The sequence below is a fragment of the Bos mutus genome, chromosome 8 (assembly GCF_027580195.1).
Source record: "Bos mutus isolate GX-2022 chromosome 8, NWIPB_WYAK_1.1, whole genome shotgun sequence".
Classification (NCBI taxonomy): domain Eukaryota; kingdom Metazoa; phylum Chordata; class Mammalia; order Artiodactyla; family Bovidae; genus Bos; species Bos mutus.
The window spans coordinates 62,215,205-62,359,383 of record NC_091624.1 but is presented as its reverse complement, the minus strand read 5'-3'; positions in this window follow the sequence as shown (position 1 = coordinate 62,359,383).

The following is a 144,179-nucleotide window of genomic DNA, read 5'->3' as shown; positions in this document are numbered from 1 at the left end:
TATTCAGATGGCCTATTAGCACATGAAAAGTTGTTTAACAGCATTCAGTTCAGTTCAGTTCAGTCCCTCAGTCGACCCCATGAATCGCAGCAGGCCAGGCCTCCCTATCCATCACCGACTCCCGGAGTTCACTCAGACTCACATCCATCGAGTCCATGATGCCATCCAGCCATCTCATCCTCTGTCGTCCCCTTCTCCTCCTGCCCACAATCCCTCCCAGCATCAGAGTCTTTTCCAATGAGTCAACTCTTGGCATGAGGTGGCCAAAGTACAGCATCATTCCTTCCAGAGAAATCCCAGGGCTGATCTCCTTCAGAATGGATTGGTTGGATTCTTTAGCACTCAGCTTTCTTCACAGTCCAACTCTCACATCCATACACGACCACTGGAAAAACCATAGCCTTGACTAGACGGACCTTTGTTGGCAAAATAATGTCTAACAGCATTAGTTAGCAGGGAAATGGAAATTGAAATCATGATGAAATACTACTTCACCTTGACTAAAATGGTTCTAGTAAAAAAAACAGAAAGTAACAAACATTGTGGAGAAATTATTATTTTTTTGGGGGATTCCCATCTCTTTTTATTTTTTTATTTTTATTATTTTTTTTAAATTTTATTTTATTTTTAAACTTTACATAATTGTATTAGTTTTGCCAAATATCAAAATGAATCTGCCACAGGTATACATGTGTTCCCCATCCTGAACCCTCCTCCTCCTCCCTCCCCCACCATCCCTCTGGGTCGTCCCAGTGCACCAGCCCCAAGCATCCAGTATCGTGTATCGAACCTGGACTGGCAACTCGTTTCTTACATGATATTTTACATGTTTCAATGTCATTCTCCCAAATCTTCCCACCCTCTCCCTCTCCCACAGAGTCCATAAGACTGTTCTATACATCAGTGTCTCTTTTGCTGTCTCGTACACAGGGTTATTGTTTCCATCTTTCTAAATTCCATATATATGCGTTAGTATACTGTATTTATGTTTTTCCTTCTGGCTTACTTCACTCTGTATAATAGGCTCCAGTTTCATCCACCTCATTAGAACTGATTCAAATGTATTCTTTTTAATGGCTGAGTAATACTCCATTGTGTATATCTAGTAAAAAAAACAGAAAGTAACAAACATTGTGGAGAAATTAGAACTACCACAGCACTGCTGGTGGGAATGTAAAATGATGTGATGCCTTGAAAAACATTTCTTCAAAATGTTAAATATAGAGGTATCATGTGACCCCAGTTCTAGTCCTAAGTATGTGTGTATGCTAAGTCACTTCAGTTGTGTCCAAATCTTTGCAACCCTATGGACTGTAGCCCACCAGGCTCCTCTGTCCATTGAATTCTCCCAGCAAGAATACTGGATTGGGTTGAGGTGCCTTCCTCCAGGGGATCTTCCTGACCCAAGGATTGAACCTGAGTCTCTTGTGTCTCCTGCATTGGCAGTTGGGTTCTTTACCACTAGCACCACCTGGGAAGCCTCAGTCCTAAGTATATGACCAAGCAAAATAAAAACATTATTCCACACAAAACTTGCACATGGTAGTTCATCGAATTATTTATAATAGCTAAGAAGTAACAGAAACAAAAGAAATGTGCATCAACTAACAAATGTCTAAACGTTAAATGGTGCATCCACACAATGGAATATTTCACATAACTGACGTGTACTGCAACAAAGGTGAATCTTGAGAGCACTGTGTTAAGTGAAACAAACTAGCAATAAAATACTGCATATTTTATGATTCCATTTAAATGAAATATCTAGTATAGGCAAATCTGTAAAGACAGAAAGTAAACTAGTAGTTGGCCAGGACTAGGGTATTGGGCAATGGCACCCCACTCCAGTACTCTTGCCTGGAAAATCCCATGGACGGAGGAGCCTGGTGGGCTGCAGTCCATGGGATCGCTAAGAGTCGGGCACGACTGAACGACTTCACTTTCACTTTTCACTTTCATGCATTGGAGAAGGAAATGGCAACCCACTCCATTATTCTTGCCTGGAGAGTCCCAGGGACGGTGGAGCCTGGTAGGCTGCCGTCTATGGGGTCGCACAGAGTCGGACACGACTGAAGCGACTTAGCAGCAGCAGCAGCAGGGTATTGGAAGGAAGTGGGTAGTGACTGCTAAAAGATACAAGGTTTCTTTCTGGAATAATGAAGATGTTCAAAACTTAGATGTAGTGATTGTTGTCTAAAACTATGACTACACTAAACCTATGGAACAATACCCTTTGAATGGTGCATTTTGTGATATATGAATTGCATTTCAATTAAGGGATAAAAAATTCATGGACAGATATTTAACCCTCCATATTGTGTTTGAAACAGTGTACTTAATCTTGACTAAATATAATAAAAATATAACAACAACAATAATAAAATAGCTGCCCTTTACTGATTGCTTGTTACAATGACTATGTGACTATCAGACAGTGATTTTGGTATATTAAGTCTGACTTTTAAGACAACCTTGCAGGATGGATAATATTAATCAACATATTAGAGATGAGCAAATAGAATGTCATATAGATTAAGTCAGGAGGTCACAGCTTATTACTTAAATAAATGGTAGAGCCAAGATATAAAATCAGTATAAGACCCAAGTTCCATCTGGCCTTGAAAAATATCTAGAGCAACATTTCATAAAGTGCATTTGCAGTATTGTTGTTGTTCAGTCACTAAGTTGTATCTGACTTTTTGCAACCCCATTGACTGCAGCACAGAGTGCCAAAAAGCATTCAAGATTTTGTATTTTAAAAGGATTACATGGTTAAGACTGAAACACATAATCAAAAAACAAAAGTAGCATTTTGTATTGAGAGTCTATAATAAAGAGATTAAGCTAATTCATTCTCTATAGATGAGCAAATGAGCCCATATTAAGACAAACCATTTTCTTAGCATTCTTAATCTATGGCAGCACAAAACTGCCTCTCAAATAGATGGTTTATTCCATTGTATCAGATTTATACCAAAGACAAGGGCTTAGTTAGATTTGTAAACTATTACGTTTGCAGACAATTAGCAACTTGATCACCACTCTCTTCAAAATGAGTTATTTCACCTCTTACCACATGTTAATACATTATCATATGCTGGCTTAACCAATGTCAAGCAGAAATGATAAACTTTTTCCTGAATACCTTGTCAGGCGTTCAAGAATATAGGCAATCTCTGATGCTGCTGCTAAGTCGCTTCAGTCGTGTCTGACTCTGTGTGACCCCATTGACGGCAGCCCACTAGGCTCCTCTGTCCCTGGGATTCTCCAGGCAAGAACACTGGAGTGGGTTGCCATTTCCTTCTCCGATGAATGAAAGTGAAAAGTGAAAGTGAAGTCACCCATTCGTGTCCGACTCTTAGCGACCCCATGTACTACAGCCCACCAGGCCCTCCGTCCATGGGATTTTCCAGGCAAGAGTACTGGAGTGGGGTGCCATTGCCTTCTCCACGGCAAGAGTACTATTGGGTCCAATTCCTTTCAATTTATTACAGGAGAATTAATTCTATTGTTCATAATTCCTTTACCAAATCTAGCAATCTCTAGGATTCTGATTTCATCAGTTAAGGAGGAATTTTCATAACAAAGGCTGGAAAAAGCCTGGACTTGAGATCCTTTCTTGTTTACATAAAAATTGAGGCTGTATATTTCACATGCACTCATATGCCCCATGAAATGTGCTAAGCATTGTCACTTTTTTTTTCCAAAATAAATGAATAAAACATTTAAAACTTTAACTGTAAACCCAATAAAATACCTACCATTCCTTATTCTACTATTCCTTACTCACCACAGCTATATTTATCTTTGAAGCCCAGTCTGGCCAGTAATCATCTACTTAATAACCATGCATAGTTTTCCTATAGTCTGCAAAACAAAATCCAAATCAAATCCCGTAGCCTGTCATTTATGATTTTTCCCAACAGATGGCCTCAGGCTGATTCACTATTCACACATAATTTCCAGAAAGCATCCCAACTTGCTATTCTTCCAAATAAGATCCATACTTCATAATTGCTGGGTCTTTGCTGATTTTCTTCCTATGCTCAAAATTCTTTCTTTTCTCTGCTGCTTAGCAAAAGTCTATTCATTTTTCATCTCAAAGGTAACTTCCATGAGAAATTTGTTCTCAGTTCCCAAATCAGAAATAAGTTGCACTTTTTCTGAATTCTTTGGAAAAATTTTTATAAAACTTATCTGATATATTTACAAACATCATCTTATTTATACTTTGCTAAAATCCAAGAGGAAATAATTTACATCCAAGCCTTCAGTATGCTGCTACTGAAGAAACTGATGGTTACAAAATAGACTCAGGTTAAGCATATACTAAAGACCAGAAATTGGGTTCAAAATAATTTAGCTATATCCAAAGTGTGAGCTTTGTGTTAATGATAGTAGGTGACTTTTTTTTCTGTCATGCCAACTGTATTTTAGGAACTGTACTCTTTACTTTAAAAACAGTTCTTTCTTTCTTGAAGCTCTTTACTTTCTGGCTCTGGGACCTAATTTTCCTCCCATATCATGTATATTCTTTTTTTTCAGTTTCTTTTTCAAAAGATATATATATATATATATATATATTTTACCTCATCTCAATCCCTAATTCTTGTAATGTCTCAACCTTGGACTCTTTTATCTTCTTTATTTATACTCATTGTGATAGTTTTAAATACTATCTATGTACTTGTGACTCCACGATTTACATATCTAACTCCAATCTCTCTGCTGAGCTATGGACTAAAATATTCGACCACCTGCTCAGAACCTCCATTTGGATGTCTAATTTAAAATTAAAATATTCAAAGGAGATCCTCTCTTTGCCTCTCTTATCAAAGTACATTCCTATACCTTCTTTCTCCCCATATCACTAAATAACATACAATTTATCCAATACTTTAGATGGAAAACTTTGATTCCTCTTTCACATTTACCATCAGTAAGTTCTGTTTGTGACCATCACACTGCATCATCATTTCTTACCATTCATTTTCTTACTGTTTTTATCAAAGCCACAAACATAGCTTACCTAGAACTCATCAAGATTTTGTAATGAGGTCGTCTTCTTTCAATCCTGTGTCAGTACTGAAAAGCTTCCATCTTCCACTCACCACCATTCTCTAACTCTCTAACTTGATCTGAACAGACTGAATCATCAGGCTCCTTGTACTCTAGGTTGCATTTGGTTTTGGCCAGTGGTGAATGGGTGAGTGAGGCATCAGCAAGAATGAGAAATAAGATGCAGATTGACCTCAGGTTGACTTGAATTTAAGGTCTCAGTTTGTATCAGACACTCCTCTTCACACAGCTCTTTCTTTCTCCATTTCACTAACTGTCCATTCTTCTGTGCTTTTGGGCTCAGTAGTGGTAAAACCTCCCAAGTATTGGTCTTATTTTATTGCACTGCTGCTGCTGCCAAGTCGCTTCAGTCGTGTCCAACTCTGTGCAACCCCATAGACGGCAGCCCACCAGGCTCCCCCGTCCCTGGGATTCTCCAGGCAAGAACACTGGAGCGGGTTGCCATTTCCTTCTCCAATGCATGCAAGTGAAAAGTGAAAGGGAAGTCACTCAGTCGTGTCCAACTCTTTGCGACCCCATGGACTGCAGCCCACCAGGCTCCTCTGTCCGTGGGATTTTCCAGGCAAGAGTACTGGAGTGGGGTGCCATCGCCTTCTCGTATGGTTTGCTAATTTGTTGCTTTTTAATAAACAGTCTTTTTATTAAGCTCTCCATACAGTAGCCAAATTGAGGGTGACATTTTGGTCTAGTTAGAATTCCAGGTGACACACACTACCTATAGCTTGTGCTATATATATCAACTATAATTATCTTAGAGTGAAATCACAAAATTGTTTCTTATTAAAGAACTCTCCTGTGATTTTTCTAGTACATTTAGATTAATATCCAAATTTCTAATCATGACTCTCATACAAGAATAAGCTGGCTCTGGTCATGACTCCAGGTTCATCTCTCACTCTCCCTGCTTTCATTCATTTCATTCCTGCTGTGTTGACTCGCCATTTTGTTCCTCAAGCAAGAATATACCACAATAAACCTGTTTCTATCTCAGAGTCTTTGCATCTTACTAGCTCTTCCTGAAATATTCCTCATGCACAGGTGACAATTGCTTTGTTTCTTCATTTTCTTTAGGTATCATTTAGACAGGTCTCCTTAATTCCTCTTTCAAAAACAGTCCCCCATTTGTATTTAATATCTAGCTGTTTGTCTGACTTTAATTTTCTCCTAGAATTTATCTCCACCCAAAACTGTATTTTACAGTTATTTGTTTATTTGACAATTTTCCGTTTTATTCACCAGAAGTTTCACAATGCCAAGAACTTTATGTTTCGTGAAAGTGATAGTGATAGTCATTCAGTCGTGTCTAACTCTTTGAGACCCATGTACTGTAGCGGCAAGGTCCTCTGTCCATGGAATTCTCCGGGCAAGAATAATGGAGTGGGTCAATCAGTCAGTTCAGTCACTGAGTCGTGTCCAACTCTTTGCGACTCCATGGACTGCAGCACACCAGGCTTCCCTGTCCATCACCAATGCCCAAAGCCTACTCAAACTCATGTCCATCTCGTCAATAATGCCATTCAACCATCTCATTCTCTGTTATCCCCTACTCCTCCTGCCTTCAATCTTTCCCAGCATCAGGGTCTTTTCCAATGAGTCAGTTCTTCACGTCAGGTGGCCAAAGTATTGGAGTTTCAGCTTCAACATCAGTCCTTCCAATGAATATTCAGGACTGATTTACTTTAGGATGGATTGGTTAGAGCTTCTTGCAGTCCAAGGGACTCTCAAGCATCTTCTCCAACACCATAGTTCAAAAGCATCAATTCTTTGGCACTCAGCTTTTTTAGAGTCCAACTCTCACATCCATACATGACTACTGGAAAAACCATAGCTTTGACTAGATGGACCTTTGTTGGCAAAGTAATGTCTCTGCTTTTGTATATGCTGTCTAGGTTGGTCATAGCTTTTCTTCCAAGGAGCAAGCATCTTTTAATCTCATGGTCTCAGTCACCATCTGCTGTGATTTTGGAGCCCCCACCAAATAAAGTCTCTCATTGTTTCCCCATCTATTTGCCATGAAGTGGTGCAGTGGGTAGCCATTCCCTTTTCCAAGGGAATTTTCTGACCCAGGGATCAAACATGGGTCTACTGCACTGCAGACAGATTCTTTACATTCTGAGCCACCCAAGAACTATATATTAACACACCTTTTTTATTTCCTTTAAACCCTGATACAGTGCTTGAGCATGGCAATCTCTCAATTGATTTATGGTCATTGATGATGGAAGGTTTTTAAAGAAGAGCATTGTGGAAGCAGTATGCAGACTGGCTTTTGGAAAGATAGCTATTAATAGTTAGAAATTTATCTTAGTACTAGGTATGTAGTTCCACATAGTCTCAGATAACATAAATTGATCATTAAAAAAGTATTTTAATAAAGGGTTATTATTATTACAACCAAGTGCTATGGATTTACATATATTTACTTACAACTATTTATCTTGTTTGCAGATTATCCAGGCTTTGCTTGCTACTTGTCTTTTGGAAGATCTGCTTTTTGGCTCATTAATAAATTTATCAGAGTTTGTGTAGGAAAGGAAAGTATCAGAAATTCACTGCAATCACTTTAAAATTTTCGTTAGTAGCTCTGATACTAGCAAGCAACAGCATTTTAGAAATAAAAGTGATATGTAATTTATGTAATATTATGATTACTCTTGAATTCAGCTTCACAACTATTTTTCAAATCTATACTAAATATATATTTGTTTATAATTTGAGAATTTTTTAAAAATGTGGCTCTCAAACCCACTCTGTATTATTTGGCTAAGTAGTTAGAGAACACACATGAAGCAAGTAGATACCTAGTTCAAGATAAGATGCTGTGCAAGCCCACAGGATTTAGTGGATCAAATTTGCTCAGGAACTCCAAAAACACCTCATATGTTTTTCAAGAATAACTTTAATTTGGTTTAACCAACTATTTACAACCATAGCATGTGACATTTATAGCTAGAGCAATTGATATTTTGTTATGCTTTGCATAATTTTGAATTTGGTGATTTCAATACTAGTTTCTAGGTACATGTTTTTTTCCTGAAAAATAAAAAAATAGGTGCTAGTCTTCTTGTCACAATACTGTAAAACTACTTAGAACATGGTAGTTCCATGAAATGAAGATACTTTCTAAAAACAAAAACTTTAGGATAAAAAATATCATTAGAAAATTAAGGATTTTAGGAACAATGCTCTCACATTAAGAACAGACTAGGACTCCCAAAACTAAGTATCAATCTCAAAAAAAAAAAAAGAAAAAGAAAAAGAAAAAAATTATTTCTTAAAGGTACACATAGCTATTTTATGTAATTCTACATACTTATGTTCATCTTAATATAAAATATTCTCTAAAACGATTTTAAACATTTTTGTTTTCAGTTGGAAAATTACTAACAATCTAATAATTCTACCAAAGGACAGAGTTTCTCTTTTGTACAATGTCTATTATGTTGAGAGGTTGTTGCTAAGTCACGTCCAACTCTTTGTGACCCCAGGGACTGCAGTATGCCACACTTCCCTGTCCTTCATTATCTCCAGGAATTTGTTCAAACTCAAGTCCATTGAGTTGGTGATGCCATCCAAGCATCTCATCCTTGTTGCTCCCTTCTCCTCCTACCCTCAGTCTTTCCCAGCATGATGGTCTTTTCCAATCAGTCAGCTCTTCGCATCAGGTGGCCAAAGTATTGGAGCTTCAGCTTTAGCATCAGTCTTTCCAGTGAATGCTTAGGGTTAATTTCCTTTAGGACCGACTGGTTTGATCTCCTTGCTGTACAAGGGACTTTAAAAAATATCATTATTGTGAAATATTTAGTGGACAATAAATAAACAATTAAACTTAATATAAATAAATTAAACTTAAATAAATTCTGTAAGACTTAAGTCAAATAAACAAAGAATAAAGACAAGTTTAAATTCAATATCATCAATATCAATAAGCACAAATTAGGGAATTTTAGTTGATACAGGTTAGAATCTACACTGAAAATATTTATACAGCAAATAGAACAGTGTTTAAAAAAACCACAGGAAAGAAAATCAGAAACAATTTTTAAATATTTATTTTTTATTTTAGGAAAGTTTAGAAGTTGCATAAATATTAGCCTCCCTGTATACCTCACACTTCTCTATTGTTGAAATTAACATTATATTTGTCACAACTAATGAACCATTATTATTAACTACAGTTAATATTTCATTCAAATTGCTTTAGTTTTTGCCTCCTGTGCTTTCTCTGTTCCATGACTGCATCCAGAATATCACATTATATTTAGTTTCCTCAGGCTTCTCTAGATTGTGAGTTTCTTAGACTTTCCTTTTTTATTTTTTTGACAGTTTTGAGGAGTAGTCACCAAGCGTACCATAGAGTGTCCTTCAATTTGGGCTTGTTTTATGTTTTTCTCGTGGCTCCATTGTTTATGGATTTGATAAGGAAGACACAGATGTAAACTGCCATTTTCATCACATCGTATCAAGGGTACATGCTATTAACATGACTTTATCCCAGAAGATATTAATCTTTTTCTCCTGGCAGATGTAGTATGTGTTCGTTTTTTTTTTGTTTTGTGTCTTTCAAAACTTTTGAAAGTTTTCTTCTTTCTTTCCATAATGTACTCATTAGTAGAAGTTACTAAAGCTAACTCTTGAATAACATGGGGATAAGAGCTGCTGGTCCTTAGTATAGTCTGAAATCTGTCTATAACTTACAGTTGGCCCTCTGTATTTTTGGTTCTTTCATATTCGTAGTTCCTCCTTATCTGAGGTTCTGCATCCAAGAATTCAACCAACTTCAGATCATGTAGTATCATAGCATTTATTATTGAAAAAAATCCACATATATTTGGAACTGTGCAGTTCACACCCATATTGATCTGGCTCACACATGAGGAGTAAGACTTTATCATCCATCTCCTTGAGGGGACATTACCTAATTTATTTGTAATTCTTCTGCATGGGGGATTGGTCTGCTCTCATTGTATCTTTTTATTTATTCGTTTAGTTATATCAGTCTAGCACATGGATGCTTATTTTATGCTTTGGGCTAAAATCCAAAGCTACCATATTTATTTTATTACTCAAATTGTTCCAGTTGAGAACCATTGAGAATTTTTTTCAGTTGGTTCCTGTGACCCTTTGACACATTCCCACTATTATTTATTTATTTTCTGAGTACTGTTTTATATTTTGGCATGACAAAACACCAAATGACTCATCTTGCATCTTCCATGCCTCCATATTCCCTTTGTTCAACTGGGAAAAGTTTTCAAAATCATCTCCTTGTAAATCCTTTTCCCCTAGAGATTAGGAATTCGTTAAGATGCTGGATGGGTTTCAGGATGACTGTTATCCCTATTGCCCAACTAGCACCACGAGGAATCATTCTCATATTCTCACTAGGAGAAATTGGTGGGTTCCTGGAGTAAAAGTATGAATAATTGTGGGGGCCCTATTTTGACTGCAAAACCCCAAGAGTTCTTCACTTTCAAGCTAGACTGCACTCAGCCTCCAGCAGTTCTTCAAGACTACCATTTAAATGTCCCCACCAGATTAAGGATTCTTGTATGTTCTTCTACAGGTAAGTGCATGTCTGGAACTCAGTCTTTCTGGATGTGACTGTTTCTCTAAATTTGGGAGTTTTAGCTTGTCTTGTGACCTTTGTTCAATGATGGGTCAAAAAATGATTGATTTTTAATTCCTTTGAGGTTTTTTTTTATTATAAGAATGGAATTAAGAATTTCAATCTAGTGAAGCTGAAACCCAAAGTCGTTAGAAATAGATACTTATAACTCATACCATGACAGATTAAACTGACAAAATGTAAAACTCCATAAATAATGAAATTAGTAATGTTATACTAATAGTCATGTTTTGAAATATATTTTCTGAAAATTTAGGAAATTTTTATTTTCAAATATTTATCCAATATTTACAAAACTGATCATTTGCAAATATGAGACCACAAGTAAAACTTTAAACTTCAAAGCTAAAAAAAATATATGCTCTATTTATAGTTATATAAAATAAACTGCTGCTACTGCTAAGCTGCTTCAGTCGTGTCCGACTCTGTGCAACCCCATAGATGGAAGCCCACCAGGCTCCCCCGTCCCTGGGATTCTCCAGGCAAGAACACTGGAGTGGGTTGCCATTTCCTTCTCCAATGTATGAAAGTGAAAAGTGAAAGTGAAGTCACTCAGTCATGTCCGACTCTTAGTGACCCCATGGACTGCAGCCCACCAGGCTCCTCGGTCCATGGGATTTTCCAGGCAAGAATACTGGAGTGGGGTGCCATTGCCTTCTCCAATAAAATAAACTAAATAAATATAAATAAATAAATTAAAGTAAATAAATTAAAAAGTATTGTCCAATATTTTGGCTACCTAATGTGAAGTACTGACTCATTGGAAAAGACCTGATGCTGGGTAAGATTGAGGGCCAGAGGAAAAGACGGCAACAGAAGATGAGATGGTTGGATGGCATCATTGACTCAATGGACATGTGCTTGAGCAATCTCTGGGAGACAGTGAAGTACAGGGAAGCCTGGTGTGCTTGCAGTTCATGGGGTCACAAAGCGTCACCAACAACTTAGCAACTGAACCACAACAATATATATAGTAATATTATTTAATTAGATCTTAACAGTAAAAGGAGAAAATAATAAATTAGTTCAGTATAGTTATAAACAAACACTTTCATAAGACTTGAAACTATTTGTTAACTTCATCATACGTAGCACTAATTTTATTTATTTTATAACAATAACTTCCCACAAACTGTTAATATTTGTAGAGTAATAAGACACTGATGTACAGAACAGTCTTATGGACTCTGGGGGAGAGGGAGAGGGTGGGAAGATTTGGGAGAATGGCATTGAAGCATGTATAATATCATGTATGAAATGAGTCGCCAGTCCAGGTTCAATGCACGATACTGGATGCTTGGGGCTGGTGCACTGGGATGACCCAGAGGGATGGTATGGGGAGGGAGGAGGGTTCAGGATGGGGAACACAGGTATACCTGTGGCGGATTCATTTCGATATTTGGCAAAACTAACACAATATTGTAAAGTTTAAAAATAAAATAAAATAATAAAAAAAAGAAAAATTATTCTGAGTGTATCTGTTACTTTAATTTTTAAAATAAACATAATTTAAACTTTCCAGTTAAAAATAATTTGTAAGTTTTTGACACAATCAAAACTTCTCATTTACAAATTTAGAATTCAATCAGAGTAGTTACCAATCACTGGATCCTGAAATATTTGCACCCAATACTAAAGACAGAGCATAGTAACACATGCACAGTTAGTACAACCACGTGTGTGTACATGCTAAATCACTTCAGTTGGGTCCAACTCTTTGCAGCCCTATGGACTGTAGCCCACCAGGCTCCTCTGTCCATGGGATTCTCCAGGCAAAAATACTGGAGTGGGTTGCCATGCCCTCTTCCAGGGGATCAAAGCTGTGTCTCTTAAGTCTCCTGCATTGGCAAGCGGGTTCTTTACCAGTAGCACCGCTAGGGAAGCCCTAATACAACTATAATTTTCCCTAACTATCTAGCAGTGTTTTAAAATGGAAACAGCTTATAATTCCTTTAAGATCATGGTCATTCCTTGCAACTCTGAACTGAGAAAATTCAAATTCCTTGTAGGAAGACTTCAACTGTTACAGAAACCACTAGGATGGGTAGCAAGGTTTCCATCCATTTTTGTTTTTCACCATTTTCCTTTCTGTTTGGTGGGAGATATATGCTTTAAAAAATAAGTATTGAATTTCATTTTGAAAAATTAATTCTTTAAAATAGATTTTTTTTTACTCCTTTATTTTTTTCACTTTCTGTGCTTTTATGGGGGAAATGGATATGTATAAATATTTTCAACTAGGCTGTTTTGCTTTTACCCAGTTTGGGGATTTTATAATTGATATTTCAATGCTGAGTTTATGCCCTGAGGCAATTTCATGAAGAGTACAATTTCTGAAAATAAACTGAATCAATAGATTATAAGTTGTAATTTTTTGTGGTAAATGTTCCTTGCAGCTTCAGGCCTCGCATCTTGAAAGATTTCGTATTAGAATATGAAGCAACAGAGTAAATGTGAAATGAGAATTAGAAAGATTCAAAACCTATCAGTTTATAAACGAGTGAAATATGAGTTAAGAATAATACATTGATTGTGTTGAATGAGTATCTAAACATCAGCATTTGTGGCCTCAAAAATAAATCAATTATTTTAAATAAAGCCTTTCTTTTCAAAAGGAGCTGAAGGGAATAAAAAGAATCTTTCACTCATTGAGAAGGAAATGAGTCCATTGGGAACTTTGCATGGGGGCTTGATGGAGTATAAGAGAAAATCAGAGCCCAAAGTGGCTTCTTAAACTTATTTAAAATATTTCCTTTTGCATTTTTTTTTATTTTAAAGCTTTCAAGTTTTAATCATTAACATATGGGATTTAGAACAAAATTGTTAATAAATTTTTGTTCACAATAATCATAAGTAGTCTGATTTAAATTAGAGCAGAGAATGAGAGATGATGGGGTGTGCATGAATTTGCTTTTAAAGACAAATGCTTAATAGAAGGACACATTTAATATTGTATGTGAAATCAATTGTTACTGGCAAGAAACGCTAGACATTTCAAGTTCAAATGGACAATGTTAGCATTTGGATTCAGTTATCATCCATGGATTTATCTTTTTTTTAATGTTATTAGACAATTAACAACATATCAGGGAAGATATTTCCTTAAGTGTATCATCTTTGTCCTTATAGTGAAAGATCCATCTAGTCAAAGCTATGGTTTTTCCAGTAGTCACATATGGATGTGAGAGTTGGACCATAGAGAAAGATGAACATGGAAGAACTGATGCTTTTGAACTGTGGTGTTGGAGAAGCCTCTTGAGAGTCCCTTGGACTGCAAGGAGATCAAACCAGTTAATCCTAAAAGAAATAAGTTCTGAATATTCATTGGAAAGACTGATGCTGAAGCTGAAGCTCCAATACTTTGGCCAACTGATGCAAAAAACTGACTCATTGGAAAAGACCCTGATACTGGGAAAGATTGAAGGTGGGAGGAGAATGGGACAACAGAGGATGAGATGGTTGGATGGCATCACCAATTCGAAAGACATGAGTTTGAGCAAGCTCTGGGAGTTGGTGATGGACAGGGAAGCCTGGCGTGCTGCAGTACATGGGATCGCAAAGAGTCAGACACTACTGAGCAACTGAACTGAACCATCTTTGTAAAGGAACTTCTAAAAAGCTCTGTGTAAATAATGTGATATTGTTCTCACATAATACTTAATATAATTTTTTTTTAAAGGAAAGGTAAAGGACCTTGGGCTTTTCCAGGTAGTATCTTTGGTAAAGAATCCACTTGTCCAATGCAGGAGATGTAAGAGACTGGGGTTTGACTCCTAAGTTGAGAAGATCCCCTGGAGAAGGAAATGGCAACCCATTAAAGTATTATTGCTTGGAAAATCTCATGGACAGAGGAGCCTGGGGGCCAACAGTCTAAGGGACTGCAAAGAGCCAGACATGACGGAGCACGCAGGCACCCATGCTAAAGGACCTTAACAAGCAAACACCACACACACATTTTCTTGCCCTGTACATTGAAAATACCCAGAAATTGTGAGATTTCAGAAGCAAAGAGCCCATTTAACTCACAATACAAAAGACATTTCCCTCTATAAAGAGGTCAGATGTCATGGGGAAAATGGAGGATTTCATAGATAAGACAAGGAAAGTTCAGAGTGAATGTGGAACACTTTCACAGAAAAAAAAAAAAAAAGTCTCTTTTAAGGAAGAATGCCATGTAATAAAAACAAAGAGAATAGTGAGAACTACCTCCTTAGCTAAACAATAGATGCAGACTTGACCAACAATGAGTGTGAAAGCCATTGGGTGAATGGTTATCAGAGAAGGATTGAATCAGAAAATATGTTTTTAAAATAGGGAGGTCTGACTGTCCAAACCTTCAGTTCAGTTCAGTTCAGTCGCTCAGTCGTGTCAGACTCTTTGCGACCCCATGAATCACAGCACGCCTGGCCTCCCTGTCCATCACCAACCTGGAGTTCACCTCAGTCAAGTGGTTAAAGTTGGCACTGCCATGGAGAGATGGCCTCACTTGATATCTCTCCTAAGAGCACATCATAATCTTTGTGGGGTGAAATGGCTTTCATTAAATTTCACCTGAGTTTTATCCTAAAAGAGTGGTCAGAAGAATTTGGGCTATAGGATGATCTGCAGGACAGTTTGACTAGACCATTCAAATAAGTGTGGGACTTTCCTGATGGCTCAGTGGTTAAGAATCCACCTGCCAATGGAGGAGATGCTGAAGACTCGGGTTCAATCCCTGGGTCAGGAAGATCCGCTGGAAAAGGAAATGGCAACCCACTCCAGAATTCTTGCCTGGAGAATCCCGTGGACAGAGAAGCCTGGCAAGTTACAGTCCATGGGGTCACAAAGTGTCAGACAAAACTAAGCATGTAAATACAATGAAGAAGTGAAGGAGGTGACTTAAGACAGATAGCAGCCAAATGTACCATGTAAACCTTGCCTGGTCCTAAATTGAAACAACCGCTCCCTATAAAGGACATCTTGGGAACAACTGAGGACATTTGAGAATGATCAGTATTTGGTCAACGCCATTAAATTAGTGTTGGTTTTCTTAGGTAGTATTGATATGGTTTTGTAGGAGAATGACCTTGCTTTAAGAAGATAAGGTTTTTAAATATGAAGGGTTATAATGCCTCAGCCTACTACTGCATTTTGGCAGAGAGGTGAGGGGGAAAAAAGGGAGGAAGGGGAATGAGGATGGGAAGAGGGGAAGAAAAAAGAGGGAAAGAAAGAAAACTAAAGAGCAAGAAAGAAAGAGGGAGATAAAGTAAAGAGAAAGACCAACAGACGGGAGCAACTGTGACAAAGTTTTACGAACTGAAAAAACTGTTTAAGGAGTGTTTTATGGTGTTATTTATCAACTATTCTGTAGACCTAAACTATCTAAAAATAAAATGAAATGAATGTTTACAGAAGAAAAAATAATATGCATATAAATAGTTTCTTAGTTTCTTTAATCTTAGAACATATATATTAAAAAGCACAATACAGGCACTATGCTCCTATTATTATTTATAAATATCATTCCAAATTGTTTGTATTCCAAATTGTTAGTCTCAATGAGCCCAAACAGATAAAATATAAGAAAATATAAATATAAAAATAATAGAAATCATATTTTATGTCAGGAAAGCATAGGGGAAGGGGAGACAATTGAGAGGTTTGTAGATAAATATTTTAATTGAATCAGATAATGCATGTGCTTTCTAAGGAATCAAAGAATGTAGATTGTTAAAATTATTGTTACAATAATGAGATCTGAATCATCACTGACAACTTTATTCAGAAATTTGAGACCAGCAGAAAAAAAAATGGAATTTTAATAAAAATATCTTGAGAATCTACTGTATGCAAAACAGAAATTATGTTATAAAAGGAATGATGTGCAGCTAATGTTTCTTATATAATATTGTATTTAATATGTGCTTTGGAAATAAAAAATGAATGAATACTCAATATTTTGTGCTCTACTTATTAAAAAAAAAAAGAAAAGAGTCTGAATAAGTAATTTACATTGAGTTAACCTAAAAATGATCAATAATATTTTAAAGTGGAACTAATAAAAAATTGAACATATTTGGTTCAGTATTTTCCAAAATATAAGTAACCTACAAATAGTCATAACTTTCACCAAGATATACAGGCAATGAACCAAAATAACCAAATCTGGTACTTTGTTAGAAAAGTGTATATGACACAGAAACCCACCTTAGAGTCAGTCTTTTTTTGATATTCAGAACATAGATCTCTTACTTATTATCTGTTGATCACTGCAATTTACATATATCTCTCAGTCTTAACTCCCTCTTCTATGGAAAAGAATAATACTTGTAAATTTCTAAACATAATGTGTCATATAAAAAGTACTCCATGTTATTTATATTATTGTTGCTATCCTTACTGAAAGGCAATCTTTAATCATTAGATCCAGAATATAAATAAGAAGAGTTTTAAAGGTGATATAAAGCTTGTCACAACATGAATCACTTTATATAAAAACTATTAGTAATTACTTATATATGAAGCATCAGTTTCTTATAAAAATATATATTCTTTAGTGGATAGAGGTATAAAGGCATAAACAAAACTTTCTCTAGGTTTCTTTCCATTTTTATTGCCAAGGAAGAGAAGAGACAAAAGTTGAAAAGTGAAAGTGTGGAACAAGCGTGGTCATTCTAACTACAGACAGAAAGCTTATACTGGTCTCCGGCAGAGAGTGGTTACACCTACTAACAATCACCTTTTCAAGTGGCAGGAGACAAAAACTTCACCAGGCTCCTTATGGTCTTTAAATCCATCTCAGAATCTTGTACCAGATTACTATTATTTGCTTATGTTACAATAGTGCATATGCAAAAAAGAAAAACAAGCTTTGGTTGTTATTTTATAACCTTTAAATTAGTTCAATATTGTATTTTTCTTATATTTAATAATATTTAGAGAAGCTTATATCCTCTTTTATTTAGATTCTTTCTCAGTTCAATTCAGTTCAGTCGCTCAGTCGTGTCCGACTCTGCGACCCCATGAATTGCAGCACGCCAGGCCTCTCTGTCCATCACCAACTCCCGGAGTTCACTGAGACTCACGTCCATTGAGTCAGTGATGCCCTCCAGCCATCTTATCCTCTGTCGTCCCCTTTTCCTCCTGCCTCCAATCGCTCCCAGCATCAGAGTCTTTTCCAGTGAGTCAACTCTTCGCATGAGGTGGCAAAAGTACAGGAGTTTCAGCTTTAGCATCATTCCTTCCAAAGAAATCCCAGGGCTGATCTCCTTCATAATGGACTGGTTGGATCTCCTTGCAGTCCAAGGGACTCTCAAGAGTCTTCTCCAACACCACAGTTCAAAAACATCAATTCTTCAGCACTCAGCCTTCTTCACAGTCCAACTCTCACAGCCATACATGACCACAGGAAAAACCATAGCCTTGACTAGATGGACCTTTGTTGGCAAAGTAATGTCTCTGCTTTTCAATATGCTATCTATGTTGGTCATAACTTTCCTTCCAAGGAGTAAGCGTCTTTTAATTTCATGGCTGCAGTTACCATCTGCAGTGATTTTGGAGCCCCCCAAAATACAGTCTGACACTGTTTCCCCATCTGTTTCCCATGAAGTGATGGGACCGGATGCCATGATCTTCGTTTTCTGAATGTTGAACTTTAAGCCCACTTTTTCACTCTCCACTTGCACTTTCATCAAGAGGCTTTTGAGTTCCTCTTCACTTTCTGCCATAAGGGTGGTGTCATCTGCATATCTGAGGTGATTGATATTTCTCCCTGCAATCTTGATTCTAGCTTGTGTTTCTTCCAGTCCAGCGTTTCTCATGATGTACTCTGCATGTAAGTTAAATAAGCAGGGTGACAATATACAGTTTTTTCCTATTTGGAAGTCTGTTGTTCCATGTCCAGTTCTAACTGTTGCTTCCTGACCTGCATATAGGTTTCTCAAGAGGCAGGTCAGGTGGTCTGGTATTCCCATCTCTTTCAGAATTTTCCACAGTTTCTTGTGATCCACACAGTCAAAGGCTTTGGCATAGTCAATAAAGCAGAAATAGATTAGTACAGATAAACATAAGTTGAGCTGGACTGAAGGACGTTCTTTCATGTCCTCTAAAATCAGCAATAATTTGTTTACTATAACCAGGCACCTTTTTCTTAAGTTTTCAGAATTACTACACAGAATCTGCTATTATAGTATTGTTTCCATTCATTGTAAAAATGTTATCTGACTTATACTTTACAATATCCATGATATTTTTTTCACTCCCCTCAGAATGCCAGAAAACAGGGAAGCCTGGCATGCTGCAGTCCAGGGGATCGCAAAGAGTAGGACACAACTTAGCAACTGAACAACCTCATTGGATCTAGTGGAACCAGTGACTTGATCTGTGGAGCAGTAGTGGAAAGAACAGAGAGCCAGTTTTCCGTAAGGTCAGATGATTGACTGAAAGCAACCAAGTCTAGGCCAGCCAGCAGCCACTACAGTGACAGAACATGATCTGGTCCCAAATTCTTTATACAAAGTTACCAACTGAGCCAAAAATATCTTCTTTTTTTCTTTTTTTGGCTGAAGAGAGCACTCTGTTGAAACAATCAGCATACAGCAGGGGGAAAAAAAAAAAAACAGAAGGCAAAAGACATGATGAGAGGAGGAGAGTAGAGAGAAAATGAGATAGATATGGGAAAAGAGAGCCAAAAACAACCAGTCTGTTGGTCAGAACAACAGAAGCCTACTTCTGAAGAGGCAACTACAGATATGAATGCTGGGCCATTAGTCTGCTATTGGACTACCAGAGTGACATGTGCCCTGAATGACATTCCAGTTCCTAACTAGCTGATTGTGCAGTTGTTCTAAAGGATGCTCCTGTTTCTCATGAAGCCCTCTGAAAAAAACGCTTCCTTCACTTTCTTATTTATCCCTAAGCTAGCTCCTATTATCTAGGCTGTCTAGTTATGACTACAGAGGAATAAAGGGAAAGTAGAAGTGTTAGTCACTCAGTCATATCCGACTCTTTGCGACATCATGGATTGTAGCATACCAGGTTCCTCTGTCCATGGAATTTTCCAGGCAAGAACACCAAAGTGGGTTTTCAGTCTCTTCTCCAGGGGATCTTCCCCACACAGGGACTGAACCCAGGTCTCCTGCATTGCAGGCAGATTCTTTACCATCTGAGCCACCAGAGAAGCCCCACAAAGGTGAGAAAATAGTATTATTAACATACATAAGTCAACTGAGTTAAAGTGGGGAATACCAATGTGTGCCCAAGAATTTTTAATCAATCTTCATAACCCTAAAAAAAGGTTCTATTGTGATATATTCTGGCCAGAGCCCAGAGTAGGACACTGGCTTGATTCTAGTGATGCTTTTCATCCATATACTTTGTTATCTGTAACTGACAACCAAGATTATAAAGTTTTGATTTTCCCTCAGGCTATGAAACCATATGCCATTTGTCTGAGAATTTCAGGTTAAGTTTTTAGACAGAGAAAAATAGGAGATTAGATGCTTCTACATTTAAACAGTGTTGTTGCATCAATCAGTATAGTGCAGGAAAGAAAAAGTCACTCCAGGGATTCAGAATGGGAGGAAATTTAAGATTTTTCAGATTTCACAACTATCAGAATAGCTGGGAGAATAATATTCAAGAAGGCCACTACTAATTTTCAACAAATTTGGAAGGACAAGTATTGCAAGGAAAAGGCCATCAGAGACTCCATCTACCTACGCACCAAAAGGAGGAGGAGGATGCCTGAAGGTGCTAGAAAACCTCTCATCTGCCAACTGCCAAGACCCACATACCTACATAAAAGCTCTCACCACAGAACAATGGCTTTCTCTCTCTTCAGTTTTCCTAAACTTCTGTGAGTATTGGCAGAGTCAAACTCACACTGTGCTGAAAAAGGATTCTGGGAAATATGCTTCCCAGATTTCTTCCTTCAAACCCAAGGGTGAATGTAAAAGACAGGAGATGGGAGGATATTGACTTGACAGCAGACAATCCTACAAAGCAGCTAGGGAGCTTCCAGACTTCAGAGCTTAATAAGCCTTATAGGGCTCTCAAAGGTAGATAAGATGTTCCTGAGATGACCAACTCATCAGTGGTCTTGAGCTTTTAGAAAAGCTAATTATAGGCTTAGAGAGAAAATGCTTTTTCTCTTCCTAATAGAGGAGAAAGGTAAGTGCTTGATCCCTCCCCCACCCCACTACATCCACTTGAAGAGTGCTTATTGGAGGTGCACTTAACTGCATAAGCACCTCACACCCTGGTTCAATGCTTGCCAAGCGGTCAGACCAGATAGGAAGTGCTGGGTCTGCCATTTGAACTGAAGAAAGTGAAGTTAGAGGATTTATTAATTTAAAAAATGGTATGTTTGGCCCTTTTCCTTAACCCTTGGCATATGCCTGCTTCCCACCAGAATTTGAAGGCAGAATGTTGGTTGAGCAACAGCAGAGAGGCTAGGGAAACCAGTGATAAGCTAAACATACACACAGCATTCATACGGCAAAGATGAGTGAATTTCCCAGGGGTCTGAATGGAGGTCATAGAGGTAAGCAGGCTGTGAGCCACTGTGAAAGAATTTTGCATTGAAGGTAGCCTCTAGGTGAGGGGATACCAGTGGTACAGAGTATTGGATAGATCCTGGGAACAGAAGCTGAGCTTGTACCAATGTATCAGGTAGAAAATACATTGCACATATCAGTGATGTGGGACCTGTTAGAAAACCTTCAGTTGATCATTTAAGATGCGCCACATAAAAGAGACCAGCAGTCAAATGATACACTATTTTGCCATTTTTCTCCTATTTTTTTCTCCTTAACTTCAATATATCAAAGAAAAAAGAGAAAAGCAGAAGACTGTGGAAGGAAAATAGAGTTAAATACGGCTTTTAAACCCTTCCCCGTTATGGGTCTCTTAGCCACATGTCAAACCTAAGCATAGGGAGAGGAAAAGGAGTTGAACTGAATGTGAAATTTAGAATTAAATTTGAAAATTTAATATTTAATTTAGTATTTAATATTTAAAATGCATTTAAATTAGGTGGCTCAGTGGGTAAAGAATCCGCCTGCAACACAGGAGACGCTGGAGATGAGAATTGAATCCCTGGGTCAGGAAGATCCCCTGGATGAAGGCATGGTAGCCCACTCCAGTATTCTTGCCTGGAGAATTCTATGATCAGAAGAGCCTAGAAGTAAGTAAAGGATGGGCTTATTACATAAGTAAAGAGAGAGTGAGGGACCACTGAGAGTACATATTTGAAGGCAGGAGTCAAAGAAAAATAAAAAAAAGTTTTTGTTTACACTCCACTGTGCTCTGTGTCTTCAACAAAAAGGTCTATTCTTATTCTTTAAGCATTTCTCTTCCTTTTTTGTACCTTCTATATATTTTTACACATTTGAGGCAAATTTTACTTATAATAAATTTCCCATTGTAGATGAATTTTAGCAACTGTATATGATCATGTAACCTTCATCATAATTAAGTCACAAATATTTTTAACACCCTAAAATTTTTCCGTGTGCCTCTCTACAGCTTAATGTCTGAACTGAGCCCATCACCTAATTTTTGATCTTTCTGTCGTATTTTCTAGACGGTCATACATGTGTATTTAGAAAGAATATAGTATTTTATGTTTGACTTCACTAAGAAAATATTTTTCAGATTTATCTAAGTTGTTGAATGTAGCAGTATTTTGTACTGTTTTATTGTTGAGTATATCACAATTTGTTTATCCATTCACCAACTGAGGAACACTTGAGTTCTTTCCAGGGTTGTATTTTTAAGAATAAAGCTGGTGTGAACATTCATACACACATCTTTATGTAGACATAGGTTTGCATTTTTCTTGGGTGAGATTGTTGAGTCATGTTGCTAGTTATGTCCTTGTTTTTGCATTTATAATTAATTCTAATACCTATCCCTATTGGCTTACTCCTTCATAGTAGAAATCACTTACTTAACAAACAAATAATTATACAAAATTACCCCCCTATTTATCTTAAAGTAATGGCTTTTCCAATTAATATTTTTTCCCTTTTTTCCCCAAACTTTTGAAAAGACAACAATTACTTAACCTACAGACATAGTGGAGTGTCTCCTTACTGTTGTGATAACAGTGTCACATTTATTCTGATGAAGTCTATTAGCTAATAAAAGTAATTTATTATTGATTAAATGACCTCAGTGTTCAAAGTTATATTTTTGCTTTTAGGGAGACAATCTACATTCATGCATTTTAAAGCTCTATATAATGCGAAGTTTGTAGGCATCATCAAAACTTGTGGGACTCAGGAAGGCTCTCAGAGATTAGAACTAGACATTGTGACTCTGCTACGGTACATCTGAGCTGATGTGGCACACCCAGACTGAAAAGCGGATATTCTTAACTTTCTCTGAAGAAAATGCTCACACAAGTTTTGAGAAGTCCTACATATATCAACTTAAATTTTTTTTTTAACAAGCCTGCAAGATATACACAATTAATTCATTTCTAAACAGGCTAAAATATGAGGCAACTGAAATGAAGGAGCTAATGCATCATACAGCTTTTCCTCTTGTCTGATTTCTACACTGAGAATGACACATGTTCAAACATGTGAAAGGAAATCCAAGTAGCACCTTTATTAATGACTATGGCTAATATGAACACATGGCTTAAGGATTGTTATTCATATGGACTTGCTAATAGTACATCCCTGACAAAGACATGTCTACCCTCAGAAAAACACAGTCCTTTCCAGGCAAGGGTGGAACTTTTACTGCTAGACTTAACAAAAGGTCTAGAAGCAGGTGAAAGCTCAGGCTCTTATTAATAAGTTCCCAAAGAGAAAGCAGCAGAAAATTGTCTAAGTTACACTCATCAGATTATTCACATCTTTTCCCCTGGAGAGGTGTAGGTAAGGAAGCTGAAAGCAACAGAGTTAGTTTCTGCTTGGAACCCCATTCCTCATTTCTTCAGCTTTATATTGGTTTTACTTCTTAAGTCTACGGCTGACCAAAAGTTTGGCTTTAGCAGGTGGGGAGGAAGTCAGCTGCTTATTAGTGCAGCCCTGTAACTATTTCATCATACTGTTGTTATAATCCCAACCACTGTTTCTGTATGTATACTCTTGGGTCCCACTATTGAATAAGTTTGATTTTGCTGCTGGATGGCTTGGAAATAGGTCAAAAGAGCACTTTTATTAAATTAACAAAAGGCCACTGTACCCTAGGCTGAACTTCTACTCCCTAATCTATTTCCCACCTCAAATTAAGTCTGTCTATGCTGTTCAACACATTTTGAGAGGTCTATTTATTTCCTATTTTACCAAAATGAACTGGGAGCCCATGGCAGGCACTGTTAGAGTACAAGACATTAAAAAGTAAATAAAACACCATTCCTGCCTTCTTGAAACGTGTATGTTGTAGGAGAAAAACAAAACATACCTATAAAGATGTAAATGCACAATATGTTAGGCTGTGATTAGTGGGACAAAAAGAGGGAAATGGGAGAGAGGGAGAAAGTGGGAAAGTTACTGAATGATAAAGCATTCAAGGAAGATTTCTTTGATGGAGTGACATTTGCACAGAGACTTGAAGGAAGAAAGAGAGAGTACCCTGTGTTTGTCTGGGAAGGGTTCACTCATAGCACAGGAAACAGAAAGGACAAAGGCCCAGAGCTAATGTCTGGAGGGGACTGGCAAAAAGGAGCTGAGAATGAAGAGGTGGAGAGAAGGCGAATCACACAGAGCTGTGCAGACCACCCTGAGGGCTTCTGTTACTTGGAGTGAAGCTAAAATGGGAAGCTATTAGAAAGTTTGAACATATACATGTCATAGTGAGACTTGCATGTTAAGTGAACTGTACTGACTTTGGTGTGGAGAAAAGGATGTGATGAGGTAAGTATAGGAATACTTAGAGGTATGCAAGGGATTTGAGGGCTTGGATCAAGATATTCATAGTAAGGATGATGAAAAGTGGTACAATTTCTGGGGATATTTCGAAGGCAAGTGAATAGAATATTCTAATACTCTGCTGTGGATGATGAAAAGGAGAGAACAATTAAAATTCTAACCTAAGCAGTGAAGAAAGTGGCACTTCCATTTTCTACAACAGGGCATGCTGCAAGAAGAGCAGGTTGGGTAATGGAGCTGATGGGGTGTAAATCAGATGCATTTTCGGAGATGCAGTACCTAATGTACCTGTTAGATAGCCAAGTAAATATTTTTGAATAGATAATAAGAGTTCAGCAGAGAAATAATGGGACTCACTAAAGAGACGGCATTTAAAGGTGTTAGCTCAGATGAGAACATGTAAGCAACAAAGACAGAAAATAATAGGGCCAATCAAGACCTCCAGGACACTTTATCATTAAGAGGCTACACTGAAAAGGGTCATTCAGCAATGGAGCAGAAACATCTCAATCCACATCTGGTTCATAGCTCATGTTGCCAGGCCCAGTGAACCAGCTGAGGCTTGAAGGAGATAACAAATAATACCGAGAGGCAGAAGAGTCAGACATATTGAAATAAAAGCATCTGAGAGAGTTGGGGAGTGTTGCTCAAGTATGTACAAAGGATAAACTACCTAATATTGACCCTTAGCTAGCACAGAATCCACAGGCTTTGAAGAAAAGATTTTCTGCATTTAATTTACCATGACTTTAAGAATGGTCCAATGCACATACTGTCTGAAAGCAAATAGATCCCAAAGAAGAAAAGGTAGAAGCAATGACATTTCCCCCAAATTCACATATTAGACAATTTTTTGTCATTCCCTGATGCAGTACTCAAATCACTGGTGAAAGGGGGCAACTTCAACCACCAGAAGACATTCAACAATGTTTGGAAACATTTTTTGGTTGTCAAACTGGGTGGAAGTGCTATTGGCCTTGAACAGGCAGAGGTTGGCCTGCTGCTAAATCTCCAGTAAAGCACAGGATATCCCCCTAGCCCTCCACAACAACAAATTATCTGGCCCAAATGTCAGGAGTGCTATGGCTTAGAAACTGCCCTAATGTGAATGTTTAAGGAGTTATGTAGAGTAATTTTTCATAGTTATTTATATTTCTAACTTAGAGAAATATATTATTTTTAGATTTCATTTTTTTCCCCACTCAGCATTGTTTTTTTATATTGTGGTAAAAATATATATATATATATGCACATAGAGAGAGAAAGCTTCCCTAGTGGCCCAGTGGAAAAAGAATCTTCCTGCCAATGCTGGAGATGCAGAGGATGTGGGCTCCCGATCCAGGGTCAGGAAGATCCCCTGGAGGAGGAAATGGCAACTCATCTCAGTATTTGCTGGGAAAACCCCATAGGCAGAGGAGTCTGGCAGACTACAGTTCATGAAGTCGCAAAGAGTAGGACACAACTGAGCATGTCTGAAAATATACATAACATAACATTTACCACTTTAACCCCTTTTAAGCATACAATTCAGTGGCACTGAGTATGTTCACATTGCTATTGTATTATTCCATTTATATGAGGTATCCACAATAGTCAAATTCAGAGTAAACACTGTTTTGAATATACATTTATTTCACTAAATACTACAAGAGTCATTTCATGTGGCAGGGATATAGAAAGAGTTAGCTTCAACACTTCTGGAGCACTAAAACACACAGAGAGACAAAAAAAGAGGTTATCCATGTATAAGAGCCATCTATCTAAAAGGTAACTCATATGTAAGAAGCTAAGAATCTTAGGGTTAGAGCAATAAAAGGGGAAAGAAAACAAGGAGCTTAGAGAAAAAGATTTCATGAAGCTGGTGCTCAGACTTCTCAGGTCGGGGTGCCACCTAGTCGTAGTAGTGCTGATCGCTCGGTAGTGTCCGACTCTGCGATCCCGCGGACTGTAGCCTGCCAGGCTCCTCTGCCAATAGGATTCTCCAGGCAAGAATACGGGAGTGGATTGCCGCTCCCTTCTCCAGAACATTTTCCTGATCCAGGGATCAAACCCGAGTCTTCTGCATTGCAGGCTGTTTCTTTACCGTTTGAGCTACAGAGAAGACTGGGGAGCCCACCCAGCCACTGCTAAAATCTCTAGGAGGGCTCAGGTACTGAGGATGCCATAAGAAGCTGGAGGCTGACCCAAGAAGGGTTGTTGCAGTAACTATGACACATATAGGAAAATAAAGAAACCAGGATTAGGGAACACTTTCTGTCTTCCTTTTATCTCTGCCTAATCTAGCATATTCAAAAGCAGAGACATTACTTTGCCAACAAAGGTCCGTCTCGTCAAGGCTATGGTCTTTCCTGTGGTCATGTATGGATGTGAGAGTTGGACTGTGAAGAAGGCTGAGCACCGAAGAATTGATGCTTTTGAACTGTGGTGTTGGAGAAGACTCTTGAGAGTCCCATGGACTGCAAGGAGATCCAACTAGTCCATTGGGATCCAAGAAGTCCATTGGGATTTCTTTGGAGGGAATGATGCTGAAGCTGAAACTCCAGTACTTTGGCCACCTCATGCGAAGAGTTGACTCATTGGAAAAGACTCTGATGCTGGGAGGGATTGGGGGCAGGAGGAGAAGGGGACGACAGAGGATGAGATGGCTGGATGGCATCACTGACTCGATGGACGTGAGTCTGAGTGAACCCCGGGAGCTTGTGATGGACAGGGAGGCCTGGCGTGCTGCGATTCATGGGGTCGCAAAGAGTCGGACACGACTGAGGGACTGAATCATTTCTTCTGCTCATCCTCAGTCACTTCCATCATGTCTGACTCTGTGGGACCCTATGTACTTTAGCCCTCCAGGCTCCTCTGTCCATGGAATTCTCCAGGCAAGAATACTGGAGTGGATTGCCATGCCCTTCTCCAGGGAATCTTCCTGACAGGGATCGGACCCTCATCTCCTGAGTCTCCTGCGTTGCAGGAAGATCCTTTACCCCCTGAGTCACTTGGAAAGCTCAATAATTTCTTCTAGTGTCTCCTTTTGTCAGAATTTAAGAAAGAAAGATATCTTTCAAGGAAAAACAGTTTGTAGCATCCTAGCTGTAGTATTACAGAAAAAACTGTAGAATGAATGTCAAGTTGAAGGATGAGTTATATAACAGCACAATACTTGTAAACTATTGCTATTAACTAGCACATAAAATACACCTTGCTATGCATCCACCATATTTCACTTTTGAATTTACCTATTCACTCTCTCAGATTGTCCCCAACCTGCCACCACAATTTATGATGAACATATTACTCTAAAATAGAGCTAGCTACTAGATCATAGAGGTTATGAATATTTATTTTATTCAGTAGTTCCAGATTAAACTTTGACTGTTTGAACTTCTTTAAAATCACACCACCCATCAGTAAAGTTGAATCTTTATATTGGCAATTTTAAATAGAAGTATCATGATGGCTTTATTTGATTTCTTAGCAGAATCTTTGAAAAAATTAGAACAATTATTTGACTCTACTGAAACCTAGAATCAATTGATGTTACAACTTTTCTGTGTTGAAGCTCCTCACCTCCAAATTTCTCACTTGTGCCTTTACCTAGAAAATACGTTCACCATCACGGTCACCACACTGGGTTCGCTTACACCACTGTACTTGCGTTTGTTTACCAGGTTATATCCAACAGAGTCTACTGCATCCCCATAGCCAGACAATTAACACAATGGAGAAAACACACAACCAAGCTTATTGGTCCCATTTAAAATTTTGGTCACTAACTCAAATGGACTGGCTAACAACAAACATGTAGGGAATATTCACTGAACAAAGTAAATTAAAAATTGCTAATAATATACTAAATGGTACAATCTACTCATAATTAAAGTTAAAATTATAAGATGCTATTGTTATTAAATTGGCAAAAGAAGATAATGCTTGATGACATCTGGTGTGTGAAACAAGCATTCTCTTATCCTTTCAATTCATTCTTTTGATAACACATATTTACTAAGTTGCCTTCATATGCCAGGCATATTTCTAGGCAGTGTGAGTAGGAACCAAACTAGGTGATGTCTCTTACTCCAAAAGTTAACACTTTAGAAGAGAGAAGGAAAACAAACACATAACAACATGTCAGATATTGATAAAAAGAAACTAAATTAAGTCAAAGGATAGACAGTAATTAACAGAGCAGTATTTTCTCATTAGATGGTCAAGGCATACCTCTGTGAAACAGAAGCCTAAATGAAATAAGGGAGATAAGTTATGTAAGACTATATGGCAGAATATCCCAGACAATTAAGACAGCAAGTGCAAATGTCCTGAGGTAGTAGTATTTTTGGCCTATGACAATAGTGTGGTTATAGTAAAATGGATAATGGAATAACAGTATTTATGAGATCAGAGAAATAGCAAAGGCCAAGTCAGTAAGGGAATGATAACAAACATATTCAATTCAGATTCTTTTGGGATTTATAAGTTTGCTCTTCAGTTCAGTTCAGTCGCTCAGTCATGTCCAACTCCTTGTGACCCCATGGACTGCGGCACACAAGGCTTCCCTGTCCATCATCAACTCCCAGAGTTTACTCAAACTCATGTCCATTGAGTTGGTGATGCCATCCAAAAATCTCATCCTCTGTTGTCCCCTTCTCCTCCACCTTCAATCTTTCCCAGCATCAGGGTCTTTTCCAATAACTCAGTTCTTTGCATCAGGTGGCCAAAGTACTGGAGTTTCAGCTTCAACATCAGTCCTTTCAATGAATATTCAAGACTGATTTCCTTTAGGATGGACTGGTTGGATCTCCTTGCAGTCCAAGGGACTCTCAAGAGTCTTCTCCAACACCACAATTCGAAAGCATCAATTCTTTGGCACTCAATTTTCTTTATAGTCCAACTCTCACATCCATAATGACTACTGGAAAAACCATAGCTTTGACTAGACGGACCTTTCTTGGCAAAGTAATGTCTCTGCTTTTTAATATGCTGTCTAGGTTGGTCATAGCTTTTCTTCCAAGGAGCAAGCATCTTTTAATTTCATGGCTGCAGTCACTATCTGCAGTGATTTTGGAGCCCAAAAATAAAGTATTTCACTGTTTCCATTGTTTCCCCATCTATTTGCCATGAAGTGATGGGACCACATGCCATGATCTTAGTTTTCTGAATGTGAGTTTTAAGCCAACATTTTCACTCTCTTCTTTCACTTTCAGCAAGAGGCTCTTTAGCTCTTCTTCGCTTTCTGCCATAAGGAATCATGAACTTCCAGAGGTTCAAAATGGATTTAGAAAAAGCAGAGGAACCAGAGATCAAATTGCCAACATCTTTTGGATCATTGATAAAGCAAGACAGTTCCAGAAAAAACATCAACTTCTACTTCATTGACTATGCCAAAGCCTTTTACTATGTGGATCACAACAAAATATGTGGATCACACACACACAAAAATTCTGAAGGAGATCAGCCCTGGGATTTCTTTGGAAGGAATGATGGTAAAGCTGAAACTCCAGTACTTTGGCCACCTCATGAGAAGAGTTGACTCATTGGAAAAGACTCATATGCTGGGAGGGATTGGGGGCAGGAGGAAAAGGGGATGACAGAGGATGAGATGGCTGGATGGCATCACTGACTCGATGGACGTGAGTCTGAGTGAACTCCGGGAGTTGGTGATGGACAGGGAGGCCTGGCGTGCTGCGATTCATGGGCTCACAAAGAGTCGGACACAACTGAGCGACTGAACTGAACTGAACTCACAACAAACTGTGGAAAATTCTTCAAGAGATGGGAATGCCAGACCACTTGACCTGTGTCTTGAGAAATCTGTATGCAGGTCAGGAAACAGCAGTTAGAACTGGACATGGAACAACAGACTGGTTCCAAACTGGAAAAGGAGTACATCAAAGCTGTATATTGTCACCCTGCTTATTGAACTTCTGTGCAGAGTACATCATGAGAAATGCCAGGTTGGATGAAGCACAAGCTGGAATCAAGATTGCCAGGAGAAATATCAATAACCTCAATTATGCAGATGACACCACCCTTATGGCTGAAAGTGAAGAAAAACTAAAGAGTTTGCTCTTAGAAGGAGTATACACTGGTAGAAACTACTCAAAGGATCATTTGGTAATATTTATCAAAATTAAAAGGACACAGAATCTGAATCAGCAATTCCAATTATAATTCTTCACACTCAGAAATAGCCCCACAAGTGTGGAAGATTTCTGTACAAATATTTCTATTTCAATAATGTGGGGAATGAGAATGGAAATAAACTAAATGTTTATTTGTAGATGGGTGACCATACAATTTATCATCTGAACTGGGACAATTCTAAGAATGCATGAAAGAGCTGTTTACAATTATGCAAGGATATCACACATAAACCAAAACTGTCCATGGAACATAGAAGTGTTCACTATCATGTAACTATCAACAATTTATCTATCTTCGTAGAGACTGCTCATATAAAACTTTGAAAAAGAGATATACAGAGATATAAAGAGACATAGATACACATACAAATAGGTTTATGCAAGAAAACATTTCCAAAAAGATTAAAAAAAAATTTAGTGAGCTCTGGGAAATGGGATATGGGGAGGAGGAAGAAGAGTTTTAATTTTTAAAACATTATTTTGAATTTTTGGAATTTTTGTCCATAAACAGAATAAAAAGCTAACAGATCATATTATTTGAATGTTCTGCTCTGCATTAAGAAGAACCCATTGAATGGCTCATGAAATTTTTTTTTCCCTTCTGTCATCTTTCTATAGCTACTGATTTCCTTTCCTCTCTGCCAAAAGCATGTTTTAATTTCAATTCCAATCATCTCAGGTCAATTAAAGAACACCTTAACAATATTGTAGAAGATGTTTTAAACAATATCTACTTAAGTGACCTGAATTATCCACATTTTCCATTTTGTTAATACAAATGGATCTTACTTTTAGCAGACAAGTGAGCAAGTTTCTAACCCACTTGCTCATTTCTGTTCCTGTGAATTGGGCTGAATGCTTCCTAAAGCTTCAGTTGAATTTGTAATCGACTTAAATTAGTGGCATTTGTCTTAGTAATTACATAATTTTATTAAATAATACTTCAAAAGCTGATGATCATGTCTGTGTGTATCAGTGATACATGCTTTGAGAAATAAGGTAGAAATGAGAACAACAACAACACAAAACCCCAATATATCAAAATGGGTAAGGACAAGAACTGTGATGAAACTTGTGGGAGAGTATAGAGAATTGTTAATTTTCCAGTCAGACTGCTTCAAGATATTTAAATTTCCTTACTTAAAAAAAAATCAAAATTGGAAATGATAAACACTGACTTTATAAGCATAGTTTAGGTGAGAAAAAGAAAGATTCAGAATAAAAAGCCTTGGCCCTACTTCAAAAGCTCTATTTTTAAATTAAAATATGGAGTTTGAAGTGGCTATAAGCTTATGATTGTCCTTTTTAGCTGACTGTTCCAATTAACAGTCTCAATCCAAGTTTCACCAATTGTTTTTTTCTCTTTAATCCTCCAACTCAAATATTTCCTTTTCCATGAAAAATTTCCTGAACTTTCATAATTGCCTCTAATGAATCACTTATCTGCAGATGGTTTAGAACAATAGACAAGAACAATAAACTGTTTCTAGCCCCAGCCTCTCTATTAAACTTCATAATTTCACTTCTGCATGCTATATCATTCATTCAAAGAATGGCATTCATTCAGTCCTTTAAAGAAATATTTACTGAATGCCTACTGCATGTGAAGAAGTATACTATACACTTGCAAAACAAGGAGTTAAGTTCTTCAAAGAATTCAGTTTAGTGAAAAAGACTAATTAATGAAAAAATAAATGCAATTATCAGTTGCAATAAAAATAGGCATTGCTATAAGATGAATAAACATGAGCTGATGGAGGTACACACAAGTCCATTCTTATACAGACATCTCAAGCAAAACATGTCCCAAACCACATCTATTATTCAAGTTTTCTTTCTCTTCAATTTACATTCAAGTGAAGGATACCACAGTCCACCAAAGGCAGAAAGTTATACATCCAATAACACATCGTGTTTTATCAATCACATCACTTAAAGATTATTTTACTGCATTCATCAACTCAAAAAATCCTTAATTCTGGTCCTCATCGTTTTTTCCTTGGATAATAAAATACAGTTATCTACCTTCTTCAAATTAAGCTTCTTTTCCTTTGGCTTTATAATTGACAAATAAAATCATAAAATGTTGAAAGTATACAACATGATGATTTGATATAGGTATGAAAGAATTCCCACCATCAGGTTAATGGATACATCTATTACCTTATATATTTACTTTTTTTTTTAATGAGAATTTTTACATTCTACTCTCAGGGAATTAGCTGTTACACATTAGATCTTCATACCTTTTTACCTTAAAGCTGAAAGTCTGTACCCTTTTGCTCACCTCTCTATATTTCCCCCACCCCCAGGTCCTGGTAACTACTTTTCTACTTTGTTTCTATGAGTTTGACGTTTATTTTTCAGATTCCAGTTGTAAGTTATGTAGTATTGGCCTTTCTGTCTGGCTTATTTCAGTTAATATGTCCTTCAGATTCATCCACTTTGTAAATGACAGAACTTCCCTTTTTTAAGACTAAATGATATTCAGTTACACATTACAATTACATAATATTGGTATTTTTTATCCATTTATTTGTTGATATATACTTGGCATGTACTGTACCTCAGCTATTGTCTAATGTGGCAATGAACATGGGAGTACAGATCTCTCTTTCAGATAATAGCTTTGTCTCCTTTGGATATATATCCAGAAGTAAGTTTGCTGGTTCATACAGTAGTTTTACTTTCAGTTTCTTGAGGAACCTCCATATTGTTTTTCACAGTGACTATTTAAGTTTACATTTCCACCAACAGTGTACAAGGGTTTCCTTTTTACCACATCCTGTCCAACATTGTTATATCTTGATTTAGATAATAGATATCCTAATAGGTGTGAGGTTATGGTTTTGATTTTCTATTTCCTGACAATTAGAGATGCTGAGCACCTTTCATGTACCCAATGGCCATTTGTGTCTTCTTTAGAAAATGTCTATTCAAGACCCCTGCTCATTTTTTAACGTTTGCAGTTTTTTGGGGTTGTTTTTTTGCTATTGAGTTGTGTGAGGTCCTTGTGTATTTTAAAAATTAACTCCATATCTATGCAAATACTTTCTCCCATTTCCTAGGTTGACTTTTCATTTTGTTGTTTGTTTCCTTTGATGTGCAGAAGTTTTTTCATTTGATACTGCCACATTTATTTTGGTTATTTTGCTTTTGTTGCTTTGCTTTTTTTTTTTTTTTTTTAATTGGGCTCTAGGGGATGGGATGGGGAATACCTCTGTTAAGTTATGCCCCACTAGGAAGATGTCCATTCTAACTTTCCTGGGATAGCTTTTGGAGCTTTTTCTTTTTCTTGGAGCCACTGCTCTTGCTGGCAGCAGCCTCTTCAGGTCTACTGCTGAGTGGCTCCTCCTTGGAAGACAATTTCCGCTTTTTCTTGGGGACCCTCTTGTTTTCTGACTCATCAGGGTCAGTAACTGGTTCCTCTTTAGGAAAAGATTTCTTCCTCTTGGGAAGACCAGCTGTCTCTTCAAGATCACAACTAACTAGCTCTTCCTTGGAAAAAGATTTCTTTTTCTTGGATTTGGAAAAAGAGACAGATGGGTCTTCCATTCCATTCTCCTAAAGAGCCTCCTGGGGCCTTTGCTTTTGCTTCTTTTTGGGTCTTTCACTTGTCACCTCACACTCCTTCAGGGCACTGCTGTTTTCTGAAGAAGCCAGGGCAATTGCAGCCAGCCTTTTCTTTTCCTTCTTCAAGTGTTTCTTCTCCTATTTCTCGAGCTTTCTAGTAATCTCAGCAACGGCTTCCTCTGCCTGAACCATTGCCTCCTTCATGACATCCAGATTCTTTCAGGGAATCTCTCCAGTCTCATAGAAGGACAGCCGCTCCTCAACTTGTTCTCAAAGCTTCTCCTCAAAAACACTGGTGGGCACCTCAGAGAAGCAATCGACTCATGAGGCAATACTGCATTTGTTTGCTAGGTATCAGGAGATGTGACCTTTGTTCTTAGCAGCTTTTCAGCCAATGAAGGTAGAGTGGAAAATGAGTTCGTATTTTGGGGTGTTACCCCTTGTCTTCAAGGCTCTGGAAACTTTGTCCCTTTGCTGGGCCCAGGGAATCACTCAGACACCAGGACTGGCAATCACTGTTGCTTTGCTTTTGATGTCAAAAACAAACATTGTGAAGATGAGTGTCAGGGAGCTTACCCCCTGTTTTCTTCTGGGAGTTTCACATTTGTAGGAGTTTAAATTTTATGTTCAAATCTTTAATCCATTTTTGACTTGAATTTTGTGTATGGTATAAGGATCCAGTTTCACTCTTTTGCATGGCTATTCAGTTTTCCCAACACTATTGAAGAGACTGTCCTTTTCTCATTGTATGTTCTTGGCTCCTTTGTCAAAAGTGTATTGAGCATATATGCATATGTTTATTTCTGAGCGTTTTTACATTAATACCACACCTCTTTGATTACTATAGTTCTGAATTATAATTTGAAATGAGTAAGTGTGATGTTTCCAGCTATGTTGTTCCTCAAGAGTGCTTTGGCTATTCAAGGTCCTTTGTGGTTTCCTAAACATTTTAAGACTTTTTTTTTCTATTTTTGTGAAAAATGACATTTGAATTCTGATAGGGATTATATTAAATCTGTAGATAACTTTGGGTAGTGTGGACATTTGAAAAATGTTAATTAGCATGAGTATCTTCTGATACCTTCTTCACTGTGGCATCTGGAATATTTCTCCAAAAGGTAATTGTGGGCATACCTCACTCCTGTTTTCTCCTTCCATGACTCCTCATTGCCTTCAGGATGAAGATCTACCTCATCTCTGACCATGCTTCTGCTTGTACCTTTCTTTCTTATGATTATACTAAAGTCTGATTGAGAATTAAACTTTAGAACATTCATAAACTAAGCATATTCATTAAAGAATGTTTTAAGTAGTTTTTCTCATAACTTCTGCCTCTCAACAAACAGCACTGCAGTTGCAATTTCCTCTAGAGCCAATCACAATGAATACATTGCAATCACAGATTTAGAAGCATGGCATGCCTTCATGGTTATATAGTTGACTGATTATGTGGTCCAATTCGAGCTATTACCAATTTGGATTTAAGCCATTGTTTCACATGGCTCCCTTCCCTGAAATTAGGATAACAGCTCCTGGAGGACAGACCTTTGCAGAATTTGATCAGAGCTTCTCTTAGACATAACCCAAACAGCAGAAGAATTAGTACAATCCTTCAATAGCTGGCATAAACAGTTATAAAGTGCAATTTTTATATTTTCCTTTTAAATTATGAAGTTCATGCAACACTTAATTGCTTATTCTCCTATAAGATATGTTCAGTGTCTGCAATATGAGAGGCACTACTCTAAGTGGTAAGATTCAAAGATTAGTAAAGCATAGACTCCCTCCTAAGTGGAATAAACATAAAGATAAGTATTGTTAACATTTTCCAATAATAAAGATGTGGGTAAATTATTATTTCTTATGCTAACATGTCTAATCTAAAGTGAAAGTGAAGTTGCTCAGTCGTGTCCGACTCTTTGCGACCCCATGGACTGTAGCCCACCAGGCTTCTCCGTCTTCTCCAGGCAAGAATACTGGAGTGGGTTGCCATTTCCTTCTCCAGGGGATCTTCTGACCCAGGGATCGAACCCAGGTCTAACATATTGCAGGCAGATGCTTTAACCTCTGAGCCACCAGGGAAAAGGAGCCAATCTAAAAGCTACATATAGTTAAAAATCATTTTAAAATTTATTCATTCAATTAAAACATAGTCTTTGAATTTATATTTTGTATCAGGTACTATATAAGGAACAATGGGAAAAGAGGTGAACAAAAAGCATAAATAATACCCTTGTTTTCACCTTCAAATAATAATCAGTTTAGTCAAAGATGAACTTATTGAAATGGTTAATTCAAAGAATACTCATAACTATGTTAAATACTCTAATGTAGAAACTCATGATCCCGTAAGAACATTTAACAATGGGATTGATCTCATCAAAACTGGTCAGGGAGGGCATCCTTGAGGAAGTGATGATTGAGCTTAGGTCTAATGAGTGGCTAGAAGTTGACTAGACAGGGAGGAGGGAGAGGGTGCTCCTGGTAAAGAAACCAGCTTGCACTAGGACCCTGTGAAAGGAAGCAACACATTGTATAAAACCTCTAAGGACCTGATAGGCAATCAAGTTGGAGTAGAGAAGGCAGGGAAAATGAAGGTATGGAGCATTTTAAGGCACTGCTAAAGGGTTTTACGCAGGGATAGGAACAGCATGGGAGATGGGTCTGAGGAGAAATGAATGGAGCTGGGAGTGCTATAAACAGATGTGTTCTGTAAAGATACCTGGCTACCCTAGAGACAAATGATGAGGAGGGACAGCAATGACTGTGGGGAGACCTTCAGGGGGCTTTCACAAGGGTCTAGGTATGAGGTGATAATGCTATGAAGCAAGATGGTACTAGTGCCTATGAAAAGAAGGTGAAATTATGAATATAATTAGGATGTAAAATTCTTAGAACTTATTGATGAATTAGTGAGGGAAATGTAGATGTCTTCTGATTTGGTAACATAAATGAATGGTGCTACCATTCTCTTAGATATGTGTAAAAATCTATCCAGCAGATTCCTTTTCTCTTATTGTCTTTTTTTTAATGTCAAATGACAAATAGGGTCAAATCTGGATTTGTAAATATTAACTAAATATTAATTTAATTTTATTTCTCTAATTTATCTTGTAAGAAATGAAATTAACAACTTAAAAACACCAGAAAGTACTTAACACATCACATTTGCATGAAAGGGTAACAAGCAAGTGGCTTATCATGGGTTGGCATCTGAGCAAGCCTACGATCACCAGCCTGATATCATCCAAACATAAAATATCCAGAAGATGGTGCCTGAGCTTTGACTGGAAGATGACGCCAGAGTTAAACAGGATTCTTAAATAGGACTGGCATCTTAGAAACCAACTTATGCCTTAAGCTTTGTACTCTAGAAGTTAAAAGAAAGAGTTAAGGTTTGAATTAATTAATTCGTCACCTCTCATTAATGCAGTTCACATGCCTCAAATTATGGACATTATAGGAGATATGCTTTCTTCTAGGAAACATATTTGTGTTAAGAATAAATGAGTTACAATGAATGATCCCCATTCTGCAATTTTATTTTTATTTTTAATTAATTTTTATTGGAGTATAGTTGCTTTACAATGTAGTGTTAGTTCTGCTTTACAGCAAAGTGAATCAGCTATATGTATACATATAATATATATCCCCTCTTTTTTGGATTTCCTTCCCATTTAGGTCACCACAGAGCACTGAATAGAATTTCCAGTGCTATACAGTATTCTCTCTGCATTTCAAAAACTTTATAATCAATTTCGAGGACAGATTTAATTCCTAAATTCAAAGGCAAGAGTATCCTGTAAGTTGACTATCAGTGTTAAAGATTTTGTAAATGAGTATTATATTTTTGGGAAAAAAATGAAAAATAATAGAAATTTAATATGAAACCATTCTCCCATATTAAACAGGCTAAATACAATAATTTTTTAGGCTAGTTTCTGACTTTGGAAAAAGGCTGCTGTTGCTGCTGCTACTAAGTCGTTTCAGTCATGTCCAACTCTGTGCGACCCCATAGACGGCAGCCCACCAGGCTCCGCTGTCCCTGGGATTCTCCAGGCAAGAACACTGGAGTGGGTTGCCATTTCCTTCTCCAATGCATGAAAGTGAAAAGTGAAAGTGAAGTCGCTCAGTCACGTCTGACTCTTAGCGATCCCATGGACTGCAGCCTACCAGGCTCCTCCATCCATGGGATTTTCCAGGCAGGAGTACTGGAGTGGGGTGCCATTGCCTTCTCCGTGGAAGAAGGATAATAGGAGTATAAAGGGAGGAAAAAAAACTGGATGGTGATGATGATGATATTGATATTGATAACAATAATGAACAATCAGATCAGATCAGATCAGTCACTCAGTCGTGTCCAGCTCTTTGGGACCCCATGAATCCCAGCACACCAGGCCTCCCTGTCCATCACCAACTCCTGGAGTTCACTGACACTCATGTCCATAGAGTCAGCGATGCCATCCAGCCATCTCATCCTCTGTCATCCCCTTCTCCTCCTGCCCCCAATCCCTCCCAGCATCAGAGTCTTTTCCAATGAGTCAACTCTTCGCATGAGGTGGCCAAAGTACTGGAGTTTCAGCTTTAGCATCATTCCTTCCAAAGAAATCCCAGGGCTGATTTCCTTTAAAATGGACTGGTTGGAGCTCCTTGCAGTCCAAGGGACTCTCAAGAGTATTCTCCCAACACCACAGTTCAAAAGCATCAATTCTTCGGCGCTCAGCCTTCTTCACAGTCCAACTCTCACATCCATACATGACCACAGGAGAAGCCATAGCCTTGACTAGACGAACCTTTGTTGGCAAAGTAATGTCTCTGCTTTGGAATATGCTATCTAGGTTGGTCATAACTTTCCTTCCAAGGAGTAAGCGTCTTTTGATTTCATGGCTGCAGTCACCATCTGCAGTGATTTTGGAGCCCAGAAAAATAAAGTCTGACACTGTTTCCCCACCTATTTCCCATGAAGTGGTGGGACCGGATGCCGTGATCTTCGTTTTCTGAATGTTGAACTTTAAGCCAGCTTTTTCACTCTCCACTTTCACTTTCATCAAGAGGCTTTTTAGTTCCTCTTCACTTTCTGCCATAAGGGTGGTGTCATCTGCATATCTGAGATTATTGATATTTCTCCCGGCAATCTTGATTCCAGTTTGTGTTCCTTCCAGTCCAGCATTTCTCATGATGTACTCTGCATATAAGTTAAATAAACAGGGTGACAATATACAGCCTTGATGAACTCCTTTTCCTATTTGGAACCAGTCTGTTGTTCCATGTCCAGTTCTAACTGTTGCTTCCTGACCTGCATACATATTTCTCAAGAGGCAGATCAGGTGGTCTGGTATTCCCATCTCTTTCAGAAGTTTCCACAGTTTCTTGTGACCCACACATTTAAAGGCTTTAGTATAAGCAATAAAGCATAAACAGATGTTTTCTGGAACTCTCTTGCTTTTTCGATGGTCCAGTAGATGTTGGCAATTTGATCTCTGGTTCCTCTGCCTTTTCTAAAACCAGCTTGAACATCAGGAAGTTCATGGTTCACATATTGCTGAAGCCTGGCTTGGAGAATTTTGAGCATTACTTTCCTAGCGTGTGAGATGAGTGCAATTGTACAGTAGTTTGAGCATTCTTTGGCGTTGCCTTTCTTTGGGATTGGAATGAAAACTGACCTTTTCCAGTCTTGTGGCCACTGCTGAGTTTTCCTAATTTGCTGGCATATTGAGTGCAGCACTTTCACAGCATCATCTTTCAGGATTTGGAATAGTTCCACTGGAATTCTATCACCTCCACTAGCTTTGTTTGTAGTGATGCTTTCTAAGGCCCACTTGACTTCACATTCCAGGATGTCTGGCTCTAGGTCAATGATCACACCATTGTGATTATTTGGGTCGTGAAGATCTTTTTTGTATAGTTCTTCTGTGTATTCTTGCCATCTCTTCTTAATATCTTCTGCTTCTGTTAGGTCCATACCATTTCTGTCCTTTATCGAGCTCATCTTTGCATGAAATGTTCCTTTGTTATCTGTGATTTCTTGAAGAGATCCCTAGTCTTTCCCATTCTGTTGTTTTCCTCTATTTCTTTGCATTGATCGCTGAAGAAAGCTTTCTTATCTTTTCTTGCTATTCTTTGGAACTCTGCATTCAGATGTTTATATGAACAATAGTAAGGCACTAAGTAGTATAGATCCAGTAAGTAGTATACTGGAATCAAGTATAGAATACTATACATGGATTAGCTCCCAAGAACCATTAGGGGCAAAAACTATTACTATGATTTTACAGATGAGGAAACTGAGGCATAGAGACATTACACAGTCTGGTGTAGGTGAGGCACCTGGGGAAGTTAAGCAAAGTCTTAACCTAAGTAATCTTTACAATCTGTGCTTTGAGCCACTACAATCCCTTTTATGGCTTCCCTGGTGGCTCAGCTGGTAAAGAATCCACATGCAATGCGGCAGACTTGGGTTCAATCCCTGGCTTAGGAAGATTCCCCTGGAGGAGGCATGGCACTCACTACAGTATTCTTGCCTGGAGTGTCCCCATGCACAAAGGAGCCTGGAAGGGGTCCATGAGGTTGCATAGTCAGACACAACTGAAGTAAGTAAGCAGCAGCAGCACCAGTCTCTCTTAATGGTAACTTGATTTCAGAATCACTAAACTTTAGTGTTATCATGCTGTTAGAAGTTTTGAATGGAAATGGATTGGGACAAAACATTCATTTTCCTGATGTATCCTACTGTGAATCAGCCCCCCACCCCACCCCCACACACAAAATAACTAAACAGGAAGCACTGTACTAATCCAGTTTGAGATGGATTTTCTCCCTCTAGGAAAAAGCTCCCCCATAATTCACTACTAGGCAGAGATTCCAGTGTAATTCAGAACAGATATATTTAAATGCAATAATTGAAAATTTGGACTTGACTTTTTATCTCTGTGGTACACTGTGCTCTGTGGCCTGAAAGGCAACAGCATGCTGCTGGGAAGAATTTACAAGTGACTTTTCCTCTGGGAAAAAAAAGAAAAAAAGGAAAAGCAAACTGTTGTGGGATCCTAAATGTAACATATTATTCCCAAAGGTGGCTTTGGGCTGTTCTTTATACTGCTCACCTGAGCTCATTAATTAGTGTTTGAGTATTTTTTTTTTTTGTTCCTGGGGATATGAGGCAATGTGGTGTAGTGGGGAAGGTTTGCTACCAGCCTGACAAGATGGGCAGTTTAACTCTACCATTTAGCAGCTCTAGGACTTGAGCAAGTTATGGTAATGTCTCTATTATTTGCTACTCTGATATGCAAAAGGGATATGTTAAATGTGACTAACATCTAAGCCTTTTTTGAAGATAAGTTATACATACATAAATAAGCTTATTATATTTAAATAATTATATATATGTATATATATTTTAAGTTCTTAATATAGAGCCTGACACATAACAAATACTCAAGAGATGCTCACAACTACTACTATTATCTGACCTTAAAGTAATAGTTTGCTAGCGTCTGCAAATAAAGATCCAGGACAGTATTTATTTATAAATAAATCCTAACTTTTGGAGAGAATAAAAATGCACCTTTTTTATTTCCAGACTTTTAAAGAAATCATTTTGGGCATAATAAAAGCAGCTGAGAGTGATTTAGATTTAACTATTTCATTTTTTTAATTAAAAATTGCTCAAGGGTTATATTGACTGCAAACATGGTAAAGAGAGACTGCTTTCCAGACAGCAGCCTGGAGGTTATTGCTGAGTGGGTGCCCATGATCCCAGGCTATGTACCAAAGCACTGACTGCTTTGTGTCAAAGTAGAAGAGTAATTGACATTCTAGTAAATACAGGTTGAAAAACGACCTTGATTTTCACTTTGTACCTGACTCAGCAGGACAGTTGTTTCTTCTATCTTTTACCTGGATGAATAAAGACCATAAAATACTATTTTAAAACAAAACCAACAATATCCTCATGGGTACATGCTGAGCAAAAGCCTCATATGTGTTTACTACCCTTTTTTTAGTGTTCTAATTTCATTTATTGATATGAACAAATATGAATGTAATTCTTCAGAGGTTATCTGCCTCTAGTCTAAATAAAATATTTCATAAATTATATATACATGTAAAAAGAACATAAACTCAAAAGGCACTATTATAATATACACTTTTCCATTCAAAGAAAGATATGGAAATTCTATGACTTGATATTTTAGTGCTAAAATAAATGTTGGTTGTTTGTGCACTAAATTTAATGATTTAATCATTTGTCTCTTTCCTTCTATCACCAAAATCTAGTATTCCCTGACAATTTTCTCATTTGTTTATATGTCATACAACAGAATTCTTAAGAGTTAACATCATAATGGATTTTTCTAGACTGATTATTTGCAAGGCTGAAAGCACATTACCTTAATACTTTCCCTTGCAAATAGCACATTAGCCATCCAAATCTGGCATATCATCTGGACTCTTTGACATCATCTTATGTCTCTGCTGATGACTGGGTGCTGCTGGTAAAGTCTGCAGCTGATACATTTATTAATTTCTTGCCTTGGTAGGACCTTTGTTGACATATAAGATCCAGATAGAAAGCCCATGTTATCGATAATGGCTACTCTGTCAGGTGGTAGTAAACAACATTGTCACAACTGCATATAATGCAACTTGCAAAATATTTTGAAAGTCATCATGCTCTTAATATGCTAGTAAACTTGAGATTCAGTATAGTTTCAATTCTTCAGCTACATTTTCGTCATAGTATCTCATCAACTTTATAAGAACAATGTCTTTTTCTTGCTTGAATGGTAAAGATAAAGCATTAAAATCATAAATTTAATATTATTCAGGGACTTTAATAACCAGATATTTAAAATAGCCATTTGAGTAGATAGTCATTATGCAAAACTGCTAGCATTCCTAGAAACTTCAGACATCATTAAGACCAAGAGAAGCAAATTTAAGAGGTAGAGGGCCCAGATGTAAATAGCAGGTAAGTGTGAGACAACAGGTCCTACAATATGGTAAAGCAGAGTATGGCCAACAGAAGAGTCCACACCTCTTCTGAAGGGGCAACCTCTAGTTACTTGTTGCCACATAGAAATGCCAGCTCTTTGTGGCTGGCTCATTCGATATTTTGATAGAAAGAACTTTTTAATCTATGTGAAATTACTTACATTTTTTAAATTGGAGGTTAATTTAAAAATTAAACATTGTGAGTGCTAAACAAAACAAAGCAAAAAATGAAGCTATCTTTAGGTATGATAAAGTTTATAGGTTGCCTCTTCATAGGTCACATTTTTAGAATAACATGCTAATATTACACATGAAGTAACTAATAATCCCTCCCCCCAATTCAGTAACTTGCCTAAAGTAATGAAAATATATCATGGCAACTCAAGGTTTTTCAAATTACCATCTTCTGCTCATATGACTTCATTATACTGACCTTATCATTCCATGACATAATTTACAAGTTTATAGTTATGATAGTCAATTTTAATAAGTAACTATGTGTGTGTATGTGTCACACAACTATTTGTCAAGTGAATTATCTTTATATATAGTGTTGTGTTCCTATATATTTCCTCATTTAATTCTACCAATCAGCATCTTTGTACTAGGAAGGAAAACTGGAAGCCAAAGTCTTGTATATTAAAAATGAAGAAGGAAGAGTATTAAGAACCAAGTACAGAATTTGATAAATTTAAAGCCTAGGACTGGCTCTTATATGTTGTTTAAGAGAAAGATGGGTATATTTCTTACTTGAAAGCAGAATTTGGTAATTATCATAATACTAACCTATAGAAAGTTACTGCTTTTTATTTTTCAAACTATCTTTATGTCCATTATCTTCCAGTATGTGGCTTTTTCTGTAAGAAATGGTTATCCTTTGAAACTCTACTCACATATTCTCTTACTGTCTTCACTATTTAAGTTTCCATCCTTTATGTGCTTCTCTGAAAAGTGAAAGTGTTAGTCGCACAGTTGTGTCTGACTCTAGGGACCCCATGGACTATAGCCTGCCGGGCTTCTCTGTCCATGGAGTGGGTAACCATTTCCTTCTCCAGAGGATCTTCTTTACCATGTGAGACACCAGGGAAGCCCATATGCTTCTTTAGTATACTTTTGCTTATTTTTTACATCACTTAGAGAATCCCCTAAATTTTCACTTAATTTTCTATCCTGCAATTTCTCAACTCATAAAAAAAATTGTTTCTCTATCAACTTATTTTAAAAGGAAAGAAAAATAGAAAAATAATGGTATTTAAAATAGAACAACAGTCTGCAATGGTTGACAGGATATAGACATTGGGCAATGTAAAATTACATTGTGCTGTTGGGATATGAAGGTTGAAGCTCTTTTATGTGATATGGGCATGCAAACACACAAAACAATAAAATTATAAGTATACACATATAATATACATGTAAAATACATATGTATATAACACTTAAAAATTGATTGGAATTATACTCATGGTAAGAATTCCTTGGTAAAAGGGAAGAAAGTTTGGATTTATATTGGCTGTAAAGTGGGCTTTAGGTATATTTATGTCTATGAATCTATGTATCCATTTAAAAAGAGAAAAAGTTATATAAATATGATAGTTAATTCTTAGTCATAGGGATATATGCTTATAATATTTTTCATTTTTTGTCTGTAATTCTGAAAAAAAGTAAAGTTTTCAGATACTTTTGATTAATGCTATTACTTCTATGCAAACTTTTTTTCTCCATTAGACTTTAAAAAAAAATCACCAGCACTAAAAAGAACCAACCACAGGTTAAACTGCTAATCGCTCAATCATGCTTGACTCTTGGTGACCCCCGTGGACTGTAGCCAGCTAGGCTTCTTTGACCATGGAATTGTCTGGGCAAGAATACTGGAGTGGGGTGCCATTTCCTTCTCCAGTGGACCTTCCCAACCCAGAGATTGAACCCTTGTCTCCTGTATGGCAGGCAGATCCTTTACCATCTGAGCCACCTGGGAAGCCTCAAAACGTTAGTCACATCTTGAATCTATGGTCACAAAAATGTCTTTGTACCAACCTATGTCCAGAATGGCTCTCTAGTGTAATGTTTAGGCTTAAGTTAAGCAATATGGTGGACTCAGACATGATAATACTTTTCCTACAACTCAATAGATATCCTAAAACTTATTTAAAAAGTAAAGTATATCAGTGTCAATACCACTCTTTCTAAATAGCATAACAACAGGCCTCAGCTCTCATTCAAACTACCCTCTTTTCCTTCTACTCTAGGAAGTGGGACTAATGGCTAATGATCTCTAAAGCAGTTCTTCTGTCCTGTAACATTCTGCTTTCCTATAAGATTCAGTAGCATCTATGGTAGATCCTTTTCCACTCTTGCCAAGTTTGGGGTCTTCCTTATAAATTTCTCTGGAATTTGGCAGAAAGTAGAAGAAAGGAAGAGGGTGTTTGCTATGATCAGTGCGTTCTCTTGGCAAAATTTTATTAACCTTTGCCCTGATCATTCCGTATTCCAAGGCCAAATTTGCCTGTTACTCCAGGTAACAGGTTTCTTGACTTCCTACTTTTGCATTCCAGTCCCCTATAATGAAAAGGACATCTTTTCTGGGTGTTAGTTCCAAAAGGTCTTGTAGGGCTTCATAGAACCGTTCAACTTCAGCTTCTTCAGCATTACTGGTTGGGGCATAGACTTGGATTACTGTGATATTGAATGGTTTGCCTTGGAAAAGAACAGAGGTCATTCTGTTGTTTGTGAGATTGCATCCAAGTACTGTATTTCGGACTTTTTTGTTGACCATGATGGCTACTCCATTTCTTCTAAGGGATTCCTGCCCACAGTAGTAGATATAATGGTCATCTGAGTTAAATTCACCCATTCCAGTCCATCTTGGTTCGCTGATTCCTAGAATGTCGATGTTCACTCTTGCTATCACTCTTGCCATCTCTTGTTTGACCACTTCCAATTTGCCTTGATTCATGGACCTGACATTCCAGGTTTCTATGCAATATTTCTCTTTACAGCACTGGACCTTGCTTCTGTCACCAGTCACATCCGAAACTGGGTATTGTTTTTGCTTTGGCTCCATCTCTTCATTCTTTCTGGAGTTATTTCTCCACTGATCTCCAGTAGCATATTGGGCACCTACTGACCTGGGGAGTTCCTCTTTCAGTATCCTATCATTTTGCCTTTTCATACTGTTCATGGGGTTCTCAAGGCAAGAATATTGAAGTGGCTTGCCATTCCCTTCTCCAGTGGACCACATTCTGGCTTACCTCTCTACCATGACTCGCCCGTCTTGGGTGGCCCCACAGGGCATGGCTTAGTTTCATTGAGCTAGACAAGGCTGTGGTCCTAGTGTGATTAGACTGACTAGATTTCTGTGATTATGGTTTCAGTGTGTCTGCCCTCTGATGCCCTCTTGCAACACCTACCCTCTTACTTGGGTTTCTCTTACCTTGGACGTGGGGTATCTCTTCATGGCTGCTCCAGCAAAGCGCAGCCACTGCTCCTTACCTTGGACAAGGGGTATCTCATCACCGTCGCCCCTCCTGAACTTGACGTGGAGTAGCTCATCTAGGCCCTCCTGTGCCCGCGCAGCAGCCACGGCTCCATGGACACAGGGTAGCTCCTCCTGGCCGCCGCCCTTGGCCTCAGGCTGGGGGTAGCTCCTCCCAGCCGCCCCCCCTGACCTCGAACGTGGGGTAGCTCCTCTCGGCCATGCTTGTGCGCCGTGGCAGCCTCCCACACTTGTGCGCTGTCCAACAACACAAGAGAAGACTCTACACATGGACATCACCAGATGGTCAACACTGAAATCAGATTGATTATATTCTTTGCAGCCAAAGATGGAGAAGCTCTATACAGTCAGCAAAAACAAGAGTGGAAGCTGACTATGGCTCAGATCATGAATTCCTTATTGCCAAATTCAGACTTAAATTGAAGAAAGTAGGGAAAACCACTAGACCATTCAGGTATGACCTAAATCAAATCCCTTATGATTATACAGTGGAAGTGAGAAATAGATTTAAGGGACTAGATCTGATAGATAAAGTGCCTGATGAACTATGGACTGAGGTTTGTGACACTGAATAGGAGACAGGGATCAAGACCATCACCATGGAAAAGAAATGCAGAAAAGCAAAATGGCTGTCTGGGGAGGCCTTACAATTAGCTGTGAAAAGAAGAGACACGATAAGCAAAGGAGAAAAGGAAAGATATAAGCATCTGAATGCAGAGTTCCAAAGAATAGCAAGAAGAGATAAGAAAGCCTTCCTCAGTGATCAATGCAAAGAAATAGAGGAAAACAACAAAATGGGCAAGACTAGAGATCTCTTCAAGAAAATTAGAGATACCAAAGGAATATTTCATGCAAAGATGGGCTTGATAAAGGACAGAAATGGTATGGACCTAACAGAAGCAGAAGATATTAAGAAGAGGTGGCAAGACGACACAGAAGAACTATACAAAAAAAGATCTTCACAACCAAGATAATCATGATGGTATGATCACTCACCTAGAGCCAGACATCCTGGAATGTGAAGTCAAGTGGGCCTTAGAAAGCATCACTGGGAACAAAGTAATGGAGGTGATGGAATTCCAGTGGTGCTCTTTCAAATCTTGAAAGATGATGCTGTGAAAGTGCTGCACTCAATATGCCAGCAAATTTGGAAAACTCAGCAGTGGCCACAGGACTGGAAAAGCTCAGTTTTCATTCCAATCCCAAAGAAAGGCAATGCCAAAGAATGCTCAAACTATTGCACAATTGCACTCATCTCACATGCCAGTAAAATAATGCTCAAAATTCTTCAAGCCAGGCTTCAGCGATACGTGAACCGTGAACTTCCTGATGTTCAAGCTGGTTTTAGAAAAGGCAGAGGAACCAGAGATCAAATTGCCAACATCCACTGGATCATCAAAAAAGCAAGAGAGGTCCAGAAAAACATCTATATCTGCTTTATGGACTATGCCAAAGCCTTTGACTGTGTGGATCACAATAAACTGTGGAAAATTCTGAAAAAGATGGAAATACCAGACCACCTGATCTGCCTCCTGAGAAACCTATGTGCAGGTCAGGAAGCAACAGTTAGAACTGGACATGGAACAACAGACTTGTTCCAAATAGGAAAAGGAGTATGTCAAGGCTGAATATTGTCACATTGCTTATTTAACTTCTATGCAGAGTACATCATGAGAAACGCTGGGCTGGAAGAAGCACAAGCTGGAATCAAGATTGCTGGGAGAAATATCAATCACCTCAGATATGCAGATGACACCACCTTTATGGCAGAAACTGAAGAGAAACTAAAAAGCCTCTTGATGACAGTGAAAGAGGAGAGCGAAAAAGTTGGCTTAAAACTCAACATTCAGAAAATGAAGATCATGGCATCTAGTCCCATTACTTCATGGGAAATAGATGGGGAACAGTGGAAACAGTGGCAGACTTTATTTTTTGGGGCTCCAAAATCACTGCAGATGGTGACTGCAGCCATGAAATTAAAAGACGCTTATTCCTTGGAAGAAAAATTATGACCAACCTAGATAGCATATTCAAAAGCAGAGATATTACTTTGCCAACAAAGGTCCGTCTAGTCAAGGCTATGGTTTTTCCAGTAGTCATGTATGGATGTGAGAGTTGGACTGTGAAGAAAGCTGAGAACCGAAGAATTGATGTTTTTGAACTGTGGTATTGGAGAAGACTCTTGAGAGTTCCTTGGACTGCAAGGAGATCCAACCAGTCCATTCCAAAGGAGATCAGTCCTGGGATTTCTTTGGAAGGAATGATGCTAAAGCTGAAACTCCAGTACTTTGGCAACTTCCTGCGAAGAGTTAACTCATTGGAAAAGAGTCTGATGCTGGGAGGGATTGGGGGCAGGAGGAGAAGGGGACGACAGAGGATGAGATGGATGGATGGCATCACGGACTCGATGGAGGTGAATTTGAGTGAACTCCGGGTGATGGTGATGGGCAGGGAGGCCTGGCGTACTGCGATTCATGGGGTCGCAAAAAGTCGGACACGACTGAGTGACTGAACTGAACTGAACTGATGCTGGGACGGATTGGGGGCAGGAGGAGAAGGGGACGACAGAGGATGAAATGGCTGGATGGCGTCACTGACTTGATGGACGTGAATTTGAGTGAACTCTGGGACTTGGTGATGGACAGGGAGGCCTGGCGTGCTGTGATTCATGGGGTAGCAAAGAGTTGGACACAACTGAGTGACTGAACTGTGAAGAAAGTAGAGGGCTTTGCAAGTGGCTCAGTAGGTAAAGAACCCTCCTGCAATGCAGGAGACCAAGAGATGCAAGTTCAATCCCTGGGTGGGGAAGATCCCACAGAGGAGGTCATAGCAACCCACTCCAGTATTCTTGCTTGGAGAATCCCATGGACAGAGGAAGCTGGTGGGCAACAGTCCATAGGGTTGCAGAGTCAGACACAACTCAAGTGAATAAGCATGCATTCACAGAAGAGAGAGGAAAACTAATACATGCTAAATAGTTGTCTTGGAAGTAACATTTTATACATGATATTTATTCATTTCTTAAAATATTACTAAAAATATAGACACTGTTTTCTCCATTAATGAAATAAAGAGCTGGGGTTCATGGAGGTCCTAGCATTATTAGAAAGACTACAGTTCTTATCTAACTCCCAATCTGATTTGTTATGCAAGGAAAATGCTTTCGGTGTTCACATTCCAAAGCTGTTCACCAGAATTCATAGAGTGATCTTAGCGCTGTAATAGAGCTGTTAATTATCTTCTTACCCCTTACATAAAGTTAGCTTTCTAGGAAACAAGGATGACGTATTTATATATAAACCAGGTGTTCACTGGGACTTCCCTGGTCACTCAGAGGTAAAGAATCTGCCTGCCAATGCCGTAGGTGCAGGTTCAGTTCCTGGGTTGGGAAGATTCTCTGGAGAAGGAAATGGCAACCCACTCTGGTATTCTTGCCTGGGATATCTCATGGAGAGAGGAGCCTGCAGGGCTACAATCCATGGGGTCGCAAAAATGTCAGACACAACTTAGTGACTAAACAATAACAGCAAGTGTTCATTAAAGGGGGAAGCAGAATTAGCATTTTTAAAAACCATCTTTAAGTGATTCTGATAGATGAGCCTCTGCCTCTACCCTGTTGAGAATCTGTGATTTAGACAGAAAGGTTAGAGGCATGACTCTTTAAATACATTACCATCATCTAGTGACCCCCAAAATAGGTAGATGACAAGGTGACTGAGCAAATTTAAGATCTCTTATTTCATTGAAAGCTGATAGCCCTTTTGCATACCTTTGCTCACCATTTGCCCAAACCAAGGGATCATTTGATGTTGTAAATATTGTTTGTTTGGGTACCAAACCATGCACATACTTATTGCTCCTGTTGAGTGTAACTCAACTTCATTTGATGGGTAAAGTGGGGAAACAGTTGAGTAGCCCTTCTGGGACTCATGTGTACAATTAACTTTAAAGGTAACTTTACATGGAGAAAGGTAAGATTATGGCAAGAGAATTGGGTCAGCTCAAGTAGTTGGCTTTCAGAGCAGTTAAAGTATTTAAGGAAGCAAATAAAACCATAATTTAACCCCATCTTTGAAAAGGGTTATTTGCAAAGTTTTTAATTTGATGTCTACATAAAAACTGCCTACATATAATAAAATCTTAAATGTGATCATTTTCACAAACAGTATAAATGAGAATGCATAAGGCTTTCTTATTAGCAATTTACATATTTATCTAAACAAAAAAGATTAGACCTGTATACTAAATTCTGTTCACTTTTGTTAAACCAGATTGTGCATTTCCCAGTTTTCGATCATTTAGGATTCTTTCTTCTTTTTTATCCTCCTTTTTTTGAAAATGTGGGTTTATTAAAAGTAGTTATTTGCCAGCGACTAAGCCAGCACTCAAGGCATATTTGTCTTAGTCAGTTCCCAGTTCAGTTAAATCAGAAATCCCTGGGGGTGGAACCCAGGCAACTAGATTTTACAAATCACACTAGGTACAGCCAATTCTAATGTGCAGCCAACATTGAGAACCATTCATATTTATCTCTACACTGACTATCTGAAGCCTGCCAGCTTACTAGAATTTACAGAGATGCTGTTCTTGCCACAAGCATCCCCAAACAGCTGAATATTTTCTATGGCAAATATGAAGGGGAAGATCAATTAAGACCAGTTTTCTGAGAAGAGTTAGCTACATCTGTTGCATTAAAATAAATTTGACAAGTGGATGAATCCCAAAGAAGAGATCATATTTATTTTTTATCTGCCTTTTAATAGCCTGTTTTACTAGTGATGCTTTTGAACTGTGGTGTTGGAGAAGACTCTTGAGAGTCCCTTGGACTGCAAGGAGATCCAACCAGTGCATTCTGAAGGAGATCAGCCTTGGGTGTTCATTGGAAGGACTGATGCTGAAGCGGAAACTCCAGTACTTTGGCCACCTCATGCGAAGAGTTGACTCATTGGAAAAGACCCTGATTCTGGGAGGGATTGGGGGCAGGGGGAGAAGAGGACGACAGAGGATGAGATGGCTGGATGGCATCACTGACTTGATGGACATGAGTCTGAGTGAACTCCAGGAGTTGGTGATGGACAGGGAGGCCTGGCGTGCTGCCATGGGGTCGCAAAGAGTCAGACACGACTGAGCGACTGAACTGAACTAAACCTACTAGTGAAAATTTTAATACATTGTTTAATGAATCAACATTTTACAAATAAAAGACAAGAAATATTTTTTACAAAAGAAGACACTGCCACCTACCATTATTTCATATTTGCTTGTTAGTAGATGTCTTAAACACATCTTCCAAATGTATTGTTTTGAATGATATACCAGTACTACAAGAAATATACTATTTATTTACCTTTTCAAAAATAAGTCTCACCTCATTCCTCAAAAAATAAAACTATACATAAAATGTGTTGTTACGTGTTTATTGTTCTTAGATTATAATTTTCTGTTTGTATAGCATTTTAGCTAACACCTTTGGAAACTTAAATATGATATTAATTTTATAGTATTACAAATATAATTATAAAGTGTCCATTTTTTTTAAACCACAGACAATTGACACATTACTATTAACCCCCCAGATGTACGTATGTTGTAGGTTCACACACAGAAAAAAACACAGACCAGTTCAATAGAATGAAAGCAAAAGCAACAATTATTAAAAGGTAGATACACTAGAGTCACATTTCTGAGACAGAGAGTGAGGGCTTGGAGAGAACACTGTGACACACACTGAAATATCAGCAAAGTGAAGAGATCTGAAAAATCATTTGCACATGTATTAGCTCTTTGTGATTTCTATTATTTCTATTTCCTTGATTCTTATACAGTTAAGAATTTTAAGTATGTTTCTTAACCATTATCTAGAATTGTATTGATGACATTCTGTGTTGTTTTCTCTTTTTGTTGCTAATGACAAGATTGGAATATTGTTCTGGTTAAATCAAATGAAATTATAAATTATTTAAAACAGATGACCAAATCTCAATGTAATGCTTCCCTATTCTATTCTTCTGAGGTCTGCCTCCGTTTACATGATGCTAAATATCTAGAGACTCAAAAAAAAGTGTATTTTTATTCTTATTTACCTCACATCAATGTTATTATGAGAGAAGCTTAGTATTTTTGTTTACAGAATAAATAATACAATAGGGATTCTAAACATTATTTGTAATTTTCTGAGTTCTTAAAATAAAATAGCTACCAGAATACATGAGTTTCATTTAAAAGCTCTTTTAGCTCAAGTACCTTCAGTTATAATTTGGCTTGACTCAGCACTTGGTGGCAATACATTTAGAGACTGAGAAAGGGGATTTATTAACTTTTGAGCATTCTGCTTTATTTTTGTGACCAAATTTCAGTATAGATTTAAATTTCTGAACATACATGTAAGAATTCCGCCAGTGACAAAAGCTATAATCACCTCCAAGCTGTCCAAGTGTTGCCAAATTATATGTCACCAGTATTTTTTTGTCCTAACCAGAGGAAGTTTAAAGCCACATCCTAAACTACTGCATTTGATTTATTTTTCAGAATCCCTTACCAATGTGTTGTTGGAAACTCTTTTGATCTCTGGATGCCTTTTTAATATATCTTTATGTAACTGTTTTAACTGCAACTAAGCCAATTCACCTATGAAAATACATTCTTAAATAGAGCTCACTTTTCCTCTGAGGCTCTCATAATAAATTGGGGATGAATTTTATCAGGGAATCATCCATGGCACATTAACAAATGCAGTACCATTATTTGGTATCTAAACACTACATACAGACCTATGTTTATCCCAAAGTGATCACCAAAAGCAGTTCCTAAAGACGTCTTCACCTGACAAGGAGTTAAAAATATAATTCATCAGGAGATGGAGACATATCATTCAGAATCCAAACTTCCTAACAGAGGTAAACTGTTCTCTTGCTTTGAAATGCAAATAAAACACACTAAGTACAATGGGAGGGCATTCAGTGTACTAAGTACAATGAGAAAAGTCTAAGAGACACGTAAATATATCAGATGATTTATCAATTTCATTTTCCCATGGCAAGTTTTCTTAGAGTCTTCTTTCTGCTTTAAACTAGACTTTAGCTTCTCTAAGCCTGGAAATATCCTCAGACACTCTGTTTGCAAGTCTGTTTGCAATCTCCTCTCAATTGTTTTAATTAATTATTTAACAACAACAAAAATTAAAAGATGGTTACACATGGACCAACAGCGAAAGTACAGCATAAACCAGCATTAATGATTTAGTCCGTCTAGTCACCTGAGGTACAACTGCAAAATATAAGTAAAAAAGGAAGTAAAGCCATCTTTTCATAGTTACTTGACACTACATGATTTGTCTCCATTCCTACATAAAATTAGTTCTTTCCCCTGGATCCTTCCTCTCTTGAAGAGAGACCCTTCATTTACACCACATATCCCTCCAGCTACCTCTTTCCATTGAACTCTTTATAGTAAAACACTGCCAAATCTTAAACATTGTCTATCTACAACTTACACAAATTCTTGCACAGTTGAAAACTTCTTCCTTTATGACATATTTTTCTTAAATTAGATTCTGAGATGCTTCTCATTTTCTTCTTGCCTCTAGTCTCTTCCCTGAAGTCTACTGCAGGTTCCTCCTACATTCCTGGACCAATGAATGTCAAAGTATTCCAAACAAGTTTTGTTTTTGTTTTTCTCAAAGTATGTATCTTCTTTGTCAATTTACCTAGATCTATGGTTTCATATACTATCCTTGTGCTAAAGACTCCCAACTGTGTATCTCTAGCCTTAACCAAACTCTCAATTTCCCAAAAAGAGTTAACCTTCCCTAGGTTAATCTGTTTTGTTTCAGTAAAATATGTTTCTGTTCTACCAGCAGTTCAACCAAACCTAACCTGTACACACTTAATTCTTCTGTTTCTTCTTCATATCCCATAGCAAATCCTCTTAGCTCTCCTTTCAAAAGTAAATACCATTTCTAAACTTTTCTTAACATGTCCACCATGACTTTAGTCCAAATCTCTGTTAGCTTCCATTCAGATTACTGCCAAATTCTCATTTATTCCTACTTTTTCTACATTCACCCCATTGTAGTAGCCATAATCATCCTTTAAGAAAGAGACCAAATTATTTTACAACACTGTTCAAAGCCATTCCATGTTTCTCTACCATATTTAGACTAAAACAAACTCCTTATGATTGGTAGAAAACATCCTTTACCTACTTCAATAACCACTTATTTCTCTGCCTCTCACTGCTCACTTGAAAACATCATTCTTGTTTCCACTTCAAAGATTCTAAACTTGTTCTCCCTTCTTTCTGAGCTTCTCCTTATTCCAATAGTCACATGATACCTTTTTACATGTATACATTTACATTATATCGTTGGGATTTACTGTGAAGAACAGAGCAGACCACTGACCTCAGATTCTTTTGAACTATTTACATAAGTGGGAAATAACCTTTATTGTTTTTGAACAATCATACATTTTTCAGTCTAATTGTACAACAACCTGACTAAAGAAATAAGTATCAAAGTTGTCCAATTTTCTGCCTTAAGGAGATGAATGCTAAACAAAGTATTCTTGTGTCAGAAGAAGAAAATAATTATTATTCCAACATAGAGCATAAATATTGTTATGAATTCCTATGTTCGCAAATATGAGCCTTCTGCTAAGCCTCATATGTTAAAGTATAGAGCTGTTACAGTTCTTTCATTTGCTTTGGAAGTCAGGGAAGGACTCTAATCTCTTGTTTGGAATTTGATATTAGCCTTCTGACTGAGTAAAAGTAGAGAGGAGGCATGGAAGCCCAACTACTCCAAATACAAACTTTCAATCAATTCTCTGACATTTATCTCTGTGTGTCATACATATCTTCTGAGATATCTTTAGCCTTTTAGGTTATTTTAGTAGTAAGCTGTTAATACCTTTGTGGACACTTGTTATGGCTTCCTCTTATCTACTAATTCAATAATCACTCCATTTCCTTTTTGGCTTAAAAAATTGAATTGTTCATCTGTTCTTGTCTATGTCACTATTTCCTTTGTCTTTTTCACCTGTATCTCTTTTGAGCCTTTACTATCTATTACTCTCATTTAAGTGAGGTTTAAGGAGAACAAGGAGATAATTGATAACTAGAAGTTACTAACTTCAAATATACCTAAAAGAACAAGAAGATAATTGATAACTAGAAGTTACAAACTTCAAATATACCTAAACATCTTCCATCCTAAAGCAAAGCAAACCCACTTAAAAAAAGAAAGCCTCACAGGACATTATAACCCTTTCATGATGCCATTCAATTTCTCACCTTTCCTTTAGAGTAGTAGTTCTCAACTGGGGTCAATTTTGTTCCCCAAGAGAACAACTCAGTTCAATCAGTTCAGTCACTCAGTCATGTCCAACTTTTTGTAATCCCATGGACTGCAACATGCCAGGCTTCCTTGTCCATCACCAACTCCCAAAGTTTGCTCCAACTCAGGTCCATCAAGTTGGTGATGACATCCAACCATCTCATCCTCTGCTGTCACCTTCTCCTCCTACCTTCCATCTTTCCCAGTATCAGGGTCTTTTCAAATGAGTCACCTGCTTGAATCCAGTGGCCAAAGTACTGGAGCTTCAGCTTCAGCATCAGTCCTTCCAATGAATATTCAGGACTGATTTCCTTTAGTATGGACTGGTTGCATCTCCTTGCAGTCCAAGGGACTCTCAAGAGTCTTCTCCAACACCACAGTTTAAAAGCATCAATTCTTTGGCACTCAGCTTTCCTTATGGTCCAATTCTCACATCCATACATGACTACTGGAAAAACCGTAGCTTTGACTAGACACACCTTTGTTGGCAAAGTAATGTCTCTGCTTTTTAATATGCTGTCAAGCTTGGTCAGAGCTTTTCTTCCAAGGAGCAAACATCTTTTAATTTCATTTTTTTTAATTAGAAATGAAATTAAAAAGGAACAGCTAGTCTTGCATTTTTATTTTTTGCTGCATATTTTACCAATGTCTGGAGATATTTTCACTTGTCATGGATAAAGATACCACTGGAATCTGGTAAGCAGAAGCCAGAGGTACTGCTAAACATCATATAATGCATAGAACAGTACCCCCTCCCTCCATAGTAAATACTTTTCTAGCCCCAGTGACACTAGTACTTAGGTTGAGAAAACTTGCTTTAAACTATCAAAGACTGTGATACACATCCCCTTCCATTCAGATCTCAAGCCAGAGAAATCTAGATTTTTCTTTCCTTCTCTAGTCTTCTTCAACCAGTTTGTTCTTGCTCATAGGAAATATATAGAAGCTAAGCATGGCAGAGTATCTTGGTCTACCAGCTGACACAGGAAAAAAAAAAAATCACAATCTAATTATAAATGTCAACTGGATTGGCTTACTTCTAACCCAGTCAAAGGAGAAAAGGAAAGGTATAAGCATCTGAATGCGGAGTTCCAAAGATTAGCAAGAAGAGATAAGAAAGCCTTCCTCAGTGATCAATGCAAAGAAATAGAGGAAAACAACACAATGGGAAAGACTAGAGATCTCTTCGAGAAAATTAGAGACACCAAGGGAACATTTCATGCAAAGATGGGCTCGATAAAGGACAGAAATGGTATGGACCTAACAGAAGCAGAAGATATTAAGAACAGGTGGCAAGAATACACGGAAGAAATGTACAAAAAAGAGCTTCATGACCAAGATAATCACAATGGTGTGATCATTGACCTAGAGCCAGATATCCTAGAATGTGAAGTCAAGTGGGCATTAGAAAGCATCACTATGAACAAAGCTGGTGGAGGTGATGGAATTCCAATTGAGCTATTTCAAATCCTGAAAGATGATGCTGTGAAAGTGCTGCACTCAATATGCCGACAAATTTGGAAAACTCAGCAGTGGCCACAGGACTGGAAAAGCTCAGTTTTCATTCCAATCCCAAAGAAAGGCAATGCCAAAGAATGCTCAAACTACCGCACAATTGCACTCATCTCACATGCTAGTAAAATAATGCTCAAAATTCTTCAAGCCAGGAGTCAGCAATACGTGAACCGTGAACTTCCAGATGTTCAAGCTGGATTTAGAAAAGGCAGAGGAACCAGAGATCAAATTGCCAACATATTGTCACCCTGATTATTTAACTTCTATGCAGAGTACATCATGAGAAACACTGGGCTGGAAGAAACACAAGCTGGAATCAAGATTGCCGGGAGAAATATCAATAACCTAAGATATGCAGATGACACCACCCTTATAGCAGAAGTGAAGAGCAACTAAAAAGCTTCTTGATGAAAGTGAAAGAGGAGAGCGAACAAGTTGGCTTAAAGCTCAACATTCAGAAAACAAAGATCATGGCATCTGGTCCCATCACTTCATGGGAAATAGATGGGGAAACAGTGGAAACAGTGTCAGACTTTATTTTTCGGGGGCTCCAAAATCACTGCAGATGGTGATTGCAGCCATGAAATTAAAAGATGCTTACTCCTTGGAAGGAAATTTATGACCAACTTAGATAGCATATTCAAAAGCAGAGACATTACTTTGCCAACAAAGGTCCATCTAGTCAAGGATATGGTTTTTCCAATAGTCATGTATGGATGCGAGAGTTGGACTGTGAAGAAAGCTGAGCGCCGAAGAATTGATGCTTTTGAACTGTGATGTTGGAGAAAACTCCTGAGAGTCCCTTGGACTGCAAGGTGATCCAACTAGTCCATTCTAAAGGAGATAAGTCCTGGGTGTTCTTTGGAAGGAATGATGCTAAAGCTGAAACTCCAGTACTTTGGCCACCTCATGTAAAGTGTTGACTCATTGGAAAAGACTCTGATGCTGGGAGGGATTGGGGGCAGGAGGAGAAGGGGACGACAGAGGATGAGATGGCTGGATGGCATCATGGACTCGGTGGACATGAGTTTGAGTGAACTCCTGGCATTGGTGATGGACAGGGAGGCCTGGCATGCTACAATTCATGGGGTCGCAAAGAGTCAGACATGACTGAGTGACTGAACTGAACTGAACTGAACTGAACCCCGTCACATGGCAGTTACAAGGCATTCCCACTTTCCATCACAATCAAAAGTGAAAATGGCTCTGTCTTGCCACGCTGATTACCGGTGGATATGCGTGACATCTTTAAAGGTAAACGAGACAGATTATAAATGGGAAAAAAATTACAAATCATATTTCAGGTGTTTGGAACAGCTCTGACATTGGCCTGGACTTAGGGAAACTTCATAATCAAATACAGACCCTGGAACACTCTCGACTGGATTTTACCGCCGCTGGAGCAGCTAATGACTTATTTCACACCTTCTCTAACTTTATGTCTGGAAAAAACATTCTGTCTAATATCTTTAGTTCTAATTTTGCTTCTCATAATTATTCTTCCTTGTATTGTCAGGATTCTTCGGCAGAACATTCAAAAGCTTGCGACTGAGCTGCATCTGGCTGTTTTAAGAAATAAAAAAGGGGGAGATGCTGGGAGCCGGCATATTGCATATTGAGTGCATATTGCATATTGCATATTGAGTGCAGAACTTTCCACAGCATCATCTTTCAGGATCTGGAATAGCTCAACTGGAATTCTATCACTACCGGGAGCCAGCGTGAGGAACTTCACCCATGACAAAGGTCATGAGGAAGGAGGCTCGGCATACGCAAAGGCGGGATCGAGCCTCAGGAGTCCCCCATCTACCCCCAAAACCAGAGTCTGCCTACTTTCTGCTTTGTGCTTTCACCTACACCTCTGACTTTACGGGGGGCTGTCCCCCACTACCTCTCTGAAAAAAGAGTTAGCTTACAGCTCCAGTTAATAATTCCTGGGTGTGACAGTGTTTCAACCTACAAACTCCTTTGGAAATCCTCTAGCCTGCCTGAATAGGTTTTTCTGGCCACATGTGATTGTTCAGAGCCTCCCAACTGTGAGAGGCGGGAGATGTTCTAAACTGTCTAAACACAGATTCTTTTGAGTAGTTAAAAGATTGATTAGAAATTGTATTGGTGAAGGGATTTTCACTTGTTGGGCCAATGTTTGCTGCTAAGTTTCCATATCCCTTACCTGCTGTGTCCCTGGCAGTGTATTGATTAATATAATTGGTGTAAGTAGTAGCTTTAATGTTTGTAACCTGGGACCCTTGAGTTAATTCTTTTTCTTGTTATAGCCCACCACACCTTTGCTCTGTAGGAATGCAACTTTATCTAATGCTTTTGGAGGGTGGCTCCTGACCGATTCACCTTTAGAGAAAAATAAGTTTTCTGAAGAAAGGGTCTTAAAATGTTAACAGGCCTCCGGGCCAGAAGATGATGCAAATCACCTAAGCTTTGGCATATGATAAGTTTGCAGGAAGAAAGCCTGGCTTGCTGCATGACTCTACCCCTTCCCCCATTATCCTCTATGCATAACTTAAGGTATAAAAACTACTTTGGAAAATAAAGTGCAGGCCTTGTTCACCGAAACTTGGTCTCACCATGTCGTTCTTTCTCTTACCTTCTGGCTGAATTATTCAGCCTCTTTTCTCCACTGAATTTCCTCACTGAGCTATCCTTATTTCAGCCTCTTTTCTCCACTGAATTTCCTCACTGAGCTATCCTTATTCTATTACTCTTTATATCTTTGATAAATATTTAAATAAATAGGTCGCCTATGCCGTCTCTCCTTCGAATACCCTGGATCAGCCAGAGCTGGACCCCGGCACTATCTGATTGTCCAAAAGGTACCAAAATAAAACAGGATTGGTTATAACACTTTATGAAAACTTCCCTCTCTAAATAGGAGGCAGTTAAGTTATGAAAGTTCATATTCATATGTTTTCATCTATAGAAATGACAAAATTCAATTCTCCAAGGTAGAAAGAAATGAGTAATCTGAAACAGTTCTCTTATGGGGTGAAGGGTAAGAAAATATCCTTACAAAGACACATCTGCTAATCCTACAGATTAGCAAATCTTGGTCTAGAACCAAGATATTTTCTTAATATTAGCTGGATTATCTACCTTTCAACCTTCCCTAGTCACTACCCACTTGTTGCCTTCAGTTCAGTTCAGTCACTCAGTCGTGTCTGACTCTTTGCGACCCCATGAATCACAGCACACCAGGCCTCCCTGTCCATCCCCAACTCCCGGAGTTCACTCAGACTCACGTCCATCGAGTCAGTGATGCCATCCAGCCATCTCATCTTCTGTCGTCCCCTTCTCCTTCTGTCCCCAATCCCTCCCAGCATCAGAGTCTTTAGAGGCCCCTCAAATATTGGACATGACATAACCTGTTTTATGAACTCAATTGTCTTCCCCATCCAAATTCATATTTTGCTGCTGCTACTAAGTCACTTCAGTCATGTCCGACTCTGTGCGACCCCATAGATGGCAGCCCACCAGGCTCTGCTATCCCTGGGATTCTCCAGGCAAGAACACTGGAGTGGTTTCCATTTCCTTCTCCAATGCATGAAAGTGAAAAGTAAAAGTTAAGTCGCTCAGTCGTGTCTGACTCTTCGCGACCCCATGGACTGCAGCCTACCAGGCTCCTCCATCCATGGGATTTCCCAGGCAAGAGTACTGGAGTGGGTTGCCATTGCCTTCTCCAAATTCATATGTAGAAACCCTTAATGCCTGATGTGACTGTATCTGGGCACAGGGCCTATAAAGAGGTATTAAGGTTAAGTGAAGACATAAGGAAAGGTGGGGCCTAACCCAATAAGACTGGTGGCCATAGAAAAAGAGGAAAGATACCAGGGTTTCAGTCGCACAGAGAAAACACCACTCGACACCATGTGAGGCCACAGTGAGAAGGTCTACAAGTCAAGGAGGAGAAATCTAAGCCACTGATCCCTTGATCTTGGACTTGCTGCCTCTAGAACTGTGAGAAATCAATTTTTGTTGTTTGAGCCACCCAGTATGTGATGTTTTGTTATGGCAGCCTCAGCAGACTAACACGACCTCCTAGATTTACAGTGGCTTGATTCTTTATATACCATAGTATCCTCTATTATAAAACTCAAATCCTGTGTCATTGCATCATTTATACCTGTAGTTTTAAAACAGCATGATATGTCACAAGTAATATGAAAAAGTGATATAATGATACTATAGAATTTCAATGTCTGTTTTACTGAGTGGAAATGACACAAATTTTTTGAAATAATAAAATTTAAATAAGTAATTAAAAGTGAAATTTTGCACAGCAAAACATAGCCAGGGTTTTTAAATGATGATGTAGAGAGATTTGTTCCTAATGAGACCAAATTTTCAATATAAGCATGCAAGTTTTCTTCCTATTATATTTTTGTTTTTGAGCCTATTTCTAATTTCCATTCTCCTCTCAGATGGTTTTCATTTAGTCTATTTACTGAAGTTTCCTAATCCATAGTTTCAAATGTAACTAATTTTCAATGAAGCCACTTCAGAGCATTGTTTTTGGAGTGTTGGAGCTATCGTCATTATTTAAACCAGTATTGTTCTTTGAAATTATCTAGTCATTCTCGTACACTTTCAAATTTCAAATAGCACTGTGAAAACATACGTGGAGTGCTTTCTACCCATTCATTTCTCCCTAATAATTATGGTCAACATACTCTATTAGGTTCAAAGTTTATGAGGCTATGATGTAACTTTGCCAAAATGTCTTACTGATTGTCTAGATATATCCCACTTATTTTCTGTTGTTTTACAGATACCCAAGTAACTTTTTCATTAAACTCAATAAGATGAAAAGGCTCATGATTAAGTTAAAATTTCATATTCTGATACATCAGCTCTTTCCAAATGCATCTGGCAATTTAGGTTTGCATCAGTCTCCACAGTCCACTATAATTCCTGTGCAAAGTTTCTGGCAGTGCTTGACTTTTCCTTCTATAAAAACAATTTTAGACAAGCATTGCCATTGCTGAGTCCTAACCAAAGAAGTAGCTCAGGATAGAGCGCATTTCAGATTCAAGTCTCTAACATGATCAAAATAATCTGTCTTGTTAGAAGTCAATTACAGAGGCCCCAGAGGTCCTCTTATCCTTGTGAGGACTACATGGGGCCCAAATAATGAAATTTTTATGTTTAGTCTCTTCTCATGACTGGTTACATAACCCACTATAAATTAATTAGACTAAGTCCCTAAATCTGAGCCTGCTCTGTCTCTTTTGTGGCCTTTCAGAGCAGAAAAGTAAAACATGTTTGGTAATTTGAATTCAATTCCCCTCTGCCTACTCTGGGATATTGCTCTATCAATGCCCTCTCTTTAAAATGGACATTTCCCTCTCTCTTGCTCTTTTTTATAATATTAACATGTTCAAGTTCCATGGTCTTAACACTATATAAAGGAATTTTCCCTCAGCCTAATTTAAAGGAACTTTCCCTCAGACAGGGATATTCCTCATCCCTAGATATCTCTCCTTACCCTTCTCAATGCAGATAAATGTCTATAATAGCATTTTCCCATTAACATTTGGATTATTTTTCCCTTTGATTAAAAGAACAATTTAGATACAATGAAATAGTAAGTGTAAAGTTGTATGAGTTTTCACAAGTGCATGCAACTGTATTAACCCAGACCTCTATCAAAACACAGAACAATTCCATCCTTGGAAAGTTCCCTTTTCAGTCAATCCTTTACAACCTCAGAAGTAACACTATTCTTATTTCTGTCATGATCATTTGGTTTCCCTATTATAAAAATTCACATAAATGGAATCACACAATACCTGTTCTTTTTCATTGGCTATTTTTACTTCATATAATATTTTTGAAATTTAGCCACACTGTTGAATGTATCCGTACTCTGTTCTTTTTAATTGCTGAGTACTATTCTGTCATACAAATATGCCACAATTTGTTTCTCCAGTTGACTGAAACCTGGGTTGTTTCTGGTTTTAGCTATTAAAAATAAAGTTACTAATGAGCAATCATGATCACAGTTTTTTTATGGAAATATATATTTTTTGACAAACACTTAAGAATGAAATTACTCAGACATAGGGTAGAAAATCTATGTTAAACCTTATAAGAAATTTCCTAATTTACTTTGTATTAACTTTTACATTTTTATAATCTACATAATCCTTTTTTACTGAATCATATCAAACAACATACTTACAAAACAGCAAAAAACACTCTATAAGACAACTTCAAAATGTTTTTTCCTATACTGTTCATCTTCATGATAAGACTACTAATAATCTCCAGTTGTCTCTTCTAGTGGATCACTTAAAGAACTCATTGTCTTTTAATTCCATATGCCCCTATGAACATTTCTCAAAATTTTATCGTGGGCTTCTGGGACAATTTTTCTCCTTTCCATGTTCAGTCTCCTCAAAATTGTTCTTATTCATTTAAATATTCCTTCACATATTCCTTCAAAGCCGAAATTACACAGACCTATCCTTAGTGTCTGTCTGTCTGTCTAGCCAGTCTCTCTTCTTTTCCTGGTTATATCCTTGGAAAGTCTCAAGCACAACCCTGGCTTTAGTGCAATCTATATGCACTGATTCCCAGATTGAAATCAAACACTTTGATGTTTTGAGCACCAGATTTATATTCTTTTTATTATCAAATGCTCATTTTCATGTGGATATAAATATGCTTGTTCCATGGAGGATACCACGCTCATCTTAATATTCTGTTCATAGTTTTCAATGGATTTTTACCTCTAATAATATATTAAATATAGTCAGTACAAGAAAACTAAAAGCCTGGTTCTTTGGTCATGAGACATGTGGGTCATAGTGATTCTGATGGTTCAAAAGGTTGCTTTGTTTGACTCTAATTTATAGTTTTATGTAACTGAAAGGATGTCACTAAGAATTTCTCATTATTTATTCATCGGATAAAGAAAACTTGTAATTCAATTGAATCTCAGATAGATAATGAGCAAGATGGGCAAGAGTTGGAGGCAAAAGTAGCAACTGGCTAAACTGATATTTTAGGGGGGAACAATCCATCCATGTTTCTAACTTATTCTGCAAAAGATTCCCAGTATCACTTTAGATGGGGATGGGGTCATTTTTCTATTGACAAACATAGTTTGAAGTAGTGAAGTATCAAAATAAGATTTTAGAAAGAAAGATGCCACGCTTGTTTGTGTGTCAGATTGTGTGGGTATATGTGTGTAGGTGAGGTGTGTTGGAGGCTTAAAATAGGCTATGCAGATTATTTGAGGACTGGTCCAATGAATACACTTACTTAAGCTAGGAAGTTAGGATTTTTTTTGTTTTTTGGTTTTTTTTTTTAGTCATTCCCCTTTTCTCCTAGAGTTGATCGATTTTGCTTGCCATTTCTAAGCTTTTCCTAACCAGTGAAGTCGATTTTATCTGTAAAATATGTTGACTCTATCTTATATACTTTTCCATTCCTAACTACTTATATAACATATAGTATGTTTTGTCTATAATATTAAAATAAATAAATTAAATGCTCTACATCATGAAACTAGGTGCTTTGTTCTGAGGTCCATAACACATAACTGTTTGGAGTGTAAACTCTTTTTAACATAATTCTTATTATGTTGCTACACCATAAACCCATCTTTGCCAATTGTTGTCACCTAGCTTTAAGGATAACGTCTTGTTTCCTAAATAGGATGCTAGGCTGAGTTTGACAGTGGCTATATCTCTGTGTCCCTTTTATTTACTCACCAAATATTTACAACTTCCATCACTGTTCCTGTTGTTGTTCAGTCAGCCAGTCACGTCAGACTTTTTGCAAACCCATGGACTGCAGCACACCAGGCCTCCCTGTCCCTCACCATCTCTCAAAGTTTGACCAAGTTCATCTCCATTGCATTGGTGATGCTATCCATTCATCTCATCCTCTAATGCCCTCTTATCCTTCTGCCTTCAATCTTTCCCAGCATCAGGACTTTTCCAATGAGTTGTCTGTTTGCATCAGATGACCAAATACAGGAGTTTCAGCTTCATTAACAATTCTTACAAGTATTCAGTGTTGATTTCCCTTAAGGCTGACCAATTTGATCTTCTTACTGTCCAAGGGACTCTCACAGCACCTCAATTTGAAGGCATCAATTCTTCAGTGCTCCGCCTTCTTTACAGTCCAGCTCTCACAACCATATGTGACCACTGGGAAGACCATAATCTTGACTATATGGACCTTTTTAAGAAAAGTAATGTCTCTGTTTTTCAACATACTGTCTAGGCTTGTCATAGCTTTCCTGCCAAATAGCAAATGTCTTCTGATTTCATGACTGCAGTCACCATTCACTGTGATTTTGGAGCCCAAGAAGAGGAAACCCGTCACTACTTCCACCTTTTCCCTTCTACTTGCCATGAAGTAATAGGGCCCGATGCCATGAACTCAGTTTTTTTTTTTTTTTAATGTTTAGTTTTAAGCCCGCTCTTGCACTCAACCTCCTTCACCCTCATCAAGAGGCTCTTTAGTTCCTCTTTGCTTTCTGCCATTAGAGATATCACCCACATACCTGATGTTGTTGTTGTTCGCCTTCCTATCCTGATTCTAGCTTGTAATTCATCCAGCCCAGATTTCTCATGATGTGCTCAGCATATAGATTAAACAAACAAGGTGATAGCAGACAGCCCTGCCTTACTCCTTACCCAATCTTGAACCAATCAGTTGTTCCATACAGGGTTCTAACTATTGCTTCTTGACCCCCATACAGGTTTCTCAGGAGACAGGTAAGATGCTCTGGTATTCCCACCTCTCTAAGAGCTTTCCACAGTTTTTTTATGATCCACACAGTCAAAGGCTTTGGTGTAGATGATGAAACAGAGGTAGATTTTCCTGGAATTTCCTAGTTTACTCTACGATCCAGTGAATGTTGGCAATTTGATCTCTGGTTCCTCTGCCTTTTCTAAACCCGGCTTGGACATCTGGTAGTTTGGTTCACACAATGCTGAAGCGTAGCATGCAAAATTTTAAGCATGACCTTACCAGTGATAGCTTACAGTGAATGCTGTCAGATTCATTATCTCTGAAGAAGAAGATTTAGCTGTGGGACCAGAGACCAGGCTTGATCACTCAAGAGCTTTTGTATAGCAGAGGTTTATTACAGTGAAAAGGGACAGAGAAAGCTTCTGACACAGACATCAGAAGGGGGTCGGAGAGTGCCCATCTCACTAGTGTTAGCAAGGGAGTGATATACTTTTTAAATTAGTTATTACAGTAAATCAAAAGAATGACTCAAGATTGTAAAGATCTTACTAGACCCACTTATATGCAGAGTACATCATGAGAAATGCTGGGCTTGATGAAGCACAAGCTGGAAGTCAAGATTGCCGGGAGAAATGTCAATAACCTCAGATATGCAGATGACACCACCCTATGGCAGAAACTGAAGAGGAACTAAAAAGCTTCTTGATGAAAGTGAAAGAGGAGAGTGAAAAAGTGGGCTTAAACCTCAACATTCAGAAAACTAAGATCATAGCATCCACTCTCATCACTTAATGGCAAATAGACAGATAAACAGTGGAAAGAGTGGCAGCCATGAAATTAAAAGACACTTGCTCCTTGGAAGAAAAATGATAACCAACCTAGACAGTATATTAAAAAGCAGAGACATTACTTTGCCAACAAAGGTCCATTTAGTCTAGGTTATGGTTTTTCCAGTGGTCATGTATGGATGTGAGAGTTGGACTATAAAGAAAGATGAGTGCCAAAGAATCGATGCTTTTGAACTGTGGTGTTGGAGAAGACTCTTGAGAGTCCTTTGGACTGCAAGGAGATCCAACCAGTCCATTATAAAGAAAATCAGTCCTGAATATTCATTGAAAGGACTGATGCTACATCTGAAACTCCAGTACTTTGGCCACTTGATGCAAAGAACTGACTCATTGGAAAAGACCCTGATGCTGGGAAAGATTGAAGGCAAGAGGAGAAGGGGATGACAGAGGATGAGGTGGTTGGAGGGCATTGCCGACTCAATGGACATGAGTTTGGTTAGGCTCCGGAGGTTGGTGATGGAGGCCTGGCATGCTGCAGTTCATGGGGTTACAAGGAGTCAGACATGACTAAGGGACTGAACTGAACTAACTAAACTGGGAGACTAAGTAAAGCAGATTGTCATCCTCAATATGAGTAGGTCCTATACAATCTGTCAGAGATCTGAATAGAACAAAAGTCAAAGTAGGGGAGATTTCACTTTCTCTGTCTGGGGTATTGTGTTTTCTCCTCCTTTCACACTGTTTTATAACTAGTACATTGGTTTGCTCCTCCACTCAGACAGGAACTTAAACCATCAGTTCTCCTGCTTCTCAGGCCTTTAGGATGTGAACTGAAACTATACCAATGGTTCTCCTGCGTCTTCAGCTTGCAGATGGCAGATTATAGCATTCTACAGTCATTCTAGTGGTGTAAGCTAATTCACACACACACACATACATATAATAATTCTATGCATGATTCATATAAATATATATAATTCCTATATATGTATAAAATTCCTATATGCATGCATATATCCTCTTTCAACCTCCATAATCACATGATCCAATTCTCTATTTATCAATAAATTTTAGGAAGTGGGGAAGGGAGATTCTTTACTTCTGGCATTTGTTGGCAAAATTACTGATTAACAATGTGAGAAAAAATTAATAAACTGAATATATTTTCTGTACCAAAAGTATAATCATACCTGCCAGTAAATTTATTTCATCTTTTCAGAAGACTGGTTTTATAAGAAGAGGTAGCCAGGTGGTCTAGGTAAAAGTATTAGAGAGTATAACATGTTTTCCTTTAGTTACAATTCTTTTATTCCTAAGGGAAACACTTTTCAAATAAAGCAAGATATACTCTTTCATTCCAAGAGTGAAAAAAGTATTCATATCAAAATGATGAAAGTGGTATCTTCCTTCTTTTTATGCTTCAAGATGGAATGAAAATACCATTTTGGCATGCTATCTTCTTTCCATGCTTTTGTCATTCCGCCAGCTTATTAGTAGATAAAAATTAATGGGAAATAAATTAGTAAAATCCAACCTAGAAAATCTATGTAAGAAAACTAAGGTAAAAAATTTGTATTAGTAGAGGTTTTTAATGCACCCAGAAAATATTAAAGAAGACTGCAGTTAGAAGGAAAAGAGTTACCCTGTTCTTTTTTTTTTTTTTCCCACTTAAACTGGTAGTGTCCAGGTTGCCAAACAGAAACTTGGATGAAAATAAAATCTTAAATTAAATGGCACTATTTTTCAAATCTACTTGTTTTTCATTCTTTTTACTAAAACTCTCACAAGAAAAGCACTTTATACCAATAGAATGACTTCTTCAGTTTCTATCCCTCACTCAGCCATCCATCTAGTAGTCCAGTACTGGCTCAGTAAATTGCAGTAAATTCTTTTCATTTTCAATGCAAAGTTTGACTGAAATCTGAAAGGCAGTTTCTAGAGCTTAAATAATTATTTAGAGGAAAGTGTGCTAAGAGAACAATATTGCAACCATATTTTTGCTCTGAAACTTTGTCCAGGTTCCTGTCTCTTTAGTAAGATTCTATTGATGTCTCAAAGTTAGTAAAGAATACTGAACATAGTAATAAGCTCTGATATTTTAATGAGGCTTGCTAAAGTTTACTGAGCATAGTCAAATTTCTAATTAGGTGTTTATTTTACAGAGAAAAAATGTCAATGATGGGGATAATTTCAAAAATAAATTTATGAGAGATTGAGATCTAAAAGTAAGCTGATTACCAAAATCTTTTTGGTTTAATGAAGTCTTTATCTTCAATATTAAGTAGTGCTAGCATTTATTTCTGGAGAAGGCAATGGCAAACCACTCCAGTGTTCTTGCCTGGAGAATCCCAGGGATGGGGGAGCCTGGTGGGCTGCCGTCTCTGGGGTCGCACAGAGTTGGACACGACTGAAGCGACTTAGCAGCAGCAGCAGCATTTATTTCATGTAACTTCCTATACTTTATATGGGCTACCGTGATGGCTCAGATGGTAAAGAATCCATCTGCAATGTACAGATCTGAGTTCAATCCCTGGGTCAGGAAGACCCCCTGGAGAAGGGAATGGCTACCTACTCCAGTGTTCTTGACTGGAGAATACCATGAACAGAGATGCCTGGTAGTCTACAATGCATGGGGTCACAGAGAGTCAGACATGACATGTTCCTCAAAGAAATCATTGCTATAATATCTGAGAAGTGACATTTTGTGGCTACCCATTTGGCAAATATTTGAGAAACTATAACAAAAAAAGTGGATTTTTGTTTTGTTTTTGTTGTTTATTTTATAACTAAGGTTTTTAGAGTTGAAAGGGACCTTGTGGCTAATTTGATTCCAACACTAATTTTACAGATGGTGGAAAGTTAGCTTCTAAAAAAAAAAATGATTTTATACATCGCTGAGAATTCACAGCAGAACCAAGGCTATAATGCACTTAAAAAATAATCTATTACACTCTTATTTTTCTGTAGAAAATTCAATCCTCTTCAAAGAAAAATAAGGCAGAAGTTTAAAGTTTCCTTTCCCCTTTTATCCTCCTAATTCTGGCTTGTGGTTATGTTTATGGTTAACTTGCCAATTCATTTGTTTTATTCATCTGACTGCTTATTTTTCCTTGGGAGATTCAGTTTGGATTTCTTCTGAAGGTTTCATAAATGCATAACTAGGAAACTCTCCTATGATGTGCTTTTGTCAAAACTTAATTCAGTTGGAAATGTTCATAAACAAGTTAATCGAAAACTCACCCCATTGGTGGGTTAAGGAACCATTCCCAGAATCACATTGTCAGTACTCAACCATGTGACTTTGTGCATGATGCTTTCCAAACTAAATGAAAATGTTATAGCAGAGTACCTATATATCCTCTTCCAGGTAACAGTTCCCTGATTCTATGAAACTGGCACTAATACAAGTCACTGTTCTTGAAAAGACAACAGTTTGTAAATCAAGGTTTAGCTATCATTCCAAAAGAATAACCTAGGTGCTCATTTAATTACCAAAGAAAAGAAGAATGAATCAAGAAATATTTACTTTTAGGAAAAGTTTGCAATGAGATACATATACATACAGAAAGAATGAATAGGCTGAACCAAGTGGAAATGATGCCCAGTAGTTAGAAAAGGCAGAAGAACCAGAGACCAAATGCCAACATACTCTGGATCATAGAAATAGCAAGGGGATTCCCCCCAAAAATATCTACTTCTGCTTCATTGACTATGCTACAGCCTTTAATTGTGTGGATCTTAACAATCTGTGGAATATTCTTAAAGAGAGAGGTATACCAGACCACTTTATGTGTCTCCTGAGAAACCTGTAGGCAGGACAAGAAGCAACAGTTAGAACTGGACATGGAAAATGACTGGTTCAAAATTTGGAAAGGTGTACATTAAGGTTGTATATTGTCATACTGCTTATTTAACTTCTATGCAGAGTACATCATGTGAAATGCAGGGCTAGATTAATCACAGGCTGGAATCAAGATTACCAGGAGAAAATCAACAACCTCAGATATGCAGATGATACCACTTTACTAGAAGAAAGTGAAGAGGAACTAAAGAGTATATAGATTAGGGTGAAAGAGTTAAGTAAAAATGTTGGCTTAAAACTCAACATTCAAAAAACTAAGATCTTGGCATCTGGTCCTATCACTTCATGGCAAATAGATGAGTAAAATGTGGAAACAGTGTCAGATTTCACTTTCTTGGGCTCCAAAATCAATGTGGACAGTGACTGCAGTCACCAAATTCAAAAAACGCTTGCTCTTTTGAAGAATAGCTATGTCAAACCTAGACAGTGTTTTAAAAAGCAGAGACAAGGTGCAAGGTGAAAAGACAGCCTTCAGAATGGGAGAAAATAATAGCAAATGAAGCAACTGACAAACAACTAATCTCAAAAATATACAAGCAACTCCTGTAGCTCAATTCCAGAAAAATAAACAACCCAATCAAAAAATGGGCCAAAGAACTAAATAGACATTTCTCCAAAAAAGACATACAGATGGCTAACAAACACATGAAAAGATGCTCAACATCACTCATTATCAGAGAAATGCAAATCAAAACCACTATGAGGTACCATTTCAAGCCAGTCAGAATGGCTGCGATCCAAAAGTCTACAAGCAATAAATGCTGGAGAGGATGTGGAGAAAAGGGAACCCTCTTACACTGTTGGTGGGAATGCAAACTAGTACAGCCACTATGGAGAACAGTGTGGAGATTCCTTTAAAACTGGAAATAGAACTGCCATACGACCCAGAAATCCTACTGCTGGGAATACACACCGAGGAAACCAGAAATGAAAGAGACACGTGTACCCCAATGTTCATCGCAGCACTGTTTATGATAGCCAGGACATGGAAGCAACCTAGATGTCCATCAGTAGATGAATGGACAAGAAAGCTGTGGTACATATACATAATGGAGTATTACTCAGCCATTAAAAAGAATACATTTGAATCAGTTCTAATGAGGTGGATGAAACTTGAGCTGATTATACAGAGTGACCGAGAAGGCAATGGCATTCCACTCCAGTACTCTTGCCTGGAAAATCCCATGGATGGAGGAGCCTGGTGGGCTGCAGTCCATGGGGTCCTGAAGAGTCGGACCCGACTGAGCGACTTCACTTTCACTTTTCATTTTTCACTTTCATGCATTGGAGGCGGAAATGGCAACCCACTCCAGTGTTCTTGCCTGGAGAATCCCAGGGAAGGGGGAGCCTGGTGGGCTGCCGTCTATGGGGTCGCACAGAGTCGGACACGACTGAAGCGACTTAGCAGCAGCAGCAGCATACAGACTGAAGTAAGTCAGAAAGAAAAACACCAATATAGTATACTAATGCATATATATGGAATTTAGAAAGATGGTAACAATAACCCTGTATGCGAGACAGCAAAAGAGACACAGATGTATAGAACAGTCTTTTGGACTCTGGGGGAGAGGGAGGAGGGGGGATGATTTGGGAGAATGGCATTGAAACATTTATAATATCATATAAGAAATCAGTCGCCAGTCCAGGTTTGATGCAGGATACAGGATGCTTGGGGCTGGTGCAGTGGGATGACCCAGAGAGATGGCATGGGGAGGGAGGTGGGGGGGGCGGTTCAGGATTGGGAACACATGTACACCCGTGGCAGATTCATGCTGATGAATGGCAAAACCAATAAAATATTGTAAAGTAATTAGCCTCTAATTAAAATACAAATTTAAAAAATTAAAAGAAAAAGCAGAGACAATACTTTGCTGACAAAGGTCCATGAAGTCAATGCTATGGCTTTTCCAGTAATCATGTATGGATGTGACAGTTGGATCATAAAGAAGGCTGAGTGCCGAAGAATTGACAGTTTTGAATTGTGGTGCTGGAGAAGACTCTTGAGAGTCCTTTGGACTGCAAGGAGATCAAACCAGTCATTCCTAAAGGAAATCAGTCCTGAGTATTCACTGGAAGGACTGATGTTGAAGCTGAAACTCCAATACTTTGGCCACTGGATGCAAAGAGCTGACTCATTGGAAAAGACCCTGATGGTGGGAAAGATTGAAGGCAGGAGTAAAAGGGGAATGACAGAGGATGAGATGGTTGGATGGCATCACCGACTCAATGGACTGAGTTTGAGCAAATTCAGGGAGATAGTGATGGACAAAGAAGCCTGGCATACTGCAGTTCATGGGGTTGCAAAGAGTCAGACATGACTTAGCTATTAAGCACAATGTCTTTTACCATAGTATCTATTCATTTGGATCCACATGTGGAGCTTACTCATTAAGATTTCTCAAAGATGAGAATAAAGTTTCTTTGTTCTGTTTTAAATTTAATATAAGGAAAGGTCCCATATAAGCCAACAAATGCTGCTATTTAACTTCCCAATCTAGTGCAAAAACATCAGAAATTCCAATAAAAATGTGAATGGATTTTCTGTAGAAACTTTAGAAGTTGGAAAGGGTTGAAAAGTAGAATCTCATTTGGAATATGAGTACCAAGCATCTTGGTAAATATGATTATTTTTAATGTTGTTCAAACCTAAGTTCCAAAATGTTTTCAGCAATTTTCATATGGATAAAAAATAGAGAAAAGAAAGAACATTAAGTAAGACAAAAGGGTCTTAAGTTTAGCAGTACTGCTTTTGGTCATTGTTAGTTTATTCTATCCATAATGAAAAATGTAAACATTTTGAAAAAAATAGTGATTTAAAACACTGGTAGATAAGTAATTATATAAGTGATATATTCCTTTTGTCAAAATCCTAGTTAATTTTATAAGTAATGAATAATGTTTCTTTCAATGTAAAGCAGAAAATGCATAAATTAACACATCATATTCAGAGGATAATGATCTTAAAATTATGGTTGGAAAATGATTGAAAAATATTTTAATTTAAATATTCAATACCAGTTTTTTGAGAAGATAAACAAAACTGACAAAACTTTAGCCAGACTCAACAAAAGATAAAGAGAGAAGAATCAAATCAACATAATTAGAAATTTAAAAGGAGAGGTTACAACAGACAATACAGAAATACAAACGATTATAAGAGACTATTATGAGCAACAATATGGCAATATAATGGATAACTTGGAAGAAGTGGACAAATTCTTAGAAAAGTGTAATCATCCAAGACTGAACCAGGAAGAAATAGAAATTATGAACAACCCAATTACAAGCCCTGAAACTGAAGCTGTGATAAAAAAAAATCTCCCAAAAAACAAAAGCTCAGGATCAGATGGCATCACAGGAGAATTCTATCAAACATTTAGACAAGAGCTAATGCCTATCCTTTTAAAACTCTTTGAAAAAAAAATGCAGAGGAAGAAACACTTTCAAACTCATTCTATGAGGCCACCATTACCCTGATACCAAATCCAGAAAAAGACAAAACAAAAAAGAAAACTACAGGCCAATATCAATGATGAGTATAGATGCAAAAATGCTCACAAAATTGTAGCAAACAGAATTCAGCAACATATCAAAAAGCTCATACACCATGATCAAGTTGGGTTTATTCCAGGGATGCAAGGATTCCTCACTATATGCAAATCTATCAATGTGATACACCAAATGGAAAGGTAAAAAGCATATGATCAGATGCAGAAAAAGCCTTTGACAAAATTCAGCACCCATTTGTGATTAAAACTCTTTTTAAAAAAGGGCATAGAAGGAAGCTACCACAACATAGCAAAGGCCATATATGATATCCTAAGTCGTGAAAAATTGAAAGCACAACCCTAAGATGAGGAACATGACAAGGGTGTCCACTTTCACCACTATTATTCAACATAGTTCTGGAAGTCCTAGCTTCAGCAATCAAAGACGAAAAAGAAATAAAATGAATCCAGATTGGAAAAGAAGTAAAGCTCTCACTGTTTGCAGATGACATGGTATTGTACATTGAAAATCCCAAAGATAGTATCAGAAAATTACTAGAGCTAATCAGTGAATTTAGCAAAGTTGCAGGATACAAAATCAATATATGGAAATCACTTGTATTTCTATATACTAACAATGAAAAATCAGAAAAAGAAATTAAGGAATCAATCCCAATCACCACTGCAGTAAAAACAATTAAATATCTAGGAATAAACTTACCTAAGTAGACAAAAAGGCAAAATGGCTGTCTGGGGAGGCCTTACAAATAGCTGTGAAAGGAAGAGAAGTGAAAAGCAAAGGAGAAAAGGAAAGATATAAACATCTTAATGCAGAGTTCCAAAGAATAGCAAGAAGAGATAAGAAAGCCTTCCTCAGAGATCAATGCAAAGAAATAGACGAAAAAATAGAATGGGAAAGACTAGAGATCTCTTTAAGAAAATTAGAGACACCAAGGGAACATTTCATGCAAAGATGGGCTCGATAAAAGACAGAAATGGTATGGACCTAATAGAAGCAGAAGATATTAAGAAGAGGTGGCAAGAATACACAGAACTGTACAAAAAAGATCTTCACAACCAAGATAATCACGATGGTATGATCACTCACTTAGAGCCAGACATCCTGGAATGTGAAGTCAAGTGGGCCTTAGAAAGCATCACTACAAACAAAGCTAGTGGAGGTGATGGAATTCCAGCTGAGCTCTTTCAAATCCTAAAAGATGATGCTGTGAAAGTGCTGCACTCAACATCCCAGCAAATTTGGAAAACTCAGCAGTGGCCACAGGACTGGAAAAGGTCAGTTTTCATTCCAATCTCAAAGAAAGGCAATGACAAAGAATGCTCAAACTACTGCACAATTGCACTCATCTCACACGCTAGTAAAGTAATGATCAAAATTCTCCAAGCCAGGCTTCAGCAATATGTGAACCATGAACTTCCAGATGTTCAAGCTGGTTTTAGAAAAGGCAGAGGAATCAGAGATCAAATTTTCAACATCCTTTTGGATCATCGAAAAAGCAAAAGAATTCCAGAAAACATTTATTTATGCTTTATTGACTATGCTAAAGTCTTTAACTGTGTGGGTCACAAGAAACTGTGGAAACTTCTGAAAGAGATGGGAATACCAGACCACCTAACCTGCCTCTTGAGAAATTTGTATGCAGGTCAGGAAGCAACAGTTAGAACTGGACATGGAACAACAGACTGGTTCCAAATAGGAAAAGGAGTACGTCAAGGCTCTATATTGTCACCCTGCTTATTTAACTTCTATGCAGAGTACATCATGAGAAATGCTGGGCTGGAAGAAGCACAAGCTGGAATTAAGATTTCTGGAAGAAATATCAATCACCTCAGATATGCAGATGACACCACCCTTATGGCAGAAAGTGAAGAGGAACTAAAAATCCTCTTGGTGAGAGTAAAAGAGGAGAGTGGAAAAGTTGGCTTAAAGTTCAACAATCAGAAAACTAACATCATGGCATCTGGTCCCATCACTTCATGGGAAATAGATGGGGAAACAGTGGAAACAGTGGCAGACTTTATTTTTCTGGGCTCCAAAATCACTGCAGATGGTGACTGTAGCCATGAAATTAAAAGACACTTACTCCTTGGAAGGAAAGTTATGACCAACCTAGATAGCATATTGAAAAGCAGAGACATTACTTTGCCAACAAAGGTCCATCTAGTCAAGGCTATGGTTTTTCCAGTGGTCATGTATGGATGTGAGAGTTGGTCTGTGAAGAAAGCTGAGCACCGAAGAATTGATGCTTTTGAACTGTGGTGTTGGAGAAGACTCTTGAGAGTCCCTTGGACTGCAAGGAGATCCAACTAGTCCATTCTGAAGGAGATCAGTCCTAGGTGTTCTTTGGAAGGAATGATGCTAAAGCTGAAACTCCAGTACTTTGGCCACCTCATGTGAAGAGTTGACTCATTGGAAAAGACTCATATGCTGGGAGGGATTGGAGGCAGGAGGAGAAGGGGACGACAGAGGATGAGATGGCTGGATGGCATCACCAACTTGATGGATGTGAGTCTGAGCGAACTCCGGGAGTTGGTGATGGACGGGGAGGCCTGGCGTGCTGTGATTCATGGGGTCGCAAAGAGCAGGACACGACTGAGCGACTGAACTGAACTGAAGGAAACAAACGAACAGTACACAGAAAAGTATAAGACACTAATGAAAGAAATCAAAGACAGCATAAACAAATGGAGAGATATTCCATGTCCCTGGGTAGGAAGAATCAATATTGTGAAAATGACTATGCTACCAAATGTAATCTACAAATTCAATGTGATCCTATCAAATTACCAATGGCATTTCTCACAGAACTAGAACAAAAAATTTCACAATTCATATGGAAACAGAAAAGACCCCAAATAGCCAAAGGAATCTTGAGAAAGAATGGAGCAGGAGGAATCAAGCTTCCTGACTTCCAATTATACTACAAAGCTACAGTCATCAAGACAGTGTGGTACTGGCACCAAAACAGAAATATAGTACAATGAAACAAGTTAGAAAGCCCAGAAATGAACCCATGCACCTATGGGCACCTTATTTTTGACAAAGGAGGCAAGAATATACAATGGCGCAAAGACAGCCTCTTCAATAAATGGTGCTGGGAAAACTGGAGAGCTACATGTAAAAGAAGGAAATTAGAACACTTCTTAACATCAGACACAAAGATAAACTCAAAATGGATTAAAGACTTAAATGTAAGACCAGAAAGTATAAAACTCCTAGAGGAAAGCAGAGGCAGAATACTCAATGACATAAATCAAAGCAAGATCCTCTATGACCGAGCCCCTAGAGTAACAGATATAAAACCAAAAGTAAATAAGTGGGACCTGATTAAACATAAAAGTTTTTGCACAGCAAAGGAAACTATAAGCAATGTGAAAATACACAGAAAAATACACTTTTCTCCCCTAAAATGGGAGAAAACAATAGCAAATGCAACAACTGACAAAGGATTAATTTCCAAAATATACAAGCAGCTCATACAACTCAATACCAGAAAAACAAACCACCCAATAAAAAAGTGGGGAAGGGACCTAAACAGATATTTCTCCAAAGAAGACATACAGATGGCTAACAAACACATCAAAGGACACTCAACATTGCTCATTATTAGAGAAATGCAAATCAAAAGTATAATGAGGTATCACCTCACCAGTCAGAATAGCCATCTTCAAAAAATCTACGAACAATAGATACTTGAGAGGATGTGGAGAAAAGGGAATGCTCTTGCACTGCTGGTGGGAATGTAAAACTGATACAGCCACTATGGAAGACAGTATGGAGATTCCCTACAAAACTGGGAATAAAACCACCATATGGCCCAGCAATCCCACTTCTAGGCATATACCCTGAGGACATCAAAACTGAAAAGGATACATGTATCCCGATGTTCATTGCAGCACTACTTACAATAGCTAGAACATGGAAGCAACCTAGATGTCCATTGACAGATGAATGGATACAGAAGTTGTGGTACGTATACACAATGAAATATTATTCAGCCATAAAACATAATGCATTTGAGTCAGTTCTGATGAGGTGGATGAACCTAGAACCTATTATACAGAGTGAAGTGAGTCAGAAAGAGAAAGATAAATATATCCTAATGCATATATATGGAATCCAGAAAAATGGTACTGAAGAATTTATTTACAGGGCAGCAATGCAGAAACAGATGTAGAGAATAGACTTATATACATGGAGAGAGGGGAGGAGAGGGTGAGATGTATGGAAAGAGTAACATGACACTTACATTAACATATATAAAATAGATAGCCAATGGAAATTTGCTGTTTGGCTCAGGAAACTCACACGGGGCTCCTTATCAACCTAGAGGGGTCGGATCGGGAGGAAGATGGGAGGAAGGTTCAGAAGGGAGGGGATGTATTTATACCTATGGCTGACTCATGTCAAAGTTTGACAGAAAACAGCAAAATTCTGTAAAGCAATTATCCTTCAATAAAAAGTAAATAAATTAACCAAATTTAGGACAAGAAAAAAAAAATCTATGAACTATCTTAAGAAATGCTATAACATCTGACTGCAATGAGAAATTGTGCTTTCATCATATCTAGACCCAATCACTTACAAAATGCTCTGTTGAAAATCTGTTTCAAATATTATCTAACAGAACATTTTGATATTTTAGCCTTTTTTGGTTTATTTTTGTACTTATTTTGTTAACTGAGAATGGGTTAGCTCATTCTTGACCACCCAGGTTATAAAACCACGTCACAGATAGCTGTGTAAATTCTTAAAACAAAAAAGATAACTATCTGTTCTGAACAGTTCAACCCTAAGAAAAATTATTGGTTCTCTCAAGGTTTTACAGTTTCATGATTTTTGTGTTAAAAAGCTTTAGGAAAATATTGCATGTTGATATTTAAGATAAAAATATTATATATTTGCAAATGTATATTTAATGTGACATTTCCTCATTGTTGGGTTGAACAGAGTGATGGGACTTCAGGAATGGTTATGGTATTATTATGCCATCTTTTTCTCTATCTAGAGGGAAATCACTTTGTATATATTCTCTTTTGTAGCCATATTTCAAAAAGATACCCTTAAATGATGAGAGCAACAGAAATAAATTTATTTTATGACTCTCTTCTTGTCTTTTGTATAACTGTATCCTTTATATATAGAAAAATAAAAAGAACTCTCTGGTGAAAGATTCACAGCATTTATGGGGTAGGGGTAGGGGTAGAAAATTTAATCCTGTAGTGTGTTTCTCTTTTGCCTCAACTGTCAAATTCAATGCCTGATTTTAGACATTTCAGATACTGAGCACCTACCCTCAGTAATTCCTTTTTTAAACTTAAAAATATCTTCCTCTTTATTTCATTAATGTGTAAGTACTTCTAGTAGATATAAATGGTATAGTAGAATTAGTATATAAATATAATAGTAATCAAAATGTCTAGTTTTTGGAATCCCTTTATAAATTGAGAAGAGAAATGCCCTTATTAGAAGAAATTATCTCTGATATTAAATTCTAAGCCGGAGTACAGTAAGTATGATCCTTTGGGTTGTACTCAGGTAGTCTCCTGCATTGAAAAAAAAAAAAAGATGAAAGATACATCCTAAGGGCAGATTAAAGTATAAGCCTAAATGACCTAACTATTACAGTCTAAGGGTGAAAACTACACACCGACATTATATGAGACAAAAGAAGTCAAAGAGGGGAAGTTATCATGCTCTGGAATCAAGAGAACCAGCAGCAAAGAGCAATTCAGCCTGTGTTTAAGTAAGGATCTCTGTGACTTTTTGCATGGGAAGAATTGTAGTTAACACTTTGATGAATTTGTAAGACACAAAGAAAATTATCCTCCCATCACCTCCAAAATGGTTCTTGCTGTTGCACAATGCTCTTTGCTAAGTCACTTCAGTCATGTCCGACTCTTCGTGACCCCATGGACTGCAGCCTACCAGGCTCCTCCATCCATGGGATTTTCAAGGCAAGAGTACTGGAGCGGGGTACCATTGCCTTCTCTGACAATGCTCTTTACTTCCTACTTATTGACTTAATCCTATCTGGGTCTCTAAAATATAAATATTCCTATGAATGTATCAATAGTACATAAGTCTGAATGTTTTCCAAGATGTCTTTATACTGAGACAGTGGCTGAGAACTTCAGAACATTTGACAGGGCATTGAAGAGAGTTTGAGGTTAGAGAGAAGTGAAAAAAGAGAAAAGAAGGAGGCACAGATGAAAAGAAAGGTAATGTTTATGGATGACATGCAACATGTTGAGAAGAATATTAGTGTCACACTTAGAAACAGTTTAGGTGTGAACTAATATTTCAGGTGTGAATGGTTCAGGTGTGAACTAATTACACCTTGCTTTTCTAGGATAAAACTTACATCATCACCATGCACTGTTCTCATCACTCAGGATCTTAGTTATTATATTCATAAATGAGATTGACTCTGATTTTCCTTTATCATATTATACTTGTCTAGTTTGATCATCACACTTAGTTTAGACATGTATTAAGAGTTTATAAGCTTTCTATTTCATGGAAGAGCCTGCATAGAACAGAGTTCATCTGCTCCATTAAGTTTTAGTATAATTCACCTGTATAAGTTCTTGGATCTGAGAAGACAAACAACAAAACTTTTCAATTTCTTCACTTCCCAAAGACCTGTTCTCAATGTAGACTGGTTATAGGTGCCATTCATTCTACCTCATTGAACCTGACAGTCAGTAGAAAAATGTGCAAAAATAAAATAGGACATAATCTTAAGAATTTTAGTACTACTAATGATTAAATAAAATCATATAGTTGGTTATGCTTATGCTTTTCACTATGCAAATACTAGTGGGATTTACAAAAGATTTAACCAAATATATAAACATTGAATTTAGGTAATTTTCTTCACTTGAAATATGACCTTGTTTAGTAGTTTAGTTCTCACCAACATTGTGATTTTGAAGTTTTCTAAGACTTAGGCACATGCAGTCTTTAAGGCATTAAAATGCAGCAAAGTTTTTTTCTTTTTTCAGTCTAGGTTGCTTTATTTTTTTAATTTTTCAAAAAATTTTTATTTATTTATTTTTAATTTTAATTGGAGGCTAATTACTTTATAATAGTGTGGTGGGTTTTGCCATACATTCACATGAATCAGCCATGGATGTACGCATGTTCCCCATCCTGAACCCCCCTCCCTCCTCCCTCCCCATCTCGTCCCTCAGGATCATCCCAGTGCACCTGAGCACTCTGAGCACTCTGATCATTCTGCATCCCAGCCCTGAGCACTCTGCCTCATGCATTGAACCTGGACTGGTGATCTATTTCACATATGATAATATACATCTTTTAATGCTATTCTCTCAAATCTTCCCACCCTTTCCTTCTTCCACAGAGTCCAAAAGTCTGTTCTTTACATTCGTGTCTCTTTTGCTGTCTTGCATATAGGGTCATTGTTACCATCTTTCTACATTCCATATATATGCATTAATGGTTTTAAATAAAACTTTCTGCTTTGAGATTTTCTTCACCCACCACCTTTATTGAACTTGAAATGCTTTTAACTTTCACATGGTACTAATTTTAGTATATTTATTAAATAGTTATTTTTCTTTTAATATAAAACATACTTCTTTTTAGAGAAGAGAAGAAATGAAAGATTTTTCCTTAAGGCATGTTAGAAACTAGAATAAAAAGGTTTGTGGCAAAGTAGAAAGTGTTAATATTTCTTGTATTTTGTTGGTTAGAATTTTCTTAATAAAAATACACTTTTTGACATTATCCAAGGAAAAATAACATCAACATTTTCTAGATGACAAAAAAGAAACTTTGAGAAAGTTATCATGATTTTTTTTCAGTTTGTGGTTTTTTAATGTAATTACAATTAAGTGCTATAAAATTCTAAGATGTTATCTTTATAATATGTGAAAGCAATAGTAAATAGTGTGCTATTCAAATGTTTAGAAATTGCTCATTGCATGTCAGACTATAACTGATTTGGCATTTTATAACTTCAATAGTAACATGAACATATAGAAATTATAATCTGAGTTATCCTTTGAATAATACTTTAGAGTTTCCTATTATTTTCATTTTCTTTGTTTTACTTGATCCTCTACAATATATCTGTAGTAGCTATTTTTACCTATTGATACATATTATATCAGGTATTTCTAATGTCATTCATCAAAGGAAGAGAGTAAGATTAAGAAAGTTAAATCACATATTAAGTGGCAGAATTTAAACTGGTATTGTCATGTCTCTTCAAATTCAATGATTTCTATAAGACAGTAAGCAATGGCAATGAACTATAATGGCATGCAGAGTCAGACAGGAAATATGACAGTAATAATAGGAATGCTGCTGCTGCTGCTAAGTCACTTCAGTCATGTACAACTCTTTGCGAAACTATGGACTGTAGCCCACCAGGCTCCTCTTCCATGAGAGTCTCCAGGAAAGAATACTGGAGTGGGTTGCCATTTTTCTCCTCCAGGGGATCTTCCCAACCCAGGGATCAAATCCACATCTGCCGTGGCTCCTGCATTGCAGGCGGATTCATTACCGATGAGCCACCAGGGGAAGCCCCAATAATGGGAATAGACATTAATAAAGTTTGTGTTCTGTGCTTTACATATCGTATCTCCCTTCATGCTAATAATAACTGTGAGGGAGAAAAACTTATCACCAATTATCAGATGGGGACTCTAAAATGTTAATTAATTTTCTCAAAGTCATGAACCCAATCATTTTGGTTGTTTGACATAATATTTTCAACTCCAAAACAATCAAAATGAAGATGCTTAAAATATAATAGGAGGTGCAAGTTTTAAATATGAACATGTCAGTTTATCTGAGATTTGAAAGCCATTCATTTCAGGTAGATATTTGAAGTTACAAATATGTTTCATATTCTTGATACTTATCAATTTTTGACAGTCCAAAAAATAAAGGAAAAGGGTAAGAACAATATTCTAGAATTTTATGAAACTAATATCAGGATCAACTGATTCTCAGTTTTATTTTTCTTAGCCGATTCATATTTAAATTAGTTCAATTTTCCTTATTAGAAGTTACCACTAAAATTTTCCTGAACTGCCAACCACTCACATCTATTACTTTGTCCTATAAAATTAGAAAACAGAACAAAAAGAAAGGAGAAAGCTAATATATCCTGTGATATGGGATATTGTTGCTTTGAACATTTTAAGACAGAATTTATGTGAAACCAGATTAATTTTAAGGAACTCCCTGTGGGTTCTGTTTGTTGTTTTGAATTGCTTTAATAGTAAACTTGCATTATTTATGTTTATTAATATTTAGAATGCACTCTGCAAGGATGATTTTCATCTGAGTTATAATTAGTCTCAGCTGATGAATGCAATAAAATGATTATAAACAACTTTGTGAGATCATTATCAGTGTCGTGGGAGAAAATGTTAAAACACTGCTCCAACATTTTACCTTCAAAGATTCACTGAAATGAGCTTCAACCCATTTAAAATCTTACTGAAATCACATTAAATTCATTTTCTTTCTCATAAAGTTATTGAACTTCACATACTAGTTCACTGTTCAAAAATCCAACTCATATTTCTTCTGTCGAAAACCTTTAAGCATTATGTTTGTTACGCGTTCCTGAATTTAAAGGTACACTTTTTGTGAAATGTTTAGGAAATATAGAGGGATACAAAGAACTACATAAATATTATCCACAAACTTATTATGCAGAGAAAACAATCACTGAATTTTTGGCCTATTTCCTTCTAATTAGGACATATGAAGATTTGAGTATTGGTGTGCTATTAATATATGCATGGTATATGAACTTTACACGGCTCAGTTAATATTTGATGTAGAATATCCTGAGTTATTTTCACTTAGCTAAAACAATATTATAAAACAATACTATGTTTATTATAGCTTATTTATTTACATAGTTTTCAAAACTTTTTGTTAACTAATAATACAGATATACCATAGTGAAATTAATCACTTAACTGTGGTAACTTTAAGCGGTGTTGTAGTGTGTCAGCATGATGAACGATACAATAATGGTAATAGACTTATTTGAATATTTCTGTTGCCTAGATAAACACGATTTTTGACTCAAAGCTTATCACATTAAAAATTTAGAGTTTTTCATATATATTATAAAGTTATAGTCCAGAAAAACCTTATTTATTCGCATGACTATCAGTATTTTGAGAGAACTTGCCTTAAGAATGCTAAATACCATCATTAACAATATTTACATATTTAATAAATGAGTTTTACATATTATGCTTAATCTATTTTATTCAGTATTTACAATAAGTGTTTTCTTCATATTTCAAATAACCACTTACTATTTTCCAAATATTTTAATATAGATTATGTTTTAAAAAGTTTTTAATTTTTTAAGAACAGATTTCAGAATTTTATCTAATATGGTTTTGTTACTAATACTTTAAAAAGTCACATAATGGACTGATGTTTTATATTTTATAGCTTCAGCACCATTAAATATATGCATGTTTCACTTTTGCTTTCTTTGTTTTTTTGTCATTTAATCAAAAGCATAGTCTACCTTTTTATTCATTCTATTTCATAAAAGAGTGTATAAAATATAAACACTTCTTGAGTATACCTTTTGTGGTAGTCCTTGAATTCTGATAAGTTGGACTATTGCACTTTTTATTAGCTAAAACTCAATAATTTTATTCAACCAATAGAGTTTATTTGGGATTATTTGTATTTTTAGGCAATTTGCTTATATTTTGTTGCTACATCTGTAGCTAAGCAATGATTATGATCACAGAAAATGACATGGACAATTAGCTCTGTCCACTTTCACACAAAACAATAATTTTTCTCTAGGCATTTTCTGGCTATTGTGTGCCAATAAGTACAATTTATTTTATTGATTTTTTCCAACTATGTATTAATTTCTTTCTTGATAAATTCATTGCAATGTATTCTCTTTAGCCAAATCTCTTCATATTTATTTCATGGTTAAGTTCTGTTTTTTTCTATCTCTCTCTTGCTCTCTCAAGCTCTCTGTTCCTACCTGAATTGCTAAAATCAGTATGGATATGACCACAATGTTTTTATCTTTGGTCTTGATCTCTTCATTGAGCCTCTCAAATCTATTTAACATCTTTATTGGGATTATCAATCAGCAAACTACAATGTACATGTTGAGAAGAGAATCCTTCTTTGTTCAACTTAAATGCCATTTTAAATTCCTGTCCTTTTTTTCCCCATCTTTTTTCCCCATCCACATTCTGTCGATCAACATTACACTGTCAGTTCTATCACCAGATAATATTCCCAGCTGCCAACATATACCTTTCTCTAATGTTTTTTTTTCAGCCATTACAGTAAGTTGACCTTGAACCAAGTCACCATTATCTCTCTCCAGCACCTCTAAAAAATCCTCTGATATGATATCCCAGTTTTCCTTCATTTAGATTTTTTTTTATGTTTTTGACACCACTTCTACCAAACACCCTCCAATGGTTTCCCATTATATTTAGTATACAACCTAATGTTTTGCCTTGTCCTGTCCTATATCTGGTCTTCCTTGGTGGCTCAGAGGTTAAAGAATCTGCCTATCAATGAGGGAAATGGGTTCAATCCCTGGGTTGGCAAGATCCCCTGGAGAAGGGATTGGCAACCCACTCCAGTATTCTTGCCTGGAGAGTTACATGGATAGAGGAGTCTGGTGAGCTACAGTTCATGGGGCAGAAAAGAGCAAGACAGGATTGATTGACTAACACACACACACGTGCTATTTCTAGTACCTGTTTATTCATCTTGTGTCATCTTTTAGCACTCCCACCTTTATTTTCTCTTAGGGAGTTTTCACTTTTTAACCTTCCCACTGTGACAATTCTTTCCCTAATCTTTGCACAATTGCTTTCTTTTCATCACATGTTTAGTTGCTCAGTCATATTTGACTCTTCGTGACCCCATGGATTGAAGCCTGTCAGGCCCCTCTGCCATTGGATTTCCAAGGAAAGAATACTTGAGTAGATTGCCAGTTCCTTCACCAGGGGATCTTCTTATCCTAGAGATCAAACCACTATCTCTTGCACTGGTAGGGAAGTTCTTTACCACTGATCCACCAGGGAAATCCCTTCTCATCACTTCAGTTCAGGTCAGTTCAGTTGCTCAGTAGTGTGTGACTCTTTGTGATCCCATGGACTGCAGCATGCCAGGCTTCTCTGTCTATTACCAACACCTGGAACATACCCAAACTTATGTCCATTGAGTTGGTGATGCCATGCCACAATCTCATTCTCTGTCATCCCCTTCTCCTTCCGCCTTCAATTTTCCCAGCATCAGGGTCTTTTCAAACAAGTCAGTTCTTCATAGGAGGTGGCCAAAGTATTCCACTTCAGCCTCAGTCCTTCTAATGAACATTCGGGACTGATTTCCTTTAGAATGACTGGTTGTATCACCTTGCAGTCCAAGGGACTGCCAAAAATCTTCTCCAACACCACAGTTCAAAAGCATCAATTCTTCTGCACTCAGCTTTCTTTATAGTCCAACTCTCACATCCATACATGACTATTGGAAAAACCATAGCTTTGACTAGATGGACTTTTGTTGGCAAAGTAACATCTCTGCCTTTTTAATACACTGGCTAGGTTGGTCATAACTTTTTTTCCAAGAAGCAAGCGTCTTTTAATTTCGTGGCTGCATTCACCATCAGCAGTGATTTTGGAGCCCCCCAAAATAAAGTTTTTTTACTGTTTCCATTGTTTCCCTATCTATTTGCCATGAAGTGATGGGACCAGATGACCTGATCTTAGTTTTCTGAACATTGAGTTTAAAGTCAACTTTTTCACTCTCCTCTTTCACTTTCAAGAGACTCTTTAGTTCTTCTTCACTTTCTGCCATAAGAGTGGTATCATCTGAATATCTGAGGTTATTGACATTTCTCCCGGCAATCTCGATTCTAGCTTGTGCTTCATCCAGTCCAGCATTTGTCATGATGTACTCTGCATATAAGTTAAATAATCAGGGTGACAATATACAGCCTTGACATATTCCTTTCCCGATTTGGAACCAGTCTGTTGTTCCATGTTCAGTTCTAATTGTTGCTTCTTGACCTGCATACAGGTTTCTTAGGAGGCTCAGGTCAGGTGTTCTGGTATTCCCATCTCTTGAAGAATATTCCACAGTTTGTTCTGATACACACAGTCAAAAGCTTTGGCATAGTCAATAAAGCAGATGTTTTCCTGGAACTCTCTTGTTTTTTGATGATCTAACAGATATTTACAATTTGATCTCTGATTCCTCTGCCTTTTCTAAATCCAGCTTGAACATCAGGAAGTTCATGGTTCAAGTACTACTGAAGCCTGGCTTGGAGAATTTTGAGCATTACATTGCTAGCATGTGAGATGAGAGCAATCATATAATAGTTTCAGCATTCTTTGGCATTGTCTTTCTTTGTGATTAGAATGAAAACTGACCTTTTCCAGTCCTGTGGCCACTGCTGAGTTTTCCAAATTGCTGGCATATTAAGTGCATCACTTTCACAGCATTATCTTTTAGGATTTGAAATAGCTCATCTGGAATCTCATCACTTAGGTCTCAGCAAAAATTGAACTTTCTCAGAGAGGCCATCTGATTATCTTTCCTAATGCAGTATCCCCTTCATTTTGTCCTTGACTCACGTTTTATTCTGCTTATAGATATTATCTTACAGAAAAATTTAATTATGTATTTATTATTATATTTTTTATTAGAGTATTATTTTGATTAAGAGCAAGGTCTTGTCAAGCTTGTACATTGTATACTCCTGGTGTCAAAAATAAAGTGGTGTCTCTAACATGAAAAACTACCGTATCTTTATTAGGAATTATAAGTTTTATCAATATATGATGATACTTTTTTATATTATTTGAGGCTGTTTTGTTTTAACTTCAACTAATATTCATATTCCATTTCAGGATATTTTACCTTGCCCAGTGTAATTTTGCCTAGTGTTTAATTTTCAACTAATTTTTTTGCCTAGTTTTAAATTTTTAAGCTCATTTTGTTTTACATATCTATTGCAATCAGCATGTAATTAGATTTTGTCTCATAAGACAATTGGCAAGACATTCTGTTTTAGTAGATAAGTTTAAACCAATTATGTTTATTATCATAACTGACAACTTCTATCATATTTCTCCATGCTTTTGGTTTTTAATGACTTCTTGTTGATTCCTTTGTTTTTTCCTTTTATTATCTCAGCAATTCAAAGATATTAGTTTTATTTTACATCTATATATGCTTATAAGTCTTATCCATTATTGTACATATGGTTTTACAATTGTCAGAAATTTACATGTAAAGTCATATTCTGAGTCACCTACAGGAAAGTTGAGGGCTCCAGAATGTTTGCCTTATAGTGATCCCTTACTAGTTATTTTTAGTGAAATCTGAAATTTCCAAAGTATTGTTATCCTTTTTTAAATGTATTTTTTGTTTCTGTAACTATTCCCTCATAGATTATTTACCATACATAGCTATTTTTCTAATTCCCCAATTAGAAAATTCCTCAATCTTTTTGTGGACCATGACGTTATCACCAGTCAAAAATATGCTTTCCAACTAAATTCACACCTCCAAGAATTCACCAAGGTTTAAGCAAAGAAAATAAGTCCAGAAGATGAACATCTGGAAAGAGAATGCTACCTCATTAGCATCTTTCACTCTCTTACAATTACTTCTGAATTGCCAAAACATACAATAGTCAGCCAGTGTTCTCTTTTCTCTTTAAATTTCTTGCTCATATATCAACAAAAATTATTTGCCTTATTTACACAAGTATCCGTGAAAGTGTGACCTCTTCAAAGGTTTTATAAAATACTAGCTATAAACAAAAACACTCAGAAATGACAGCATTCCCCAGCCTTCCTTAGACTTGTTACTGCCAAACTCTTTGTATATGAAAGGTGTTACTGAAGATGAGGGTAGGGGAGGAGGGTTGTCCTTACTTCATTTTTCCCTTCTTCATGCTAGTCAAAATACTGCTATCATGGGTGAAGCCTTTGCCAGGAGTTATATACTGAGAATAAAAGAACAGTAAGATAGAAGAAGCTGAGATTTTTACATAAGATAGAAGGAAACAGCTATCTTAAGTTACTATAAAGTTAGGTTGTCTGAAACACATACCTAAAATAGGTCTTGAAAGACCTATGTCTGTATTCTCAATACCAACACATACTGACTCCCCAGTAAATATGTATCAGATGAACAATGCTATGATACTTCATTGGGTTACCAAACTGTGCCTTTTTTTTTCTCTTTAAATTTTCTTTTTCTAAATTTATTTATTTTAATTGGAGGCTAATTATTTTACAATATTGTAGTGGTTTTGCCATATATTGACATGAATCAGCCATGGGTGTAACATGGGTTCTCCATCCTGAACCCCCCTCTCCCCTCCCTCCCCATCCCATTCCTCTGGGCCACCCCAGTGCATCAGCCCCGAGCACCATGTCTCATGCATTGAACCTGGACTGGCAATTCGTTTCACATATGATAATATACATGATTCAATGCCATTTCCCCAAATCATCCCACTCTTGCCCTCTCCCACAGAGTCCAAAAGACTGTTCTGTACATCTGTGTCTCTTTTGCTGTCTTCCATATAAGGTTATCGTTACCATCTTTCTAAATTCCATATATATGCATTAGTATACTGGGGAGGCAGCAATGGCATCCCACTCCAGTACTCTTGCCTGGAAAATCCCATGGATGGAGGAGCCTGGTAGGCTGCAGTCCATGGGGTTGTGATGAGGCAGACACGACTGAGGGACTGCTATTCACTTTTCACTTTCCTGCACTGGAGAAGGAAATGGCAACCCACTCCAGTGTCCTTGCCTGGAGAATCTCAGGGATGGTGGAGCCTGGTAGGCTGCCGTCTATGGTGTTGCACAGAGTTGGACATGATTGAAGTGACTTAGGAGCAGCAGCAGCAGCATACTGTATTGGTATTTTTCTTTCTGGCTTACTTCACTCTGTATAATAGGCTCCAGTTTCATCCACCTCATTAGAACTGATTCAAATGGATTCTTTTTAATGGATGAGTAATATTCCATTGTGTATATGTACAACAGCTTTCTTATCCATTTGTCTGCTGATGGACATCTAGGTTGCTTCCTTGTCTTGGCTATTATAAACAGTGCTGCGATGAACAGGTGTCTCTTTCAATTCTGGTTTCCTCAGTGTGTATGCCCAGCAGTGGAATTGCTGGGTCATATGGCAGTTCTATTTTCAATTTTTAAAGGAATATCCACACTGTTTTCCATAGTGGTTGTACTAGTTTGCATTCCCACCAACAGTTTAAGAGGGTTCCCTTATCTCCATACCCTCTCCAGCATTTATTGTTTGTAGACTTTTGGATAGCAGCCATTCTGACTGGCATGAGATGGTACCTCATTGTGGTTTTGATTTGCATTTCTCTGATAATGAGTGATGTTGAGCATTTTTTCATGTTTGTTAGCCATCTGTATATCTTCTTTGGAGAAATGTGTGTTTAGGTCTTTGGCCCATTTTTTGATTGGATTTTTTATTTTTCTGGAATTGAGCTGTAGGAGTTGTTTGTATATTTTTGAGATTAATTCTTTGTCAGTTGCTTCATTTGCTCTTATTTTCTCCCATTCTGAAGGCTGGCTTTTCTCCTCACTTATAGTTTCCTTCATTGTTCAAAAGCTTTTAAGTTTAATTAGGTGCCATTTGTTTATTTTTGCTTTTATTTCCATTACTCTGGGAGGTGGGTCATAGAGGATCCTGCTGTGATTTATGTGAGAGAGTGTTTTACGTATGTTTTTCTCTAGGAGTTTTATAGTTTCCGGTCTTACATTTAGATCTTTAATCCATTTTGAGTTTATTTTTGTGTACAGTGTTAGAAAGTGTTCTAGTTTCATTCTTTTACAAGTGGTTGACCAGTTTTCCCAGCACCATTTCTTAAAGAGATTGTCTTTTCTCCATTGTATATTCTTGCCTCCTTTGTCAAAGATAAGGTGCCCATAGGTGCGTGGATTTATCTCTGGGCTTTCTATTTTGTTCCATTGATCTATATTTCTGTCTTTGTGCCAGTACCATACTGTCTTGATGACTGTAGCTTTGTAGTAGAGCCTGAAGTCAGGCACGTTGATTCCTCCAGTTCCATTCTTCTTTCTTAAGATTGTTTGGCTATTCGAGGTTTTTTGTATTTCCATACGAATTGTGAAATTATTTGTTCTAGTTCTGTGAAAAATACTGTTGGTAGCTTGATAGGGATTGCATTGAATCTATAGATTGCTTTGGGTAGTATACTCATTTTCACTATATTGATTCTTCTGATCCATGAACACAGTATATTTCTCCATCTATTAGTGTCCTCTTTGATTTCTTTCACCAGTGTTTTATAGTTTTCTATACATATGTCTTTTGTTTCTTTAGGTAGATATATTCCTAAGTATTTTATTATTTTCATTGCAATGGTGAATGGAATTGTTTCTTTAAAACTGTGCCTTTTTAAAGGAGCTACTGACTGAAAATTCTTACTTATAATTTCCCTCTTCCCTTTTTCCACTTCATTATCTGCTTGCATATAAAGAAGACATCCTACTCCCAGAAGAAAAATAATAAACTGATTTGATTACTCTTTCCTGATTACAGACCTTTGTATTTTTATCTGGAACAAGTCATCATAGAAAAAGAAAATGCCCAGTTATAAGGAAGACACTTATCTTATCACAGGAGCATAGTTAGGGTCTAGAGCACACACTTACCGTTCATCTTCTTATTCCTAGCATTATCATTTTAGAAACTATTCCCAAGATTTCTCATATACTTTTAATGCATTAAAATCAGCTATAAAATAGTTATGTGTGTGTGTGTGTGTGCATACATACATATATACATATATGTGTGTGTGTGTGTATATATATGTGTGTGTGTGTGTGTGTGTTATTCTTGGTTAAAAGTAGGTATATAAGTTATTTTGAAGGAATGACCTCATGAATGTCCAGGAGAGCATCCACCTTCGTATGGTTTCTATATAAATCCAGAAGAGACTTTCAAAGTCTGCCAGTGCTGCCATTAACAATCTGTCCCTAATAAAAATGTTTTCTGCATTGGGGCTGGGAAGGTTGAGAACCACTTCTTAGTTTTCTAAAGGTATTCATAGGAAATATCAAAATAAGGAGGAAAGGTGTCCAAAATTAATTATTCATTTTGAATGCAAAGAAAGAAAACCCCAAGGGTCACATGCACATAAGTTACAGTAATAACATTTGATATATAGGAAATAAGTGAGCTTAGATGAATTTACTTAGCCAATAAAGGCTTATAAAGGCACAATGTGAAAAGGCAATACCAACACAAAAATCTCTTAGAATTTTGTTCTTTATTATGTTAAGACAGCGTCACTTGTTTATTTTAAAATGAGATAAAACAAGCACAGTGTCCTGAACAGCTAAGCCAAAAAAAAAAAAAAAAAACCTCAGCACTGTAAGACAATTTACAAGTACTAAAACAAAAGGCCTCCCAAGTTTTGGCCTCTAATGAATGGAATGTTCTTGGCTGTTTTGAGATAGGATTTTGACCACTTTGTTTCTGTTTTTCTTCTGATTGGACAGACAAGTCAAAGCCACATAAGCTACTTAAGCATCTGGCAGGCAGGGTGCCTGAACTGATTTATCTGGATTTAGGATCACTTCATGAATTGCTCAATGGAGTATTCATACACAACTCCAAAGTGCCATCAGAATAACCCAATATTTCCTTGGAAATGTCAAGAGAATACTCTTTGCATTATTTTATCCTTCAAAACCACAGCTTCTCTTCCTGGAGGTTAAGAGGAAAAGGTTTAAGTGAATCCACTCAAAAATAGATATCCTATAAACAGATCTTATATCAAAACTTAAGATTTCAAGCTAAGTGCTCTTACAAATTGCCCATTACTTTGGGAAAATGCTGACATTTAGGCCATGTTTCCATGAGTTGTGAAAGTCATATTTTATTTGAACCTATAGAATTTATGAAATGAAGTTAATATTAAATAAAAATACAAAATAGCCAAGAAATAAAAGAGTTCATTTTGACACATAAGCCATTTCTAAAGAAGCTCATGATAGAGCTGTAACAAGAGATGCCTTTAGAAAAATAATCATTCAAAGCAGAGAATGACTTTTAGAGTTTGAGAATGTCCACTTTTCTTTTCCTATTATAGTTCTTTTCTCCTATAGTTGTCATATGGATGAAGGCTCCAAACATTAAAAAAGAGTCTTCTGGACTTCTGTGTTGAGCCACATTTTTGGCATTATATTTTTCCTATACTTTCACCTCTGGTACTGATGATTCAGAAAGTGGCTCTGTTCTTGGTGCTCAGGTGTTTTGTTTCGATTTTAGTATCTGCTCATGTGAGGCCCTTTTGCATGTAACAGAATGTATTAATGTATTAAGTACCCCTTATGTGACAGATATATCTTAGGTTCACATACTCTCCTACAGATTCTTTTCCAGTAATACTTTGTGCTATGTCTAATATGAAAGAGATGAGAGAGAGGAGGGAAAGAATCGGTTCACACAATTATGGAGGCTGAGAAGTTCCCAGATCTGCAGTTGGCAAGTTGGACACCCAGGAAAGCCGGCAATGTGAGTTACAATTTGGGGACAGGAGAAGACCAACGTCTTAGTTCAAACAGGCAGGCAGGCAAGGCTCACTCTTACTCAAACTTTTTGTTTTTGTCTTCACTTGCTGTATGCAGGTTTTCAATTTAGGTCATCTGTCAATTGACAGGATGAGGCCTACTCACGTTAGGGAGAAACAATCTGCTTTACTCAGTCTACTGATTCAAATGTTAATATCATTCAGCAACACCCTTACAGTCACACCCAGCGTAATATCTGACAATATCACGTCATTCACATCATCTTATGGCCCAATCAAGCTGACACATAAAATGAACCATCACACAGGGCCTACAGTGAAAATATGGTTAACTCAGTTAGCATAATACACTTAATTCATATAGAATTTAAAGCTAACAAAAAGACAGCTTTATCAAAACTTGCCACCCTGGTTGACCAGAGTGACTAAAATTTCGTCATTATGTATTTGTTCCACTGTATTAGACATCATATGTGGCTTTAAAAATCTAAATGTTTCTGGATCACAGATATCTCTTGAGAATATATTTCACTCTCTGAATCACTATCCCCATTGCCAGATGAAAACAGTAATAAAAATAGTACTTGTTAAATGGCAAACACTACAATAAGTGCTTTCATATGTAGTCAGTGCTATGAAGTACACACCATCACCATGACCATTTTAGTGACAAAGAAACCAAAGCTTTGCAATATTGGGTAACTTACCCAAGTTTACCTGGCAAGTAGATAGAGCTGAGATTTAAGTCCAGGACTATTTGGTACCAAAACCTTAGTTCTTAACCACAATTCTGCGTGAATTCTTTTCTAAATTAGTTGTATGGAAAAACACAGTTCCCCTGTCCCATAGCAGTTAAGTTGTGAAGGACAGGGAAGCCTGGCATGCTGCAGTCCATGGGGTCACAAAGAGTCGGATATGACTGAGTGACTGAACCCATACACACCCCCAAATAACAGCAGATGTGAATGTTTTTAAAGGTAACTGATATGATAGTGGGAACATAAATGAAAAGAATGAGCCATGAGGTAAAGAAATGTTTCCTAGTTTGTGACTTTGGGAAATTTACTGAACATCACAGTTCTTCATTTGTTTTTATATGTAGAATGGATAAATATCTCTTTTATGTAAAGTACACTTACCTAGAATCTAATTAAGTGAAATACTGAAACTAGTTATTATTGATTACTTGGATAAAAAATGAAAGTGTTAGTTGCTCAGTCATGCCCGATTCTTTGAGACTGCCTGGACTGTAGCTCTCCAGCCTCCTCTGTCCATGGAATTCTCCAGGTAATTAAAACTGGAGTGGGTAGCCAGTCCCTTCTCCAGGGGAACTTCCCAACCTAGGGATCTAACCTGGATCTCCTACACTACAGGCAGATTCTTTGCTGTCTGAGCCACCAGGGAAGCCCTATTACTAGGATAAAATTTCTAAATCAAGAGCAAAATAACACAGTGATATTTTAGAAGAATATTGACATAACTTACATACTTCTATTTGTGTTGGAAAGCAGGGTGGAAATAGATGAAAAGAAAAAGGGAAATGGTGGAAACTATGTAGTGGTTAGCAAAACTAGGAAACAGTGAGAAAATCAGCCTTCCTTGTGGTAGAAAGTTTGTCAGTAGAGAGAGAGAAGAGATGATGTGGGAAGTGTGAATAAGGGACACACAGGCTATAACTTCCAAGCTAAAAGTATTTGGTTTCTTCTCCACTCCAGTACTCTTGCCTGGAAAATCCCATGGACAGAGGGGCCTGGTGGGCTGCAGTCCATGGGGTTGCTAGGAGTCGGACATGACTGAGCGACTTCACTTTATTTTTTCACTTTCATGCATTGGAGAAGGAAATGGCAACCCACTCCAGTGTTCTTGCCTGGAGAATCCCAGGGACAGGGGAGCCTGGTGGGCTGCCGTCTATGGGGTTGCACAGAGTCGGACGTGACTGAAGTGACTTAGCAGCAGCAGCAGCAGCAGCAGCAGCAGCATTAAGTTATGGGGTTCCTCAAAAGTTTCTTCACGTGGAATGGAACATAAGACAGAGGATTTTAATATCATAGTGATGTACAGATTGATTATAGAAATGATAGTATGAGATTCTGATACGGGTTGAGGAATCAGAGTGACATGATAGTCCTGAGATTAAAAAGTAAGAAATCAACCTGAAAAACAAAGGGTAGGGAAGATCAACAGGGAATTCAGAGTGATCAAAGATGGAGGAAAAGTTGTTTCAAGTTTTCAATCTTAGATCACTAATGACTAACAATTGTTATTAGCAGAAATTATGAGGAGAACAGTTTGTGCTGATTTGACAAAGAAAGAAAATAAATACTAAATCTGAGGCAGAGGTGGGAACACTGATTAGAAATGTCCTATGTGAAGGTGAAAAGTTGGAAGTGGGACTTGAAAGAGAAATCACAATATATCTTCTTGTTAATCATGTGGAAGTGACCCTTGAGGCCAAGGAAATTAATCTGTTGAGAAAAGACAAGAGAGAGCATAATACAAAAATCTAGAAATAGTTAAACCACACTTCATTTTCTATGCTGCAAAGTGTAAAATGTTTTGAAATGAAGGAAAATGGTCTTGCTGGGTGAAAAGCAGCTATCAATTAAAAACCTTTTACGCTACCACAGGTTAGTCCTCCAAATACAAGAAATGCATTTATTTTGATGTATTACAAAGAAAGTTGACCTTTTAATTTAGAAATGACATATTAAGATGTTAGTTTCAAAGGATTCTCTCTTAAAAATAATACCTTTATTTTCTCAAACACAAGAAATGGTGTCATTAAAATGTTTAAAATTAAAAGTTTCAAAACTATCGCCCCAAAAGTATCATTTTTCTTTGTTGTGGAGCGGCTCCACTGTCCATGGGGTTTTCTAGGTAAGAATACTGGAGTGGGTTACCACTTCCTACCCCAGGGGATCTTTCTGACCCAGGGATTGAACCCATGTCTCTTGCATCTTGTACATTGGCAGGCAGGTTCTTTACCACTGGTGCCACCTGGGAAGCCCCTTTTAAAATAGCTTTGATTACAATGTTGTTATTATTTAACACTCTAAAATAATCCCATTCTTCCTTGATATAGTTAATTATGGGACCACCCTGCTTTTACAGTACAGTTAAAAATTCATGTTGAACAACTACAATGCACAAAACTTCTTACTAAATGCTAAAAAAAATAAGGTAAATAATATATATATTTAAGCATTTGATCCTAGCTTCCCTGCTGGCTCAGATGGTAAACAATCAACCTGCAGTGCAGGAGACCTGGGTTTGATCCCTGAGTTGGAAAGATCCCCTAGAGAAGAGAATGGCTACCCATTCCAGTATTCTTGCCTGGAGAATTCCATGGACAGAAGACCCTGGTGGACTACAGCCCATGGGGTCACAAAGAGTCGGACACAACTGAATGACTAACACACTTAATTTGGTTTGTACTAATAACTTTAGTAGGGGCTAATCTATCCATTCAAAATGTAAGAATCCTTGAGCAACTACCTACCCAAGTAGCTGTTATTTTTTAGAATGTCTGGAAGGACCTAGACTCATCCCTTTGATATAGTAATTAAATGATCTTATCAGTGCAAAACCAGCAACATTGAGAGAATGAAAGAGGTGATTTTTTTTTTTATAAATAGTTAGCTGATACTTTTAGAAAACATTTAAGTGCTATTTTATAAAGAAAGAATTCCTTGTAACAATGTTCCTTATGGCTGAGTTTCTTTTAGCCATGTTTTTGCCAGGCTTTTGATAAAGCTGCTAGTATTGAAGCTTTAGATAAACAACTTACAATAAGCCTTTTAAGTTGGCATATTCCCTGAACTCCATTAAAAAGATACATGGGAAAAAATACATTTTTATGGTATTATTAATTTTATATCATCATCCAAAGGATAGTCATGGAGATTGATATTGATGGCCTAAATATAAAAGATGGATTATAACTTTAGTTACATTCTAATACATTAGTTTCAATATTTTCCTTCTTTCATTTTTAGTTAGTGGCTTGAGCACTGACTTTCTAATTATGTTACTTATTAAAATACCAGCAAAATAAAATAATCTTCTGAGATTTCAGATGCATCCAATGGTTGTAACCAATGATCCATGAAAAAGTAAAGGCAAAATATAAAATATACCACATAAATTAACATCATAGAACCATTTATATTTTTAGCTATAGGTAGGTAGTTTTTACTGATTACAAATAGTTACCAACTTAGTGTTGAGTTTTTTGATGTGTGAATAGTTTTCACTACTTTAAATGTTCAGAAGTAGTAATGCATAATTATATAATAAAAGTATGTTTAGTTTCACAAGGAACTGCCCAACTTCTCCCCAGAGTAGCTATACAGTCAAAAAGTTCTTTTCAGGACTATCCTGTTTTTAGTCCTCAGGCCAGAGAGACTGGGCTTTTCTTAGGACTGTTTTATTTTGTTCTAGTCTGTGCTCACTGACATTTCTGAATTGTGGGCTGCTTTAGTATCCAGACCAGGACATGTATGTCCTTCCTTAGGCACTCTTCACTATGGCATCCAGTCCATTTTCTCCTTTCCACCAAATAGAGTCTTCTGAGAATTGATTTATGCGTTGTGTTCAGTTTTAGTTGCAATTAGTGGAAGAGAGCTGGTGGAATGTGCTTACTCCATCTTGTCTAGAATTAAAATCATCAGCTATGACCATTTATATTGTATTATCTTGCATCTTGAGAAAATTCACGCGTTTTAGAAAGTCAAGCCTATCATGCTAAAGCAAATTGGTTTTAGCTCCTCTATACCTCAGTTTCCTCCACGTAAACATATGTGTCCCAACATCTCACATTACAGGAAGACGCGACATTAGCAGTTCTGAGCACTCCACGAGTGTATCAAGGGCAGAGGAGGATTCACTTTAAGAATGAAAACAAACTTCCACATGGCTGTCTTTTTTCAGCTCTGAGCAAATTCACAATTTAAAATTCCATTTAATTGAACTGAGAAAGTGCCAGCCTCTCCACCCACATGCCCAAAAGCCATTCTGCTCACACTTTCTTGTTTGGAGCACTATACTTTTATCCCCTGCTTCGAAGGAACTCACAGGACATCTGTCAAATAACCCCACAGAAGCTTTACACCAGGGTGTTGAAAATATTCTTTTAAAAAAATCTGTTCTAAAGCCGTAACATTTTAAAATTAGCATCAGTGACTCACAATGCATTGCCATTAATATCTATTAGCAGAGTTTAACTTGTCAAGTTTTCACATTGCTGCTAATGACTATATATTACTTAGAAGCTAGTAATTTGTGCATAATGGATGTACAGGATACTGATCTCTTTTATAACTATAATTTATCCACTGTGTGTTTTTAATAAGGTCATTATTTGATATAATTACTAATATGTGAAAATACATAATATATAATATATCCACAGCTATTTACTATACTTATTACTTAAAAATGAAAAAAATATATTTCCTTGGAATTCTTAAAATACATTAATATCATTTAAAGAAAAATATATATAAATAAAATATGATTTTTTATATAGATAACAAATTCAAATCATGTCACACATTGTACTAGTTGGGGATATACTAGTTGGTTATATGATATTCTTTCCCTCTTCAGTTCAGTCGCTCAGTCATGTCCGACTCTTTGCGACCCCATGAATCGCAGCACGCCAGGCCTCCCTGTCCATCACCAACTCCCAGAGTTCACTCAAACTCACGTCCATCAAGTTAGTGATGCCATCCAGCCATCTCATCCTCTGTCGTCCCCTTCTCCTCCTGCCCCCAATCCCTCCCAGCATCAGAGTCTTTTCCAATGAGTCAACTCTTCGCATGAGGTGGCCAAAGTATTCCAATGCAATCTTATGGCTCTTAAGAGTAAAATAAGATATGAAAGATCCCATGAAACCCTGCTCTAAATATGTCAATTTACTAATATGTAGTTTATATATTTGTTTGTTTGAAGCCATAATAAAGCCAACTTGTATTTGAAAGTTTAAACTCTATGGAAGATCTTGTTTTCATTTTTATTTTATATGACAATTACATAATGTGTCAAATTTCTTCTCCAGCTAGTCTCATACAATAAAGCAAAACAGAAGAGCAAAGATTTGGTCCAATGTAAAAGGAGTATCTGTGATATATCAACTGATTTCCATGAATATTTGGCAAGAAAATCTCTGTATAACTTTGAAAATTTTTTCTCTTTCTGAAAGGACAGCTATTAATACTATGGAGCTAGAAGCAGAGACCTTAGAAGCTCATCTATCACTTTGACATTTTTCTTTATGAAATAAAAAAGAATTGTTTGTGTGCATGCACACACACATATTTACACACAACCTAAAGGTAAATTTTCATGCATGAAACCAGTAACTTATAGTAAATGATCCACATTCTATTTAACAAAATACACAATCAACAGCTATTTTTCCTCTATAAGGTAAAAAATGATTGAATGACTTAAATCAGTATTAGCTAGAGCCTAATCATATGATCTTGAGTCAGTGATAGAGCAAATCATCCTAAAAATACAAATAAAACAATAATTATATGGTAGTGATAAAGCTGCTTACTATTATTTTTGGTTCTCTTGCTTCATGGTACTTGAAAGTATTATACTTTCAAGGATGCCTGATCCTTGTAAGTTAACTATGGTCATATGCCTTGTTTTGACTAATAGAATTAAATTGAAAGTGACACATGGATGGTGCCATGTGGAAGCACTTAATTGCTAGTGTTAGACTTTACTTCTTTTAGCCTAGAAACCTTGAAAGCATATATTAATGGGAAGGTCAACACTAAATCATCATATAGACTGCTGACTTAGCAAGTCACTTAAGTTTGTAAGGGACTTTGTTGGAGGCAAAAACAAGCCTTTATCATTTTTATGCCACTGGGCTTTTGGAGTTTCTTGTTAGGAAAGCATAACCTATCGTATCCTGACTAAGCCCGGAGATCAGGCCTGGGCGTTCACTGAAAAGACTGATGCTAAAGCTGAAACTCCAGTACATTGGCCACCTCATGCAAAGAGTTGACTCATTGGAAAAGACTCTGATGCTGGGAGGGATTGGGGGCAGGAGGAGAAGGGGACGACAGAAGATGAGATGGCTGGATGGCATCACCGACTCGATGGATGTGAGTTTGAGTTAACTCCGGGAGTTGGTGATGGACAGGGAGGCCTGGTGTGCTGTGATTCATGGGTTCACAAAGAATTGGACATGACTGAGAGAATGAACTGAACTGAACTGAACTGTGGAAATGAGAGGATTAACATTTACTGAGTGAGCCTAGGAATGTATTTCCTTGGTGGCTCAGACTGTAAAGAATCCGCCTGCAATTCAGAAGACTCAAGTTCAGTGCTTGGATTGGGAAGATCCCCTGGAGTAGGAAATGGCAACCCACTCCAGTATTCTTCCCTAGAGAATCCCATGGACAGAGAAGCCAGGTGGGCTACAGGCCATGGGGTCACAAAGAGTCAGACATGACTGACTAATACTTTCACTTTCACAGGAATGTGCTAGAAGTTTTTGAAAGATTAGTCAATTATTCTTCAAAACAATCCATATAGGGTTGTTATTAATATTCCTGTTTTACAAATGGATTCTCAACACAATTTTGTCACATGCCATTAATTGTTGTGGCACACCTCTCAACTCCATTTCTGATGAGTTCCATTGATAAAGTAGATGGTGTAGTTCCCTACTTTGTAATAAAAATCAATTTTCTACATAATCAAGGACCATCCTTGTTCCCTGTCTCTGTCTGCTTTAAATGTTCAAAGGGGTGAGCTATCCAAAGAGAAATACATAAGAGATGTCTATACCCCATCTTCACGTTTTGTTTTTATATGGAGTATAAATGATTCACCAAAAAAAAAAAAAAAAAATCATATCCACGTAAATCATACTTCCTGGATGTATCCACTAAGTTCACATATTCAACTCATATTTATGGACAAAGAAATATATTAAATTGGTTTGGCACTGAACTCTAGGCTGAGAAGAGTTATTACTAATCCAGACTGCCAGTTAACCAGTTTTATGACACTAGGTAAGCTGTCCATCTTCTCTGTGCTCTGGTTTCTTCACTTAGGAGTGTGACAGTGTATAAGGTCTGTAGGAGGATTTTATAAGGTAATCAATATGAAAAGCTTAAAACACAGATTGACACATAAGAAATAGTATTATTATATACTATGTGAACAGAAAATAAAATGGCATAATGTTATAGTTATTTTGAGGACTTGCACTATGCTAATGCTATTCCTGGTACTTTTTCTAAATTACGCTTTTACATCTTCATGATGACTCTGAGGCCTCATTGTTCTTATGCTCATTCTCATTTCATAGGTGAAGCAAATCACATTTCAAGATGTAAATAAGGATTTTAATTCTACTTTACTTGACTTGTTCTCATCTCAGAGTCTAGGCTCTACCTATGACAGTCCTAAGACTAGTGACCATGATGCATAAAAGACCAAAAAGATATAATCTCAAGGTCTCAAGAATATTAACTTGGATATTGTTAGAACAAGAAGGAAGACCACTGCAATGTGTGATGTGTTATAAGATACATAAAAATGAAGTATTGTGCCAGTTCTGAGGAATAAGTTTGCTTCTGACTGGAGCAGATGGTTACATGGAGAAGGAACTTTTGGAATTTCAGCAAGCTTAGAAGGATAGGCAGAATTTTGACAAGTAAAAAGGATGCAAGAGCATCCCTGGAGAAAGGAACAGCAGGAAAAGGGATCTTGCAAAAAAAGTATAAAGTATAGAGCATATTAAAAATAAATCTAGGACACTTGAATGCATGAAAGTATTTTTAAATAACTGATTACAATTATTCTCAGTAGATGATAGTATAATTCCTATTAGCAACTTTATTTATCTGTTTCTGTATAATCCAGAAACTACTGGCTTAAAACAACAAATGGTTATTGTTTCACTTTTTCTGCAGGTCATGAATTTTAGAGAGGCTTAGTTGGGTTGTTTGGGGTGAGGGTCTCTCGGAAGGTTGCTGTCGAGATGTTGGCTGGTGCTACACTCTTCTGAAAGCTTGACTGGGACTAGAGGATACACTTCCAATTGATCTACTCACTTGTTATCAGGATGCCTCAGTCTCTTGACATGGACCTCTGCCTTGGACTGCTTGAGTGTCCTGATCACATGGCAGCTAGTTCCCCCAAGAGTGAATGACTCAAGACAGGCAAAATTTGGAAGTCATGCACTGTCATTTCTTCAAAATTCTGGTGGTCATGCAGGTCATCCCTATTAATTATGGGAAGGGAGTTTATTAAGATGTGAATGCCAAGAAGTGAAGAATCACTGGGGATATTTGCAAAGTTGTCTGCCGTAGTCATCCTTTATGCTTAAAGTAAATTCATACACCCTACTTAAGAACATATTAGTATAAGAAATCAAGAAACCAAGTCAGGAATCATATTAAAATGCTACCTAAAAAGGATATCTATTGTCACAAACTCACCCAATAGCATGAAAATAGAAATATCTAAAGTTTTCTTCTCTTTAATATACATAGTCTTCCATATTTTCTATCTCACCAAATTTTAAGCACTGTAGATAGGTCTTCTTAACTATCATAAAGTAATGACCACAAGTGTGATTTCTATGTGTCTTAGTCCTTTATAATTATCTCTAATCAGATTTATTTATTCCTTTTTTTTTTTTAAATAAATGGCACATCTGAAAGTTAGGAGATCACCATGTTTATTGGGTACAAAATCAAACATGAAGGATTTTCAGGGTACTCATCTAGGGGCAATTTATCAAGACCACTCCTTGAAATAATATAAAAAAAGACAGTGCTGACTCTTGGGACTACCATGTTCTGAGAACTTACTTATTAAAATAGTCCAGGTAATGAAGAGGGGATAAAGTTAAACATCATTACCTTACTACAATATAAAAAATTTGAAAATAAAGCAGTCTAATAGCTGTTGCTTCATATTTTCTATCATTGCCAGTCTTAGCTACATTCTCAAGCCACAGATATTTCCTACTGTTTTATCTGGCCTCTTGCTTTTATTGGCCCCAAGTTCAATCAAATGAACTGCTGAAAGTGAAACTCTTGAACTAACTCATATGCTGAACAATGAACTCAAAACAAGCCTAGGGCAGCAAATGGAATTTTAATTGCTCACTTGTATTTCTCCAGTGCCTTTTTCTCTAGGTGATTGTGTGACAAGAGGCCTCACTGCATTCAGAATTTGTAGGACAAAATACCTAAGCATAAATGATAACCATCCATGACCTTGATCTTGCTAACATGTCTTTCTTTAGTCCAGGTAATGCTACTTGACACAGTCACCTGGAGGTATTAATAGATTATAGACTGCCCTTACTTCAGAGGGCTCTTGAAAGGGCAGAGTGGGAAATATAATCACATTATCTTTGCCATTATTAAGCACTGATTGTATGCCACCAGAGGGCTAGACATTACATACCAAGTATCCATTTTGCACACATTAGGAATTGCATACGCCTTTTACTTTAGAAACATATTAACACCATTGTTCTTTCTGTCACTTTTACTTTCATTTCCTATAGTATCCTTTTGGGACATCTTAGGTAGTAAAAACTCACTTGGATTGTTTTTCTAGAATGACCTTTCATCCTCCTTGTCAGTTTATCCCAGCAGGGAAATATGTCTGTTCCCAGAAATGATCTCCTGCCTCAGCCATTTCTATATTGTCAGAGGGGCAAGGACTCAACTGATTCCCATACAGTTTAATGGAAAAAGTAAAAAGGGACAGTGAAAGATAACTGCAGCATTTGCTTACGTTTGACCACTAAAGCTGTTAATGTTTCAAAGGAACTATCGTGGATCCTGCAGCATACTAGACACTTTTACATAAAGTAGTTGTTTTATATTTCTCTGCTCTTCCCCAGTAGCATATTAGACACCTACCAACCTGGGAGGCTCATCCTCCGGTGTCATGTCTTTTTGTCTTTTCTTACTGTTCATGGGATTCTCAAGGCAAGAATACTGCAGTGGTTTGTCACCCTTCTCCAGTGCACCGTGCTTTGACAGAACTCTCCATGACCCGTCCATCTTGGGTGGCCCCGCATGGCATGGTTCATAGCTTCATTGAGTTACACAAGGCTGTGATCCATACGATCATTTTGGTTAGTTTTCTGTGATTGTGATTTTCATTCCGGACGCCATGAGATTGTAGTTCTTGCTTCTTCTGTCTGCCCTCTGATGGATGAGGATAAGAAGATTGTGCAAGGATGAGGATGGATGAGGATAAGAAGCCTGTGCAAGCTTCCTGATGGGAGAGACTAGCTGTGAATAAAACTGGGCCTTGCTTTGGTGGGTAGGGACATGCTCAGCAAATCTGTAATCGAATTTTCTGTGAATGAGTGAGGCTGTGCTCCATGCCTGGTAGTTGTTTGGCCTAAAGAGGCCCAGTTCTGGAGTCTTCCATATCTATGTTAAGGCTATAGGCTCTATGGTAGGGCTAATGGAGACGTCCTTTAAGAGGGCTTATGCCAACAAGCTGTGCCTCCCTGGACTGCTGCTGCCAGTGTCCCTGACCCCACAGCAGGCAGGCAACTGTCAACCCATGCCTGCACAGGAGACCCCCAAACACTCACAGGAAGGTCTAGCTCAGTTTCTTGTGGGGGTCACTGCCCCCTTACCCTGGTGTGCACAAGGTTATTTTTATTCCCTCCAAGTATCTCTGCTTCCCTCAGTCCTGCGGAAGTTCTGTATTCAAATCTTGATGACCTTCAAGGTCAGATTCTCTGGGGATTCCCAGTCGGTTTGCCAGGTCTCTAGGTTGGGAAATCTTACATGGGGCCAAGAACCTTCACAACAATGTGATAACTTCTTTGGTATGAATGTTCTCCAGTTGCGGCAGCTCTATGGTAGGGCTATAGGCTCTATGGTAGGGCTAATGGTGACTTCTTTCAAGAGGACTTAACGCCACAAGCTGCACCTCCCAGCTTGCTGCTATAAGTGACCCTGTCCCTGTGGCTGGCCACTGATGACTCACACCTTTTCAGGAGACCCTTAAACTTTCACAAACAGGTCTGGCTCAGTCTCTTGTGGGGGTCACTGCTACTTTCCCCTGGGTCCTGGTGTGAAGAAGATTTTGTTTGTGCCCTCCAAGAGTCTCTGGTGGGTATGGAATTTGATTTTAACATGATTGTGCCCATCCTACCATTTTGCTGCAGCTTCTCCTTTGTTCTTAGATGTAGGGTATCTTTCTTTGGTCGGTTCCAACATCCTCCTATCAATGGTTGTTCAGCAGTTAGTGGAGATTTTGGTGTTCTTACAGAAGATGAACATCATGTATGGTTGTGAGAATTAGACCATAAAGAAGGCTAAGCACCAAAAAATTGATGCTTTTGAACTGTGGTGCTGGAGAAGACTCTTGAGAGTCCCTTGGACTACAAGGAGATCAAACCAGTCAGTCCAAAAGGAAATCATCCTTGGATACTCATTGAAAGGACTGATGCTAAAGCTGAAACTCAAATACTTTGGCTACCTGATGGGAAGAGCCGACTCATTGGAAAAGATCCTGATGCTGGGAAAGATTGAGAAAAGGAGGAGAAGGAGACTACAGAGGATGAGATGGTTGGATGGCATCACTGCCTCAATGGACATGAGTTTGAGAAAACTCTGGGAGATAGTGAAGGACAGGGAAGCCTGGCATGCTGTGGTCCATGGAGTTGCAAAAAGTTGGACACAACTTAGTGATTGAACAACAACTTATTTTATACACACAATGCCTAGCAAGGTAGGAAGATGTCACATGTTATGGATGTTGAATCTGAGTTGCATAGAAATTTAGAAACTTTCCAAAGGCTGTATCAACAGAAAATAGTGGAAACGGTTTAGAACCTCTTACTGCCTAGCATAATACAGGCCTTTTTCAGTTTACTTACATTGATAGGAATATAGAATGAAAAAAAAAAAAAAAAACAGCTTATTAAAGAGTTTTCTACCCACAATTCTAGGATTATATACAATGAATAAAATGGATGGATACCATTATTTTAGTTATATTTATTTTTAATTGATTAATGATTGCTTTATAATATTGGTTTGATTTCTGTCATACATCAGTATGAATTAGCCATAGGTGTACATATGCCCCTCCCTCTTAAAGCTCCTTCCCACTTCCCACCCTTTCCCACCCCTCTAGGTTGTTACAGAGCCCAGGTTTGAGTTCCCTAAGTCATACAGCAAGTTTCCATTGGCTATCTATTTTTCACATGGGAGTGTATATGCTTTCATGCTACTCTCCCCATTCGTCTCACCCTCTCCTACCTTTCCTCCACCCTTGTCCCTAAGTCTGTTGTCTATGTCTGCGTCTCCATTGCTGCCCTGCAAATAGGTTCATGAGTACCATCTTTCTAGATTCCATACATGTGTGTTGTGGTGGTTTAGTTGCTAAGTTGTGTCCATCTCTTGTGACCCCATGGATTGTAGCCTGCCAGGCTCCTCTGTCCATGGGATTCTCCAGGCAAGAATACTGGAGTAGGTTGCCATTTCCTTCTCCATATATGTGCTATTATACAATATTTGCTTTTCTCTTTCTGACTTACTTCACTCTATATAACAGGTTATGACTGAATAGTATTCCATTGTTTTTTATCTATATACGTACCACAGCTTCTTTATAACATTCATCTGTCAGTGGACATTTAGGTTGCTTCCATGTCCTGCTGCTGCTGCTGCTGCTAAGTAGCTTCAGTCGTATCCGACTCTGTGTGACCCCATAGACGGCAGCCCACCAGGCTCCGCCATCCCTGGGATTCTCCAGGCAAGAACACTGGAGTGGGTTGCCATTTCCTTCCCCAATGCATGAAAGTGAGAAGTGAAAGGGAAGTCACTCAGTCGTGTCCGACTCTTCACAACCCCATGGACTGCAGCCTACCAGGCTCCTCCATCCATGGGATTTTTTAGGCAAGAGTACTGGAGTGGGGTGCCTAGTTATTGTAAATAGCGCTGCAATGAACATTGGGGTATATGTGAATTTCTCACTTTTGTTTCCTAAGGATAAATGTCTAGAAATGGTATTGCTGGGTCATATTGTGGTTTTATTCCTAGTTTTTTAAGGAATCTCCATATCATCTTCCATAGCAGTTGCATAAATTTACATTCCCACCAGCAGTGCAAGAGGGTTCCCTTTTCTCCACACCCTCAGGATAGATAAGATTCTGAGTTTGTAAAGGCTAAAATTGGGAGTGTTTATTTCTTTAAGGGTATTGTCATTTTAGGGAACTAGCCAAACATTCTGACACATAGGAAGGAAAAATGATAGTGGCTCCCTTTCATTGTGATTGGTTTCATTATTAGAGGCTATAGTGCTTGCTACATCAGAATTCTAAATACACATACAAAAAGCCTAATCTCTATTGAAGCTTCTATAATTTTTAAACCATCAAATAACATCTTCAATTATTTTTGACTTTTTTGTTTAAAAATTTATAACTTGGACAAAAATAACCACTCTAGCATGATAATCATATTTGCCTTTACATGTTCACTTATAATAATTATCCCAATATTTTTACAAAGTCAGTAAAATGTAGAATGATATATATTTATATTGCTATTTTTAGTATGATACTATATTACAAATATATTTCATTCAGTTACTAGTTTTTACAATAATTTACCTGTGTAGCAGCACAACATACAACTGAACAGCTTACTGAAACTGAATACATTTAAACGTATCTTTTTTACAAACAGTATAAATACTGTTGAAATGAATATCTACTGGCATAAAAGATTTTCCTTTCTTTTAAATTGTTTCCTTAAGACACACCTCTAGGACTAGAGAAGAGCTAACAATATATTATATACATGAAAATATTTTATAATATGTATTTTTAATATGCTCAAAGTAAAACATTTTAAAAAAACACTGAAAAACATCACCAATGAACAAATTAAATTAGATAAAATAGAGTATTCTAAGAGTATTCTATTTCTTTGCCTTTTAACATTCTTGTCTACTTTTATTTTTACCAACTTCAGAGTATGTGTAGAAGGGGGCAACTTTTTCCAACAGTTAACTCATATGTTACACGTGGGGCTCAATTCTCCACTTCAGGGGCAGAATATGTTACCCAAGTCTGACCAATCAGCTTCACATATGGTTCCTATCACTTACAGTACTTACAGCATTTATAGTATATTCTATGCTCCCAGTCTATTTTTAAACACACATGGCTATGTGTGTATACACACACAACACACACACACACACACACACACACACACACACACACACATATATATATATATATATATATATATATATACTGTTGGTGTCTCGATTGCTTGTGTGTTAGTCACTCAGTTGTGTCCAACTCTTTGCAACCCCACGGACCATAGCCTGCCAGGCTCCTCTGTCCATGGAATTCTCCAGGCAAGAATACTGGAGTGGGTTGCCATTCCCTTCTCCAGGGGATCTTCCTGACCCAGGGATCAAACTTGGGTCTCCCGCATTGCAGGCAGATTCTTTACTGTCTTAAAAATAAGTAATAAAAATTTAAAGCAACATTAAATATTTCCTTTCTCACATTTTCAGTAACAATAGAGTAGTCCAAAATATGGATATATGAATATATAATCAATTCTCTACCATTAGGTATTTATAACAGTAACATTTTTTGAAAATTATAAATGTATGATGAATATACACAGACATATGTATTCACCATTTATAATTCTAAAAGGATATAGAATTCAAAAGAGCACATTATTAGAAATAAAACTGCTTCTTTAAAATGTATGCATATTTTAGGATATATAAAAATCAGCATGTTATTATTATAAAAATCTCATTTATTCTTGATACAAGACTTTTGCCTATAATCTTTCTCTGATATTAAAATTACCAATCTTGTTCTCCTTTATCCAATATTTTTGTCCACACTTTAAAAACATTCTTAACCTTAATTTTAAGTAACTTTCCTATAATTGGCAGAGTTGGATTTTATTTCTGACCCAATTTAATATTCTTAGCCTTTCAGAAGAACAAGTTCATTTTTGTATTGTTACATTGAATATACTAGTTTTATTTTTATCATTCTATTTTGATGGTTATCATATATATATATGTGTGTATATATATATATATATATATACATATTTTCTTTTGCTTCAACTTTTCCTATGCTTTTTATGTTGTGTAACACAAACTCTGGTTTTCTGTTCTTAAGCAAGTCATTTGGAAGGCATGCAACATGCTTTAAATTCTAGTAATAAAGACTTGTAAATTAAAAAAAAAAGTCACTGGACCAAAATCGTTCTATTTTCATCAACATAAATGGTAAGTAAACTTCTTTCAATGCTGGTCTATGCAAAGTTAGGCAATTAAATCACTGTTACTTACTTTTTAACCTTGACTGTGCAGTTTTTATTGATATATCTCATACTTTTATCAATTTTATTGTTAAATTATTATTTATATACATCTTAATTTCCAGAAATTATTGTTGACATTTTTATTGTTTTGTTACTTTCATGTATAAGTTATTTCAATTTTATTCCATATTTAGATGTTTCCCTCTATTTCTTTTATAATTTTTCCATCTTTCATATAATTCTTCATTTTAACTTTAATTTGTACTCAATTTTTTCCTTGAATTAAATATAATTTTAATTACCTAGGTTATGTTCTTTACATATATGAGAGTCAAATGTGAATCATCAACTTTCTTTTTTTTTTTAATTATAGTTGATTTATTTTTTTTTCAAGGTTTAACTCTTCTGTCTTTGTTTATTTTTTTTTATTTTTTAAAATTTCATCAACTTTCATAAATAAAATATTTCAAAATTACCATCTTGGTTGTGTTCAAATTCTGTAAAGGTCGCTCCATTATTTGTTGCTAGGTACAAAGCTGTCTCTTCTTACTCTTTTTTAAAAACTGTTATTCCATTTTCCTCTGAATGTTTAAGGAATTTTTAATTCATTCTTTAAATTCAAATATATCATAAGGTTATGTCACAGTATTTATCACTGTTTATCTCTTCTCTGATCACCAGGAACCTATTTCACAGGCAGTTCTATCTTTCTGTAAGTCAGAAACATTTTCTCCCATTATAACTAATCATGGATTCATGTCCAGTTGTTCTAGGAACATTGTTAGGAACAACATTAGATGTATTTGCTTTTTTGTTGGGTGTTAGGTTTTATTCTCTCTGTCAGCTTTACATTTTGGAATAACTTCTTGCTTGGTCCCTACTCTCTGACTCAGTTTTCTTCAATGCAAATTCTTAATTTCGAGTAACTTCCTCCTAATTCTACTGTGGTTATACCTATTTCTCTAGGCTCTTTCTTAAACTCTTCCAGATGATCCCTTTTAGTTTCATCCTATAATCTTAGTCTTTTATTTAACTTAATTAAGAAAATAAAATACATAACATTATCTGAAAAACCTCATTTATATATAACAAATCCTATTTGAAAGTTTCTTTTCCTTATATTTTTAGTGCTACATTTATTTACATCTTTTATGTTGTACCTTTTCCATGAAGAATTGAAATGAAGTCGCTCAGTGATGTCTGACTCTTTGTGACCCCATGGACTGTAGCCAGCCAGACTCCTCCATCCATGGGATTTTCCATTCAAGAATATTGGAGTGGGTTGCCATTTCCTTCACCAGGGATCTTCTTGACCCAGGGATCTAACCCAGGTCTCCTGCATTGCAGGCAGAGTCTTTACCATCTGAGCCACCATAGATCCCATTCTTTTATATTCTAATCATTCATCTTAAAATGAGACAAGTATCTCTTGGTATTTAACTTGTACAAAACAAGGAGTAAATACTTTTGTGGATCTTGACTTTCTGATCAACTATGTGATACTAGAATTCTCATCTAAAATTTAAACTTCTATGGCCAGATGATAAGCTTTCATATTACTTTCAAATGACCCATCAGCACACAAGTGAAAAGAAACATATAGATTGCAGATATTCTTTTGAACACTATCCAACTTCTGTATCAGGGCCAATTTTTGCAATCAGCTTTCTGTGTCCTGATTTCCATTCAAGTGATCAGATCCAGATTCTTTATTTATTATTTTAGTGATGTATTAGAAAAGCACATCTTGTGTCATGATGGCTTCATAAAATTCTTAGAAATATGCATCACAGTCAAAATAAAGCAATCTTTGACTATGCATTCCTTTTGGTTATGTTTGCATTTAGAATTACACCTACAACTATCTTTAAAAGTGGTAGCAAATGATGTCAAACTAGAGAGTTCAATATTTATACAAAACTCCTCTAAATTTGTCTGTTATTTTTCATTTCAACAATTTCTGAGGAAAGTAGAGATGGAGTTCTTTCATTTACCTTGACATCTTTCCATAATGAGAATTGTGTTGAGTATAACATAAAAGAAATTTCATCAGTTAGTTATGACCCAAATTAAGTAGACCTAACTTTAAGGCACAGAACACCTAGGCAAAACTATATCTGAGGGAAGAAAAAACAAACAAACAACTGAAGGGGGGAAAAAAATTCCCAGCATTTTACAGGGGTGTTTTCCCACTCTGAGCAACAGAGTCTGACAGCAATAAGCAGATAAGTTTCATTGAATCTCCCTATAAAATTACTAGGTAAAGTTCTTTAGAAAGAAAAACCAATACATCTTTTGACAACCTCTAAGCCAAAATTTATAAAATTATAATGATAGACAATAAGGTTCACATGTATAGTTTTAATTCTTATTAGTATCTGAACAAATCTTGTTGAAGGCTAAATCAACATGCCCACATACCATACATACCTTCCAAAGTATTCATCTGCAGTAATTCCAATGAATTTGATGGCAATAATAAAGAATTTACCTCCATTCCATTTCCAAGCCACTGACACTTTATTTCTGTTAACAAGTATGTTGCCCTTTCAAAGGAAAACACTGGTCAACTGTTTTGTTCTAGGTTATGGGAATGACCACGTTAGTAAACCTCACTCTGAATCCTTTCTATATTCTAGGCAGAAGTGAGGGCTATATTTGGCTGTTGCTTTCTAGAGCAAAACAGGTCTTCCCTTAGATCTACTTTTACAACAATCCCTGCTACCTGCACACACAAAGATAGCTAAGCATACACATGGATGACTGCAAACCTTATATACTGGCCGAATGTGATAACTAATCCCATTTAGTAAAGAGTTGACTTTTAAATCATGATGTTTCACACATCCTAGTTTTCTAAGAATTACCCCTATCGCTTCCTAGAACCTGCCTGGATTTGATCGGACTAGAAAAATAACCACTTCTTTCTACTCCTATTATCTCCTTAATATGCAAAGTGGTGTCTGCAAAGAAAATGGGTTTGAAGCATACCTCAAATCTACCACTTACTAAACTCTATACATTTTGGAAACTACTTAATCTTGCCAATTCTCAATGTCCTTACTTGCCTGCCTGTGCCTGTAAAGTCATTTCAGTCATGTCTGACTCTTTGTGACCCCATGGACTGTAGCCCGCCAGGCTCCACTATCCAGGGGATTCTCCAGGCAAAAATTCTGAAGTGGGTTGTCATGCACTCCTCCAGAGGGTCTTCCCCATCCAGAGATCAAACCCAAGTCTCTTGCAGCTCCTGCAATGCAGGCGGATTCTTTACCGCCAAGCCACCGGGAAAGCCCATCCTTACCTATATGATAAAAACAATAATATCTACTTTATAGGGTTTTGTGATAATTAGCTTGGATAACCTATGTAAAACATTTTATCACAATTTCTGAAACTTATTCTATGTTCAATAATGTTAGTTTCCTGAAGAACAAAAGGTAAAGAAGACAAAATAGAACTTGAATTAAAACTATGCACACTTGCATTCTCTGCCATTGTAAATTATTATAAGATATTGAGTATAGTTCTCTGTGATATATAGTAGGCCCTTTGGTTATCTATTTTATATACAGTAGTATATATGTTTTAATCCCAAAGTCCTAATTTATCCCTCTCTCATAGATAGATATCTGATAAAATATCATATGATATTATCTCATAGATAGAATATATCTATGTATACAAATATGTATAACTGAATCACTTTATTGTACACATGAAGCTAACACAATATTGTAAGTTGACATATTTCAATAAAAATGAATTTGAAAGCTATGCACACTTGAAATAATTAAATAATATTTCTGGAATTTTAAATCCTGGAAATTTATTTTGCATATTTGAAGCTTCTAGTATTTTTGTTAATTATTAATTTGGGCTTGAATTATAACTAAACTAACTTTCTTTATATTAAAAATTATCATTTGATGATAAAATGTTTGTTAATATCCAAGTATTTTAGCTTTTTCAATTATTGATTTATTTATAAGCTGTAGATCTATATTTATTCACTGATAGTTCAGTACATATCAATAATTGATGAGTGAATAACTACCAATCCCTTGTATGTCAGATTTGATTATTTTCAGAAGTCAGTTTGTAAATTTTTAATCTTAATTCTAAAAGTTTTACTTTTCAGAGAGAACTTATAACTCAGAAATCTACTTTCTTCTAAATATACAATTGGGTAAATAAAGACAATACACACCAATAGTACCTATCATGTGCCAGAAATGATTCTAAGATTAACATATTTAATCACCACAATGAATTTATGAGGTAGATCCTATTATTATCTCAATTTTTTTAAGTGATGAGAATGAGATATTGAGAAATCACAAGTAATTTTCCGAGCTTCACACAGCAAGTGATGGAGTTAGGATAGCACCCCTCTCTCATCTAAATATACATTCAAGTTTCTGAAGAGTAAGTTTGCTTCTGAATGATTTTATAAGACCAAATTTTCTGTTCAGGATGAGAGGGTCTTGACTAATTCTACTTTCTGAATTATGGAAAGGACTAGAGACTAATACACAATCTTAGATGAAAGCTTGATGTAAAAAAATATATATATATATTTTTTGTTCATCAACTTTGTTCATCAACACTTATTTAAAATCCCACCGTTGCCATTGAGAGATAGTAAAGCACACGGTTAGTGTATATATGCTGTCTCTGATTACATAAATAAATGCAGTAATTGAGCTCATGCCTCATGTGAAAACTCATGTTCCTAGCAATTATTCTCCCTTAGGAAGATAAGTTTATTTATCAATGTCTACTTGCTACATGGTTCAAATAAATATTTTTCTAAGTGAAGCATCTGACTTGCAGTCCATGACTATCAGGAAAACATGACCATTCAACCCAATCTAAGATTTACACCTTAGCTCAAAACATGCTCAAGTGCAATATTCAGCCTCAAGTCCTGGCTGACAAAATGTTGATCTTTTATTTGACATTAAAATAAATTATTGGGAAAAGGGGGAGCAACAGCCCCATTAGGGAAATTGCTGCTGATTTTATATCTATCACATCAAAGTGAACTGGATATTAATATTCTCATATTTTATTGTTAAAACATTTTAATTTCTTCTAAGTGTGCATTTCAGGTTGTGAAACATTGATGAGAAACCAGCTCAGTAGTTCCAATTTGCATATGAAAGCTACAATATTGTGACATCTACCTGTCAGCAGGTACTTTACCCTCACCTGCATAAAGTCCTTTAATGTTGGGATCTAACTGAAGAATCACAGAAATATACAATATGTAAATAATATGCCTAAGGCTTATTTAAAATCTATCCTTGATTTTCTGATTATAAAAAAGCAAGGAAAAGATATTTTCACTTTCTGGAATGACTTAAGAAAGTGCAGCTGAGAGGAGATACCCAGCGTCTGAGGTCAGGGGTGGCGACAAGAGGAGTTACCCCACGTCCAAGGCCAGGGGCAGCGGCCGGGAGGAGCTACCCCACGCCCCCACACCCGAGGCCAGGGGCGATGGTTGGGAGGAGCAACCCACTCCCGAGTCCAGGGGTGGTGTCTGGGAAGACCAACCCCACGTCCAAGGAGCCTTGGCTGCACGGGCACAGGAGGGCCTAGAGGAGCTATCCCATGTTGAAGGTCAGGAAGAGCAGCGGTGAGGAAATACCCCTCGTCCAAGGTAAGGAGCAATGGCTGCCTTTGCTGGAGAAGCCGTGAAGAGATACCCCACGCCTAAGGTAAGAGAAATCCAAGTAAGATGGTAGGTGTTGCAAGAGGGCATCAGAGAGCAGACACGCTGAAACCATAAACAGAAAACTAGTCAATCTAATCACACTAGGACCACAGCCTTGTCAAACTCAATGAAACTAAGCCATGCCCATGGGGCAGCCCAAGATGGGCAGGTCATGGTGGAGAGATCTGACAGAATGTGGTCCACTGGAGAAGGGAATGGCAAACCGCTTCAGTATTCTTGCCTTGAAAACACCATGAACAGTATGAAAAGGCAAAATGATAGGATACTGAAAGAGGAACTCCCCAGGTCAGTAGGGGCCCAATATGCTACTGGAGATCAGTGGAGAAATAACTCCAGAAAGAATGAAGGGATGGAGCCAAAGCAAAAACAATACCCAGCTGTGGATGTGACTGGTGACAGAAGCAAGGTCTGATGCTGTAAAGAGCAATATTGCATAGGAACCTGGAATGTCAGGTCCATGAATCAAGGCAAATTGGAAGTGGTCAAACAAGAGATGGCAAGAGTGAATGTCGACATTCTAGGAATCAGCGAACTGAAATGGACTGGAGTGGGTGAATTTAACTCACATGACCATTATATCTACTACTGTGGGAGGAATCCCTCAGAAGAAATGGAGTGGCCATCATGGTCAACAAGAATCCGAAATGCAGTACTTGGATGCGATCTCAAAAATGACAGAATGATCTTTGTTTGTTTCCAAGGCAAACCATTCTATATCACAGTAATCCAAGTCTATGCCCCAACCAGTAACGCTGAAGAAGCTGAAGTTGAACAGTTCTATGAAGACCTTCAAGACCTTTTAGAACTAACACCCAAGAAAGATGTCCTTTTCATTATAGGGGACTGGAATGCAAAAGTAGGAAGTCAAGAAACACCTGGAGTAACAGGCAAATTTGGCCTTGGAATACGGAATGAAGCAGGGCAAAGACGAATAGAGTTTTGCCAAGAAAATGCACTGGTCATAACAAACACCATCTTCCAACAACACAAGAGAAGACTCTATACATGGACATCACCAGATGGTCAACACCGAAATCAGATTGATTATATTCTTTGCAGCCAAAGATGGAGAAGCTCTATACAGTCAGCAAAAACAAGACCAGGAGCTGACTGTGGCTCAGACCATGAACTCCTTATTGCCAAATTCAAACTTAAATTGAAGAAAGTAGGGAAAACCACTAGACCATTCAGATATGACCTAAATCAAATCCCTTATGATTATACAGTGGAAGTGAGAAATAGATTTAAAGGCCTAGATCTGATAGGTAGAGTGCCTGATGAACTATGGAATGAGGTTCATGACATTGTACAGGAGACAGGGATCAAGACCATTCCCATGGAAAAGAAATGCAAAAAAGCAAAATGGCTGTCTGGGGAGACCTAACAAATAGCTGTGAAAAGAAGAGAAGTGAAAAGCAAAGGAGAAAAGGAAAGATATAAACATCTGAATGCAGAGTTCCAAAGAATAGCAAGAAGAGATAAGAAAGGCTTCTTCAGTGGTCAATGCAAAGAAATAGAGGAAAACAACAGAATGGGAAAGACTAGAGATCTCTTCAAGAAAATCAGAGATACCAGAGGAACATTTCATTCAAATATAGGCTCGATAAAGGACAGAAATAGTATGGACCTAACAGAAGCAGAAGATATTAAAAAGAGATGGCAAGAATACACAGAAGAACTGTACAAAAAAGATCTTCACAACCCAGATAATCACGATGGTGTGATCACTGACCTAGAGCCAGACATCCTGGAATGTGAAGTCAAGTGGGCCTTGGAAAGCATCACTACGAACAAAGCTAGTAGAGGTGATGGAATTCCAGTTGAGCTATTCCAAATCCTGAAAGATGATGCTGTGAAAGTGCTGCACTGAATATGCCAGCAAATTTGGAAAACTCAGCAGTGGCCACAGGACTGGAAAAGGTCAGTTTTCATTCCAATCCCAAAGAAAGGCAATGCCAAAGAATGCTCAAACTACCGCACAATTGCACTCATCTCACACGCTAGTAAAGTAATGCTCAAAATTCTCCAAGTCAGGCTTCAGCAATATGTGAACCGTGAACTTCCTAATATTCAAACTGGTTTTAGAAAAGGCAGAGGAACCAGAGATCAAATTGCCAACATCCGCTGGATCATGAAAAAAGCAAGACAGTTCCAGAAAAACATCTATTTCTACTTTATTGACTATGCCAAAGCCTTTGACTGTGTGGATCACAATAAACTGTGGAAAATTCTGAAAGAGATGGGAATACCAGACCATATGACCTGCCTCTTGAGAAATTTGTATGCAGGTCAGGAAGCAACAGTTAGAACTGGACATGGAACAACAGAGTTGTTCCAAATAGGAAAAAGAGTACATCAAGGCTGTATGTTGTCACCCTTTTATTTAACTTATATGCAGAGTACATCATGAGAAACGCTGGACTGGAAGAAACACAAGCTGGAATCAAGATTGCAGGGAGAAATATCAATCACCTCAGATATGCAGATGACACCACCCTTATGGCAGAAAGTGAAGAGGAACTAAAAAGTCTCTTGATGAAAGTGAAAGTGGAGAGTGAAAAAGTTGGCTTAAAGCTCAACATTCAGAAAACGAAGATCATGGCATCTAGTCCCATCACTTCATGGGAAATAGATGGGGAAACAGTGGAAACAGTGTCAGACTTTATTTTTCTGGGCTCCAAAATCACTGCAGATGGTGACTGCAGCCATGAAATTAAAAGACGCTTACTCCTTGGAAGAAAAGTTATGACCAACCTAGATAGCATATTCAAAAGCAGAGACATTACTTTGCCAACAAAGGTCCATCTAGTCAAGGCTATGGTTTTTCCTGTGGTCATGTATGGATGTGAGAGTTGGCCTGTGAAGAAGGCTGAGCACCGAAGAATTGATGCTTTTGAACTGTGGTGTTGGAGAAGACTCTTGAGAGTCCCTTGGACTGCAAGGAGATCCAACCAGTCCATTCTGAAGGAGATCAGCCCTGGGATTTCTTTGGAAGGAATGATGCTAAAGCTGAAAGTCCAGTACTTTGGCCACCTCGTGTGAAGAGTTGACTCATTGGAAAAGACTCATATGCTGGGAGGGATTGGGGGCAGGAGGAGAAGGGGACGACAGAGGATGAGATGGCTGGATGGCATCACTGACTTGATGCACGTGAGTCTCAGTGAACTCCGGGTGTTTGTGATGGACAGGGAGGCCTGGCGTGCTGCGATTCGTGGGGTCGCAAAGAGTCGGACACGACTGAGCAACTGAACTGAACTGAATGGCAAAGATGGGGCTTCCGGGTGGCTCAGTGGTAAAGAGCGACTGAGCGACTGATCTGATCTGATCTGATTGGACCTTCAGACTCTCTGAGTCTGTTTATTCTTTTTACTTCAAGAAAAAAGAACCTCCAACCATAAGTAAACTCTGTGCCCTGAGATTGTATTGGATATACTGGGCTGAACAAAATTAAAATGAACCTGAAGTTCCACTAAAACCTAGTTTTCTGTGCCCCCATCTCTGAACTTTTCAAGTTAAAGGGTAACAGAGAAAAAACAAATCATAGTAGCCGAGAAGTTAGGAATATTGATCAAAGTCTCCAAAGTTTATTCAAGGGACTAAAGTCAAGAAAACTAACCTCTCTGGTTGTACGGCTCTTCTTCTCTTACTGAGGGATCCTCTTGACAAATACACATTGGTGAGCCTAAAGGACTTGGAGGATATGTCTGACTCTGCATATCTTTCTTTCCTTTCCACCTGGCACAGCTACAGGATTTATACACACTCCCTTTGTTTTCCTCTCTCTGACTTCTCCAGTAAGGAGGACACAGTGCTTTCGGCTAGTAGGTGTTTGTACGAATAGACAATCTGACATTCAGCCATATATCCATCCGTTTATTTTTTCCACTAACTATTATTGTTATGATAAAGTGATAAAATAATAAATCACTTTAAAATACAATAAAATAAAGGGTCAGATCTATGTGACTCTGATCACTTATTAGCTATGTCAGTCAGCCAGTTCACTCACTCAGTCGTGTCTGACTTTGTGACCCCATGAACCACAGCATGCCAAGCCTCCCTGTCCATCACCAACTGCCGCAGTCTATCCAAACCCATGTCCATTGGGTCAGTGATGCCATCCAACCATCTCATCCTCTGTCATCCCCTTGTCCTCCTGCCCTCAATCTTTCCCAGCATTAGGGTTTTTTTAAACAAGTCAGCTCTTTGCATCAGGTGGCCAAGTATTGGAGTTTCAGCTTCAATATCAGTCCTTCCAATGAACACTCAGGACTGATATCCCTTAGGATGGACTGGTTGGATCTCCTTGCTGTCCAAGAATCTTCTCCAATACCACAGTTCAAAAGCATCAGTTCTTCTGTGCGCAACTTTCTTTATAGTACAACTCTCACATCCATACATGACTACTGGAAAAACCATAGCCTTGACTAGACAGATGTTTGTTGACAAAGTAATGTCTCTGCCTTTTAATATGCTGGCTAGGCTGGTCATGATTTTCCATCCAAGGAGCAAGCGTATTTTAATTTCACGGCTGCAGTCACCACCTACAGTGATTTTGGAGCCCCCCAAAATAAAGTCTCTCACTGTTTCCATTGTTTCCCCATCTATTTGCCATGAAGGGATGGGACCGGATGCCATGATGTTAGTTTTCTGAATGTTCAGATTTAAGCCAACTTTTTCACTCTCCTCTTTCACTTTCCTCAAGAGGCTCTTTAGTTCTTTACTTTCTGCCATAAGGGTGGTATTATCTGCGTATCTGAGGTTATTGATATTATTCCCAGCAATCTTGATTCCACTTTGTGCTTCCTCCAGCCCAGCAGTTCTCATGATGTACTCTGCATATAAGTTAAATAAGCAGGGTGACACTATACAGCTTTGACGTACTCCTTTTCCTATTTGGAACCAGTCTATTGTTCAATGTCCAGTTCTAACTGTTGCTTCCTGACATGCATACTGTTTTCTCAAGAGGCAGGTCAGGTGGTATGGTATTCCCATCTCCTTCAGAATTTTCCACAGTTTATTGTGATCCACACAGTCAAAGGCTATGTAAACAAAGGCAAATTATTATTAGCTACGTAAACATAGGCAAATTATCTAACCAGGTGAATGACATCATCTTTCATCATAGAATAAAAGCATATTGCAAGGTTTAAAGGATATTACATATGAAAAGTACCTAGCACAGTGAGATCTTTATCACAACATGCACTCTTCAAATAGTAGATTTAAAAATAAGAGGAAGACTTGCAAAACAGAGAAATGAATAAGCTTTAGTCAAAGAAATGTAATTCAATCTGGCTATGCTATTGTTATTTTGTTGCTAAGTTGTGACAAATTCTTTGCAAACTGGTAGACTGTAGCCCATGAGGCCCCTCTGTCCATGAGGTTTCCCAGGTGAGAATATTGGAGTGGGTTGCCATCCTTCTCCAACCTAGGGATTGAACCCACATCTGCTGCATCACCTGCACTGGCATGTGGATTCTTTACCACTGAGCCACTCGGAAGCCCCATCTTTGCCATTCAGTTCAGTTCAGTTGCTCAGCTGTGTCTGACTCTTGGCAACCCTGTGGACTGCAACACACCAGGATTCTCTGTCCATCACCAACTCCCAGAGCTTACTCAAACTCATGTCCATTGAGTCAGTGATGCCATCCAACCATCTAATCCTATTGTCCCCTTCTCCTCCTGCCCTCAATCTTCCCCAGCATCAAGGTCTTTTCTAGTGAGTCAGTTCTTCGCATCAGGTGGCCAAAGTATTGGAGCTTCAGCTTCAGCATCAGTCCTTCAATGAATACTCAGGACTGATTTCCTTTAGGATGGACTGGTTGGATCTCCTTGCTGTCCAAGAATCTTCTCCAACACCACAGTTCAAAAGCATCAATTCTTTGCTGCTCAGCTTTCTTTACAGTTCGACTTTCACATCCATACATGACTATTGGAAAAACCATAGCCTTGGGTAGACAGACCTTTGTTGGCAAAGCAAAGTCTCTGCTTTTTAATATGCTGTCTAGATTGGTCATAACTTTTCTTCCAAGGAGCAAGTGTCTTTTAATTTCATGGCTGCAGTCACCATCTGCAGTGATTTTGGAGCCCCCCCAAAATAAAGTGTGCTACTATTTCCACTGTTTCCCCATCTATTTGTCATGAAGTGATGGGCCCAGATGCCATGATCTTAGTTTTTTGAATGCTGCGTTGTTTTTTTTTTTTTAATTTTACTTTTTTTTTTTTTTAACTTTACATAATTGTATTAGCTTTGCCAAATATCAAAATGAATTCATCACAGGTATACATGTGCCCCCCATCCTAAACCCTCCTCCCTCCTCCCTCCCCATACCATCCCTCTGGTCTTTAAGCCAACTTTTTCACTCTCCTCTTTCACTTTCATCAAGACGCTCTTTAGTTCTTCTTTAACCTGACTTTCTGCCATAAGGGTGGTGTCATCTGCATATCTGAGGTTATTGACATTTCTCCCTGCAATCTTGATTCCAGCTTGTGCTTCATCCAGCCTGACATTTCACATGATGTACTCTGCATATAAATTAAATAACCAGGGTGACAATATGCAGCCTTTACATACTCCTTTCCCGATTTGGAACCAGGCTGTTGTTCCATGTCGTTCTAACTGTTGCTTCCTGGCCTGCATACAGATGTCTCAGGAGGCAGGTCAGGTGGTCTGGTATTCCCATCTCTTGAAGAATTTTCCAGTTTGTTGTGATACACACAGTCAAAGGCTTTGGTGTAGTCAATAAAGCAGAAGTAGATGTTTTTCTGGAACTCTCTTGCTTTTTCTATGATCCAGCAGATGTTGGCAATTTGATCTCTGGTTCCTCTGCTTTTTCTAAATCCAGCTTGAACATCTGGAAGTTCATGGTTCATGTCTGTTGAAGACTGCCTGGAGAATTTTGAGCATTACTTTGCTAGTATTTGAGATAAGTACAATTGTGCGGTAGTTTGAACATTCTTTGGCATTGCCTTTCTTTAGGATTGGAATGAAGACTGACCTTTTGTTTGCCATTAGGCATGTGAATGTGGTAAAAATAATCTCTCACAGGCTTTCTCTTAGGCTCTCATCATAGTATATATCTCCAAAAATAAGTGTGATATTTAAGTGAGATAAAGACAGTTAGATCATCTAACACATTTCCCAGCAAAAAGTTAGTATATGTAACACAGCTTCAATGCATAGAAATTCCCTGATTAGAATTGTATTTTCAAAATCTAATTCTGATGGTAGTAAATCAGAAAAGAAGGTTTAGGAGAAGGTGGACACAAATATGATCCCATTTGTTTCTTAAATAAATGTGTATTAACCACTTGCTAAATATGCCAGATAGATGCTATGAATTCAATAATAAACAGTAAGATGAAAGCCTTCGTCACCTCTTGCTCATGGCAACACAGGGGTTAAGAATAATGGTGAAGTGTTTGTTTATTTGTTTGTTTTAACCTGGCATGATAATGTAGAAAACTTATCAAACTTTTTCATTAAAATACCTGCAAAGGAAACAATGCATAACCTCAAAGGAACTGGTCTGAGGGATAAATCTAATAATACACAAAATACCTGGCTCATAGTGGATTTTGTTTAGTTATTGCTTTTAATGTCCTTGTTAGAGTCATAAAGTACAGATACGTGGACTCCTGAACCACTTTTTCTCTTATTAGTCTTATTTTCCATCCTTTGCGACTCGTCACTGGTTCTTCAATCCTTTAACAGTACACTCATTATCTTAATTTTTTGCCCTAGCCCTTCTTTCTTCTGCTATCAGACTGACTTTTTTATGTGTAACTTTGAGACCTCCTCACTTCATTCTCAGATCAACACCTTTAATCAATATCATTGTCATGGTCATCATTAGCAGCTCGTAAGATACCACCATTCTTAGTACAACTGAGACCTTCTATTTTAAATATACAATGAGCTGCCTGATTACTTAGCAGTCAGAGTTCCTTAAGTAAGTTATGACAGTTATCCCCAGAGAAAGCAAGTGTCCATGCAAACCATCATAATTAAGCTTAAAGTCAATTTTTCATTAATTATGGACCATTAGCTATTTACAGTGATATTAGAATGGTATTTTAAAAATTGTTTTTAAGTGTAAAAGAGTACAAAGTAAAAAGCTCCCCTCTGTTCCTGTCACCCAGCATCCCTCCTCCTTTAAGGTTTGGGCTGAGGGAGCAAGGTGTTTGCAATTCCTCCATGCATCTTTCACAGAATATTTAATGCACTAGGAGTAAATACAGTATAAACTATTTTACTTTCATTTTCTACATATAGGATTGTTTTGACTTCATTCATCAACTTGTTTTCTTCACATAATTATGTATCTTGAAGAGTGTCTTCAAACACTTTTTTTACAGCTGCATAATGTTCTGTTTATTCATGGATCATAAACAGTTGGGTTATATTTAGTTACTGTAGTCAGAACGGGGAGGGAGGTGGGAGGGGGGTTCAGGATGGGGAACACGTGTATACCCATGGTGGATTCATGTTGATGTATGGCAAAACCAATACAATATTGTAAAGTAATTAACCTCCAATTAAAATAAATAAATTTATATTAAAAAAAGGCAAAGACATCACTTTACCAACAACAACAAAAAAAAGAAGAAATATTCAAAAGTTTCTTCAGTGGTCGTTTCTGAGTCCTAAGCTGACAGGTGTTAGAGCTGAGAGCTCTAGAAGCAGACAACCTCTATCTTCTCCTGAGTAGTACTATCAACTCGAGAAGCAGTGCTTCTGGTTTTGTGTAGCAGCAGCGCAGAAAATCAGTCTAATCTCACCTCCAAGATAGTTAAAATTGAATATATTGAAATACCAATGGAATTGTCTATGTCTTTAGGGAAAGGTGTGTTTTTACCCAGACAACACTAAGCACAAATGAGTGAAAATAGAGAGCTACTGAATTTAGCATGTTATCTGACATTTTTAAAGTCAAATTCTTCAGGTTTATCTTCCCAGTTCACAGAGTGTTTTCAGTAACATGTGTTATTAATTTTTGCATTCTAAAAAGTTTCTGCTTAAAAGGCCATAACGTAAGATACAATTATTACTAAAATTAGTCTCTCACACACACTGAAACTTAACTAGATATTTTCACATGCACTATTTAATTTTAAAATATGCATTTTTTCCATTCTTATGCATTGATTTTCAAGGTTAATACTAAGCTAGATATAGTAAGACCTGTGGAAATCCCCAAGCCCACAAACCCTAAATAATTTTTAACACTGCTAAATATAATACCCATATTATAGCTCCTGATTTTCTAGGTCTCAGAACAGGATAGTTTTTTCATTAATTCCTTGCCTCCAGCTCATCTTCAACCATAATTCTATTTTACTTAACTATATTTAAAAGAATCCCTTTAGCACTAGGGTAAACTTCATATAAACCAAGTAATTTTCAGTGGGGCTTAGTTTTTAAAAAAGAAAAAAAAAGTGTTCAATTGGCTTTTAATGTTAATATTTAACCACTTTAAATTAGAACATATTTGGATAAATAAAATAAATTTCATTTTTGCCAATATTCAAATAAGTAGATGTTTATTGTGTCTAAACCAAATGGATTAGACATGGGTACAGTTGGGCTCTTTCATTTACTTGAGCCATTACACTGGGGATCATGAATACAGCCATGTTAGTGCAATTTCCTAGGTGATTTGGGGAAAATAGATTAGCTTCCTTTAATCTCCTCATCATCCATCAATATCTCTTCCCACCATTCCCATTCAGCAACCAAACATGTGTACATGAACAAACACACAGAGAAAGGGGCAAATTTGACAGCCCTTTGCTGTGTCTTGTAAACATTCTCTTTCAGTACACCCAGAGAAAGATGAGATACAGAAAAGCAAATTCAGATTATTTGAGCAGTAGACTAAAACCTAGAGAGTCACTAGAAACAAAAACAAAACAGAAACAGTGCATTTGTGCTCTGTCCTTCAGTCATGTCTGACTCTTCAGCCCACCAGGCTCCTCTGTCCATAGGATTCTCCAGGCGAGAATACTTGAGTGGGCTGCCATACTGCCTCCAGATCTTCCCAACCCAGGGATCAAACCCACATCTTCTGTGTCTCTTGGATTTCAGGTGGATTCTTTACCCACTGAGCCACCTGGGAAGCCTGTATTCTGCATTTACACAGGAAGAATCTCAAGGATTTCTTTTTTCAGGAGAAACAGGTTGTGAGATTCTTTCATTTAGTTTTCCAAATATAGACATGAACTCCAACAAGCCTGAACAAATAACTCTGGTAAAGAGAGAGCAGGCTAAATCCAGGATTTGAAGACGGGATTTAAACATTTGTGTTAACACTCAAATATAATTTGAATCCATTGACCATTTTGATTTTCGATTTTCTTACCAGTAAGAGTTGGAACAGGGCTTCCCTGGTGGCTCAGATGTTAAAGAATCTGTCTGTAAGGAGGGAAACCTGGCTTTGATCCCCGGGTCAGGAAGATCCCCTGGAGGTTATGGCTACCCACTCTAGTATTCTTGCCTGGAGAATTCCATGGACAGAGAAACCTGGTGGGCTATAGTCTGTGGGGTTGCAAAGAGCCAGATATGACTGAGCAACTAACACACACACGTAAACACACGCATACACACGAGTTGCAATAATGGTTGGAGCAGCAGTTTTCAAACTGGTGCAAAAGCTCTCTTGAATATCTAGGTTTGAGATTTTCACCTCTACAACAACTATTATATCAAGCTCTAAACTCAAAACCAAAACCAAAATTGTACTTACATATTTGCCTTTAGGTAAGATTTCACTTGAATAATAAATCTAGTCCAGTGAGTTTGAAAATCACTACTCTAGGAAAAGTTTCCTTAACTAGTGGGTATGAATGTTCTCTAGTTCTCTAATCAGCCAAAATCATAGTTATGTACAAGGCAACATTTTGATATACAAGTTGGAAAATAGTGAACTAACTCAGTAAAACTGAGGCTAAGGAACCTGGGAACATTAGCAAATTCTTGACATCATTTGTTATCTCCGTTACTTTGCTAACCTAGTGGGCTTATGAAGTGAATTTTTAGAAAATGTAAATCACATTTCTCTTTAAAATCTGTCAGAAACTACTTTGGTTACTTTGGCTACCCTTTGGTAAAATTTATACTCCATGGCAAAGTAAAAAGACATGTTGTGACCTGGATTCTGCTTTTCTAACCTTAATACCCATCAAGCCTCACAAAAGACCCACTCTCCAACCTGTTCAAGCTACTGTACTTATAATTCCTGGAACTCACCAAGCTTTATATATGCTCGTACATGCTGATGCTTCTTCTTAAACAGCTCACTTCACTGATTCCTCACCCTTTGATTAATGAAGAAATTTTTATTCTGCCTCAGTTAAGGTTGTGTTACTTTCAGAAGACATCCTCTGACTCTCTTCTCCACAGGCTGGATTAGATGCCGCTCAAAGCGGTGATCATAAAAATCTGAATTTTCCTGGAAAAGTGCTTATTCTTTGAGTTGTGATTTTGTTAATATTGTCTTTCTCCACCACTATGATGGAACTCTTCAAGAAGAGAGACTTTGACTTTTATCTTTTTCATAATGTAGAAATATAGCAGGTGATCATTAAATGGTTTTTGATTAGATGAAATAGTTAATGATGACATATCCTGAACTTATTATATTATATCCAGTCGGCCAAAGAATAAATGCTTTGTGAAGTTTTACTTTCACATCCCACTAACTACAATCATTTTCAACTGGAACATACCCATACACCCATTAATTCTAAGCTACATCTTTTTAACATTTTAATATTTCTAGTATCTGGACATAATGTACCATTGGTATTATTGAGTGTCATTGTCCTTCAGTAAAAATAAAAATAGCCACTTCAAAATTTGCAGAATAAGTGTCAGTGGCTTAAAAGAAAATCTCAGAGACAATATGAAGCACTGTTTTATCCCCTAGAAATAAGACAGTTGGGAGACAGGGTTGGGAATGGGTGAATCAGAGGTATTTGTCATTAATGATGAAGGTGGACTTGAAAGTTACCCAGTTTTAGATAACTAAAAAGTTGGTTTAAGTCATGCCATGATGGCACTTAGTTCTTTCTGAAATATTCCAAAAAGGACCTTGATGGGACAGAAGACTACACTGTATGGAAAAAAGTGGACAGCAGAATTCTCAACAGAAAAGAGATTCTAAATGTGAAGTTAAATTTCTTAACCAATTTATTTTGCTTACCTCTTTTATATACACCCAAAATAAATACTTAAGTCAAATTTAATATAAAATGATTCCTTCACTTAGTATAAAGTAAAAAATCTTCATTATAAGAAAGTACTATGTGAAATCGAATTAGTGGTGTTTTCCTTTGTTAGCAGTATATGAAATAATGGTGGGATTTCCAATTAGTGGTATTTTAGATTTAGTTTTGTGGAATCAAATATGGAACCAGGCAATGAATTAGACATAATCTAAAATTTGGCCACTTTTGCCATTTAAGTAATTTAGTTCACAGCTTCAGTTTATTTAAAGTTATCCTATACTTTGTTAAATTACTTTATTCTAGTTCCTTGTATTTAAACTAAGTGATCAGTGAAACTGGAGGATAGCTCATGTGTTTATTACCACTCAAAAGAGATTGTAGAGATAATATGTTTTTTGTTTTTTTTTTAACCAGTATTTGAAGCTGTAGGGAAGGAATAAATATGCCCAAGTGGAGAGCTTACTAGGCACTAGCATTAAACAGAACACTTGTATTTTTGTTATTAGTATTCCAAATCAATATATCTATCCACATGACAAATTCACTATACTTATCAAATCACTTTCATTTCCCGACGACCACTTGACTCGGACTTTTAACGCCTTTGTTTGTTTGTCTTTCAGTTCAGGGATAATTCTCTGTCTGTAAATAACTGGGATAGAAATCATGGTGTGTTTCTCTTCAGCATATGCTGCATGTGGTACAACACTTCATGTTAGGCCAGGGATAGACTAAATGGATGGTTCTTGCCACTTTTTTTAATAAAAAGGAAAGAGCTTTTCTTTTAGGCATAAAGGATTTACAATGAAATTTTAAAGAAAAATAACATAAATATATATAAAACTCACTCGGTAAATATGCTTTAACATGCATATAGCTGCTGTTTTGGTCTTTTCACTCTTAGACCTATGTGTTTGATAACTCAAAGTCTGCATTAGGATTAATTTGGTTGAAAATATTTCTCAATAAGAATATTGTAAAAAAAAAAAAAAAATTCGAGTCTCCCAGTGTTGGTCCTCTTGGTTATCAGAAGGTGTAGCAAACAAAGTATTTGCTAAAATAGCTAAATCACAACCAAGATTGCAAAAATTCTCAAGGATTGTGTGTATGTGAGAGAGAGATTTTACAACAGAAAGCTAGTTCGTCTTCAATGGGAATTTAATCATTGAGAACAATTTCTTTAGAGAGGTCGCCAGTGGACCAACTTAGCAGCCAGGAAATGGCCTTTCTTTCATGGAGACTGACTTTCTTCCTTCCCACCACTCCTTCCTTGTATGTCAGCTTTCAGCTTGTATCCACACACTAAACTCAAACATCTTACTTAACTTCACACAGAGAAAGGATTTAATTAAATTTAAGCAATGTATTTTCCTCATTTTCACTGTATTTCACATCCTGTATTTTAAATCCACTGCTTGTTTTTATTGCTAAATTTTTTATATTTATTACGTTTTGGACACATACTGTTATTATTAACAGAAAACATTAATTTTATTATTTTTATTATTATAGGAAAGAAAAAGGCTTCCCAAAGTTTCCTTTGAAAATTTTAAATATATACATACATACATAACATGTGAAATGTCTCAAAGTATATTATAGATCTCTTTTGAATGATAAAAAAAAAATTGTAAATCAATAGTGTGTAAATCTTATCTGACTTTTATCTTGAAAAATCTGTTATCCAAGGATAACCTTCTTCATTTAATACGTGTAATCTGAGTGATCACTTACTGGTATTTACTATGTAAATACCACATACCATTCTAGAATGGTTTCTTGTATGTATGTTAAATTATTTAATGCTGACAGCATATATATTGTATATTCAGGGAACTGAGATGCTGGGAAACACAGAGTTAATAAGTAGAAACCCTGGGATTTGAACACAGCTAGTCTGATGTAGAGACCTTGCTATTATCCACTATATTATACAGCATCTTAGCCATTCTATACCGTGTCTCAATTTGTTTAGCTTTCGTTCAATTACTAAACAGCTTCTGTTCGAAGTTTTCATATCTGTAAAAATGAAAGTTAATCCAGATACTAAGGACCTCTCCACCTTCCAGCTTTAAAACCAAGGGCTTGAGAAGTTGAGCAGCAGAAATAGCAAAAGTTTGAGTGCTCAAGAGCTCAGGAAAGGAAACACATTTGTTTGAGGAAAGATACTCCTGCACCATCATAGAATTTTCAAATAGACATTAACCAATTGAATAATTACATATTGATGGCTTCTAAGGGCTTGACCAGTTACAGATGAAGAGGAATATTGAAGATTTCTAACCATTAAGATGTATTATTCCAATATACAACAGACAATTAAAATATACTATTAGAAGTTACTTCCCAGGCATAAACACTAAGCACAATGAGAATACCCAGGGTGGACACTCAAACTTGGGGGAAAGGTAAATGCATTTGATTTATTTTCCTTGTTCTGGTTTCACGGGATATATTGTCCTGTGTTACCTTGCTCTTGCCTCCATTTTTAATGTGCAAACTAGAGTGACTCAAAACAATGACTTTTGAATAAATTAAGCTATATACAAACCTAATAATCTACAATTTTATTTCATAGTCAAAGAAAAGCTGAACACTAAGTGTATATGGGAAACAAATGTAAACCTTATTTGTCTTACATTGTCACATTTTTATTGGAAAAGACAATAGTTGTTATGTTTCAAATGCGATCCTTAATTTATTATAGCTATTATTGTGAGAACCAGAAAATGCTTGGGTCTAATGAATACATGTAAAAGTAGTATAGTCACAGGCTTTACAAAATATAGGATTTAAAATTCTATCGTACTTAGTACTTCTGTTGTTAATGCAAATTCTCAAAGGTAGGTAATTTCCGGATTTGAGAGGTCAAATTAACAATACTTCCACTTTGGCTTTTGTTTTGTACCAGCTGAGAAACAAGATAGGGATGAAGAAGACAGAGAGAAAAATGCCAGTATTACCATTAATGGAGATTTGGAACTGCATAGTTTATGTAGTTGAAAATGATGAGTTGCATGGCTATTCAGAGATGTTATTCAAGCATTGATGAGAATATAGACTAGACAACTTTAATATTTCTTCCAGCCATATTAATGAGTGATTCTAAGCATAATATGTTCAGTGGACTATTTTATAGTCTTCATATTCAAAAATAGATTCAGTTCAGTTCAGTTCAGTTGCTCAGTTGTGTCTGACTCTTTGCGACCCCATGGACTGCAGCATGCCAAGTCTCCCTGTCCATCACCAACTCCTGGAGTTTACTCAAACTTATGTCCATTGAGTCGGTGATGCCATAAATTATTGGTGATGAATAAATTAGCATGACTTTATCGAGCACCTGGGCACTTAGGAAAGTGAAAAATAATAACAGATACATAAACAATCAACAAAATATCTCAAAATTTTCAGCCTATATTTAACCCTTACTATTTCGTAGTTTTCATTTAAATTTTAGAGAATGATATACTAAACAAGCAGTTAAAAATATTTGCTTCAGCCAAATGTACTGACTTGAGAGACAAAAGAATATTAGTGAAGAGAGAAATTATGACGGTCTGCAGTAAATGGAGATGCCTCATATTAGGTAAGAGTCTCGATCTAAGGGATATAGAAGATCTGAAAGGGAAACAGAAAATACTTAACAGTGTAAGTAAACAACTGCATAGATACACATGTAGTGTGTGCTCAGTGTGTACTTGCTAAATGAGTCAAGGGACACGTTCAGAGGAGAGGGAGGGAATAATTTAAGTCTGGAGCACAGAACCCATGATGAGGACAAACAGATGTGACCTAGATCATAAGAGGTGAAAATGAACTTACAGATGCATGAAAGAGAAAACCCCCTTGTGTTCCTAAATTAGATCTTACATGAAAAATTATTTAGCAATATTATCCCAGAGGGGAGGAACTAGATATGGAATAACAACAGAAAGGCTACAACAGGAATGCAGGTGTGAAGTAAGGAAGATCTAGATTAGAAGGGCAGCAGTAGATATAGAAAATAAAGGGTGAATCTGAGAGACACTTAACAGGATCAAGAGACTATCTACAAAGGGCGTAGTAGCTTATGCTTGTAGAATTAGCTTTATCTTAACTAGAAAGTCTTTTTTATGACCCTAGTCTAAAACTCTGGGGAAAATGATAATGTATTAATTCGTAAGAAAACCACAGAAATAGGTCTGGGTATTTTTCTTAGCTGTGAAATGTGAAATCCTGTTTAGAGGGGGAAAGAAAGGGAGTTCTCTGGCCCAGGAATAGAACTAGTTTATTTTCTCCTTCCTCTTTGCTTCCAACTAGTTTTAATATTATGAGTGCAATTATAAACAAACAGGGAAAGAGAGACACGTAGTGTGCCTGAATCCAGACTGAAAAAGGATCACAGGCTCTAGGATTAACAGAAGGCTCTAATTGGCTTTTCCAAGCAGATGAAGAACTGAGGTACATGCCCTTTGTAAACTAGGTTGCCTATAATTAGTCAAAGGATGGTTAGACTGTTTCATTGGAAGAAAAAGTGTGGGAACCAACAAACTGCCTTTTCACTGCAACTTAAATCAAGCAAGTGTAAATGGTACCTGATTATTTATAATTCTTTTTAAGTGTCTCCTCACCATTCCACATTGTTCCCTATCATGTAGTTACAGTATGATACCAATCCATGTTATCATCGCATTTACCTGACCCAAAATATTCACATTAGATCTGATTTTTTGTCTGTCAAAAATATATTGTAAGGTACTACCTCCTTTCCTAAATGCAATCTGGCTGTATTTATAAAGGAAGGATTCAATCTTATTCTTGGGTAATCTTCACAAGTACCATACAATTCATTCCTTGCTGACTCAGACAGTAAAGAATCTGCCTGCAATGCAGGACACCCAATTCAATACCTGGGTCTGGAAGATTCCCTGGAGAAGGGTATGGCTACTCACTCCAGTATTCTTGCCTGGAGAATTCTATAGACAGAGGAGTCCATGGCTGAGCAACCAACACACAACTTGTTAAAATATGATGTAATGGCTGAGTGTGCCAATGATTTTAATATTTTTAGCTTTCATTAACAGAGTTGAAAATTGGAGAAAAGGATCTGTAGTACATATTGCTTTTCCTTGTTACATACGACAATGGATTAAAGTATACTAATAAGACAGTAGTCCCTGTACAACCAGCACTGGGCATCATTTTGCAATAAATGGAAACAAAAGTCTATCAATTTGGTACTTGTCAGTTTGTGTTTTCATGAACAACAATAACAACAACAAGGAGTATGAAGAGCAAAGGTGAAAAAACTGCGATTTCAAAATTGCCTTAGTTGGAGTGTTATTTTGGAGCTCATTGGTAAGGTCAGCTGATGCAGGATTTCAAAGGCAATTAGAGTAAATCAAACTGCAGAACATCCCCTTGGGCTGGTTTGAAGATACCTTGGAAAGACGCTCTTTTTTCCCCCTTAACCCTGGTTGCTGCCACATCTAGCAGCTGCTTTCTTTTTGACAATTCGTCACTCCTGAAAAATGTTTGCAAGCAGTTTGGATAATTTCCAATTCATTCTTGCAGGAAATGAGGATTTGCTTCCTCACTTGGGATACCTGCTGCTAGGTTTATTCACTAATAAGCATGATAAATGTTTTAGCCTTTGATCAGTGCTAATTTAACAAGTAAGCTCCCCAGAAAAAAAAAGTCTTTGAGGCTCAGGGGCTCAAGACAGCACATGAGTTGGAAATATGATTGATTGTGTTGCTGTGAGAAATTTCCATAAAAAACTTTTATCACACTGCTATGTTCTGAACAATTAAATAAAAAATGAAAGATAGTTACCCTCCAAAGAAGGACAGAGGCAGCCCAGCAAATTTCACAAGACTTTTTACGAAACTGGCTCAGACCAATTTTCCAGAGAAATATTAGTCCTCTTTTTTATTAAATTTTGTCCACATTACCTTATCCATTTCCTCTTTTTCTCCTCCTGACTCATCTTCTTTACACATGATTCTTTTCTCTACCTGCCTTGCCAGATCTATAATTAATATTTTAAATAAATTTTAACGTGAGGTATATTATGAAAACTGAACAAATCAAATGGAAGAGAAATGGATATCTGACACAAATGTCAGATATGACATTTGTGTCAGCTATCCATTGTCAAGGCGTTCAGATGCAATCTAATGTCTAAATGTGGTAGCTGCTGCTGTTTGTTAAAGAGTAGTCCACACATCCAGTTACCAAAGTAGATACCACTACTGAACAAACACAGAAAAGACCAAATTCCTTTCATTCCATATCAAATTTTTGAATTATCTCTAGCATTAGACTGTAGTCTTTCTCTACTATACAAGAAATTATGTTTGCAGTTTACTGTGACAAATAGTACTGGACCTTAAATCAGTTCTTAGTACAGCAAAGGTTGTACTATAAATTGCACTTTCAATCAACATTTCAAAATACCTAATCTGTGTTAAATAAAAGATACAGAAATAAATGAGTTGCTCCCTGCCATTCAATACACTCAACAAAATGCTCTCCATAGGCATATAGATACATAGGCACGGATAGAACCTAGTCACCGGTAACCATCATTTTCTGTTATTAAGGTTTATATTGCATGTGACAGAATTGAGAAGAAATTCCATTTTTTTAATTGAAATATAACTGCTTTACAATGTTGTGTTAGTTTCTGCTGTACAATCAAGTGAATCAGTCATATGCATACATATAACCCCTCCCTCTTGGACCTCCCTCTCACCTCACCCCCATCCCACCCCTCTAGGTCATCACAGAGCACTGAACTGAACTTACTGTGCTTTATAGCAGCTTTCTTCCCACTAGCTATCTATTTTCCACAGAGTAGTGTATACAAATCATATATATATGTATGTATATGTATATATATACTCACACACACAACGTATATATCCCAATCTCCCAATTCCTCCCATGTTTTCCTTTCTCCCTGTGTCCACATGTCCATTTTAAAAGAATCTGAAAAATAAAGATGAGAAAGAAAACTTTGCTAACAGTCCAAAGATACGAGGGGAACTAAAAATATTAGCTAAGACGACATAGGTATCGTTTACTTTATATAGACCTAAGTGTGTGTGGTAGGTGTTTAACAACACAGAAGGATAGTGATTGCCTCATGTAACAAAGGAGAGAAGAAAAACAATAGGATTAGAAAAGGTTATAAAGGGGGGCTTCTCTTATATCTGTGTTGTTTCATTTTCAGAAGAACATAAGAACATTTAACATAATCTTGATGGTAGCTATACAAGTATTCATTAAATTTTTTAAGAACTTTTCTGTATATCTGAAATATTTCATAATTAAATATGTCTAAATTAAATTTATTATAGTTTATACAATAATTACTCTAAATTGAAAAAAAAATTAGATGCTGGTAAATGTTAAATTGAGGAAATGCTCATTTTCCTCAATTTATTTCATTTCCTGATTGATTTGATAATGTTTAACTTTGTGTGGGAAAGACGGAAAAACATAGTATAGCAAAGTTTTAACTTGAAAAACACTTTTTTTGATAATTAGTTTGTCCTAAATTTGTGTATTTATTTCTATTTATAACATGTTTTCAAATGGATATACAGAGTAATATTCCAGGTTCATACTGGAATTTTGATATGATGATATTTTAAAATAAAAAAGGCTCACAAAACTAGACACGTATAGTCTGGATGAGAAAGTGTAATTTTAGGGGTATATCCGGTCTGTAAAATTTGTTATGAAATATGTAAGACTTTGACATGTGGATGAGTGAGTAAAATAACTTTAAGTAAATCTTAAGTATAAAATTAAAACCAATTGGGGAAGTTACAATCAGAAATACTTTGATTGTTAGGTAAAGCTGCAAGATCATTCAGTTATACAATAAGAACATATTTTGCTTTCTGAATCAGTGAGTTGTTAGAAATGTACAAGAGTACAGTTTACATTCTAACCACTTTACATTGTGAGTCTATGAGTCAATAGTATTCATTCATATATAAACACATAAATTATGTAGTGTTAATGATTTTATTATAATAAACTGCAGTTAATTTGTTTTATAAGACTATATACTAAATGTTCTCACACTTTACCTCACTCACCCATTTTTAAGTAAACTGGGTTGCTCACAGCTAATGTGTAAGAGAGAACCTGTGAGAAACAATTGAAAACATATATTCTAACCATTATTAATAAGAGAGTGAGATGAACAAATAAAAAAGAAAAATATTTTACCTGATAATGCCATTCCTTGTTATTTTTCTTATTTTCAAAATTAACATGGGATATGTCCATATATACTCATAGTAAATTGATATCTTCTTTATCTTGCTTTTGGAAAATACACTGGATCTATTAATGTAAATTAGAACATGAAAATAAATGCATATAGTCAGATCCCACAGCATATCTACTGGAGTAAAAAGAACCTGACTTAACAAGAAGTTCCATATATCACTTGCACTTCCTACTGGGAATTTCATCACACCTAATGGAGCAATTGAATTCCGTGAATCTAGAGTCACAATACAGTTGCCTTACTCTAGAGTAGCTGCATATATTGCATTCAATTACCTTAGAGAACTCATGAATTGCAATTTTTGCAGCAGCAGTAATAGATGGCATCATATCCTATATTATGTTAACTTGTCAATCAAATTTATGTGCAATAAACAATAACAAGTTTTAAGAGAGCTGATAAACAGACATAACAAAATTAATTAGAAAAAAATGACTTCATTAAAATACTATAACTGTTATTAATTGCCAAATTGCTCTCATGTATGTCCCTTATTATAATGGATGTCAATTTGTAAATTCCAGAACACATTAAAAACTGTCTTCATTGTAAAAATTATAATGACATTTTTTACTTAAGAGTATATGTTATTCAAGAGATTTTTCAGGAACAAATGACTTTTTGAGGAAGAATGAACCATTTAGCAGTACTGCTTGAAAGAAGTGTTTTAAGGACACAAGAGATCACTTCTATATCACTTCAGCTTTGAGTCTTGAATTTCAACCACACAATTTGGGTTCTTTTTATGTTTTATTATTTCATTTCAAAATAATTTCAATTTGCAGCAAAAGTGCAAGGATAAAAAAGTACAAAGAAGACCTTTACTAACGACCTATTATAAATATTTTACTCCATTTGCTCTACTTTGTAGTTCAGTCACTCAGCCATGTCCGACTCTTTGCAACCCCATGAATTGCAGCACACCAGGCTTCCCTGTCCTTCACCATCTCCTGTTTGCTCAAACTCATGTCCATTGAATCGGTGATGCCATCCAATCACCTCATCCTCTGCCATCCCCTTCTCCTCCTGCCTTCAATCTTTTCCAGCATCAAGGTCTTTTCCATTGAGTTGGCTCTTCAAACCAGGTGGCCAAAATATTGGAACTCCAGCTTCAGCATCAGTCCTTCCAATGAATATTCAGGGTTGATTTCCTTTAGGATTAACTGATTCATTCTCCTTGCTGTCCAAGGGACTCTCAAGAGTCTTCTCCAGCATCACAGTTTGAAAGCATCAATTCTTTGATGCTCAGCCTTCTTTATGGTCCAACTCTCAATATCTGTACATGACTACTGGAAAAACCCATAGCTTTGACTAGACGGACGTTTGTTGGCAAAGTGATGTCTCTGATTTTTAATACTTGTCTAGGTTTGTCATAGCTTTTCTTCCAAGGAGCAAGCATCTTTTAATTTATTTGCTCTCAATCTCCCTCTCTTTCTCTCTCAAATGAAATAAATACATGGAATAATATGTAAAATATATAAAATATAAAATACTTTTTTCAGAGACATGTTGGAGTAAAATTCTATACATCATGGCCCTTTTGTTGTTGTCATTGTTTAGTCACTAAGTTGTGTTCAACTCTTTTGGGACCCCATGGACTGTAGCCTGCCAGGCTTCCTCTGTCCATGGCATTTTCCAGGCAAAAATACTGGAATAAGTTGCTATTTCCTTCTCCAACTGGTCTTCTTGACCCAGGGGTTGAACCCAAGTCTCTTGCATGGCAGGTGAATTCTTTACCACTGAGCCACCCTTACTTACCCCTAACTATTTCTGAGGTATTTCTTAAGAATAAGAAATTACCCTTACATTACAACAATATACTTATCAGTTTCAATAACAGTTAAAACTGACATGATATTTACCTAATTTACCATTTTATTACAATTTTGTCAATTGACCCAAATAACACCCTTTATAATATTTTTATTTTTTTCTAACCCACAATACATTTAATATCAGCTACTTCATTCTGCTGTGATGTTTCTGATCTTTGTGAAATGTATATTATCTCTTAATATATAAATATCTCCTGAATGACACAGCATTAAAATAATTTTTATAATCATTATTGATAAAATGAAGAAAAACAACAAATTTTAAAAGCTCACAAAATCTTGTTCATAGAATTATTTCATTTATTCTTTCTCATTTTCAAGAAATCTTCTCCCAACAAACTTGTTAAAATTATATTTTACACTCCTTTTTTGTTAACCTATAGATAGGTCAATTTTCTGTCAACTGTCTTTTGGCTTCACAGATCCAGGCAAAACATGAGTGCAGTCTGTCGCTGACTTCGGAAATCCAATGATCTCTTTGTACTGTAACTCTTCCTGATCGTAACTTCAGAACTTTTTCTTGTTTACTATCACATTGATATTAGAATCTGTCTCTTACTTTGTCCCATTGACCCTGGTTCCCCTTTTTTTCTTCTCTACCTCTTTGATCAGCTTTATCCATCTCATTTGCTGCCTCAAATTCGTTCACTCAAAAACTGAGCTTTCAAACCTGCCTTTCGCAGTGTGGCAAACCCAAGGACTCAACAATTATCATCATGTAAACAAAGTCACATGAACATGGACTTGGGCAAACTTGGGAAGATGATGAGAGACAGGGAGGCCTGGCATATTGCAGTCCATGGGGTCAAAAAGAGTCGGACATGACTGGGCAACTGAACGACAACAACAAAACAAAATCGAAACAGATAACAAAAATCGAATCCACCCTGAATTTCAGCATTCCACTTTCAACTTGTCCCGTCAGTACTTCAAATTATTACATGCATGTTGCTGGCGGTATGCCCTCGCAAGCTGACCTCACCCTTGCTCTGCTTCTTTTACTGTTCCATTTAGCTTTCAGAATAACTGAGACTTACTCATCACTCTTGCCCCTAACAACACCCAGGCTTCCCATTTCAAGCCATTTCATCTAGTTAAAAATCTAACTCATTATCACCGCTCAAAACTATTACTCAAGTCCAAGTCCTTTAAACCTTTCAATTCCTTTAACTGATCTCTATGAATCCATTTCTCTCCTCTTATTATATTAATAATATTAATCTAATTGCAAGATCCTTTCACAACAGTATTCTTGCAGAGTACTTCTGATCATATTAATTCCTTATTGGAAAAAAAAGTGTTCTTCTCTGCATAGAGAATAAAGTACAAGGTTTTTGACCTGGACATTAAATGCTTCAATGATATTGGCATCAATACATTGCCAAAAGGTTTTTGCTTTGTTTTTGAACTATTCTGTACTGTACTCTATATTGTATTCTCTCCATGTATCTCTCATATCTCTTTGCTCTCTCTCCACATTATCACATTTCAAAACCCAAAGCAAATGTCTCCTTAGTCAAGCAGTTCCCTTTAAAGTTGCTGGATGGAATTAATCTCTCTAATCTAAGAAATTCCACTTAAATTGCATAGTATGCTACAGTTTAGGATATATATATATATATATGTATATACATACACATATATATATAATATGTATACATATATAACATATATACATATAGTATGTATACCATATCTACATATATGTTAATATATACATACACACATACAGGCACACACATGAGTCCCTTGGACTGCAAGGGGATCCAACCAGTCCATTCTGAAGGAGATCAGCCCTGGGATTTCTTTGGAGGGAATGATGCTAAAGCTGAAACTCCAGTACTTTGGCCACCTCATGTGAAGAGTTGACTCATTGGAAAAGACTCTGATGCTGGGAGGGACTGGGGACAGGAGGAGAAGGGGACGACAGAGGAGGAGATGGCTGGATGGCATCACGGACTCGATGGACCTGAGTCTGGGTGAACTCCGGGAGTTGGTGATGGACAGGGGGGCCTGGTGTGCTGCGATTCATGGGGTCACAAAGAGTCGGACACGACTGAGAGACTGAACTGAACTGAAACATATATATGTATATGTGCTTGATAGGTATTTGTCTCTTATGTTAATGTGTTAATAAAGTAGATAAAATACCAGATTATGAACTTTTAGTTTGCAAAGCATTTGTTATATAGGAATTTTAGTTTTAAAATTATTTATTGTAATGATATTTGAGTTTTCCAAGTAGGAAAAGTAGCTCCACTCATTTTCCAAATTATGACAATTTTATATCTGAATTCTACTAGCTTTCCAAATGCAAGAAGGTTGAAACTTACTTAACCTCACAGACTCTTCATTGTATGCCCTCTGCACTCCCAGTGAGCAGATGTTGAAACACAGTAGAGACCCATTACATGGACACTCTCATACATGTCCTGAGTTCCCCCTGAGAAGCATAGTGGCTAATCCTGTTGTAAGAACTCTCTAACATCAGATGCTGAAATTGAGATGAATTTCCAAAGGTTAATGAACTATACACATGGCTATAAATAGCAGCATGTTTTCCTTCAGCAACTAGTTTTTCTATAGTAGAGAGACTTCAGATCAGTGAAAGAACTTTCCTCAAGATTTCATCTCTAAGGAGGCTTTCAAGTCAACGAGCATTTCATGAGAAGTGAGTGCTTTAATGACTGTCAATTACTGATGGTGACAATGGTACAGATTTCATACAGATATATTTATTTACCCTGAAAATACTTAGGAGTTTACAAATTTCAAGGTCTTTAGTTATACCTTCACCATTTCATAGTTTATTCCATACTGAGCATAAGGTGTGAAATGAAGTGAAAGTCGCTCAGTCATCTCTGACTCTTTGCGACCCCATGGACTGTAGCCCACCAGGCTCCGCTGTCCATGGAATTCACCAGGTAAGAATACTAGAGTGGGTTACCATTCATTTTTCCAATAAGGTGTGAGATACTATAATTTAGTAATTATTAAACTTGAGAGTGCATCATAATACTTCAGATCAGGTCAGATCAGTCGCTCAGTCGTGTCTAACTCCTTGCGACCCCATGCATCTCAGCACGCCAGGCCTCCCTGTCCATCACCAACTCCCGGAGTTCACCCAGACTCACGTCCATCGAGTCAGTGATGCGATCCAGCCATCTCATCCTCTGTCGTCCCCTTCTCCTCATGCCCTCAATCCCTCCCAGCATCAGGGTCTTTTCCAATGTATCAACTCTTCGCATGAGGTGGCCAAAGTACTGGAGTTTCAGCTTTAGCATCATTCCTTCCAAAGAAATCCCAGGGCTGATCTCCTTCAGAACGGACTGGTTGGATCTCCTTGCAGTCCAAGGGACTCTCAAGAGTCTTCTCCAACACCACAGTTCAAAAGCATCAATTCTTCGGCGCTCAGCCTTCTTCACAGGCCAACTCTCACAACCATACATGACCACAGGAAAAACCATAGCCTTGACTAGATGAAGCATTGTTGGCAAAGTAATGTCTCTGCTTTTGAATATGCTATCTAGGTTGGTCATAACTTTCCCTCCAAGAAGTAAGCGTCTTTTAATTTCATGGCTGCAGTCACCATCTGCAGTGATTTTGGAGCCCAGAAAAATAAAGTCTGACACTGTTTCCACTGTTTCCCCATCTATTTCCCATGAAGTGATGGGACTGGATGCCATGATCTTCGTTTTCTGAATGTTGAGCTTTAAGCCAACTTTTTCACTCTCCACTTTCACTTTCATCAAGAGGCTCTTGAGTTCCTCTTCACTTTCTGCCATAAGGGTGGTGTCATCTGCATATCTGAGGTTATTGATATTTCTCCCGGCAATCTTGATTCCAGCTTGTGTTTCTTCCAGTCCAGCGTTTCTCATGATGTACTCTGCATAGAAGTTAAATAAGCAGGGTGACAATATACAGCCTTGACGAACTCCTTTTCCTATTTGGAACCAGTCTGTTGTTCCATGTCCAGTTCTAACTGTTGCTTCCTGACCTGCATACAGATTTCTCAAGAGGCAGATCAGATGGTCTGGTATTCCCATCTCTTCCAGAATTTTCCACAGTTTATTGTGATCCACACAGTCAAAGGCTTTGGCATAGTCAATAAAGCAGAAACAGATGTTTTTCTGGAACTCTCTTGCCTTTTCTATGATCCAGCGGATGTTGGCAATTTGATCTCTGGTTCCTCTGCCTTTTCTAAAACCAGCTTGAACATCAGGAAGTTCACAGTTCACATATTGCTGAAGCCTAGCTTGGAGAATTTTGAGCATTACTTTACTAGCATGTGAGATGAGTCCAGTTGTGTGGTAGTTTGAGCATCCTTTGGCATTGCCTTTCTTTGGGATTGGAATGAAAACTGACCTTTCCCAGTCCTGTGGCCACTGCTGAGTTTTCCAAATTTGCTGGCATATTGAGTACAGCACTTTCACAGCATTTCATCTTTCAGCATTTGGAATAGTTCAACTGGAATTCCATCACCTCCACTAGTTTTGTTCATAGTGATGCCTTCTAAGGCCCACTTGGCTTCACATTCCAGGATGTCTGGCTCTAGGTCAGTGATCACACCATCGTGATTATCTGGGTCGTGAAGATCTTTTTTGTACAGTTCTGTGTATTCTTGCCATCTCTTTTTAATATCTTCTGCTTCTGTTAGGTCCATACCATTTCTGTCCTTTATTGAGCCCATCTTTGCATGAAATGTTCCTCTGGTATCTCTGATTTTCTTGAAGAGATCTCTAGTCTTTCCCATTCTGTTGTTTTCCTCTATTTCTTTGCATTGACCACTGAAGAAGCCTTTCTTATCTCTTCTTGCTATTCTTTGGAACTCTGCATTCAGATGTTTATATCTTTCCTTTTCTCCTTTGCTTTTCACTTCTCTTCTTTTCACAGCTATTTGTAAGGCCTCCCCAGGCAGCCATTTTGCTTTTTTGCATTTCTTTTCCATGGGAATGGTCTTGATCCCTGTCTCCTGTACAATGTCACAAACCTCATTCCATAGTTCATCAGGCACTCTATCTATCAGATCTAGGCCCTTAAATCTATTTCTCACTTCCACTGTATAATCATAAGGGATTTGATTTAGGTCATATCTGAATGGTCTAGTGGTTTTCCCTACTTTCTTCAATTTAAGTCTGAATTTGGCAATAAGGAGTTCATGGTCTGAGCCACAGTCAGCTCCTGGTCTTGTTTTTGCTGACTGTATAGAGCTTATAAAGAATAATAAATATTATTTATTATAAAGAATATAATCAGTCTGATTTCGGTGTTGACCATCTGGTGATGTCCATGTATAGAGTCTTCTCTTGTGTTGTTGGAAGAGGGTGTTTGTTATGACCAGTGCATTTTCTTGGCAAAACTCTATTAGTCTTTGCCCTGCTTCACTGCATATTCCAAGGCCAAATTTGCCTGTTACTCCAGGTGTTTCTTGACTTCCTAATTTTGCATTTCAGTCCCCTATAATGAAAAGGACATCTTTCTTGGGTGTTAGTTCTAAAAGGTCTTGTAGGTCTTCATAGAACCGTTCAACTTCAGCTTCTTCAGCGTTACTGGTTGGGGCATAGACTCGGATTACTGTGATATTGAATGGTTTGCCTTGGAAACGAACAGAGATCATTCTGTCATTTTTGAGATCAC